At 39.6% G+C, this 130,997-nt stretch overlaps 2 protein-coding genes, 1 non-coding gene and 1 pseudogene across 11 annotated transcripts; 2 read left to right on the forward strand and 2 right to left on the reverse strand.

Moving 5' to 3' along the window:
* Positions 1 to 14,582: 14,582 nt before the first annotated feature.
* CFAP36 (cilia and flagella associated protein 36) lies at positions 14,583 to 41,088 on the forward strand. 2 transcript variants are annotated; one of them, XM_023228327.2, is made up of 10 exons: positions 14,583 to 14,904; positions 17,080 to 17,144; positions 18,703 to 18,804; positions 23,833 to 23,947; positions 29,712 to 29,799; positions 31,528 to 31,579; positions 33,460 to 33,562; positions 39,973 to 40,109; positions 40,250 to 40,399; positions 40,919 to 41,088. In XM_023228327.2, the coding sequence occupies exons 1-10, from the start codon at positions 14,790 to 14,792 to the stop codon at positions 41,018 to 41,020; spliced, it is 1,029 nt and encodes a 342-aa protein (XP_023084095.1). In that variant the 5' UTR covers positions 14,583 to 14,789; the 3' UTR covers positions 41,021 to 41,088. The 2 variants fall into 2 exon arrangements, with proteins under 2 accessions (XP_023084095.1, XP_023084096.1); XM_023228328.2 differs by lacking the exon at positions 40,250 to 40,399.
* Positions 41,089 to 45,045: 3,957 nt separating this feature from the next.
* On the reverse strand, positions 45,046 to 117,498 carry PPP4R3B (protein phosphatase 4 regulatory subunit 3B). Of its 8 annotated transcripts, none has more exons than XM_023228262.1 (17): positions 117,033 to 117,498; positions 115,331 to 115,386; positions 102,880 to 102,978; positions 96,976 to 97,599; positions 87,591 to 87,668; positions 85,338 to 85,454; positions 83,748 to 83,864; positions 77,470 to 77,601; positions 75,600 to 75,702; positions 74,156 to 74,251; positions 73,220 to 73,261; positions 69,499 to 69,657; positions 65,179 to 65,348; positions 61,899 to 62,038; positions 61,291 to 61,475; positions 55,774 to 55,964; positions 45,046 to 46,673 (listed from the first exon to the last, which is right to left on the reverse strand). In XM_023228262.1, exons 1-17 carry the CDS (start codon positions 117,172 to 117,174, stop codon positions 46,578 to 46,580), a joined length of 2,547 nt encoding a protein of 848 aa, XP_023084030.1. In that variant the 5' UTR covers positions 117,175 to 117,498; the 3' UTR covers positions 45,046 to 46,577. The 8 variants fall into 8 exon arrangements, with proteins under 8 accessions (XP_023084030.1, XP_023084031.1, XP_023084034.1 ...); XM_023228263.1 differs by having other exon boundaries at positions 61,291 to 61,454; positions 117,033 to 117,227; XM_023228269.1 differs by having other exon boundaries at positions 45,049 to 46,673; positions 97,264 to 97,599; positions 117,033 to 117,227.
* Positions 62,694 to 62,841, forward strand: LOC111553499. Its single transcript, XR_002734968.1, has one exon. It is a non-coding gene; the product is annotated as a small nucleolar RNA SNORA12 (small nucleolar RNA).
* LOC111553502 lies at positions 75,340 to 75,412 on the reverse strand (annotated as a pseudogene).
* Positions 117,499 to 130,997: the final 13,499 nt, after the last annotated feature.

Raw genomic sequence — 130,997 nt, forward strand, 5'->3', positions numbered from 1 at the left:
AGCAAAATGAGTGATATGCATGATCTTTTTTTTTGTTGTTTTTTGTTTTTTGTTTTTTTGAGACGGAGTCTCGCTCTGTCGCCCAGGCTGGAGTGCAGTGGCCGGATCTCAGCTCACTGCAAGCCCCGCCTCCTGGGTTTACGCCATTCTCCTGCCTCAGCCTCCCGAGTAGCTGGGACTACAGGCGACCGCCACGTCGCCCGGCTAGTTTTTTGTATTTTTTAGTAGAGACGGGGTTTCACCATGTTAGCCAGGATGGTCTCGATCTCCTGACCTTGTGATCCGCCCGTCTCGGCCTCCCAAAGTGCTGGGATTACAGGCTTGAGCCACCGCGCCCGGCCGATATGCATGATCTTTATAAGGAAAACTACAATGCTGATTGAGAGATACAAATGAAGACTTAACTGGGTAAAACACCATATTCTTCAACAGGAAAAATAAATCTCATAAGGACCTTTTTTTTTTTCAAGCTGTCTTACAGATTTGATGCAATTCTAAGTAAAACATTATTTTTGGAGGCCATAAAAGAATGATTAGAAATTCATGAGAAAACATAGATATTTTATCTGATAATAAAATACATTACTCTCAGATAATTAAATATATTACTATCAGATAATTAAATGCATTACTATGGTTTAAAACAATGCCTCTGATTAATCTCCCCTCCTCTCCAATATTAATGGTAGAGCAAGCTCCCTAAGACCTCAGGGTCACACTGAGGCAGGATCTTGGTAGATGTTCATTTCCTTTCCTTTTTTCTCTTTTTCCCTGTGGTCTGCCCTCTGGTGACCTAAATCAGCAACTACGTTTTCACTGCTGCAAGACAGTTGTCACAACTTGTTATGGAAAGTGCAAGGAAATTAGAAGTGAGTGCCTGAGTCAAAAGAGCATTAAATGACATCTGCGGGCGCCTGTAGTCCCAGCTACTCGGGAGGCTGAGGCAGGAGAATGGCCTAAACCCAGGAGGCGGAGCTTGCAGTGAGCTGAGATCCGGCCACTGCACTCCAGCCTGGGTGACTGAGCGAGACTCCGTCTCAAAAAAAAAAAAAAAAAAAAAAATGACATCTTCCAATCTTACTTCCTATATAAAATAATATGATGGCTTCGTTTGGCAAAAACGTTGACAATTTTTAAAGTATGATGTTTCTTTTGTGTATGCTTGCAAATTTCCGTAATGAAAAGTTAAAAATAGAAACAACAAAAAAGTATTGCTCCCACAAATATAAGTGACCAATATATAAAAGAATCCTCAGGGGCGGAGCAAGATGACTGAATAGGAACAGCTCCAGTCTCCAACTCCCGGCGCGAGCGACACAGAAGACCGGTGATTTCTGCATTTTCAACGGAGGTACTGGGGTCATCTCACTGGGGAGTGCCGGACAATTGGTGCTGGTCAGCTGCTGCAGCCTGACCAGCGAGAGGTGAAGCAGGGCGAGGCATTGCCTCACCTGGGAAGCGCAAGGGGGAAGGGAATCCCTTTTCCTGGCCAGGCAAACTGAGACACACAACACCTGGAAAATCGGGTAATTCCCACCCCAATACTGCGCTTTAAGGAAACGGGCACACCAGGAGACTATACCCACACCTGACCGGGAGGGTCCCACGGCCACAGAGCCTCCCTCATTGCTAGCACAGCAGTCTGCGATCTAACCACAAGGCAGCAGTGAGGCTGGGGGAGGGGCGCCCGCCATTGCTGAGGCTTAAGTAGGTAAACAAAGCCGCTGGGAAGCTCCAACTGGGTGGAGCTCACAGCAGCTCAAGGAAACCTGCCTGTCTCTGTAGACTCCACCTCTGGGGACAGGGCACAGCTAAAAAAACAACAGGGGAAGCAGCAGAGGCCTGTGCAGACCCGAACGACTCTGACAGCTTTGAAGAGAGCAGTGGATCTCCCAACACGGAGGTTGAGATCTGAGAACGGACAGACTGCCTGCTCAAGTGGGTCCCTGACCCCTGAGTAGCCTAACTGGGAGACATCTCCCACTAGGGGCAGTCTGACACCCCACACCTCGCAGGGCGGAGTACACCCCTGAGAGGAAGCTTCCAAAGTAAGAATCAGACAGGTACACTCGCTGTTCAGCAATATTGTATCTTCTGCAACCTCTGCTGCTGATACCCAGGCAAACAGGGTCTGGAGTGGACCTCAAGCAATCTCCAACAGACCTACAGCTGAGGGTCCTGACTGTTAGAAGGAAAACTATCAAACAGGAAGGACACCTACACCAAAACCCCATCAGTACGTCACCATCATCAAAGACCAGAAGCAGATAAAACCACAAAGAGGGGGAAGAAGCAGGGCAGAAAAGCTGGAAATTCAAAAAATAAGAGCGCATCTCCCCCTGCAAAGGAGCGCAGCTCATCGCCAGCAACGGATCAAAGCTGGTCAGAGAATGACTTTGACGAGATGAGAGAAGAAGGCTTCAGTCCATCAAACTTCTCAGAGCTAAAGGAGGAATTACGTACCCAGCGCAAAGAAACTAAAAATCTTGAAAAAAGAGTGGAAGAATTGATAGCTAGAATAATTAATGCAGAGAAGGTCATAAATGAAATGACAGAGATGAAAACCATGACACGAGAAATACGTGACAAATCCACAAGCTTCAGTAACCGACTTGATCAACTGGAAGAAAGAGTATCAGCGATTGAGGATCAAATGAATGAAATGAAGCAAGAAGAGAAGTCTAAAGATAAAAGAGGAAAAAGAAATGAACAAAGCCTGCAAGAAGTATGGGATTATGTAAAAAGACCAAATCTACGTCTGATTGGGGTGCCTGAAAGTGAGGGGGAAAATGGAACCAAGTTGGAAAACACTCTTCAGGATATCATCCAGGAGAACTTCCCCAACCTAGTAGGGCAGGCCAACATTCAAATTTAGGAAATACAGAGAACACCACAAATATACTCCTCGAGAAGAGCAACTCCAAGACACATAATTGCCAGATTCACCAAAGTTGAAATGAAGGAAAAAATCTTAAGGGCAGCCAGAGAGAAAGGTCGGGTTACCCACAAAGGGAAGCCCATCAGACTAACAGCAGACCTCTCTGCAGAAACTCTACAAGCCAGAAGAGAGTGGGGGCCAATATTCAACATTCTTAAAGAAAAGAATTTTAAACCCAGAATTTCATATCCAGACAAACTAAGTTTCATCAGTGAAGAAGAAATAAAATCCTTTACAGATAAGCAAATGCTTAGAGATTTTGTCACCACCAGGCCTGCCTTACAAGAGACCCTGAAGGAAGCCCTAAACATGGAAAGGAACAACCGGTACCAGCCATTGCAAAAACATGCCAAAATGTAAAGACCATCGAGGCTAGGAAGAAACTGCATCAACTAACGAGCAAAATAACCAGTTAATATCATAATGGCAGGATCAAGTTCACGTATAACAATATTAACCTTAAATGTTAATGGACTAAATGCTCCAATTAAAAGACACAGACTGGCAAACTGGATAAAGAGTCAAGACCCATCAGTCTGCTGTATTCAGGAGACCCATCTCACATGCAGAGACATACATAGGCTCAAAATAAAGGGATGGAGGAAGATCTACCAAGCAAATGGAGAACAAAAAAAAGCAGGGGTTGCAATCCTAGCCTCTGATAAAATAGACTTTAAACCATCAAAGATCAAAAGAGACAAAGAAGGCCATTACATAATGGCAAAGGGATCAATTCAACAGGAAGAGCTAACTATCCTAAATATATATGCACCCAATACAGAGCACCCAAATTCATAAAGTAAGTCCTTAGAGACTTACAAAGAGACTTAGACTCCCATACAATAATAATGGGAGACTTCAACACTCCACTGTCAACATTAGACAGATCAACGAGACAGAAAGTTAACAAGGATATCCAGGAATTGAACTCATCTCTGCAGCAAGCAGACCTAATAGACATCTATAGAACTCTCCACCCCAAATCAACAGAATATACATTCTTCTCAGCACCACATCGCACTTATTCCAAAATTGACCACATAATTGGAAGTAAATCACTCCTCAGCAAATGTACAAGAACAGAAATTATAACAAACTGTCTCTCAGATCACAGTGCAATCAAACTAGAACTCAGGACTAAGAAACTCAATCAAAACCACTCAACTACATGGAAACTGAACAACCTGCTCCTGAATGACTACTGGGTACATAACGAAATGAAGGCAGAAATAAAGATGTTCTTTGAAACCGATGAGAACAAAGATACAACATACCAGAATCTCTGGGACACATTTAAAGCAGTGTGTAGAGGGAAATTTATAGCACTAAATGCCCACAAGAGAAAGCTGGAAAGATCTAAAATGGACACCCTAACATCACAATTAAAAGAACTGGAGAAGCAAGAGCAAACACATTCAAAAGCTAGCAGAAGGCAAGAAATAACTAAGATCAGAGCAGAACTGAAGGAGATAGAGACACAAAAAACCCTCCAAAAAATCAATGAATCCAGGAGTTGGTTTTTTGAAAAGATCAACAAAATTGACAGACCGCTAGCAAGGCTAATAAAGAAGAAAAGAGAGAAGAATCAAATAGACGCAATTAAAAATGATAAAGGGGATATCACCACCGACCCCACAGAAATACAAACTACCATCAGAGAATACTATAAACACCTCTACGCAAATCAACTAGAAAATCTAGAAGAAATGGATAATTTCCTGGACACTTACACTCTTCCAAGACTAAACCAGGAAGAAGTTGAATCCCTGAATAGACCAATAGCAGGCTCTGAAATTGAGGCAATAATTAATAGTCTACCAACCAAAAAAAGTCCAGGACCAGATGGATTCACAGCTGAATTCTACCAGAGGTACAAAGAGGAGCTGGTACCATTCCTTCTGAAACTATTCCAATCAATTGAAAAAGAGGGAATCCTCCCTAACTCATTTTATGAGGCCAACATCATCCTGATACCAAAGCCTGGCAGAGACACAACAAAAAAAGAGAATTTTAGACCAATATCCCTGATGAACATCGATGCAAAAATCCTCAATAAAATACTGGCAAAACGGATTCAGCAGCACATCAAAAAGCTCATCCACCATGATCAAGTGGGCTTCATCCCTGGGATGCAAGGCTGGTTCAACATTCGCAAATCAATAAACGTAATCCAGCATATAAACAGAACCAAAGACAAGAGCCACATGATTATCTCAATAGATGCAGAAAAGGCTTTTGACAAAATTCAACAGCCCTTCATGCTAAAAACGCTCAATAAATTCGGTATTGATGGAACGTACCTCAAAATAATAAGAGCTATTTATGACAAACTCACAGCCAATATCATACTGAATGGGCAAAAACTGGAAAAATTCCCTTTGAAAACTGGCACAAGACAGGGATGCCCTCTCTCACCACTCCTATTCAACATAGTGTTGGAAGTTCTGGCTAGGGCAATCAGGCAAGAGAAAGAAATAAAGGGTATCCAGTTAGGAAAAGAAGAAGTCAAATTGTCCCTGTTTGCAGATGACATGATTATATATTTAGAAAACCCCATTGTCTCAGCCCCAAATCTCCTGAAGCTGATAAGCAACTTCAGCAAAGTCTCAGGATACAAAATTAATGTGCAAAAATCACAAGCATTCTTATACATCAGTAACAGACAAACAGAGAGCCAAATCATGAATGAGCTTCCATTCACAATTGCTTCAGAGAGAATAAAATACCTAGAAATCCAACTTACAAGGGATGTAAAGGATCTCTTCAAGGAGAACTACAAACCACTGCTCAGTGAAATAAAAGAGGACACTAACAAATGGAAGAACATACCATGCTCATGGATAGGAAGAATCAATATCGTGAAAATGGCCATACTGCCCAAAGTTATTTATAGATTCAATGCCATCCCCATCAAGCTACCAATGAGTTTCTTCACAGAATTGGAAAAAACGGCTTTAAAGTTCATATGGAACCAAAAAAGAGCCCGCATTGCCACGACAATCCTAAGTCAAAAGAACAAAGCTGGAGGCATCACGCTACCTGACTTCAAACTATACTACAAGGCTACAGTAACCAAAACAGCATGGTACTGGTACCAAAACAGAGATATAGACCAATGGAACAGAACAGAGTCCTCAGAAATAATACCACACATCTACAGCCATCTGATCTTTGACAAACCTGAGAGAAACAAGAAATGGGGAAAGGACTCCCTATTTAATAAATGGTGCTGGGAAAATTGGCTAGCCATAAGTAGAAAGCTGAAACTGGATCCTTTCCTTACTCCTTATACGAAAATTAATTCAAGATGGATTAGAGACTTAAATGTTAGACCTAATACCATAAAAACCCTAGAAGAAAACCTAGGTAATACCATTCAGGACATAGGCATGGGCAAGGACTTCATGTCTAAAACACCAAAAGCAACAGCAGCAAAAGCCAAAATTGACAAATGGGATATGATTAAACTAAAGAGCTTCTGCACAGCAAAAGAAACTACCATCAGAGTGAATAGGCAACCTACAGAATGGGAGAAAATTTTTGCAATCTACTCATCTGACAAAGGGCTAATATCCAGAACCTACAAAGAACTCAAACAAATTTACAAGAAAAAACCAAACAACCCCATCAAAAAGTGGGCAAAGGATATGAACAGACATTTCTCAAAAGAAGACATTCATACAGCCAACAGACACATGAAAAAATGCTCATCATCACTGGCCATCAGAGAAATGCAAATCAAAACCACAATGAGATACCATCTCACACCAGTTAGAATGGCAATCATTAAAAAGTCAGGAAACAACAGGTGCTGGAGAGGATGTGGAGAAATAGGAACACTTTTACACTGTTGGTGGGATTGTAAACTAGTTCAACCATTATGGAAAACAGTATGGCGATTCCTCAAGGATCTAGATCTAGATGTACCATATGACCCAGCCATCCCACTACTGGGTATATACCCAAAGGATTATAAATCATGCTGCTATAAAGACACACGCACACGTATGTTTATTGCGGCACTATTCACAATAGCAAAGTCTTGAAATCAACCCAAATGTCTACCTATGACAGACTGGATTAAGAAAATGTGGCACATATACACCATGGAATATTATGCAGCCATAAAAAAGGATGAGTTTTTGCCGGGCGCGGTGGCTCAAGCCTGTAATCCCAGCACTTTGGGAGGCCGAGACGGGTGGATCACGAGGTCAGGAGATCGAGACCCTCCTGGCTAACACGGTGAAACCCCGTCTCTACTAAAAATACAAAAAATTAGCCGGGTGAGGTGGCGGGCGTTTGTGGTCCCAGCCACTCGGGAGGCTGAGGCAGGAGAATGGCGTGAACCCAGGAGGCGGAGGTTGTGGTGAGCTGAGATCCGGCCACTGCACCCCAGTCTGGGCGACACAGCAAGACTCCGTCTCAAAAAAAAAAAAAAAAGGATGAGTTTGCGTCCTTTGTAGGGACATGGATGCAGCTGGAAACCATCATTCTTAGCAAACTATCACAAGAACAGAAAACCAAACATCGCATGTTCTCACTCATAGGTGGGAACTGAACAATGATATCACTTGGACTCGGGAAGGGCAACATCACACATCGGGGCCTATCATGGTGGGGGGAGGGGGGAGGGATTGCATTGGGAGCTATACCTGATATAAATGACGAATTGATGGGTGCTGACGAGTTGATGGGTGCAGCACACCAACATGGCACAAGTATACATATGTAACAAACCTGCACGTTATGCACATGTACCCTAGAACTTAAAGTATAACAATAAAAAAAAAAAAAAGAATCCTCAGTCACATTAGCAATTAAACAAAGGCAAATTAAAACAAGTAAAATTTTTTTTTCATTCCAGATCAAACAGAACATTGAAACACTAATAGCTTTTAGCGCTAAAGAGGATGTGGGAAAATAAGCAGCCAATCTTTTGGGGAGGGTATTAGTGCTATCTTTTGGAGGGCAATTAAGTAATATCAATGGAAAATTTCATTGTTCCAAAAATGTTTCATATCCTTACACTGAGAATTCCACTTTTATCTCATGAAAACACTCATGGAAGAAAACAAAAATATATGTACATGAATGTTTATTGTACCATTGTTTATGAGAGCAAAACATTGGGAATGAGTATGAATAAATACTTATTAAATAAGTTAAGATACATCATATAATGGAATACATGCATCCTTTTATTTGTTTGTTTATTTATTTATTTATTTTTTAGAGATAGGATCTCACTCTGTCACCCAGGCTGGAGTGTACTGGTGCAGTCACGGCTCACTGCAGCCTTGACCTCCCAGGATCAAGCGAACATCCCATCTTAGCCTCCTGAATAGCTGAGACTACAAGGGGGAGCCACCAAGCCCGGCAAATTATTGTATTTTTTGTAGAGATGGTAGTTTCACCATGTTGCCAGGCTGGTCTTGAACTCCTGGGCTTGAGAGATTTGTCTGCCTTGGCCTCCCCAAATACTGGGATTATAGGCATGAACCACTGCATGTGGCCCATGCATCCTTTTAAAAGAACAATCTCTTTTAATCAACACAGAAAGATATCCTTGGAAAATTAAGTAATGAAACAACTTGTATAAATGAGAATGGCCACATTTTGGTTAAAGAAGATAATAATATATGTTAATATGTTCATTTAAAACAAATTTGGAGGCCAATAACCAAACAATTACAATGGTTTCTTTTAGATAGTAGGAAAACTGGGAGACTTTCACTTTCTTCATTGTATAGTTCTGTAATGTTTGATTTTTCAAGTGCACATATATTACTGTTCAGCTCAATGTCCTGGGTTCCAAATACGAATCTTGAAGTTATCATCATCATTTTCCCCAGAATATTCCAAAAGGGGCTAGAGCAAATAGGACACTCAGAGACTTCCTTACTTGTCTGACAAGGATAAAGCCCGAGCTAGTGGCCTCCACAGTGGGTGCACAAGATGATCCACTGACGCTCAGATAAAACGTATTCAAACATCAACATATATATTTTAATCTCATCCTTTGTTAATTTCCATTGTCAACTTTTGTTTTTAAATCATACATTATATAATTATTTATATTCATAAATGTATATTACATGTATATAATTTGTACATAAATATATACTCATATATTGAGGGAGTGTTCAAACATTTTTTTACTGATGGAGTATCTGATCAAAAGAGTTTAGGGTCCATTAATTTAGGCCAAAGCTGCCTTCAAGAGAACTAGAATTAAGAGCTAACGTAGATATAAACATTTTCCACAAGTTAGTTGTCCTCCCCAAAGTCACTAATACAGTACTTAAAAGGAAAAAAATCAGGAAAATAGGTGAGAAAACACAATGGAAGACATGAAAGAGTCAACTCAGTAAGTAACAAAAGGTAGAAGAGAAGAGAAAAAGTAAAATGGATAGAATGATTATTTACCTATACACAAATCAAATAATAAAACAATGGGGGAAAACCTTAATGAATAAAGAAAGGGAAGTCAAAAAGCAGGAATAATCCCACAAAATATTTAGGGATGAAAAAACAACACTCTATCCTGAAAAAAAAAAGCAAATTGTCAAACAGAATTTAGAATGTAACACATCTGTGGTTCTATGTTTTTAGCATAATGCTTCAAGCATAGTATGCACTCAATGAGTAAAGAAAGAAAGGATTTTAGGTTATAGCATTTTACACCAAATTAACATGTTTAGCTGCAATTTGAAGGGTTAATGTATTTTTGTTATTTCTCTATTTTAAATTGAGCTGCTGAATATTTTATAGATTATAAGAAACAGAAAACAAAATAAATTGAAAAAACAATGGAAATTTTGTGATGCTACGTTTGCAAATGCAATGAAAAAGGTAACAATTCATTGGGAGAATTTGAAGATACGACAGATAATTATTTATTTGCCAACCCATGGAAACCTCCTCTATTCCTTTGCCGTTATATGAGCCAAATAATCAAATAAGAATATTTGCAATGAACTTATAATTTAGAACTTCTACAATTTCTATAGCCAGAATAAAGGCAATTAACAGGATTAAAGTGGTGAACTTCTCCCTGCTCTTGAAAGCTGAATTCACTAGTGATGTTCAATACAGTCTATAAATTATTTTTTAAAATGACACTTCCATTGTGTGGGTATTTTTAAGCCTATTGCTAACAGTAACTTTAAGCCATCTGATCTGGAATGTAAGCATGTTTTGTTAGAGTTAAAACAAAATGAAATTCTGTTTTGCCAGTAGTTGCAACTTTACCATCTCTCCCAGGGGCAGCAAAAAGAAATAGATTATTTTTAGGCAAATGTGAGGCACTATATTCTTAGATTATCATTCAGATATTCATCAAATATTCAACGAAGGTTTCTCAGTGCCAAACATTATGTTGGAGTTGGAGATCCACTCGTGAAATTAATGAGTCAGCCTCCTCCAGAATTCACAATAATTTCTCTAGTCCTTCCTTGATTAATTTTGCAATCACCAAACTATTTGAGATATATCTGTGCATGTGTATGGATGTGTAGACTCATGAATATAAAACATTACTAAAAAAGATAACTACTTAACATTTAACCATGATTATTGTAGGACGTGCAACACTTACTCTTAAAAAAAGTAAAGTACAAGCCAGTATCTTTAAAAGCTGCACAATGTGGGATTCAACAATTCTACTTTTAGGAATTCATCTTCACAAAATGATAAAGGTTAGCAGCAAATATTTAATTACAAGGATGCTCATAGTAGAATTATTATTATTGTTGTTATTATTATTATTTTAAGACAGAGTCTCACTCTGTTGCCCAGCTGGAGCACAGTGGTGTAATCAGAGCTCACTGCAGCCTCGAACTCCTGGCTTCAGGCAATCTTCCCATCTCAGCCTCCTGAGTAGCTGAGACTACAGGTGGTTGCCACCACTCCTGGATAATTTTTTTTCTTTTACAGAGGCAGGGTCTCGCTATGTTGCCCAGGCATATTTTTTTTAAAGTACAAGAAACATCTTAGATCAATACAGGATTGCTTACATAAATTATGTTCACACAATGGGAAACTAGGTAATATTAAAAAGGATTATGTAGAAATGTGTTCATTGATGTGGAAAAAATTCCATGATAGATTAGAAAGTGAAAATTCGAAGTTTCCTTGTTGCTTAGGTGTGCAGGATGAAAACAAGTCCTGACTGTGCTCTGAGCCTGGGCAAGACACTTGACCTCACAGACTCAGTTCTTCCGTCTGTTATGTGTGGAATTTGTGTTACCCTCAAATTCATATGTTGAAGTCCTAATCCATAGTGCCTTAGAATGCAATCATATTTGGAGATACAGTCTTTAAAGAGGTAATTAAGTTAAAATGAGGCTATTGGGGGCCTTAATCCAATATGACTGATGTCCTTGTAAGAAAAGGAGATGAGTACACAGGCTGTACAGGGGTAAGACCATGTATACACACAGGGAGAAGACAGCCTTCTGCAAGGCAAGATGAGAAGCCTCAAAGGAAACCAACGCTGCCAACAACTTGATCAGAGACTTAGATCTCAGAACTTTCAGAAAATAAATGTCTGTTGCTCAAGCCACCCCGTCTGTGGTAATTTGTTACAGCACTCCTAGCAAACTAATACACTATCTAGAAGAGGGAGAAAATCTTAATATCATCTTTATTTAGCTCACAAGTTTGCTGTAAGTCAAACAGATGTAATCCCTTTGTAAACTGTAAAGCACTACATAAATGTGAACAATTGTTATTCACATGGTCCTTGAAAATGCAGTCATGTTGTTATGATTTGAATTTTATATTCCTTTAGTAGGGCAGACACTCAGTATCAGTACAGGGGATGGGGAGAAGCAAGAGACTTCCTAGGGCTGTAGCAAAAAACACAAATGATTTGTCATTGAAAGAAGAGGCAAAATAAAAGGAATAGTTCCTTACATTCATGCTGCAAATTTTAAAGTAAACAGATACCTAAACTACATATAATAACAATATCTAATATATATTAAGCATTTACTAAGTACCTAGCATAATCCCAAGTACTTTTAATATGTGTTCTTGGCCAAGTGCAGTGGCTCACGCCTGTAATCCTAGCAATTTGGGAGGCTGAGGCGGGTGGATTGCCTGAGCTCAGGAGTTCGAGACCAGTCTGGACAACATGGTGAAACCCTGTCTCTACTAAAATACAAAAAATTAGCCGGGCATGGTGGCATGGGCCTGCAGTCCCAGCTACTCAGGAGGCTAAGGTAGAAGAATTGCTTGAACCCAGGAAGCGGAGGTTGCAGTGAGCCAAGATTGCACCATTGCACTCCAGCCCAGGCGACAGTGAGACTCTGTCCCTCTCTAATTAAATCTCATATCCACCCTATGGTAAAAGTGCTTGTTGTGTGTATGTGTGTAGTGTACTGTGTGTGTGTATAAATATATATATGTTTATTTATGTACGTGCATCTATTTTTGTTTTGTTACATGTATCTTTTTTTTTTTTTTGGAGATGGTGTTCACTCTGTCGCCCAGGCTGGAGTGCAGTGGTGCAATCTTTGCTCACTGCAACCTCTGTCTCCCGGGTTCAAGCGATTCTCCTGCCTCAACCTCCCAATTAGCTGGGAGTACAGGTGCCCAACACCACGCTGAGCTAATTTTTAGTAGAGACGAGGTTTTGCTGCTGGGCAGGCTGGTCCCAAACTCCTGACCTCAAGTGATCCACTCACCTTGGCCTCGCAAAATCCTGGATGACAAGAGCGAAATTCCATCTCAAAAAAAAAAAAAAAAAAAAAACCAGCTCTTTTAGGATGAAATACTATATTCCTCCTAAAGTGGTTTAGATAGTCACCAAACCAAGGATACCAAATATTCTTACACTTTCAATTGCAGTGAGCCGAGATGTCACCACTGCACTCCAGCGTGGGTGACAGAGCAAGACTCTGTCTCAAGAAAAAAAAAAGGGGGGTGGGTGGGGAGGGGGACTATCATTTTAACCTAGTAGATTGGCAAAGATTATTTTTAAAAAATATTTAAAATAATTAGTTCAGTAATTTTCCCTTGATAATTTGTTCAAGGGAAATAATGAGACTAGAGTTCAAAAACATATGTGCAAGTATATTCATTACACAATTGTTAATGGGTTTAAAAAATGCAAGTAATTTAATGTAGCAATTGACGTTTGGTCAAATTAACCAAGATATATATTCTTTCATTTAGCAATTCTGTTGGAATCTATCCCTTGGAATAGTAAATAAAACCAACAGTTCTTAGGATGCAACATTTACAAAAGCAGTTTGTAGAAGCAGAAAATGGCAAATCCACAGCACGGAGGAGGAAAAAGAAAAAAATTGCACACGGCCAGGCACGGTGCCTCACGCCTGTAATTCCAGCTCTTTGGGAGGCCGAGGCGGGCGAATCACCTGAAGTCAGGAGTTCCAGGCCAACCTGGCCAACATGGCGAAACCCTGTCTCTACTAAAACTGCAAAAATTAGCTGGGTGTGGTGGCACATGCCTGTAATCCCAGCTACTCGGGAGGCTGATGCACAGGAGAATCGTTTGAACCCAGGAGGCTAAGGCTGCAGCGAGCCGAGATCACGCCACTGCACTCCAGCCTGGGCGACAAAGCGAGACTCCGTCTCAAAAAAAAAAAAAAAAAAAAGCACATAATGATCATCTTGATCATCTTTATGCATTCATTTAAGATATTGTGTGCACATCCACGAAATAAAAATAGACTAAAGAGTGGTTTATGGAATATCAAGCAGTTGTGTGTGTGTGTATATATATATATACACACATGGTTGTCTGAAGATATTTTGGGACTCCAAACACCTTGACAATGACCACTGAATACCCCATTCCACAATGGACTCCACCTAAAAGCTGAATTGGAGTTACAAGATTTGGTTACCAAGGCATTTATTTGAGTATTAACTTTTATCTTGCCCTTGAAAAGCTCCTAATTCTAGTTATCTTTACCCAAGCGTAAAAGGTTCAAGACCCGCCTGAAGATACAGATGCAAACTAAGACAATGAGCGAGTCTCACACAGCTCGGCTTTGTATTTTCAGACAACCCTTTACTTACAAACTCTTCTGGGCCAATGGTCTGAAAATGGTTGGGACTGAGGTGCTGGGGATACAATGATGAACTGCAGCCGCTGAAGCCCTGTCAGGTGGAGACCCGGTCACCTCAGACCCTCACTGAGCCTTTTCTTTTTTTTCTCTTTTGAGAGGCAGTCTCCCAGGCTGCAGTGCAGTAGCTCACTGCAACCTCTGCCTCCCGGGCTCAAGCGATTCTCCTGCCTCAGCCTCCCGAGTAGCTGGGATTACAGGCGGCGCCACCACGCCAGGCTAATTTTTGTATTTTTGGTAGAGACGAGGTTTCACCATGTTGGCCAGGCTGGTCTCGACTTCCTGACCTCATGGGATCCGCAAGCCTCAGTCTCCCAAAGTGCTGGGATTACAGGAACCAGCCACCGCTCCCGACTACTGCGCCTTTTCTAAACCTTGGCTCCTACGCACTTATCAGAAGAGAGAGCGCAGAGAATCGGTCTACGACGTCCAGCCAATGGCTACACTTCTTTTCTCAGCCCTCGTCCAGTGTTCTATTTTAACCAATCAGAAACGTTTTTCAAACGTTTGCCCTCCCCGCTAAGTGCGCAGGCTCCTGGAAAATTGTCTTCACTTCCGGGCCGCGGTCTAGGGCGGCTACGTGTGTTGCCATAGCGACCATTTTGCTTTAACTGGTTGGTAGGGTCTCTCCTGGGGGTTGAGCGACTGCGGGCCAGCTCTTCCCCTACTCCCTCTCGGCTCCTTGTGGCCCAAAAGGCCTAAGCGGGGTCCGGCGGTCTGGCCTAGAGATATTCCCGTTGCCCCTTTGGGGCGGGATGGCTGCGGAAGAAGAGGACGAGGTGGAGTGGGTGGTGGAGGGCATCGCGGGGTTCCTGCGAGGCCCAGACTGGTCCATCCCCATCTTGGACTTTGTGGAACAGAAATGCGCAGGTAAAAACCAGAGTCCGAACCGACAATCCTCTTCTCCTCTCTCACACCAGCGGCGGGCAGGGGGTTGGTAACCACAAATCATCTCTCGTCTCCCCCATCCCCTGTGTCCACCCCTGTCGCCAGGTCTTGTTCCCCTCACCCCCTTCACCCCCGTCGTCAGGTTTAGAGCTGGTTATGTAGGAGCAATTCCTTTCACCCTGCCGATGTGTTCTTTCGCAGACCTGAAAGTGGGGACCGAGGCTCCCCTTCCCTAGGGCCCAAGCGCACGTCCGAAGAACATTAGATTTGAATCGTAAATTCGGTCTCTCACCCTGTGCCAAACGATTCTTCCCTGGGCAGGTGGACTATTTGGCTGGGCTTCTTCAACAGCTTTTCCAGACTTGAGAGGAGAAGCGTCGGTTTACCTGAGTTCCTTATGATCCCTAGCATTTCGCCGGGTGTAGTCAGCTTAGAAAATGAGAAATGATTCACTCCAAACCAACAGTTAACTGCAAAGGAGAGCTTGTGATAACTCCAGGAAGCCCAGAGCCGGTGATTTTGGTGGCCTGTATTCCCCTTGGTGAGGTCTCTACTCTTGGCTATACTAAAACTTTGCGAGGTGGCGCCGGCAACCATTCTTGGAACAAATGAGGCGTATATATATGGCATTATATTCCCTGTGAAGGACAGACACCTCCGGGCTCTGAGCAGTTCTTCACGCTTGGAGTTCTGCGTTCAGTTCGTGGAGACTTTGCAGCGCATTCGCAGAAAAGGAACTAGAAAACACGTCATGTAAATGAGTGCCCAAGCGTTATTGTGGTTGTTTAGTCGGGCAAGACTTTGAGGGTAGTAATATTCATCAGTTATTTGAACATCTGTTTTGTGTTGTAAGGTTCAATGGACTAGAGCTAGGGTCAGTTGGTACAAGCTACAGGGAAACAAATTTCAGTGAAGGAAGTGCTTCGTGACAGAATGTATCCAAGATGAGTTAGCCTGTGTCAGAAGGTAATGAGCTTCCCGGCTCCAGCAGTGTTTGAATGGATCTGATAGCGACTTAATAGGGTTAGAGGGATTCAGCTATTCAGCTATCAAATGGTCGGTTATCCTGGATGACCTTTTAAGACTTCTTTAAATTCCAAGATATCATGAATCTGGTAAAGATGAAATTCAGTTTGACCACTGAATCTTTTTATTACGTTTTCATTGCTATAATTGAAATTCAAATCGTAGTTATTAAAGGATTGTTTTTACAGGTAATTTTAAAACAATGTTCAAAAACAAAATAACTTCTATTTGTACTCTTTTTTTTTTTTTTTGGGAGACGGAGTGTCGCTCTGTTGCTCGGGCTGGAGTGCAGTGGCGCGATCTTGGCTCATTGCATTGTTTTATACATATGATTATTCAGTAAACACTTGTTTTGATTTTATTTAACTTCATTATTTATCTGTGGTAACAAAAATGAACTGGTCACTTTCCATAACATTTACATCAGCAAAATTCCAGTACAATAAAATAATCTGGAACCTATTGTAAAAGGATTTAACCATTAACAATAATATTCCGTTAAAAGTGATGAAGAAATTATTGCCTCATATTGATTGAAATGTGTTTTTGTCTTAAATATGAGGTAGTATTCATTTTAAATATTTTCTCAAGTAGGCAAAAAAGCTGGTTTACAATTAATAGTATATATACATGTGGTATATATATATATACTTTTTTCTTTTTTTTTTTGAGATGGAGTCTCACTCTGTCGCCCGGGCTGGTGTGCAGTGGTGCAATCTTGGCTCACTGCAACCTCCGTCTCCCGGATTCAAGCAGTTCTCTTGCCTCAGCCTCCCGAGTATCTGGGTCTACAGGCACGCGCAACCACGCCTGGCTGATTTTTGTATTTTTTGTAGAGACGGGGTTTCATCACATCGGCCAGGGTGGTCTTGAACTCCTGATCTTAGGTGATCCACCCACCTTGGCCTCTGAAAGTGCTGGGATTACAGGTATAAGCCACAGTGCCTGGCCAATAGTATATATTTTTAGATATATTCGTTTATATATTTTTCAAAGATAAACCCTAAGAATTCAAAGCTGAAGAGCCAGGTTATAAGAATGATAGTTCTATTTCTAAGGAGTGGATTTTTAAATTTGCGTTAATAAAATGATTTGTTTTTTACACTGTGTAATATCTTCTTTTAAATTTAGTTTTTGATGATGAAGAAGAAAACAAATTGACCTATACAGAGATTCATCAGGAATACAAAGAACTAGTGAGTATTTTTTTTCACTGATTTTTAAAGGTAATTAGGCTAATATTACTTATAGCTTTTCTAAATGAAGAAAAATATTTTTACATTAAAAATCCTTAATTTTACAAAAATCCAGTCTAGCTTAACAATAGTGCCAGTTATATCTGTCTCCACAGGTGCTCTGAGTGTCTCATTTGGATGACTTCTTATCTCCTGTACTCTACGTAATGGTTTTACAACTCTTTATGAGTTCTTGCATGTATTCTTTATATCTTATTCTAATTTTGTTGATGCATCCAGGGACATATGATTCACTTAGTCATGGTTGTCCTATGATTTTTTTGTTTTTTATTTTTGAGACAGGGTCTTGCTGTGTCACCCAGGCCAGAATGCAGTGGCACTATCACAGCTCATTGTAGCCTCCACCTCCCCAGGCTCAAGTGATCCTCCCATCTCAGCCTCCGGCGTTGCTGGGACTACAGGTGTGCACCACCATACCCTGCTAATTTTTTTGTATTTTGTAGAGATGGGGTTTCTCCACGTTTCCCAGGCTGGTGTCGAACTCCAGAGCTCAAGTGATCCGCCTGTCTGGGCCTCCCAAAGTGTTGGGATTATAGGCATGAGCCACTGTGCCCGGCCTGTCTTGTGATTTTAAAAAATGCCTCTGGCAGTGGGGCGCAGTGGCTCACACCTGTAATCCCAGCACTTTGGACGCCAAGGCAGGTGGATTGCTTGAGCCAAGGAGTTCGAGATAAGCCTGGGCAACATGGTGAAACTCCATCTTTATAAAAATTACAAAAATTAGTCAGTCGTGATGGCATGCGCCTGTAGTCCTAGCTGCTCGGGAGGCTGAATGGGAGGATGATCTCTTGAGCCCAGAAGGTCAAGGCTGCAGTGAGTCATTACTGTGCCACTGTATTCCAGTCTGGACAACAGAGTAAGACCCTGTCTCAAAGAAAGAAAAGAAAAGAAAAGAAAAGGCCAGGCGTGGTGGCTCATGCCTGTAATCCCAGCACTTTGGGAGGCCAGGGTGGCAGATCACCTGGGGTCAGAAATTCAAGACCAGCCTGGCCAACGTGGTGAAACCCCATCTCTACTAAACAAATAAATAAATAAATAAAAATTAGTCGGGCATTGTGGTGGGTGCCTGTAGTCACAGCTACTGAGGAGGCTGAGGCAGGAGAATTGCTTGAGCCTGGGAGGCAGAGGTTGCAGTGAGCCGAGATCACACCACTGCACTCCAGCCTGGGTGACAGAGTGAACCTCCATCTCAAAAAAGAAAGAAAAGGAAAGGAAAAAAAAAGGCCTCTGGGTAGCAGAAGAGTTGTGCCACACTGAACTTTATAATCCTGACTTCAACTATTTCTGTTGGAAGAAATACAATTTAATGTGATTTTCAACAAAAATACTAACTTTTAATTTGTGTTTTGGTGAAAGACAATGTCACTGCCTTGTAATATTATATAGATTAATATTTGCAAAAAATTCGATGATACTTTTCTAAACTCAATACTTAATATGCAAACTGTCATGTAGAATTTTTCTATGTAATTATAAAAGTTAAACTTTGTTTTTTTAGGTTGAAAAGCTGTTAGAAGGTTACCTCAAAGAAATTGGAATTAATGAAGATCAATTTCAAGAAGCATGCACTTCTCGTCTTGCAAAGACCCATACCTCACAGGTTTTTGCTTTGTGTTATTATGCTAACAAACAGTTTTAACAAATGCCCAGGGTTTCACTTAAATTAGAATGTTTGATTGACAAAGCGTAATATTTTAGACATTGTGAGAGGTAGAAAGATAATTCGTCACATAAGAGTTCTTTTTGAGAGCAACCCTGAAAAATGACACTTTGAGGCATTAATGAACTGATGCAACTCAAAGTGACCTTTCTAAACTCAGAACTAGGGTTTATACAAACTACTGCTTTATTTACATAGATCTCCAATCATTCTGCAGTTGCTCCTTTTATAATTTTAGCAGATCCACAGTCAGTTGCTCCTGCAGCTTCCTTCTCTTGGAACTACTTATATTATCTTACTGGTTGTGTAGTGCTAGGCTGAAGTAGTAATACATATGTTTATAAACTAATGTTTGTTTTTGTTGTTTTTTTTGATATGGGGTCTCACTCTGTTGCTCAGGCTGGAGTGTAGTGGTGCAATCGCAGCTCTTTGTAGGCTCAACCCCCCTGGGCTCAGGTAATCCTCCCACCTCAGCTTCCCTAGTAGCTGGGACTACAGGTGCCACACCAGCACACCTGGCTAATTTTTGTATTTTTTTTGTAGAGACAGGGTCTTGCTGTGTTGCCCAGGCTGGTCTTGAACTCTGGGCTCAAGGGATTTGCCCATCTTGGCCTCCCAAAGTGCTAGGATTACAGGCGTGAGCCACCACACCCAGCTTATAAACTACTGTTTATTGAGGGCTTGTGCTAGTTGATATTTTGAGCACTTGACATGTTTTATCTCATTTAATCTTCCTGACACCTCTTAAGAAACTGGTACTATATAACTTCCATTTAGAAATGAGGAAACCAGGCCGGGCATGGTGGTTCACGCCTGTAATCCCAGCACTTTGGGAGGCTGAGGCAGGTGGGTCACTTAAGGCCAGGAGTTTGAGACCAGCCTGACCAACATGGAGAAACCCCGTCTATACTAAAAATACAAAATTAGCTGGGCATGGTGGCGCATGCCTGTAATCCCAGCTACTCGGGAGGCTGAGGCAGGATAATCGCTTAAACCTGGGAGGCAGAGGTTGTGGTGAGCTGAGATCGCGCCATTGCACTCCAGCCTGGGCAACAAGAACAAAACTGTCTAAAAAAAAAAAAAAAGAAAAAGAAAAAGAAGGGAGGAAACCAAAGCACAGAGATATTAAGCAAATAGTCCAAAGTCTACAGCTAAATAAGTAGTAGAGCCAGTATCCCCAGTCCTGGCAAGCCAACTGAGTGTCCTTGCTTAGAGGGTGAGGATTGGGATCTGTTGCTACTACCCAAGTAGCCTTCTGCTCAAAAACTGAAAGCCAGGAAGTGACTCATGCCTATAATTCCAGCACTTTGGGAGACCAAGACAGGAGGATTGCTTGAGGCCAGGGGTTTGAAACCAGCCTGGGCAACATAGTGAGACCTCATCTTTAAAAAAAATATAAAAGTTAGCTTGTTGTAGGTTGTGGTGGTGTTCTCCCAGAGTACTCCTACTCAGGAGGCTGAAGTAGGAGCATCACTTGAGCCTAGGAGGTTGAAGCTGCACTAAGACAAGATCATGCCACTGTACTCCAGCCTAGGCAACAGATTAAGACCCATCCCCAAAAAACAAAACACTGGCTTTGGCATCTCATTTTCTACCAAATAAACTATAATTTCTTAGCAATATATGGTAAGAATTGTTTAAGATGAGACTCCACATTATATTTTTAGCCATGATCCCTTGCCATAGTTCCCCAATATATTATTTTCTACTGCCATTCCAGGTAACTTTCTCTTTTTTTTTTTGTTTTCTTTTGAGATGGAGTTTCGCTCTTGTTGCTCAGGCTGGAGTACAATGTTGCAATCTCAGCTCACTGCAACCTCTGCCTCCCAGGTTCAAGTGATTCTCCTGCCTCAGCCTCCCAAGTAGCTGGGATTACAGGCTCCTACCACCATGCCCGGCTAATTTTTCGTATTTTTAGCAGAGGCAGGGTTTCACTATGTTGGCCAAACTGGTCTCGACCTCCTGACCTCAGGCGATCCACCTGCCTCGAACTCCCAAAGTGCTGGGATTACAGGCGTGAGCCACCGTGCCTGGCCACCACTTGCTCTTATAGGCATCTGTGCACCTACCTTTGCTCATGCTGTCCCTTAACCTGGAATATATGGCCCCCTCCCCACACCACTCCATCATTCCCTTCATAATGTGAAGAAATCCTCATTATCAGGGCCTGGTTGAAATGCTACTTGTTATAGCAGCTTTGCTGCTTATTCTCGTCAGACCAGGATTCATTCTACTTAACTAGATCAATTTTAAATTGATATTTTTGTTACTCTACCTTGAATTACAGTTTCCTACAAGTCTACTTGCCCTACTAAATTGTAAGTCCTTTGAGCTGTTTTTAGTATCTGTGCACTCTCTGCTGGTAGAACAGAGATGAAAACTTAGTTCTTAGTACATAGTTCTCAATAAATGTTTATTAATTTAAATTATCTTGTTATGATGGCCTAGAAGAGGTTGCTTTGACTACTTTTTAATCCAGCACTTCCTCTTTTGCACAACTTTTCATTTGATGATCACCTTTAATTCTAGGAATAGAAAATATATTTTGTTTGTTTTTGTTTTTGAGACAGGGTCTTTCTCTGCCACCCTGGCTGGACTGCGGTGGTGCAGTCACAGTTCTATGCAACCTCTGACTCCTGGGTTCAAGTGAATCTCCTGCCTCAGCCTCCTGAGTAGCTAGGACTATAGCTGTGTACCATTATGCCTGGCTAATTTTTTAGTTTTTTTGTAGAGAGGGGGTCATTCTGTGTTGTCCAGGCTGGTCTTGAGCTCCTGGCATCAAGCAGCCCTCCTGCCTCAGCCTCCCAAAGCTCTGGGGTTACAGGTATGAGCCACTATATTTTGGCTGGGTGTGATAGCTCCTACCTGTAATCCCAGTACTTCGGGAGGCTGAGGCAGGAGAATTGCTTTAGGCCAGGGGCTCAATACCAGCCTAGGCCACAGTGCAATACCCCATCTCTACAAAAAATAAAAATATAAGAATTAGCTGGGCATGGTGACACACTGCTGTAGCCCTAGCTACTTGGGAGACTGAAGTGGGAAAATTGCTTGAGCCTAAGAATTTGAGGCTGCAGTGAGGTATGACTGTACCACTGTACTCCAGCCTGGGCTGCAGAGTGAGACCCTGTCTCTAAAAAAATAATAATAATAAAATAATTAAAATGTTATTGGTATGCCCACATTAATGTGAAAAAATCTGGCAGTTTCCAAGAAGACATAACAATCTTTAATGTGTATGTACCTAATAACAAAGCAACAAAATGTGTGAGGCAGAAACGGAACTGCAAGGAGAAATAGATGAATACATGATTATAGTTGGAGACTTCAACACCCTCTATCAGTATCGTTCAGATCCAGTCCTTAGGAAATCAGTAAAGACATAGTTGAACTAAACAGCGCCTTCAGGCCAGGCATGGTGGCTCATGCCTGTAATCCCAGAACTTTGGGAGGCCGAGGTGGGTGGATCACTTGAGGTCAGGAGTTTGAGACCAGTCTGGCCAACATGGTGAAACCCCATCTCTATTAAAAATACAAAAATTAGCCGGGGGTGGTGGTGGGCACCTGTAATCCCAGCTACTTGAGACTGAGCAGGAGAATCGCTTGAACCTGGGAGGTGGAGGTTGTGGTAAGCTGAGATTGCGCCACTGCACTCCAGCCTGGGCGACAGAGCAAGACTCCATCTCAAAACAAATAAATAAATAAATAAGTAAACAAACAGCACCTTCAGTCAACTGAATTTAATTGACATACACCAGTTCATCCAACAATCAAAAATACACATTCTTCTCAAGATCACAGAGAATGTTCATCAAGACAGACTACATGATGGGCCATAAAACATACCTTAACAAATTTAAAAGAAGAGAAATCATACAGTGTCTGCTCTCAGACCACAACATAATTAAACTGGAAACAAATAACTGTTGGAAAAAACCAAAATACTTGGAGATTAAACAACACACTCTAAAACTAAACACATGTGGGCCAGGCATGGTGGCTCATGCCTATAATTCCAGCACTTAGGAAGACCAAAGTGGGCAGATTGCTTGAGCCCAGGAGTCTGAGACAATCCTGGGCAACATGGTGAAACTCCATCCCTATAAAATACAAAAAATTAGAAGGGCATTGTGGTACACACCTTCCACCATGTTGACCAGGCTGGTCTCAAACTGCTGACCTCGGGTCTGCTCACCTCAGCCTCCCAAAGTGCTGGGATTACAAGCATGAGCTACTGTGCCTGGCCACAATTTTTGTTTTATAGAATTATAAGGAATTATGTAATTATACTATATATAATCAGAATAATCATAAAGTATTATATTTTATAGAATTATAAACAAGTGCCCCTCTTTATTCCTGATCATCTTTCTTGTTCTGAGGTCTACTTTATCTGAAATTAAATTAAGCTACTTCAGCTTTCTTTTTTTTTAACCACTTCATTGAGATATAATTTGCATATCATAATATTCATCTTTTTGAAAACTTTTTTTTTTTTTTTGAGAAGGAGTCTTGCTCTGTTACCCAGGCTGAAGTACAGAGGTACGATCTTGGCTCACTGCAACCTCTGTCTCCTGGTTCAAATGATTCTCTGGTCTCAGCCTCCTGAGTAGCTGGGACTACAGGTGTGCGCCACCACACTCTGCTAATTTTTTTATTTATTTTTTTTAGTGGAGACAGGGTTTCACTATGTTGGCCAGGCTAATCTTAAACTCCTGACCTCAAGTGTTCTGCCTGCCTCAGCCTCCTGAAGTGTTGGGATTACAGGTGTGAGCCACTGTGCCCAGCCGAGAACCCTGTTTTAAAGGCTATTAAAATACATGTTAAAATTGTCCTTTTGAGACATCTAATCATAAATAACAATGTAGCATTCTTGAATTAATCTACTGTTTTCCAGTAGAAATGGTTTGAATGTGTGGGAAATAGTTTTAAAACTTGAATCTTCATTTCACTTGAGACTTCTTTCCACAGGCCATTTTGCAACCTGTGTTGGCAGCAGAAGATTTTACTATCTTTAAAGCAATGATGGTCCAGAAAAACATTGAAATGCAGCTGCAAGCCATTCGAATAATTCAAGAGAGAAATGGTAAAATGTTGAAGTTAGAAATCTAAGTGCTAAATGCTTTTTAAAATAGTTTTGACTAATTCTATTATAGTCTTAAATGTAGCTGTCTCGTGTACATTTATTTCAAGTTTGAAAGACTTCAGCTGACTTGAGATTTCAGAGTATATGGCTGGGCACAGTGGCTCACACCTGTAATCCCAGTACTTTGGGAGGCTGAGGCGGGTGGATCACGAGGTCAGGAGATCGAGACCATCCTGGCTAACATGGTGAAACCCCATCTCTACTAAAAATACAAAAAAATTAGCTGGGCGTGGTGGTGGGCACCTATAATCCCAGCTGCTTGGGAGGCTGAGGCAGGAGAATGGCGTGAACCTGGGAGGCGGAGCTTGCAGTGAGCAGAGATCACCTCACTGCACTCAGCCTGGGCGACAGAGTGAGACTCCGTCTCAAAAATAAATAAATAAATAAATAAACTTCCTGCTTGGTATTTGACATCTCAAAAAAAGGAGACCAGAATTCAGTGATACTTTGGATTTCACAGAGTTCAATTTTCTGCCCAGCGATTATGTTTATAAAACTGAGTATTTTTGAATGGTTGTAGTTGTAGTTACTGTTGAGAGGTGTCCATCCTTTTTCTGACTTATGATTGTTACGACCTTGGTAGGAAGCAGCGGTTCCTTTTTTTTTTTGAGACAGAGTCTTGCTCTGTCACCCAGGCTGGAGTGCAGTGGCCAGATCTCAGCTCACTGCAAGCTCCGCCCCCCGGGTTTACGCCATTCTCCTACCTCAGCCTCCCGAGTAGCTGGGACCACAGGTGCCAGCCACCTCGCCCAGCTAGTTTTTTGTATTTTTTAGTAGAGACGGGGTTTCACCATGTTAGCCAGGATGGTCTCGATCTCTTGACCTCGTGATCCACCCATCTTGGGCTCCCAAAGTCCTGGGATTACAGGCTTGAGCCACTGCACCCGGCTTTTTTTTTTTTTTTTTTTTTTTGAGACGGAGTCTCGCTCTGTCCCGCAGGCTGGAGTGCAGTGGCGCGATCTCAGCTCACTGCACGCTCTGCCTTCCGGGTGTACACCATTCTGCCTCAGCCTCCCGAGTAGTTGGAACTACAGGCGCCCACTACCACTCTTGGCTAATTTTTTGTATTTTTAGTAGAGATGGGGTTTCACCGTGTTAGCCAGGATGGTCTCGATCCCCTGACCTCTTGATCTGCCCACCTCAGCCTCCCAAAGTGGCCGGAAGCAGTGATTCTTAAGCCTTAGCAAGCATTGGAAATGTTTGGAGGACTGCTGAAGCACATATAGCTGCCTCCCAGTTTCTGATTTAATGGGTCTAGGGTACCGATAGTTTGTATTTTTAACAGTGATATGGTTTGGCTGTTTCCCCACCCATATCTCATCTTGAATTCCCACGTGTTGTGGGAGGGACCCAGTGGGAGGTAATTGAATTTTGGGGGCAAGTGTTTCCCATGCTGTTCTTGTGATAATGAATAAACCTCATGAGATCTGATGGTTTTGGGAAACGGGAGTTTTCCTGCACAAGCTCTCTCTTTGCCTGCTGCCATCCATGTAAGACGTGGTTGCTCCTCTTTATCTTCCACCATGATTGTGAGGCTTCCCCAGCCATGTGGAAATGTAAGTCCCATTAATCCTCTTTCCTGTGTAAATTGCCCAGTTTCGGGTATATCTTTATCAGCAGCATGAAAATGGACTAACACAAACAAACTCCCAGGTGATGCTGAAGCTGCTGGTCCTGGGACCACAACCTCACTCACTGTTCTAGGGCACTGGGCAGAGACAGATAAGCTTGTACCAGCATCATGTGGAAGAGAAAGTGGAATTCAAAGCCCTATTAACCCTCGTTGGCTTTATCTTTCCCCTCACTCTGTGCTTAAGTTCACTCTCTCTCTAGCTCTTCCTACTCTTGTTCCCTTATTGTGTACCTGAACTACATTTAACATCCGGACTCAAAACAGCTGAGTTTCTAACCATGCTACTTGTTATTGTGCCATCTCCTTTCTAACCCAGATTATCATCTCTGTTTCAAATTTCTTGCTGTGGTAACCTCACCTTAATTTCTATGTCTTCCTTAGCTCAATAGATTGCCATGATATTTTTTTACCATGGCCCATAACCTCTTTAATGGTTTGGCAGCAGGACCTTTCCTTTGATTGTTTCGTGAAGATAAGAGATCTATAGTTCAGTTGTATCATTGGCTCTTAAGGGCCTGGAACATGCAACAATAGGGCTTCCGTTGTTGCATGGCAAACATGAGAATTTTGCAGGGCCCTTCTTGGGAAGTTTCCTTCTCATTTGACTGATGTGAGTAGAGACTATTAGAGCCAGCCACCATCATAATCATCTACTAGAATCCCAAGATGCTTTCCCTAGCAGCTAATAGCAATGTTGTCTGTGTGTAGGGGAAGAACACCACCCTAACCCTGAAGAATGCATGACACGGTGCTATTACTTTGATATAAATAAGTTTGGAAAATAGTCTCTTTCCACTATGGTTTGCTCTATAAAATCCTTTCCTCTGAATTTTCCTGAAAATATGCTTTATTCTGACTTATGGGTTAGATAATTTTAATAAGAATGTTAGTAAACAATTTTTTTTAGGAGATCAGGAAAAGAAATAGTGAACTTGACAATGGCATTCTTTAGTTTTCAGTTTGGAATTTTATTGGAAACTCATTTAGATTTTAATAAAAAGGGAATAAATACATACCTTGTATCATGTGGATGCCTCAGGCTGTCAGTAACAGAACACTCCAGTGAAGAAAAGATCTCCCAGAACAAGAAGTCCAGAGGAAGGGAGAGAAGGAAGACAGGTTTGGGGTTGGTTAATTTAGTGGCTCCATGATGTAATCAAGGACCCTGACACTTTGCATCTTTATACTCTGCCATTCTCAGGATCTTCTCTCATGATTGTACTCTGGCTGCATTGAATGCAGACTCAACAATGTCTTATGAAGAAATGGAATATTTCCTCCTCTACATCTCTTTTTGTTAGCAAGACAACAATTTCATGGAAACCCTCCAGTTTTTCCCTGAAGTCCTATTGATTAGGATGGGGGTCACTTGCCTTTCTTTCTTTCTTTCTTTCTTTTTTTTTGAGACGGAGTCTTGCTCTATCGCCCAGGCTGAAGTGCAGTGGCCAGATCTCAGCTCACTGCAAGCTCCGCCTCCCGGGTTTACGCCATTCTCCTGCCTCCGCCTCCCAAGTAGCTGGGACTACAGGCGCCCGCCACCTCGCCCGGCTAGTTTTTTGTATTTTTTAGTAGAGACGGGGTTTCACCGTGTTAGCCAGGATGGTCTCGATCTCCTGACCTCGTGATCCGCCCATCTCGGCCTCCTAAAGTGCTGGGATTACAGGCTTGAGCCACCGCGCCCGGCCCACTTGCCTTTCTTAAACCGTCTGGCAAGGGGAATGGGACCATTATGATTGGCTTGAACCAATTAGGAGTCACTCTCCTGGGATGGGGGAGGGCCCTGCTTCTAAGTAGTTAGCTGCCTGATAATTCTGCAAAAGCTGACTTCTGTTAGCAAGGAAGGAGGAGGGGAATTATGTAGAATAATGACTGTTGTCAGGCCACAGCATGGGGCATTTTACTTACATTTAAACATAAGCCAATACTTAGTTTCTGCTACGGAATTTCTAATACATGTACTTAAGTGTTTTGGTGGCTGGGCACGGTGGCTCATGCCTGTGGTCCCAGTGCTTTCAGAGGCTGAAGCAGGAGGATCGCTTAAGCCCAAAAGTTTGAGGCTGCAGTGAGCTATGATAGCACCACTGCATGCCAGCCTGGGCAACAGAGCAAGACCCTGTCTCAAAACTAAAAAAAAAAAAAAAGAATGTTGCCTAACTAAGATCCAGGGGTAAGATACCTTAGATTAATGTCGATTATACTCAAAACTGCAGACTAATTTGAAAATAGTTCTAATGATGAGAAAAATTCAAAGGCTCTCGATTCTTTTTATCTTTTTGGTATCTTATTAAATAATTTAGAGAAATTGCAAATGAGAGTATTATTTTGATGGTTTTTAACAACTTCTTACTGTTGTATTATTCTTAGTACTTTCAGTTTTCCTCAGAAATATTATTAGGAGAATAATAGTTTTATATCTTTTGACTGAGCAAAAATGCACTTAAGATTAATGGATTATTTAGATATCAGTTTTCTGGTTGTGATATTGTACTACTATAGTTTTGTAAGATGTTACCACTTGGGGAAACTGGGTAAACAGTACATGGCAGCCTTCTGCATTATTTCTTAGAATTGCACTTACCTCAGAAGAAAACATTTAATTTTTAAAAATGTGTTTAAACATCAGGAGGATTAGAGTAATAAAGCTACTTCAGAGTGGATCCAAAATCCTACAGTCATATGTGGATAAAGAAATGGAAGGTAAAAATTAAGAAGCATTCTGCTAATGTTGTGGAATGTAATAATTATAGATGCAAACAGAACAATTATTATCAGTCCACCTGCTTCGAAGGAAGATAAAAGTAATGAAGTAAATTAAACCAATATTTTAAGTTACCTTTTATTTTCTTGGGTTGAAGTTGCTACTTCCCTGGTTTATAATTATTAGACCAACATCTGAACAGAAGCTTCAAGGGCAGAGATTGTTTTATTCATCTTTGTATCCCCCCAAAGTGCTTAGCACCATGGTTTTATTACACATAGTAAGCAGGGCCCTTTTCAATAGCATCCGTTATTATATAAATGAAGACTTCTAATGCTATTTCAATTAACAAAATTATATTTTGTTTTGTGACTCTTCTCATTTAAGGGACACCTTTGAGAGCAGTTTCATTATTAAGCCTAACTCAATGACTTCCATAGTATATTCTTAGACACTATATGATTATGGAAGAGAAAAACATATTAACAAATTTTTGTTGCCATACATTGTTATTTTTAATTGCCAATAAAATAAGTACTAAGATATTTCTAGTTAAAAGTGTGGGGTTTTTGGTGGGGCTTATTCTGTAAAATAGGAAAAGGCTTAAAAGATGATAGTTAAAAATGGCTGGGAGTGGGCCAGGCATGGTGGCGCACTCCTGTAATCCCAACACTTTGGGAGGCCGAGGCGGGCAGATCACGAGGTCAGGAGATCGAGACCATCCTGGCTAACATGGTGAAACCCTGCCTCTACTAAAAATACAAAAAACTAGGAAGGTATGGTGGTGGGCGCCTGTAATCCCAGCTACTTGGGAGGCTGTGGCAGGAGAATGGTGTGAACCTGGGAGGCAGAGCTTGCAGTGAGCAGAGATTGTGTCACTGCACTCCAGCCTGGGCGACAGAGCAAGACTCCGTCTCAAAAAAAAAAAAAAAAAAGGCTGGGAGCAGTGGCTCACGCCTGTAATCCCAGCACTTTGGTAGGCCGAGGGGGCAGATGACTTGAGGTCAGGAGTTCGAGACCAGCCTGCCAACATAGTGAAACCCCATCTCTACTAAAAATTAGCCGGGGATGGTGGCGGGCAGCTGTAATCCCAGCTACTCCGGAGGCTGAGGCAGGAAAATCGCTTGAACCCAGGAGGCAGAGGTTGCAGTGAGCCCAGATCGTGCCACTGCACTCCAGCCTGGGCGACAGAAAGAGACTCTGTCTCAAAATAAATAAATAAATATAAAATGGATGATAGTTAAAAAGATAATAGCTTAGGATGTTACAGTGATAGATCTAAAGGTAACTTGTACGTAAGGAACTAGAACAGTGAGAAATACATGTTTTCAATTGAGTTGATACTATTCCATTTGGTCTTTGGTTTTGAACAGGTATATTACCTGACTGCTTAACCGAGGGCTCTGATGAGGTCAGTGACCTTGAACAGGAAGAGATGAAAATCCTGAGGGAAGCTCTTAGGTACCATTCTTCAATTATTTTTAAAATGAATCATTATTATATGATCTGTACATATGCTTTTTGCCCAACAAATATGAACTAATAAAATTGCTAAATTCTCTACTGAAGACTATCAAAATGATTTATCCTTTCTTAATGACAGAAAAAGTTATTTTCAGGTAACTTATACCAGATCAGCCCAAATGAGAGGGTCTTTTTACACCCCCATCATAGGAATAGGAAAGTAGCCACCAGTGGGAAAAAGTTGTGGTAGACCTAGCCTGATCTCTGGAGAGAAGTATAATGACTTGAGCTAAACAGTTTACTCCACGGCTTCTGGATCTCACTATGGAGGTGGCATATTCTAGGTGTCACATAGTAGGAGGCTGGGCATCCAGACTCCACAGATTGAATAGCTGATTTGGTGATAGTAACCTTCAAGGGAGGGAGGACAGTGAGAGGGGTCTATCCCAGATGAGTATCTTGCTGGTCTCTTTGTTTCCCCAGTTACATGATTCTCAGCCAAATGCCTGACAAGGAGTATGCAGACCACTAAGGGGGTCCACACAGAACTAAGAAATGTTAATGGACATTTCTTTTTCTTTTGGGCCTGTTGTGCCCTGACCTTTACGGGAATTTTGGAAGGAAGGGGCAGTAGTAGCTCCTAATTTTTAAATATCCTGTGAGAATATGTTAGGTTTAGGGCAAAAGGATGCCTGTAATCACAGTGTCACCTGCAGACTATGGCCTTGGCCTTTGGGGTCACTTCTTCTCCAAGTATACTACCACACACGACCATCTTCTAGCATCCTACAGTTCCCCCCACTTAGGTACTTTGTCCCACCTCCAAAGCAGAAGAGAAGATCCACCAATGGGCTGGTGGGAAACTACGGCAGGAGCTCCAGGACACAGTGCTTAATTTCAGGGGGTTTGAGTGATTATGGAGAGGGTGGCAGATATGCAGGTGAACTCAACCCTTTCTTGCCAGATCCCTCTTTGGATGGCAGGGGCAAATGGGAGCCTGAAACAACACACAATGCTTTGAGTTTACAGGTTTGAGAGGTAAGGGTGTTTGGTTCAGAGGACTGGTAAAGTTTTGATTTGGACTGGTTGTGTTGGTTGATTGGTGGCCTGAAAACTGGTCAACACTGTATTTTCAGATTTTATTTTCCAAGAGCTTTTGAGGGGATATACTACTGTGTAAGTAATAGAACTTAGTTATGAACATGTGTAACAGTTGAACTTGGTTACTTTCCAAAATCAGACTGTCTCAGCAGTTTACAAAAGTTGATGGGCTTTGGCACAGTGGTATCACAAGTGCTTGATAATAGCTCAGGTGCCACTGGAACAATGACATTTTATTGAGAGGGGTATACTGGCTCTTATCAAGAGGGATGTAACTGATCACTCTAAAGAGGGAGATTGAAGTCCTTATTAATGGGATTTGCCATTCACATTTGGGTTCAGGATTTCAAATCTGTTGATCTTTGTTCAGCTAGGGTTCATTCAGAGTTCTAGAAGGAATGAGTAGACCTGTATTTTATGTCACTAACTGTATTATGCTGTATGCCTATGTATGTCTTTCCCAGTTGACTGTAAGCCACTTTAGAGCAAGGTTTGATTATCTTCCATCTTTTTGTCTAATGTGCCTTTTATTGTAAGCTTAGGTTAGCATGTTGCTTAGTTGAATATTTGTTCTTTGACCAAAAAAGGAAATTTATCTTTTTACTTTATTTTTGGGTATTTCAGAAAATCAAAAGAGGAATATGACCAGGAAGAAGAAAGGAAGAGGAAAAAACAGGTGCCTACAGAATATATAACAGAAGTATTTTATTGCTATTATCTCTCATTAAGTTTACACCTAGTTCTTACTATTAAAATTTATACTTATGTGGAACTACATAATTTTAAGTACAATGTAAATATTGACCAATAATATTAATATATCAATAATTCTAGGTACTTTGTGCATTACTGCTAGCCACCATGAATATTATATAGTACTGTATATACTTAACTGTACATAGTACATACAAAGACAACACAGTACTAATTAATCTTACAGGACATGCATATAAGCAAGAATTATATAAGTCATATTTTTTTTTTGGCGAGTTTAGGCATTTGTATTTAACTTTTTATACTTTTTTCCCCTTTATTTTTGTCCTGGTAACTCACAGAACAACATTTTTTTTTTTTTTTTCTTGAGACAGAGTCTCGTTCTGTCACCCAGGCTTTAGTGCAGTGGTATGATCTTGGCTCACTGCAACCTCCACCTCCTAGGTTCAAGTGATTTTCCTGCCTCAGCCTCCAGAGTAGCTGGGATTACAGGCACATGCCATCACGCCTGGCTAATTTTGTATTTTTAGTAGAGACAGGGTTGGTCAGACTGGTCTTGAACTCCTGACCTCGTGATCTGCCTGCGTTGGCCTCCCAAAATGCTGGGATTACAGGCATGAGCCACCATGCCCAGCCAGAAAAACCTTTTATACTTTTTTTTTTTTTTTGCAGACATAGTCTCACTCTGTCACCTGGGCTGGAGTGCAGTGGCGCAGTCTCGGCTCACTGCAACCTCTGCCTCCTGGATTCAAGCGATTCTTCTGCCTCAGCCTCCCAAGTAGGTGGGATTACAGGCGTGCACCACCACGCCCAGCTTTTTTGTATTTTCAGTAGAGACGGGGTTTTACCACGTCATCCAACCTGGTCTTGAACTCCTGACCTCATGTGATCCACCTGCCTCAGCCTCCCAAAGTGTTGGGACTATAGGCGTGAGCCACTGTGCCGGGCCAGCTTTTTATACTTCTTAATATAGAAAGTATATACCCTTTTTTTTTTTTTTTTTTTTTTTTTGAGACTGAGTCTTGTTGTATTGCCCAGGCTAGAGTGTAGTGGTGCGATCTCAGCTCACTGCAACCTCTGCCTCCTGGGCTCAAGCAATTCTTGTGCCTCAGCCTCCCAAGTAGCTGGGATTATAGGTGTCTGCCACCACTCCTGCCTAATTTTTGTACTGTTAGTAGAGACAGGTTTTCACCATGTTGACCAGGCTGGCCTTGAACTCCTGACCGCAGGTGATCTGCTGGCCTTAGCCTCCCAAAATTCTGGGATTACAGACATGAGCCACTGTGCCTGGCCTAAAGTATATACTTTCTTATAAGAGTGTATGCTTTATACTTTCTTTTAAAGAGGCCAGACATGATGGCTCACTCCTGTAATCCCAGCACTTTGAGAGGCCGAGGTGGGTGGATCACTTGAGGCCAGAAATTCGAGACCAGCAACATGGCAAAACCCCATGTCTACTAAAAATACAACAGTTAGCCGAGCATGGTAGTGCACACCTGTAATCCCAGCTACTCAGGTGGCTCAGGCATGAGAATCGTTTAAATCCAGGAGCCAGAGGTTGCAGTGAGCCGAGATCACACTACTGCACTCCAGTCTGGGTGATAGAGTGAGACTCTGTCTCAAAAGAAAAAAAAAAAGAAAACTATAATATCTTTGGATTCTGAGGTTGCAGTGAGTTGAGATCACACTACTGCACTCCAGTCTGGGTGACAGAGTGAGACTGTCTCAAAAGAAAAAGAAAAAGAAAATTATAATATCTTTGGATCCTTTACGTAGTGAATTAGTTAAAATGAATCTAAATTGTGTGTGTGTTTTTTTAAACTGTATTATGGAATCCTGAAGTTATCAGAGGCTAAAACAGAAGAGCCCACAGTGCATTCCAGTGAAGCTGCAATAATGAATAATTCCCTAGGGGATGGTGAACATTTTACGCACCCACCCTCAGGTAAGGTTGAGGTGTACTGAACTTTCTCCAATAATATGAATACATAAACACCATATAGAATGTGCCACTTTCTCATACTTATTTAACTTCAAAAGCCCTGGGAGGGAGTATTGAATGTCTTTGGTATTTAACGTTCTTTGTGAATTTGGTTAAAGAGGTTGCAGATGAGATGCTGACCTGAAAGAGTGTATAGTCCCCAAGTTTCCACGTGAAGTCTGAAACCCAGAGTAGAGAGCAAAACTCCTTGAGGGAGTAACTGGCCTTTGTGCACGGCTGCAGTTTACAAGAGAGGTTCACATAACATTTGGTATTCTCTTCCATGCTCATAGTTGTGTGGTATTTGAGAGTGAGAAGCTGAACTTGGAAAGATAATATCAAATTTCTTTTCTAATGAATTAAGTACAGCTAGAAAATAAGAGGTAGCCATTTTGTTCAGATATTTGGTCAGAAATCGTATCTTTGAAACCAAAATTGATGGGAATCCTTGTAGGAAATATTAGTGGATGACCTTTTCAACATGTGGCAAATCTATTTTCAATATGAACTGATTTTCTATATAAGAAAACAAGTAATTCTGAAACAGAAATTATGGTCACGAATTCAGTTCATTTTATTATGGATTCCTGTGGTTTTAAATAAATGTTCTTTTCTCAGTTAAAAAAAAATATAACTCTGTGAGGTAGATATTATAATCCTTGTTTTTCTTTTATTTATTTATTTATTTATTTATTTATTTATTTATTTATTTATTTATTTATTTATTTTTTGAGACGGAGTTTTGCCGTTGTGTTGCCCAGGCTGGAGTGCAATGACGTGATCTCAGCTCACCGCAACCTCTACCTCCCAGGTTCAAGCGATTCTCCTACCTCAGCCTCCCGAGTAGCTGGAATTACAGGCATGTGCCACCACGCCCAGCTAATTTTATATTTTTAGTAGAGACGGGGTTTCTCCATGTTGGTCAGGCTAGTCTCGAACTCCCAACCTCAGGGGATCCGCTTGCCTCGGCCTCCCAAAGTGCTGGGATTACAGGCATGAGCCACTGTGCCTGGCTACTCTTATCTTCTTTAAAAAAATTGTTTTTGTTGGGTGTTGCTGAGTTGCCCAGGCTGTTCTCAAACTCCTGGCCTGAAGTGATCCTCCTGCCTCAGCTTCCCAAAGCGCTGGGATTACAGGCATGAGCCACTTTACCCATCCCTTCTTTTTTTTAAAGAAATTCAAGGAAGCTGAGCGACTTGTCCAACCAAGATCACTGAACTCTTCAGTGGTGAAATTATGGCTTACCTTTGTCTTCTGACACCAAATATATTCTTCTAAACCTTAGTTGAGAAGAACTTCTATAATTGAGATTAGTGTGATGTTTACCCATTAATTTTTTAATGTAAGTTGGAGAACAACTTTCTTTGTTTAATATGCTTAATTTAAGCTGTTTTAGGTTCACAGTAAAATTGAGCAGAATGTACCGAGATTTACCCCATATAGTCCCTGCCCCAGTACATGACTAGCATCTCCCATTTTCGACCCCCTCAAAAGTAGTACATTTGTTATGTTGGTGAACTTTCCTTGACACAACATTACCAACCAAAGAGCATAGTTTACATTAGGGTTCACTCTTGGTATTGTATATTCTGTGGGTTTTGACAAATGTATGATGACATGCATTCACCATTATAGTATCATGTAGTATATGGTTTCACTGCCCTAAAAATTCTCTGTGCTCTGCCTATTCATCCTTCCCACCTCCTAACCCATGGCAACCACTGATCTTTTACTGTTTCCAGAGTTTTGCCTTTTCTAGAATGTCATGTAGTTGAAATCATACAGTAGTACGTAGCCTTTTCAGATTGGCTTCTTTCACTTAGTAATAATCATTTAAGATTTCTCCATGTCTTGTCATGGCTTGGTAGCTCATTTCTTTTTAGTGCTGAATAATATTCCATTGTCTGGATGTGTCATGGCTTGTTTATTCATTTATCTGCTGAAGAATATCTTGGTTGCTTCCAAGTTTTGACAATTATGAATAAAGCTGCTATAAACATCCATGTGCAGGTTTTTGTGTGGACATAGCTTTCAGCTCCTTTGCATAAATACCAACGAGCATGATTGTTATATCTTACAGTAAGAGTATGTTTAGTTTTGTAAGAAACTGCCGAACTGTCTTCCAAAGCAGCTATACCATTTTGCATTTCCACGGCAGCAAATGAGAGTTCTTGTTGCATCCTTGCCAGCATTTGGTGTTGTCAGTGTTCTGGATTTGGACTATTCTAGTAGGTGTGTAGTGGTATCTCATTGATGTTTTATTTGCATTTCCCTGATGACATGATGTAGAGCATATTTTCATATGCTTGTTTGTCATCTGTGTATCTTCTTTGATGATGTATCTCTTGAGGTCTTTGGCCCATTACATTTGTTGGGTTGTTTGTTTTCTTATTGTTAATTGGGTTCATTTTCTTCTTGTTGAATTTTAAGTGCTTGTATATCTTGAATAACAGTCCTTTATCATATTTTGTCTTCTGAAAATATTTTCTTCCAGTCTGTGGCTTGTCTTCTCATCCTCTTGATACTGTCTTTTATATAGCAGAAATTTTAATGAAGTTCAGCTTATTAATTATGTCTTTCATAGGGTGTGCCTTTGGTATTGTATCAAAAAAGTCATCATCATGCCTAAGGTCACCTAAATTTTCTCCTATGTTATCTTCTAGGATTTTTACAGTTTTACATTTTACATTTAGGTCTGTAATCTATTTTGAATTATTTTTTGTGAAGGGTGTGAAGTTTGTGTCTAGATTTGTATTTTTTCTTTCAGATGTCCAGTTTCCTTTCCTCATTGTATTGCCTTTGCTCCTTTGTCAAAGATAATTGATTATATTTATGTGAGTTTATTTCTGGGCTCTCTATTATGTTCCATTGATCTATTTCTCCATTCTTTTGCAAATACCACACTGTCTTGATTACTATAGTTTGAAGTCTTCAAGTTGGGTAGTGTCAGCCCTCCAATTTTGTTCTTCAATATTGTGTTGGCTATTCTGGGTCTTTTGCCTCTCCATATAAATGTTAGAATCTGTTTGTCAATATCCACAAAATAACTTGCTGAAATTTTGATTGATATTATATTGAATCTGTAGATCATGTTGGGAAGAACTGACATCTTGACATTGAGTTTTCTGTCCATAAACATGGAATAGGCCAGGCATGGTGGCTTATGCCTGTAATCCTAGCATTTTGGGAGGCCAAGGCGGGAAGACTGTTTGAGCTCAGGAGTTCAAAATCAGCCTGGGCAATTTGGCGAAACCCTGACTCTACAAAAAAAATACAAAAATTAGCCAGGCATGGTGGTGCATGCCTGTAGTCCCAGCTTCCAGGAAGGCTGAGGCAGGAGAATTGCTTGAGCCCAGGAGGTGGATATTGCAGTGAGTCGAGATCGCATCATTGCACTCCAGCCTAGGTAACAGAGTGAGACCCTGTCTCAAAAAAAAAAAAAAAAAAAAAAAAAAAAAGCCAGGACTAGTGGCTCACACCTGTAATCCCAGCAGTTTGGGAGGCTGAGGTGGTGGATCACTTGAGGTCAGGAGTTCAAGACCAGCCTGACTGACATGGTGAAACTCTATCTCTACAAAAAATAAAAAAAATTAGCTGGGCATGGTGGCAGGTTCCTATAATCCCAGCTGCTCGGGAGGCTGAGGCAGGAGAATCACTTGAACCCAGGAGGAAGAGGTTGCAGTGAGTCAAGATCCTGCCATTGCACTCCAGCCTGGGCAACAAGAGCAAAACTTCATCTCAAAATAAAATAAAATTAAATTAAAACATGGAATATCTCTCTATTTGGTTCTTTGATTTCTTTCATTAGAATTTTCTAGTTTTCCTCATATAGATCTTGTGCATATTTTGTTATATTTTATATCTAAGTATTTCATTTTTAGGGGTGCTGTGCTAATGTAAATGGTATTTTTAATTTTAAATTCCATTTATTCATTACTGGTATAAAGGAAAGTGATAAACTTTTGTTTATTAATTTGTATCCTGTAACCTTGCTATATAATTATTCATTTCAGTTTTTCTGTCAGTTCGTTTGCATTTTCTACATAGATGATCATGTATTGTGCAAATAAAGACATTTTTATTTATTCCTTCCCAGTGTACATTTTATTTCTTTTTCTTGTCCTACTGGATTACGTAGGACTTCTAGTATGATGTTGAATCAGAACAGTGAGAGGGGACATTTTTGCTTTGTTTCTGATCTTAGTGAGAAACCTTCTAATTTGTCACCGTTAAGTTTTGTGTTAGGTTTTAGAGTTTTTTGTAGATACTCTTTATGCAGTTGAGGAAGTTCCCCTCTATTCCTAGTTTACTGAAAGCACCATTAATTTTAAGGAGGTAGATTCTTATTTGACAAAACAATAAGAGTATATTGAACCAGAAGCAGATTTGTGAAGTTACTTTGTTCCTTTCTTTGCACCAAGTCAAACCATTTATTTCTTTTTTATATATATGCTACAGATTGTAAGTAGAAATAGCCTCATTTTAATTATAGCCATGAAAGCCCCTGCTTTAGGTTTTCTATGCTCTAGTTTGCTGACCCAAATTAACTTTGTTTTATATACACCTAAGTACATATACTATTTAAATCGTGTCTAACATAATTTGAATAAATTTGCTTAGTCTGCTTTCTTATCTAAGTGAAGCTATAGAAAACTTGATCTCAAACCACATATGATTCAGTTATACACATTAATGGCACAGCATAAATGGTAGATAATTTCAAAAGTAATGATTTGAGTTTTTAAAATTATTTTTTTAAATGGGCATATCTGATATTTCAGAGAATCACTTCATACAAAGTGATGGAAGCCCAGTTTGAAAACCTGAGTTTGGAAGAATCATGAAGTTGTTTGAGCTCCTGTTTTGTCCTTTTGCCTGTCTTTCCCTCATTCCTGCTAGCAATTGATAGTATCTTTTCTCAGATTGATGCAGAGTTGCCAGAGATGAGATGATCTTTCTTTAGGTTTTCTGGCTGTCTGATCTTCCCTTCCTAGAAATTAGAGAAGCTAAGTATTTTGGCTTCAAGTACTTTCCTTTCTAGGTCTGAGAATATACGTCTGTTCATAATTAACAAACCCAAGGCAAGAACTGTCCAGAGAAAGAACATGAGTGGAATATATATGCTTATATGTATAGGTTCCCCCCTCCTCAGGAATTATTTGAACTGTCCCTTCTCCAGTTCTGTGAGTCCATTGAGGGCTAAGCCTACCTCTGCTAACATCGCTATCAGTAACAACAGCAGTATTTTACCTCTATCTTTATTTCTGTTAGTTATGTAGCTCCCTGTCTAGGATGGCTTGGAGTGCTGGTTCCAGCTTGTCTCTTCCTTGGAGATTTCCCCTATTGTCCAAGGGCCTGGAGAGCTTTTCTTCCTCCAGCGTCTCTGGCACTGTAGTCAGTCTGGTCACTGCTAGAGCAGTGGTCTGCTGTCAAGTTTCTTGAACAGACAAAATTCTGTTTTCTGTTTTAGTATGTATGCTGGCAAGGTTTTGTTGTTGTTGTTGTTGTTGTTGTTTTAAACTGGCAGGATCAACCAGGTGTGGCAAAAATTTTAATCATTTAGAGACATGTGTGCCATGTTTTCTCATCATGCTTTTAAATCTTAGCATCATTTTAATGTCTTTGCTTGTCTCACTGTGCTTTCTTTCATAGCCTATGTATTTACACTGAAAATGTTTTATCTTTTTAAAAACAATCACCTTATAATAATAAATGGCTCAGAGGAGCAATTAGAATGTTAACCTCTCTCTTGGTTGGCACTGTCACCAAATGGCTGGAAAGTATTTAGTGCTCATGTTTATATGTGCTTCCAAGTTCTGCTTGCTTTAGAAAACTTTACATTTGCATAATGCACTGGCAGGTTTATAGTTATCTTCAAAACATAATTATAAACAAAAATTATTGACATTACTGGCACACACTCTTGCAATACAAAAAATTATAGTTTTACATTAATTGTTCTGAAAATGTAGGGTGACTTTTTACATGCAAGCAAAAGTTTGGAAACCAATTACATTGTAGTAAGGAATTAGTATACTGTTTATTTGGCTTATGTGGCAATCTTGTATTATAGTGTAGTTCTAATCTTTAGACAAGAATTTTACCTTTTTGTAGCTATAGTACTGTACAAACAGCAGGAGCATGGTACTTGTTGAGGTGCAGGTAAGAAACTGTAGTTCCAAGCTCCTTAAGGGTAGAGATATGATGTTTACTGTTCTTACCCAGTGGCTGGCACAATATAGGCATTGAATATATGTTGACTGAATATGAGGAAAAACAAGTATTATTAACATTAGCTCATTTTGGTAAGCCTAGCCTAATACTTAATATTTCTCATAATATTCTAATTGGTCTTATTGTCTACTTATTGCCAGAAGTTAAAGTGCCTTTTGCTAATCAGTCAGTAGAACCTTTGGGAAGAAAAGTGGAAAGGTCTGAAACTTCCTCCCTGCCACAAAAAGGCCTGAAGATTCCTGGCTTAGAGCATGCGAGCATTGAAGGACCAATAGCAGTAAGTAAAAGACATCACTTTTAATAACTATAAGCAAAATGGCAAGGAAATCAAACTTCGAATTGAATCAGTCAGTGGGCATCTGTGCTACTTAATAAATGGACTTGAATTTAGATAGCTCCTTTTCTTACTTGACCCAGAATTTATCAGTACTTGGAACAGAAGAACTTCGGCAACGAGAACACTATCTCAAGCAGAAGAGAGATAAGTTGATGTCCATGAGAAAGGATATGAGGACTAAGCAGATACAAAATATGGAGCAGAAAGGAAAACCCACTGGGGAGGTAGAGGTATGGCTAGCCTTAATATGTCAAGATTTACAAATCGGTAGTGGAACTCTCAAAATCAGAATATGCGCAAGAAAGCCTCTAGTAAATTTTGCTTGCAGACCCATTCCTATTAACCACCTCCTAGTGCAGTAGCTGCTAAGTCTTTTCTAGGAAGTGAAATTGTTGTGATAAGGATTTTTTGAGGCAGAAAATAAGAGTGGTGTCATTATACATTTTTTTCTTATGCTGTTTCTTTACTTGCTCTTCTTTGAGTATGTCAGGGTCAGTGGTCTGTTTCACCTGAGCATTCTGAAATGTTTTATCATAGAGCAGCATCAGTAACCCCAGCCCCCACTTCCAAGAGGGCTTCTCCTAGAAGAGACTTTATGAAGAAGAGATTTAGGAAACCTAGTCTATTTCTGTCTCTCCCTCCACCCCACAAGAAAGTGCCCCTGATTTTCGTTCATTTGAGGCAGTATGTTGGGAATTTTAGACAAATGATCCTATTTCATACTGTAGACATTTTTTTCTTTTTTTCAGGAAATGACAGAGAAACCAGAAATGACAGCAGAGGAGAAGCAAACATTACTAAAGAGGAGACTGCTTGCAGAGAAACTCAAAGAAGAAGTTATTAATAAGTAATCATTAAGAACAATTTAACAAAATGGAAGTTCAAATTGTCTTAAAAATAAATTATTTAGTCCTTCCACCGAGGTTTTTAGTTTCAAACACTTTTGTAAATCCAAATATCTTATTATTTTAAAAACTTTAGGTAAAGGACAGTAGGGAAGGCAGCTACTCATATTGATTAGTTTAATACAAATTCCTGAATGTTTTCCCTTGGAAAGAGGGTATAGAAAGAAACCAGTTGATAGTATGTTCATTCATTCAAACTCGGTTACCTACTGTTTGTGCCAGGCATTGTGCTAAGTGCTAAGGATACAGTAGTCAACGAGATTGACAAGGTCATTGCCTTCATGGGGCTAGTGGAGAAGGCCCAAAGACCAAACTGTTAGAAAGGCAAAGTGTAGAGTCCTATGAGCAGGGCTGGCTAAGCCTTTTAAGCTGAATGGAAGGTTAATTACACAAAGAATAGGTAAGGAACAACTCAGGTTCTGCAGCAGGAAATAAAGCATATACTGAAAACCTGGAATATACGTATGAGGGGAGAGGGTTAGCATATGAAATTGGAGACAGGTAGGGTACTGATAGTGCAGTCTTGTAGGGAATGTGAGGATTTAATTTTTTTTTTTTTTTTTTTAGAGACAGGATCTTGCTTTGCTGCCCAGGCTGGAGGTAGCACAATCCCAGCTCTGGATTTTAAATTTTGTAATACCAGCAGTGTCAAGTCATTGAAAAATTTTAATGCAGGGGCTGGGCACGGTGGCTGACACTGTAATCCCAGCACTTTGGGAGGCCGAGGTGGACAGACTACTTGAGCCTAGGAGTTTGAGACCAGCCTGGGCAACATGGCAAAACCCCATCTCTACTAAAAATATAAAAAATTAGCTAGGCATGGTGGTGCACACCTGTAGTTCCAGTTACCTGGGAGGCTGAGGTGGTAGGATCACCAGAGCCCTGGAGGTCAAGGCTGCAGTGAGCTATGATCACAGCACTCCACTCCAGCCTGGATGACACAGTGAGACCCTGTCTCAAAAAATAAAAATAAATAAATAAATAAATGAATAAAGCATGGAAGTTACATGATCAAAATTTTCATTTTTATTACTGTATGGCGACTAGTGCATGAGGTAGAGTAGTTCTGGGTGTACCACGTATGAGACAGTCCAATCAAGGGTAGAGATACCCTGGGCAATGGTAAAGTAGATTTTACATTAATCATTTACACCTACATAAGGCAGGAGCAAATAGGACTTGGAAAATAGATGTGTGGGATGTAAAAAATAATGACTCTTTCTAGACAAACTATTACGAAAACACAGGCAAAGGGAATAATTGATTGAGCCTGTTGAAGGAGATGCCACCACTGGGTGTTGGTGTTTAAGAGAAGTGACCCTAGGATAGTTTTCTGTGGTCTATTTAAAGATAAACACAATAGGAGACCTACCTTTCAGAAACTTCCAGGCCGGGTGTGGTGGCTCATGCCTGTAATCCCAGCACTTTGGGAGGCCAACGCAGGAGGATCACTTGAGGTTAGGAGACCAGCCTGGCCAACATGGTGAAACTCCGTCTCTACTAAAAATACAAAAATTAGCCAGGCGTGGTGGCGGGCACCTGTAATCCCAGCTACTTGGAAGGCTGCGGCAGGAGAATCGCTTGAACCCGGGAGGCGGAGGTTGCCCTGAACTGGAGCTCACGCCACTGCACGCCAGCCTGGCTGACAGAGCAAGACTCCATATCAAAAAAAAAAAAAAAAAAAAGGCCAGGCACAGTGGCACACGCCTGTAATCCCAACATTTTGGGAGGCTGAGCGGGGGCGGATCACTTGAGATCAGGAGTTCAAGACCAGCCTGACCAACATGGTGAAAACCCATCTCTACTAAAATATGAAAATTAGCTGGGCATGGTGGTGCATGCCTGTAATGTGCCAGCTACTCGGGAGGCTGAGGCAGGAGACTCGCTTGAACCTGGGAGGTGGAAGTTGCAGTGAGATCACGCCACTGCACTCCAGCCTGAGCAACAACAGAGCAAGACTCCATCTCCAAAAAAAAAAAAAAAGTCCAATCTTGTAATATCCCACGTCCACCCTTTTCTAAGTACAGGATACTCCTGAGATTTAACTTATAATCACATTTTATCTCCTTAAGTCTACGATTATAAGCTTTTAAAAAAAGAGGCTGGGCACGGTGGCTCAAACCTGTAATCCCAGCACTTTGGGAGGCCGAGACGGGCGGATCATGAGGTCAGGAGATCGAGACCATCCTGACTAACGCGGTGAAACCCCGTCTCTACTAAAAAAACACAAAAAACTAGCCATGCGAGGTGGCGGGCGCCTGTAGTCCCAGCTACTCGGGAGGCTGAGGCAGGAGAATGGCGTAAAACCCGGGAGGCGGAGCTTGCAGTGAGCTGAGATCCGGCCACTGCACTCCAGCCTGGGCAACAGAGCGAGACTCCGTCTCAAAAAAAAAAAGGATACCAAAATTAATGTAACAAGAATTACTCAGTTTCAGTTACACAATTCCAACCTTCAATCTGCAGAAAAACCAGTATTTACGTTTGTTATATTTTCATCACTAGATGGATAAGAGGAAATGCTAGTGATTAAAACACAGAAATCTGTTTCATGTAACTTTTTATTAAAAATAGTTTTTATATTGGATACATGTTTACAGATACCATTTTAAGAGGACCTAAGGCATACAAATGTGGGCTCTTGGCTTGCTTCACTGAGTAAAGATGAAGATACAAAAACCCAGATTTGTCTGAGGGTAGTCATTTAAAGACAGCTGCTAACGTGGAATTCTCACAATTGTTCTTTTAAGGGATATTTTAAGCCTTATTCTCTTATCGTCGTAGGTAAGCACTTGTACCATGAAAACTGTAACCTGTACTTCAGGAAAACATTCACAATTCTGCTACAAGAAAAGGTTCAGATGATGATTTAAATGTTTAAGACGACAGCTCTTCAGAAAGAAAAAGGAAGTCTTCATGAGATACAGAGACAGGGAGGCTGAGGCAGGTGGACTGCGAGGTCAGGAGTTCAAGACCAGCCTGGCCAAGATGGTGAAACCCCGTCTCTACTGAAAATACAAAAATTAGCTTGGCATGGTGATGGGCACCTGTAATCCCAGCTACTCAGGAGGCTGAGGCAGAGAATTGCTTGAAACCAGGTGGTGGAGGTTGCAATGAGCTGAAATCGTGCCACTGCACTCCAGCCTGGGTGATGGAGCGAGACTACATCTCCAAAAAAAAAAAAAAAAAAGAAAAATAGTACTTCCTACTAGGACTTAAAGTTACTTAAGAGGAGTCAAGAGTAATGAGGGGGGCTGGACACGGTGGGTCACACCTGTAATCCCAGCACTTCTGGAGGCCAAAGCAGGCGGATCACTTGAGGTCAGGAGTTCAAGACCAGCCTGGCCAACATGGTGAAACCCTGTCTCTACTAAAAATTAGCTGGGTGTGGTGGTGGGTGCCTGTACTCCCAGCTACTCAGGAGGCTGAGGCAGGAGAATCACTAGAACCCAAAGGTGGAGGTTGCAGTGGGCTGAGATTGCGCCACTGCACTCCAGCCTAGGCAACAGAGCGAGATTCAAACAAAAAGTAACTAGGAAACTGTTTTACATGTGGGCTTATTATAAGAAGAAATTTAATAAAAGCTGAGAGATGGGTCTGGATAAAACTTGCTGATTCAAAGAAAGTGGATGGGAACTTTACTGATCTTGGTTTAAAATATCCTGAGTCACCTGCCTTATGAGGTGGAAGGTCTTTCTTTCTTATTATATGTACACCTTTAACTGAAGAGGTGAGAAAAGCTCCATACCATGATGCTTTGATTTCCCCAAGGCTTACCTTCTATAAGTAGTCAGTGATAAAGTGCCGTTGACCCGCATTTGTTTAGAATTATTTCATTAAAACTGGGGTATGACCTAGCAGTTTATAATAAATATTTATGTATAATTTTATTGCCTTTTAAAAGATACTGTAAAATTGACATATCTCAAAATGGAGTTAATTTATATTTACAACAAACCAAACACAAACATCAATTATGGAATTACAGGGTCACATTTTAATTCCTGAATTTTACAGTTTAGCATTAATATCACCACATGTATACAAATGGTGTAAAACAAGTACAGTGGTATTTTTAATACAAAATAAACATCTGTTTTATGGAAAAACTATACTTCATATCTACACAGACAGCTCATCTTTTCCAAACAGCCAAAATTAAAATTAACTACAAAATCTCCAAAACAGGGGAAACTGCTTCAGATTAAACTATTCCAGGAAAAATGGACCCATAACACATTACAAGGGTGATCTAAAGATTGTGGCTGGAATTACTATTAAAAATTTTTTTTCCCAATGCATTAAATTGTATTTTGGGGACATTTTTCTCACTTCGGCATGATCTCAGATCATAGATGAGCAAACTAACATTAAAATATGTACAGTTAACTTGTTGCTCTAAAAATAAAACGTAACTGTTTGCCTCAATTTAATTTTAAAATTCACTTACGTACGTGGAATGTGCTTTTACTCTTCTTAAAAAAGCAGCTTTCATATCACACCCTTGTTTACAGAAAAGCTACATGTGCTGCATGCTGACTTTGACAAGTCGCTTCTTGGATCAAAATGGCTTCTAGATACTAAATGCCACTTAATTCAGCACTATTCTTTGTTGGTCTGTATAAGTAACACTTTAAAACTTGCAGCTCTGGAAAGAGAGAGAACTTTACTAACAAAGCAAAAAGTGATTTCAAAGTATCTTCCACAAAAGATTGTACTGGTAGGTGGTTGAAAACATTCTGTTCTATCCACTTTCAAATTTCTAGAGAAAATCATTTTGGAATACTACTGTACTGATTCTTGGCCTTCACTGTCTCTAAAAGTGCTGATTTTAACATTATCTTAAAACTGTCCAGTTTGAATTGAGCTTGTTTTCATCAATATACATATTGAAAATTCCTGGTGTAGAAAATTCAACATGTGCTGAATATGGGGTGTACTTCCCTTCAACTACCTAAAAGGCTGAACTTTTGTTAAATCTTAAATAAATGGTCCCAACAGCTTAACTTCATTTTTTAAATGATAGTTGAATGTGTTTTCCATAAAAATTTCTTTTAAAAAGAGGCAACTGATTAAAACAACATGGCCAGCACCATTATACAAGTAATGTTATTGAGTTTACAACTGAAGTTCTGTAAAATTGTTTTTAGATCAACACCCCGAGGAGCAACCCTGCATTATTATATCAACCTTTTCCCCTCCCCTAAACTGTCCCAAAACCTGTGACTTTTCCTTGCTGAGAAGCTGTCTCCCAGGTTCTGGTTATTAACGTTTGTTTTGACAGCCTAAAAGGCAAACCCCTTAATTACTGGCAAGCAATGAAGTTCCTGGGAAGCCTGTTTTTTTTAGTAGAACTAAACTCCCTTAGCTGATATATTGAGTGTCTTTTGCTACTCCTTGTATATTTTCTAAGTTCAATTGAGAAAGCTTTCTGATTCGGATTTACAGCTCATTGAACAGTTGCAGCATTTTAAGACCACATGTTGAGGGTCCCCTAATAAATATTTTATGAGCCAAGACGAGGTCTTTTCCTGGGGGATGTTTCTTCTTCTTCATCTTCCTCTTCATCATCTGGATAATCCACTAAGCCAACCAAACTTCCCTATTGAAGAATTTAAAAAAATTTTCTTTAAACATATATAACAAAAAAGAGCTTTTAGTACAAATCCAATCACTTGTAAAGATATCAGGAATCATTTTTCTAAATCATATCAGAAATTAACACATTTGAATTTGATAAAGGAACTGCGTGAAATCACGAACGTCTGAGTACTAATTAGTAGCATTTGCAGTAACCCTTAACTTTTCTATCTGGTTCTTGGATTATTAATGATACTTCAAAACTCAATTCTGCAAAAATTTTACTGTGGGGAAAATGCCTACTTTTCCAAATAGGGATAACAATTATAACATTTGGAAGCTAGAAAGGACATTGGAGATGCACTAGTGCATTTCTCTAATTTTATTACCACAAGAAATCCCCTTGTAGTCTTTGTTCATCTTGTGTATATTTCATCACTAAGTACACATTGTTTTCATTGTGCTTTTGAAGTATAGCTTAAATGGCTGAAGATAAACATATGAAATGATTCCTATAAAATAGTAAGTAAAACATTCAGGGCTAGCTCTCTGACCAAAAGAAAAATAAGGATGAGGTAATTCATGGTCTTGGCCTTTGATGAGTAACTTCTGTGTGAAAATCCTAGAAAAACTCTGGGTACTCTCCAGAAAATTATACATCCACAGCGTTTCATTCATTTTGAGCCAATCCCATGAAAACTTATGTCCTATAGGTTAAGAGGGCTTCTGCAAACACTGTATTTAGTTCAAACCCTTCAGACCTCTAGGAGATAAACAAATGCAACAGAAGTAACTCATTATTTATCTAAAGTACTGAGATACCTGGTTTTACCAGAATGTAACCAAATCACTATAATATTAACCAACCAAAAAAAGGCCTCTGGGCAGCCAGAAACAGTTATCAGAAAGACTTATATACCTGTCTGAGAATCTGTTTCTCAACTTAATCACATACACATCTTAAGTCTGGATATGCAAGAAGCAACATGGCTAAATTGTTAAAAACAGGCTAACTGTAGGTCTGATGTCAAATTCTAATGACAGCACGTTTTACGTAAAACAACAACAACAACAACAACAACAAAAAACATTGGGGGTGGGCACAGTGGCTTATGCCTATAATTCCAGCACTTTGGGAGGCTGAGGCAGACAGGTCACCTGAGAGATCATGAGTTCAAAATCAACCTGGCCAACATGGTGAAACCCTATCTCTACTAAAAATAAAACATTAGCCTGGCGTGGTGCCAGGCACCTGTAGTCCCAGCGACTCAGGAGTCTGAGGGATGAGAATCTCTTGAACCCGGGAGGTAGAGATCGCGCCACTGCATTCCAGCCTGGGCAACAGAGCAAGACTCCATCTCAAAAAAATAAAAAAATAAAACCACAAACCCTTGGGCAAGTGGTTTAATATCTCTGCCTCAGTTTGTCTGTAAAATTGGTATAGTAGTATTTAGGCCTCAGTGAACTATTTTGAAAATTAAATTGATGGCCAGGCGCAGTGGCTCACGCCTGTAATCCTAGCATTTTGGGAGGCCAGGGTGAGTGGATCGCCTGACGTCACGAGTTCTAGTCCAACCTGACCAACATGGTGAAATCCCATCTCTACTAAAAATACAAAACTTAGCCAGGTGTGGTGGCACATGCCTGTAATCCCAGCTGCTTCAGAGGCTGAGGCAGGAGAATCGCTTGAACCCGGGAGGTGGAGGTTTCAGTGAGCCAAGATGGCGCCACTGTACTCCAGCCTGGGCAATAAGAGCAAGACTCCGTCTCAAAAAAAAAACAACAACAATAAATAAATAAGTTGACAACAAAACATCTAAAGCACTTCAACACAGTGCTTGGTATGTAGTTAGTGTTCAATAAGTGCTATTAGCTGCTATTACTACTATCGTTTTTCTATTATTTTGTTTCTAAGCCAAATTGGACGAGAGGAAAAACAAAGTAATTCTCGTATAAAAAGACACCAATCTGATAATTAAAACGATGACAGCAAAGTTGCCAAGTTTTAATTATGCTTAGTATTCCATATCATAATGTATAAACATATGTATTCCAAATGGTTAATACTTGTTTTTGCCCAAGATTAATAATTGTCTGAAAAACTCAGTTATACAATTTGAGTTTTACTTATATTATCTCTGCAAACTAACATACATTTAAAACGTTTACAATAAAAATAATAAAAATGCAAAATGTGAAATGTTGGAAGTAAAAAGGCCTAAATCTAGAGATGCACTTTGTGAAGCTGATTCCATACTTTTAATATGTATCTAGAAATGTACTGTTTTAAAATAGCAGATTGAAATTATACTTACTCTTTTACAATCATGTTCATATAAAAAAAAGCTTTTGATGTCAGGACATAAAGTTCCATTTCATTGTTTTAAACTCTTGCATTCCATGGTATGAATATATATATCTTTATAGTCTTGCTCTGTCACCCGGGCTAAAGTGCAGTTGTGCGATCTCAGTTCTCCAGGGTGCAAGTGATTCTTGTGCCTCAGTCACCCAAGTAGCTTGGACTACATGCACGCACCAACATGCCTGGCTAACTTTTGTATTTTTAGTAGACATGGGGTTTCACCGTATCTTTCACCAGGCTGGCCTTGAACTCCTGGCCTCAAGTGATCTGCCTGCCTCAGCCTCCCAAAGTGTTGGGATTACAGGAATGAGCCACCATGCCCAGCTTCATCATATACTTTAATTCCTGAGTTTCTGGTGGGACATTTGGGTTGTTTTTGCAGGGTATTTACGTAAGAAATTTAAAAAGTAAATACCAGCAAAGAAAACAGGAGAAGAGAAAACAGCAGTTTAGAGTTGCCAAAGCATTTCTGGAAAAGAGAAATCAGAGGCAAGGCAACTCATACAACAAGAAGAAGCCAAGAACTAAGTATTTGCAGAGGGATACAGAAACGAGAAACCGGCGTGTCTTAAGAGAACCCCAGAAAGAAGCTAGGCAGTAAAGGCACCAAAATACTGGGGAAAGCAGGGAAGACAGTTAAATTATAGTAAAACAGACAACTGGGTCATTGATTCTACACCTCCGACAGCCAGGAGATTTCTGTCCCTCCACCATCACCAACTATAGGGAATTCTACAGAGAAAATGACTCTATAAAGAATAAACTCTATAGAGAATGTAATGAACTTTACAGAGCGAAGGACTGTATATTTCATGATTTTAGGCAAAGAAAAGGGCATGGGTAAGGCCAGGCTGAAAATGAAAGAATACATTTAAATTTTGTATACTGAGCAGACATGCTAACCTACAATAAGCTTTGCTATGTAGGCTCTCAGAACACTAACAACCACGCTTATACTTGCAAGGTGTAAGAGACTAGCTTTGTCTGTAAAAATTAGATGGCTTCACAGAAGGGGTATGGGGGGAACTACAAACAACTAACACCTCCCCAAAAAAGCAGGGCACTACTAAGTCCATACCATAAAGTCAACTTTTTAAAGTGTGTAATTTTCACACGCCATAAACTCACCCTTTTAGAGCATATAATTTAGTGGCTTTAGTATATTCACAAGTCATGTAATCACTCACCACTAATTCCAGAACATTTCCATCATTTCACCCACCAAAAAAGTCCCCCAAAACAGTCCTCATTCCCCCACCACACCCCCCACCACCCAGCTCTTGGCAACCACTAACTTAGTTTCCGTGGATTTGCTTATTCTGGACAGTTCATATAAATGGAATCATATAATATGTGGTTTTTTGGTGACTGGTTTACTTCAATTACCACAATGTTTTCAAAGTTAATCTATGCTTAGCATATCAGGACTTTATTCCTTTTTATGGCCAAATAATATCCACTGTATGAATATGCCACATTTTGTGTATCCATTCATCATAAGCTGAGAGACATTTGCATTATTCCCACTTTTTGGCTATTATGAACAATGCTGCTATTAACATTCATACACAAGTTTTACAGTGGACACGTTTTTAGTTTTCTTAAATATATACCTAGGAAATGAGGTAGTTGGGTCATATGGTAACTCTGGGTCATACGGTACTCTGACTTTTTAGGGAACCTCCTGACTATACTCCAAAGCTGCTATACCATTATATTTTTATTTATTTATTTACTTATTTATTTTTTGAGACATGGTCTCACTCTGTTGCCCAGGCTGGAGTGCAGTGATGTGATTTCAGCTCATTGCAACCTCTGCGTGCTGGGCTCAAGTGAGCCTCCCACCTCAGCCTCCCGAGGGACCACAGTCATGTGCCACCATGTCCAGATAATTTTTGTAGAGACGGGGTTTTGCCATGTTGCCCAGGCTGGTCTGGAGCTCCTAGGCTCACGCGATCCTCCTGCCTTGGATCTCCGAAAGTGCTGGGATTACAGGCATGAGACTCTGCACCTGGCCTGTTGTGCTATTTTATATTCTCACTAGCAACGGATGTCACAGTTTACATTCTTGCTAACACTTGTTTTTGTGCATCTTTTTTATTATAGCTATCCTAGAGGATGTGAAATGCTATCATATTGTGATTTTGATTTGCATTTCCCTTACTAATGATGTTAAACATCTTTCCACATGCTTACATGGGCCACTTGTGTATCTTCTTTGCAGAAATGTCTATTAAAATCCTTTGCTCATTTTAAAACTGGGTTGTCATGCTGAGGTGTAAGAGTTCTTTATATATTCTGGATACCAGTTACTTATCAGATATATCATTTACAAATATTTCTTCCCATTTTGTGGATTGTCTTTTTGATTTATGGTAGTATCCTTTGGAGTACAACATTTTAAAATTTTGATGGAGTCCAATTTATTATTTTTCTTTTGTCACTTGTGGTATTTGTGTCATATTGTATGAAATCATTGCCTAAATCCAAGGTCATAGATATTTATGCTTTTTTTTAAAAAAAGAGCTTTAGACTTACAACTTTTACATTTGGATCTTTTCATCCATTGTGAGAGTTTTGTATATGATGTGAGATAGGCCTCTAACTTCATTCTTCTGCATGTGGATATACAGTTGTAACATTTATTGAAAAGGGTATTCTGGCCGGGCACAGTGGCTCACACCTGTAATCCCAGCACTCTGGGAGGCCAAGGCGGGCAGATCACAAGGTCAGGAGATCAAGACCATCCTGGCTAACACAGTGAAACTCCGTCTCTACTAAAAATACAAAAAATTAGCCAAGTGTGGCGGGCGCCTGTAGTCCCAGCTACTCGGGAGGTTGAGGTAGGAGAATGGCATGAACTGCGAGGCGGAGCTTGCAGTGAGCCAAGATTTCGCCACTGCACTCCAGCCTGGGCAACAGAGTGAGACTCCGTCTTAAAAAAAAAAAAAAAAAAAAAGAAGAAAAAGAGTACTCTTTCCTCCATCAAATTGTCTTGGCACTCTTATTAAAATCTGCCTTTTTTTTTTTTTTCATGAAAGGAAATCCTAAGATTATCACTTGAGTAGTTTCCAATGTGAATGAAAGGATCAAAATAAATGACAACAATAACCTATGAAAAAGCACTTTGGGAGGCCGAGGTCGGTGAATCACTTGAGGCCAGGAATTCCTGATGAGCCTGGCCAACATGGTGAAACTCCATCTCTACTGAAAATACAAAAATTAGCCATGCATGGTGTCACACACCTGTAATCCTACAATATTATAATAAATGCACATTCTATACAGAAATACACATGTATATGAAACGATGTATGTAAGTGGTCACACATTGCAGCAATGAGTATAACTATAAAAAGCTGGAAACAACTTGAATGCCCATCAATAGGGGCTAATTATAAATTAAGGTATATCCATACTTTTGAGTTCTATGCAGGAAATCTCTAATGTCCTGATATGCAGAATTCACCAAGATAAATTTGCTACATAAAAAACTAAGATAACAGGTTTCTCTACTGTGAGTCTGTGACAAGTGTTTATTTTAGTATCCACAAATGGCTTCTCATTCTGATTTTATATTTTTCCTCATAGAAAACATGCAAGTTTTACAGTTATACAACTAAAGAAGTATTTTGTGTCTTTATGGCATTTATATCATAAAAACAAATGTTTTGTTTAAATTCATTACTAGCTAACGTCTAGCCAGCCTTCAACTATAGCAATTAACACTGTTGGTGAAACTGGCTAAACCAAAGGGCAACTGGTGATAAAGAATCTGCCACCCCTTAGGAATGTGGGCACACTTTGTTAAGAAGGCTGAGAGCAAATTAAAGTGGTGCTTAACTTCTGTCAACTCCTGTCTTGCTTAATTTCAAAATTCTGTGTCTACAGTGATTGAGCAACTGTTTTCCAAGAACATTGTTTTTATCCCCGTCTCTAAAAAGGATGTATAACAGATGTATTCTGTAATCTGCTGTTAGTGTCAAGAAGAGTGAAAAAGGTGTTGGTGTTTGCATTTAATTTTGCTCATTCATAAGTAAATTATCTGGAAGGATAATAAAAACTCAGGGAAGTATCACAGAAAATATAATAGGAAAACAAAATGAACAGGATATAAAAGTAGGATAGAAAAGGTATGCAGTATTGACATATTATTAGAAATAAAAGACACAGCTAAAAGAGTTCAAAGGGGTCTTTGTGGAGGGGAACAGAGGGACTGATTTTTTTCTAATATAAACTTGCCTTTGGTAATATTTGACTTTTGAAAGTAAGTGCACGTATTACTTCGATTTGAAAAAAAAAAAAAAAAAGAAAAGCTAACATACATTGAGAAGGTATCAAGCAATGTTCTCAGCATTTATACATTTGTTAAATAATTTAATCTTCCCAACAAGCTTATAAATTAGCTACTATTTTATCCCTTTTTTTTTTTTTTTTTTTTGAGACGGAGTCTTGCTCTGTCGCCCAGGCTAGAGTGCAGTGGCCGGATCTCAGCTCACCGCAACCTCTGCCTCCTGGGTTCACGCCATTCTCCTGCCTCAGCCTCCCGAGTGGCTGGGACCACAGGCGCCCACCACCTCGCCCGGCTAATTTTTTTTTGTATTTTTAGTAGAGACGGGGTTTCACCGTGTTAGCCAGGAGGGTCTCGATCTCCTGACCTCGTGATCCGCCCGTCTCGGCCTCCCAAAGTGCTGGGATTACAGGCTTGAGCCACCGCGCCCGGCCTATTTTATCCCTTTTTAAAACAAGAAAGTCTGCCAGGCATGCTAGCTAATGCCTGTTAATCCTAACACTTTGGGAGGCTGAGCAGGACTGCTTGAGCCCAGCAGTCTGAGACCAGCCTGGGCAACATGGCGAAAACCCATCTCTACCAAAAATACAAAAATTAGCCAGGCATAGTGGCATGCACCTGCATCCCCAGCTACTCGGGAGGCTGAGATGGGAGGATCAGTTGAGCCCAGGAGGTAGGGGAGGCAGTGAGCTGTGATCGCACCACTGCACTCCAGGCTGGGTGACAGAGTGAGACTCTGTTGCAACAACAACAACTGGGAAGCAGGAAGGCAGGCAGCTTAAGGCCCAGAGAGATTAAATAACTTATTCAAGGTGATACAGCTAGAAAGAGGCAGAGTCAATATTTGAACCCAAACAATACAACTCTATGGCAAATACTCTTTTTTGAGACAGGGTCTCACTCTCTTGCTCAGGCTGGAGTGCAGTGGCAAGATCATGGCTCACTGAAGTCTCCACCTCTCAGGCTCAACCGACTCTCCTGCCTAAGACTCTTGAGTAGCTGGAACCACAGGTGTGTGCCACCACACCCAGCTAATATTTTAATACTTTTTGTAGAGATGGCGTCTCACCTTGTTGCCCAGACTGGTCTTGGACTCCTGGGCTCAAGCGATCCTCCTGCCTTGGTCTCCCACAGTGCTAGGATTACAGGTGTAAGCCATTGTGCCCAGCCCAAACATTCTTAATGTAGTGTCACAATATCACTCTAAATTGTCCTACCATAAACTTGAAAATTAATTTAAAAATTTTCCAGTTAAAAAACATAAAATATATTTCAAATACAGAATACCATGAAAATGCTATTGTCAAAAGCCTATCTCACTATACTACCGAATGAAAATTCTTCATTTTTGTAAAATAAACTTAGACTTATATTTTGTGTTCCAAACAAGATGCATTCCTTCAGTTAGGTGTGCACTACCATGGTGTTTTTGCTTGTCTTTCTATCTTTATACAATAGTTGTCCCATATTTATGCCTTTTTATTTTAAGCCACTCCTTTTTGGGGAAAAAGGATGATTTCATATAACATATGAACAAGAAAAATGTTTCATATAAAATTTAAACTTGTTTATAAAAAAAGGTAACCAAGGGAAATACATTTGTTATAAGAACAACAGAAAGTCTAATATCCTTAACTAAAGATTCATCAACAATAATATAATCCAATTTGCAGAGAAGAGCAGATTCAAAAGGCTAATATTTAGCCTTACTACTAATTAAGTATACACAACTGGAAATGAGATATTATATACTGTCTCCCCTACCTACCTGGCAAATACTAAAAATAATTATAGTGCTGGCAAAGCTGCAATTGGCCAGGCACACTCACACACAGTTTATAGGTAACGTAAACTGGCACAGACTTTCTGAAGATGAATGTGACCGTATGTGTGAAGATATTCTACTACTCACCTATCCAAGAAAATAATTTAAAATGCAGTAACACTAAGTAGTCAGTGAAATATTAGAATCAACTTAAGTGCTCCAAAATAGAATGGGGGACAAGGAGGAAGGATGCTTACATTTATTATCATAAGCCTAAATAAAATGAAATTCTCCTTGGGAGGCCGAGGTGGGTGGATCATGAGGTCAAGAGATCGAGACCATCCTGGCCAACATGGTGAAACCCTGTCTCTACTAAAAATACAAAAATTAGCTGGGTGTGGTGGCGTGCGCCTATAGTCCCAGCTACTTGGGAGGCTGAGGCAGGAGAATTGCTTGAATTTGGGAGGCGGAGGTTGCAGTCAGCCGAGGTCACTCCACTGCACACCAGCCTGGCGACAGAGTGAGACTCTGTCTCAAAAAATAAAATAAAATAAAATAAATAAAATAAAATTCTACAATCAACAATGTTTTGATAACAAAAATTCTACTGAAATTGTTTTGATTATCCAAATTTTTTTCAGTAAACATGAAAAAATCTCACAGATGGGAAAAGCAAAGTTTGTGTGTAATGCTGTTTCACCTACCTTGGTGGCTGTTACTGACGTAGCCAAGTTTGTGGTTTTGGAAGAGGATCCATTAGAAGTTGCTGGTGTTGTCTGAGCCACTACAGATTTACTGTTTGTTCCATTAGCAGCACTGGCAGAGTGGGAGAAAGTAAATTTGAAGCCACCAGATGTCCTTTTGGGAAGGTTTTCCTTGTCTTCACTTTCTTTTGCTAAAGCAAAAGTAAAATTTTGAACGTATATCAATAAATACTGCTAAGTCAAAACATCTAAAAAGAGCAATAATTTAAAAACTTATAAAACTGCTGCCTGGGCACGGTGGCTCACGCCTGTAATCCCAACACTTTGGGAGGCTGAGGTGGGCAGATCACCCGAGGCTGGAGTTCGAGACCAGCCTGACCAACATGGAAAAACCCCGTCTTTACTAAAAATACAAAATTAGCTGGGTGTGGTGGCGTATGTCTATAATCCCAGCTACTTGGGAGGCTGAAGCAGGAGAGTCACTTGAACCCGGGAGGCAGAGGTTGTGGTGAGCGGAGATCATACCATTGCACTCCAGCCTGGGCAACAAGAGCGAAACTCTGTCTCAAAAAAAAAAAAAGAAAAAAGAAAAAAAAATTGCCTTTGTTTCCTAAGAACTTTTTTAAAAGTAGAGCATGATGTGTACAGTGATGATACGGTTTGGCTCTGTGTCTCCCCCTCAAACCTCAAATCAAATTGGAATCCCCACGTGTCAGGGGAGGGACTTGCTGAGAGGTGACTGGATCATGGGGGTGGATTTCCCCCTTGCTGTTCTTGTGACAGTGAGTTCTCATGAGATCTGGTTGTTCTAAAGGGTGGCATGTCCCCCCTTGCTCTCTCTCTCCTGCTGCCATGTAAGACACGCCTTGTTTCCCATTCACCTTCCACCACAAGTTTCCTGAGGCCTCCCCAGCTATGTGGAATTGTAAGTCAATTATACCTCTTTTCTTCATAAATTACACAGTCTCAGGTAGTTCTTTAGAGCAGTGTGAAAACGAACTAACACAGAAAATTGGTACCAGGAGTGGGGTACTGCTATAAAGATACCTGAAAATGGCAGGGCACAGTGGCTCACGCCTGTAATCCCAGCACTTTGGGAGGCTGAGGAGGGTGGATTACTAGGTCAGGAGTTCAAGACCAGCCTGGCCAACATGATGAAACCTCTTCTCTATTAAAAATACAAAAATTAGCTGGGGGTGGTGGCACACACCTATAATCCCAGCTGCTCTGGTGGCTGAGGCAGGAGAATCGCTTGAACCCTGGAGGCAGAGGTTGCAGCAAGCCGAGATTGTGCCACTGAACACCAGCCTGGGCGACAGAGTGAGACTCCATCTCAAAAAAAAAGATACCTGAAAATGTGGAAGCAACTTTGGAACCAGGTAATAGGCAGAGGTTGGAACAATTTGGAGGTCTTAGAAAAAGACAAGAAGATATGAGAAAGTCTGGAACTTCCAAAAGACTTGTTCACTGGTTTTGACCAAAATGCTGACAGTGATATGGACGATGAAGTCCAGGCTGAGGAGGTCTCAGATGGAGGTAAGGAACTTATTTGGAACTGGAGTAAAGGTCATAGTTGCTATGCTTTAGCAAAGAGACTAGCAGCATTTTGCCCCTGCCCTAGAGATCTGTGGAACTTGAACTTGAGAGAGATGATTTAGGGTATCTGGTGGAAAAATCTCTAAGCAGCAAAGCATTCAAGTGGTGGCCTGGGCTGGGCATGGCACGGTGGCTCATGCCTGTAATCCCAGCACTCTGGGAGGCTGAGGCGGGTGGATTACTTGAGGTCAGGAGTTCAAGACCAGCTTGGCCAACATGGTGAAACCCTGTCTCTACTAAAAATACAAAAATTAGCTGGTGGTCATGGTGGCACACACCTGTAGTCCCAGCTACTTGGTAGGCTGAGGCAGGAGAATCGGTTGAACCTGGGAGGCAGAGGGTGCAGTGAGCTGAGATTATGCCACTGCATTCCAGCCTGGGCAACAGAGACTCCGTCTCAAAAAAAAAAAAAAAAAAAAAAAAAAAAAGCCTTGTGGCTGTTTCTAAAAGTGTATGCTCATATGCATGAAGAAAGAGATAGCCTGAAATTAGAATTTATATTTAAAAGGGAGCAGAGCATAAAGTTTGGAAAACTTGCAGCCTGACCATGCAGTAGAAAAGAAAAACCCATTTTCTGGGGAGAAATTCAAGCTGGGCTACAGAAATCTGAATAAGTAACAAGGAGCCAAATGTTAATTCACAGGCCCAGAGGCCTAGGAGGGAAAAATGGTTTTGTGAACTGGGCCCAGGGACCTACTGCTCTGTGCAGTCTTGGGACACTCTGCATCCCAGGTGCTGCAGCTCCAGTCATGGCTAAAAGGAGCCAAGGTACAGCTTGGGCCATGGCTTTAGAGGGTGCAAGCCCCAAGTCTTGGTGGCTTCCATGTGGTGCTGGGCCTGTGGGTGTGCAGAAGGCAAGAACTGAGGTTTGGTAACCTCTGATTCTCAAACCATCTAGATTTCAGAAGACATATAGAAATGCCTGGATGTCTAGGCAGAAATCTGCTGCAGGGGCAGAGCTCTTATGAAGAACCTACTAGGGCAGTGCAGAAGGGAAATGTGAGGTTGCAGCCCCCACACAGAGTCCCCACTGGGATACTGCCTAGTGCAGTCATGAGAAGAGGGCCATCATCCTCCAGACTCCAGAACAGTAGATCCACCAACAGCTTGTACCATGTACCTGGAAAAGCCACAGGCACTCAACTGTAGCCCATGAATGCAGCTATGGGGGCTGTACCCAGCAGAGCCATAGGGGCAGAGCCAGCCGGGGCCTTGGGAGCCTACCTGTTGTATCAGCATGCCCTGGTGTTAGACACGGAGTCAAAGGACACGATTTTGGAGCTTTAAGATTCAAAGACTGCTCTGCTGGGCTTCGGACTTGCCCAGGGCCTATAGCCCCTTTGATTTGGCCAATTTCTCCCATTTGGAATGGGAGCATTTACCCAATGTCTGTACCCTCATTGTATCTTGGAGGTAACTAACTTTCTTCTTCTTTTATAGGCTTATAGGCAGAAGGGATTTACCTTGTCTCATATGAGACTTTGTGCTTGGACTTTTGAGTTAATGCTGGAATGAGTTATGACTTTGGGGGACTGTTGGGAAGGCATGATTGGTTCTGAAATGTAAAAAGGACATGAGATTAGGGAGGGGCCGAGGTGGAATGATAAGGTTTGGTTCTTGTCCCCACCCAAATCTCATTGTGAATTGTAATTGTGTTGGAGATGATTGAATCATGGAGGCAGAATATCTCCTTGCTATTTTTGTGCTAGTGAGTTCTCATGATATCTAGTTGTTTAAAAGTGTGTGGCACATTGGTCGGGCTTGGTGGCTCACGCTTGTAATCCCAGCACTTTGGGAGGCCAAGGCGAGTGAATCATCTGAGGCCAGGAGTTTGAGACCAGCCTGGCCAACATGGTGAAACCCCATCTCTATTGAAAATGTAAAAATTAGCTGGGTGTGGTGGTGCATGCCTGTAATCCCAACTACTTGGGAGGCAGGAGAATCGCTTGAACCCAGGAGGCAGAGGTTGCAGTGAGCTGAGATCACGACACTGCACTTCAGCCTGGGCAACAAGAGTGAGACTACACCTCAAAAAGCAAGCAAACAAACAAACAAACAAAAGTGTGTGGCACCTCCTCCTTTACACTCTCTGTCTCCCGCTCCACCATGGTTAAGATATGCTTGCTTTCCTTGCGCCTTCAACCATGACTGTAAGTTTCCCGAAGCCTTTCAGCCATGTTTCCTGTTAAGCCTAAGGAACTGTGAGTCGATCAAACCTCTTTTCTTCATAAACTACCCAGTCTTAGGTAGTTCTTTATAACAGTATTAAATGAACTAATACAAGTGATAAGTCTTTATCAGCTAGAATCTTAGAAATCTCAGTATTAGGAAGGACCTTACGGATCATAACAAAATTAGCCATCCTATGCTAGAACTCCACATTGTGGTATCTAGCATATCCATCTAAAATCTCATGAGCTGAGCTGTCTGACTCTTCCTTTTATTGTCTCCCTATAGCTTCCACTCACTGATTCTACACTTCTTTACTCATTGTAAAAACCTAGTAATCTCTCTCACAAGTCAATATTCCAAATGCCTAATGACAATGATCAAGTCTGTAAGTCCTAAATATTCCAGGTTCCTTTGTCTGTTTCTTTTATGACATAGGTGTCCAATCCCTTTTAACATCTGGTTACTATTTTTATATATGATTCTTAACAGCGTCTCACTCAACACTGGATACAGAACTTCAAATATGGCTGTATTGCCTCTTTTGACTGTAGTCAGGGCAGTACCTATAATGAGTAAAGGCAGAAGAACTTGTCTAGCAAAGGTATCCATTCCTTAGGACATTTTAATAGAATTTTTGCTCCACCACGCTGAGGCAAAAAAAACTTATCAAATTAATGAGTTGAAAATGAGTAGGAGCAATAGTTTCAAAGAAAATGTAATAAATAAATTTTCTGAGAATTGCCTTCAGAAAATGTCACATTTAAAATCACAAACTTACATAATAAATCCAAGAAAGGCTTTTATCTTCTAAGACATACATTTTTTTGTTTTTGTTTTTGAGATAGGGTCTTTCTCTGTTACCAGGCTAGAGTGCAGCGGCAGCTCATGGCTCACTGCAGCTTCGACCTCCTGGGCTCAAGTGATCCTCCAGCCTCAGCCTTCCTAGTAGCTGGGACTCCAGGTAAGTGCCACTGTGCCCATCTAATTTTTGTGTTTTTTTGTAGAGACAGGGTTTTACCATGCTACTCAGGGTCGTCTGGAACTCCTGGGCTCAAATGATCCACCTGCCTCAGCCTCCCAAAGTGCTGGGATTACAGACGTGAGCCACCATGCCCAGCAAGGTATAAATTTTAATTAAATATTTAAATGACATACACAGGGCAGTATTCCAAAAAATGGTAATTCCTCAGGCCACAGAAATAAAATGACTAGTTCTTTTGAAAGAGATAGTACTAGCAAGATCTTCGTTTTATAAAACAAGTTAAGCACATCTGAAAGCCAGGGGAAGTTTTACTTTTTCACTTCTCTTGATAGTATACGTTTATGCAACTTTTGTAATTTTAAAATTTCAAAGAGCAAAGTTACTTGCTTGAGTTCAGTTTATCAGCTGTAAAAGACACAGGCAAAGTACTCTAGAAGGTTTCTATGAAGCTATATGGTCTCTGTTATTACTGAGAATTTCAGTATAGAAATAAAGCCAAGACTATTCACAGAAAGAAAAGTAGATAACTCAATTTCTAACTAGCGAATTAATAGCATTACAAAATGGCAAGTTTGAAGAGAAACATTTTAAACATGAAAAGAATTCCCAGACAGATTGGGAAAAAGTACATAATTTTAAAAGAACACAATTTGGTATAAAATTCTTGTCTTTCTTGCTTTATAAACTACAAACAAACCTTCACAAGCAACAAAGTAATTTCTGCACTAAATAAGAGGGTATGCTGCAAAAATTCAGAATTTGAATACCTTTTTTAGTCTCCATAAACTTTTCATAATTATCTGGAAAATCATCTTCTGGTTTAGATTTTTCCACTGGTGCCACAATCACTTTTCCTTCCTCTTCTTCATCTTCATTAAACCACATTTCTTCATCTTCTTCCAAGGCTTTTGCATCTCTGCGAAATCTGTTACTACGCAATATAGATGGTACACTGTAAGAAATATATCACAAATACTGAGTAGTGATTTAAAGGTCGTGATCAGATTGAATTGAAGGAAAGATACGTATAACCAAGAGGAACTGAAGTAATTTTAACTGACTATAATTTATATCAAAATAATCTCTGTAATGATAGAAGATGTAGCCAGAGAACACTCCAAAATATTTTAGAATGTTGTAAATTAAACTAAATATTCTTCTTAAGTTACAATAAAATACAACTACTTAAGATAAAGTAGTAATTTATCATATAAATGATATAGGGTAGGGGCGGACACCTTACCCTCCTATTCAACTCTATGCTATCCAGTGATGAAAAGAAACTTCCTCAATAAATTTCTCACGGAAAATCTGAACTACAGACAATTTTGGACACAATTTTTTAGGCTATAAAAGCAGTATACTTAAACCATACCTGTTCAGTTTCTGATTTTGTCTGTCTTTTTCTTGCTCATATTTAGTCTTCAATCCTTTGAACGTCTGAACATATTCAATCGATTCAAGTGCTTTATAAAAGTTTTCAACTATATGTGCAGTAAGAGACTTGATATCTTCCTGTATAAGCACAAAATTTACATTTAAAATATAATACAATGCTTATTAGAAGAAAAACTGTAAAATTTTGTTTTGTAGTTCTAAAGCTGATCAAAAAAGGTTTTTCAAAATCACCTTCAAAATGTAATGTCCTGGTTTCTTTACACATGAGTCAGGACTGCACAGAAAACTTGAAAAAAAAGGAGAAGCAATTTACTGGAGCCCTTTTGTAGGACTATAAAGAACATTTGAAAAGTAAATAGATTTCTTTTACATCTGCTTATTTTTTGCATTTATATATATATATAGCACTTTATAATTTAAAAAGCACTTTTACATACAATTTCATTTGATCTTCACAACAATTCTTTGAGATAGGTTTTATTATCCCCATTTTAGAGAAAAACAAAATTGAGGCTCTAAGAGGCTGGATGGTTTGATCCAGAGCACACAGCTGGTTAGAAGGCAGATGTTAAAATTACATTTTCAAAATACTCACGGTGATGGATATCCCAAATACCCAGACTTGATCATTACACATTCTATGCATGTTAAAATAAATATGTGTACCAAATACATCTGTACAGTATTATGTATTAATAAAAGAAAAATGTATTTTTCAACAAACAGGTGTTATTTAATGACTTCCTGTTTAACTGCTATCAAAATGGGATATGGTTGTGGTGGTTTTCTTTCTGGTACATTTGTTAAGTTTTTGAATGAGCCTAACTCCGCCACATATATTACATAGGAGCTGGCAAAGGCTCGATGACAAAGAGATCTCTCACAAGTCTTTCTCACATCAGAGGCTGGCTCTCACACATAGAAGAAGAAAAAACAACAGAGGATACATCTTACCTAAGTAATAAGAAGCACAGATTTCTCTGACTATATTATATACACAGATCTGATAAACTATCTGGAATTCTACTTGTCTATTCCTATAGTCTTCCAATAGTATAATCTTTGTGAAATAAACTACTTGATAGTAATAATTTCTAAATTCTAAACCATCACTGCAGATGCATGCATGCCCAGTAGGCTTATTTAAAAAAAAATTAAAGTTGTGATTCAGGACTTTATAGATAATACTACATAGTAAGAAACCCACAGGCCATTTCTTAAAAAGATACACCATAATTTGTTTGCATTATGGAATTTAAGTCTTAAAACTAGTTCTCCTGTACATCTCAAAGAAAAAAAACATGCAAATTAGAAATTAGAAACCTAGGCAATGGTTCTGTAATATGTGAAATGAAAAAATACATTAAGTTTTGGGGCACAAGGTACACAGATCAACCACTCAAACTTCTTTTCAGAAAAACAATTCCATCATGGGAATAGGGACGGGGCTGTAAACCCTACAATTTGCTTTATCTGTATCTCACCAAAATGTTAAAGGAGAAAAATATAAAGTAAATAAAACAGAAAGCTTTGATTTATTGTAGCAGTACAATGGGAACCAGTGAGCTAGTTAACCATGTTTCTTCTTTTACAAGGTTAAAGACTTCTATCCTCTTCACCCGTTTAAAAATCATATACTTGGCAATTGACCATTTTTAGAAAAACAATCCAGTCAGCCAAATAATCTTCATATGAGAACAGCATGTTATCAGCAGATATCTGATTTGTAAGAAATAAAACTAGAGAATGAATTTCTAGCTTCGACTTTCTTTTTTCAAATTATTTCCAGCCAGGTGCAGTGGCTCACACCTGTAATCCAACACTTTGGGAGGCTGAGGTGGGAGGACTGGTTGAGCCTACGAGTTTGAGACCAGCCTGGGCAACACAGGGAGACCCCATCCCTTAAAAAATTTAAAAATTAGCCAGGCATTTTAGTGAATGCCTGTATTTCCAACTACTCAGAAGGCTGACGTGGAAGGATCTGCTTGAGCCCAGGAGGTCGAGGCTGCAGTGAACTCTGATTGCATTATTGTACTCGAGCTTGGGCGACAGACAGCACGAGACCTTGTCTCAAACAACACAAAACAAAAAATAAAACCCAAATTCTTTCCAGCCATGTGGCCATTTCCTCAGTAGAATGATTTCAGCATGTTTAAGTACAGGCGAAGTAAATTTGTTGTAGTGGTTCTACAGTTATCTGTCGCACTCCTGTTATTCACACAGATTGCCCTCCAGACTGTTTATGATAAATCTTCTGTTGCCTAAAACTAAGCTGGGACAAAGCTTCAAGTTCTGACTGGTCCTGATTGTGCTACTATCCAAATGGATGTTCTTGAATAGGTCACTTAATAACTTTGGGTGTCTTAATTCCCTGATCTATAAAATACGGTAATTGGAGTAGTCCATCTAACTTCCTGTTCTCTTTAACTTAAAATTCTAGGATTCCATTCTACCTTTTATGCACCTTGTATGATGTCTACCAAATGAATTGTTTTTTGAGACAAGAGTCTTGCTCTGTCACCCAGGCTGGAAGGAAGTGATGTAATCTTGGCTCACTGCAACCCCACCTCCTGGGTTCAAGTGATTCTTGTGCCTCAGCTTCCCAAGTGGCTGGGACTACAGCTGTGTGCCATCACACCCAGCTCATTTTTGTATTTTTAGTAGAGACAGGGTTTCATCATGTTGGCCAGGCTGGTTACGAACTCTTGACCTTAAGTGATCTGCCCGCCCAGGCCTCAAAGTGCTGGGATTACAGATGTGAGCCATCACACCCAACACCAAATGAATTATTTTTCCATCCTTATTCTTTTTAAATCACTACCTTTACAACAAAAATATCACCTTCTCCTAAAAGATCACGTGACTAAGCCATGATTGACTGAAATGTCGACATACACCAAATGAGATCATAAAACATTTGGCCAATAAAAATGGAACTGAGAAAATCAAGTAAATATGGGCTGAAAGACTATGCTGAATTTCACTTTTATATTTCACAATTAAAAATATTAGTGTTAAAAAATATTAGCGTCAAAAATAAAAACCACTAAACTATAACATGTGGCAAATAAGAATTAAAAAGCTACTGATTTTTTAAATTTCAGTTCATTAGAAATAGATTCTAAGACACATGGAATATATAATTTCAGGGGTGAAAAGGGAATGAAGTCACTTTGCTTACATATAATTCTTTTACATAAAAAATTATTTATATACATAAAATTACATATAATAACAGTTGTTTTATATAAACTTACCACTCTTATAAATTCAAACAACTCAATAACAGCTGAATTCAATAGATTGTACCGAGTTCCATTATCCAGAAGTGCATTTATAACTGGCTCAAAAAGATTTCCCTTGGTGATGTAACGATTATAAAATTCATCTTTAAGTCCAATTATCCGCCTCATAAAGCGAAGAGCACCTAATAAAACATAATATAGGGAATAAGTTAATGATCTTACTAAAATCAATTATTATACAGGTGTTTTCCCACCATAAAACAATGTATATGCTCTTCTAAAATGAAAAGTAAAACTGTGCATAAAGTAAAAAGTAAACTCCTTTAAAATGAAAAGTAAAACTGTTCAGTAAAACCGGACTTTGAGGAAAACAGAGCTGCAGAGGACCGCTCAAAACCTGTACAACTCTGTAGCCAGAACTAACAACAACAACAACAACAACAACAAACAGTAATTGGAATCTAGGAGATAAACTACCCAGGCAGGTAGCTCTACGACAGAGATTAAAAAATACGCAAAATGCTAGCAGTATTTAGAGCAGTGCTGGTGGATGCTGAGACAATGCAGTGAAGGCAGCTCAGAATCAGCTGGGGGCAATGTCATTAAGGTGGGCACAGGAGTGGGCAACCTGCCATGAGCTAAGATTGCCTTGCCTCTCTGAGGGAGGGCGATTTAGAGGCAAAAGCTTGTTTTTAATTTTCTGAAAATACAGCTAAAGAGGCTCCTGATGCCAGATGCCAATCACATAACAGGAGATCTAAAGGTTTTTAACTTCTTTGATGAAGGCTATTTCCACTCACACTATTCTACTTTTCTTTGCCTTGAAAAAAGATTTGTGCCAAGGCGGGCGGATCACGAGATCAGGAGATTGAGACAAGCCTGGCCAACATGGTGAAACCCCGTCTATGAGACTCTGTCTCAAAACACAAACAAACAAACATTTGCGAACCAATCCTATCTCCATATTATAATGACATCATTCTCTTATGTACCAATTGCTTACAAGCTATTTTACCTGGCTAAACATGCACTGTGGCAGATCAGATTGTATTTGTTAAAAGAAAAACAGAGTAACGAATAAGAAGTACAACTTCACTTCACATTTTAGGATACTGAAAAGAAATCTCATTTTTAACTCGTGAGTAGCTAAATAAAGCTTACTAAATTTAGCAATATTACTGCTAAAAATTTTATGGAAGAGGAAGGACTGTAATTTCAATCCTTTAGTTTTATATTTGTTGATCCTTTAACTTGTATCCTTTCCCCTAAGTAGTTTAATTTATTCTACAGATACCACTAGGCAAATCTTCAAAACACAAGGGTTCTGATTTTATAAGTCATTTTCTCATTCCAACCCTCTATTCATAGATGAAACTCATTAAATAAAGAAGTGTGCCTGTCACAAGAGGTTCTAAACATTATCTGAGAATAAAACAGAAATAGGCCACATAAGGTATAAATGTTAAACTGTAACACCAAACAAGTATGGGGAGAAATGTTAGACTTGCAATCTCCCCTCTTTTTGTGGCAGGATAAGAAATGGTTTACTTAAGATGCAACAGACTGAAGCACTGGCAAGTGTGTGAGCAAAGAGGCAGACTTATACACTGCTGATAAATGAACTGATATGTACACAAAACTATAGTTACAACAGCCCTGCTTATAATAATAGAAACCTTGAAATGATATAAACATTTAAATATTGGAAATTGTGGCTGGGTGCAGTGATTCACGCCTGTAATCTCAGTGCTTTGGGAAGCCAAGGAGGGTGGATCACGAGGTCAGGAGTTCAAGATCAGCCTGGCAAACATGGTGAAACTCCGTCTCTACAAAAAATACAAAAAATTAGCCAGGTGTAGTGGCAGGCGCCTGTAATCCCAGCTACTTGGGAGGCTGAGGCAGGAAAATCACTTGAACCCCGGAAGCACAAGTTGCAGTGAACCGAGACTGCACCACTATACTCCAGTCTGGGCAACAGAGCGAGACTCTGTCTCAGGAAAAAAAAAAAAAAAAAGCAAATGCACTCAATTGACATGTTCATATTAAGAGAAGTACTCTGCAGTCATCAAAAAGTCCTATTTATAGAGAACCAAATAGGAAAATCTGTCTTAAGGACATCAACCATTCCAAAATTAATATAAAAATATAATGTAATTCTAATCAAAATGAACTGGACATAATCATTTAGTTATTATGAAAGAAAAAAATGTCTAAGAACAACCAAGAAAAGTATGAAAAACAAAAGTGAAGGGGTCTCAGTAGGTATTAAACCTTACAACAGAGACACGATAATGCCTGGCATAATATAATAAACACTGGGTTTTTTTTATTTGTTTTTTTTTTTTGAGACAGAGTCTTGCTCTGTTGCCCAGGCTAGAGTGCAGTGGAGCAATCTCAGCTCACTTTAACCTCCGTCTCCCAGGTTCAAGCGATTCTCCTGCTTCAGCTTCCTGAGTAGCTGGGATTATAGACATACACCACCATGCCTGGCTACTTTTTGCATTTTTAGTAGAGATGGTCATGTTGCCCAGGCTGCTCTCGAACTCCTGACCTCAGGTGATCCACCCACGTTGGCCTCCCAAAGTGCTGGGATTACTTACAGGCGTGAGCCATTGCGCCTGGCCAACACTGGTACTTTTTCATTTGGTGAAATTAAACGACAGTCCAGAAATAAAACAAAAGTATATATATGTTAACTTATTGGATAACAGAAATTATATTTCAATTCAGAAGGAAAGGGGAAAGGTATGGTTGCCTTAATAAACATGCTGATACTGTTGGCTATATATCTAGGAAACACTCATTTCAAACACTCTCATTTTAAAGTATACGCAAAAACAAATTTCACATGTATTACATATATAAATGTAAAAAAGGAAATGAAGATATCAGAAGAAAGTGAGAATATCTGCATAATCTTAGGACATAGACTTTCCTAAGCAAAACAAAAAACCTAAAAGTCATAAAAGGAAAACAAAGACATTTTTGTCATCACAAGGAAATTTTAAAGTTATTTGGAAAACAATACTATAAATAAAGGCAAAGACAAAAGACAATGAAGATAGACATGTTTGTTCTCCTCAAAACACGATAAACCGTTAATATCTCTAATATACAAAAAGCTCTAAGAAAAAGGTAACTGGCAATTCACAACAGATAAAAATGCAAAGTACACTAATATATGAAAAGATGCTGTCAGGGAAAATGCAAATTAGAATAACAATGAGATACCACATTTTCCATTATCAGATTGATAACCTTTCAAAATTAGTAACACTGAATGCTGGCAGAATGTCAAAGTGCTTCAATTTTGGGGGAAGTAATCTGGCAGCTATATGGTAAATTAAAACTTAAAGGGATACATTAAAAAGTATAAAACAGATAAACATTTTGTCTTACCAATCCCATTATTGAGAATCTATCCTATAGAAAGAAATAAATCAGTACTTAAAAGATTTATGTACTAGACTATTTACTACAGTGAGGTTTGGAGTGGCAAAAAAGCAAAAACAATCTTGTAATTTATTCACTGGAGAATGGCAGAAGAATCTGTGGAAGAGCCATACCATAAAATCTTACTCAGCTATCTCCAGGAATAAAATCAGTCTACACAATATTGATTAAGCTAGAGTAGTATTAGGGGGCTGAGAAATGTGTTGGTATAATCCTGTTTTGTAAATATAAAAAACACAAAAAAATCCTCTATACATGTGTGAATATGTTTATTACCTAAATTGGTATGGGTATTAAAAAAAGAAATAATGCAGATAGCTAACACTGGCTATTTTAAGTCCATAAAAATAAAGATTAGGGAGATTAACATTTTCTCTTTACATTAAATTAAATGTCTATATTTAAGCTATAATTTTTATGGTCAGAATAAAACCACAAAGTCCTTTTCATTTGGAGGGAGGATGTTTCTTTCTCTGTTTGCAGGTGAAATTATGAAACTTTTTTAGTTTATAGTCTGCCAAAAATCAACATTGATGCAAACAACAGGATAATTATAAAGAGTGACTACTAAATGACAGTTTGATGAAGTAGATGTGAAAAAAAAAAACAGCAGGACTGGTTCTGTTAGTAAAATGCTGTCACTGCACATGGTATTGTATCACAACAAAAGTTAGGCTCATTGAATCTAAATGTGAGCAATATGTGGGTGGGAAAATCACTACAACCTAGTCCTCTCGCCCTTTACATAAGAACAAAAGAGTAGGACTTCTCACAATCATCTCATTCATAGAATATACACTGCTAATAAATAACTTCAAATGGGTAACTTCAGCTTTATCTCTATTAAAAATGTTGCTCCTTAAAACATTTTATACTTACACAAGGCCAGAAAAGTGTGCTTTGAATTCATCAAGACCAAGACTCTTCTTAGCAAGTCCTTGTTCATAATATAGTTTTTAATGTGATATGTGTGATGTTCCACACAAAATGTGAGTAACTCTAAAATTAAGGCAAGTAGCTGTGCTGTTTGATAATTATCTACAAAAGAAAGTAATCTCATGAAAATACTGAATATATCTAAATAAAGAATAAATAAAGCTTACATCCTATTTTATAACAAAATCTAAACTATAATTCCTCTTTTTTTTTTTTTTTGAGACAAGGTCTCACTCTGTCACCCAGTTTGGAGTGTGGTGGCGCGATTATGGCACATTGCAGCTTCTACCTCCCAGACTCAACTGTTCCTCCCACCTCAGCTGCCAGAGTAGCTGGAACTACAGATGTATGCCACCATGCTAGCTAATTTTTTTTTTCAATTTTTTGTACAGATGGGGCCTCACTATGTTGTCCCAGCTGGTTTCAAACTCCTGGGCTCAAGCAATCCTCCCACCTTAGCCTCCCATAGCGCTGGGATTACAAGTGTAAGCTCCTGCGCCTGGCCCATTTCCTCCATTTTCACATCCATTAAAAAGGCTGTAGATTTTTACTTTTTCATTAGGCAGAAGCATATTATCAGTTTTACCTACTAGATAACTAAGACTCATATTTGCATAAAATATGAAATACAGAAAGAAGAGCAATAAAAATACATGAACATGATAATAATACCTTGATGGCATTGAGGAGTTCTTGGTAATGTTTCTGTAATAAATGCTATATTATTAATATTAATAAATCTATAAAAGGGCCCACCATTAAAAAAAAATACTTAAAACTTTTTGCCTAAAGTGGCTCAATGCAAATTTCTCAAGAAAAATTATATGCTTTTAGAAAAGACATTTTAAGAAAAGGATATTTTTGGTTGTTCGAATATCAAATAAAAATATTACATCAAGATTCTTTTTTTTTTTTCATATGGAGTCTTGCTCTGTCGCCCAGGCTGGAGTGCAGTGGCACGATCTTGGCTCACAGCAAGCTCCACCTCCTGGGTTCACGCCGTTCTCCTGCCTTAGCCTCCTAAGCAGCTGGGACTACAGGCGCTCACCACCACGCCCGGCTAATTTTTTTGTGTTTTTAGTAGAGACGGGGTTTCACCAAGTTAACCAGGATGGTCTCAATCTCCTGACCTCGTGATCCGCCCACCTCAGCCTCCCAAAGTGCTGGGATTACAGGCGTGAGCCACCACATCCAGCCCAAGATTCTTAAGCATAATTTAATATACAACTTTTTTTTTTTTTTTGAGACAGAGTCTGGCTCTGTAGCCCAGGCTGGAGTGCAATGGCGCTATCTCAGCTCACTGCAAGCTCTGCCTCTCGGGTTCACGCCATTCTCCTGCCTCAGCCTCCCGAGTAGCTGGGACTATAGGCGCCCACCACCACTCCCGGCTAACTTTTTTTTCTTTTTGTATTTTTGGTACAGACTGGGTTTCACCATGTTAGCCAGGATGGTCTCAACCTCCTGACCTTGTGATCCGCCCGCCTTGGCCTCCCAAAGTGCTGGGATTACAGGCATGAGCCACTGAGCCCCACCTATATACAACTTTTAAAATATCAACTCATGATATCCATAGAGAGGGACTTACTGAATAAACTTGCATTTTTTCTTTTCCTTAGGCTTTGGTTTATACATCCATGAAATGATTTTGAACTGCTGCTTCTTGAACATCAAATTTTAATTTATGTCAAGGGCTCATATGGACAATCACGCACCCCTATTGTAAGTGCTTTAGACAAGGAAATATTTTCTTGTTGTTTCAGACAAGGTATCACTATGTCACCCAGGCTGGAGGGCACTGGTACAATTTCGGCTCACTGCAACCTCAACTTCCCAGACTCAAGTGATCCTGCCACCTCAGCCTCCCTAGTAGCTGGGACCACAGGGACATACCACCATGCCCAGTTTATTTTTTGTAGAGACAAGGTCTCACTATGTTGCCCAGGCTGGTCTCTAACTCCTGGGCTCAACCGATCCTCCCGCCTCGGCCTCCCAAAGTGCTGAGATTACAGGTGTGAGCCACCACGCTTGGCTAGACAAGGAAATATTAAGCTATAAGGAAATTATAAAATCACAGTCTTACAGAATTTTTTAAAAAATGACATCATCTAGTACAACTATTTTATTTACTTGAGATTATATACATAAATATTTTGGGGGAACTACAATGCTATGGGGAATAAATTAGCATTCTTTCTAATAACAGAATGACCATCACATATAAATACACAAAATAAAATTCTGGTATTTCAAGGACTGTTTATACTTTAAAAGCAAGTAAAGAGTTTCACTTGCTCCAGACCAATTTCTATAACAGCTAGTACCACAGCCAAAATCTGAACTAGTCCCTCACCATTAAAGGCAATTCCTGGCCAGGTGTGGTGGCTCATGCCTATAATCCCAGCACTTTGGGAGGCCAAGGTGGGTGGATTGCCTGAGGTCAGGAGTTTGAGACCAGTCTGGCCAACATGCTGAAACCCCGTCTCTACTAAAAATACAAAAAATACTAGTTGGGCGTGGTGGCATGCACCTGTAATCCTAGCTACTTGGGAGGCTGAGGTGGGAGATCGCTTGAACCCAGGAGATAGAGGCTGCAGTGAGCCGAAATCATGCTACTGCACTCTAGCCTGGGTGACAGAATGAGACTCTGTCTCAAACAAACAAACAAACAAAAAGCAATTCTTCTTTACTTCTCAATTCCCAAATTTTATTACAAAAGATTTTTTAACCTTGACCCTCAATGCTGTATGTGGAAATTAAATTGAAAAACAAAAACAGGCCGGGCGCAGTGGCTCACACCTCTAATCCCAGTACTTTGGGAGGCTGAGGCAGGTAGATCACGAGGTCAGGAGATCAAGACCACCCTGGCTAACATGGTGAAACCCCATCTCTACTAAAAATACAAAAAGTTGGGAGGCTCAGGCAGAAGAATCGCTTGAACTTGGGAGGCAGAAGTTGCAGTAAGCCAAGATTGTGCCACTGCACTCCAGCCTGGGCGACAGAGTTAGACTCCATCTCAAAAAAAACCAAAACAAACAAACAAAACAAAACAAAACAAAAAACAATGACCTACAGTGTTAAACAAATGTCTTGTCTTCATAACTGGGACAAGAAATTACTCATATCTCTAAATAGTCCAATCTCTAAACAGCCTCCTTATTTGAAACTGACTCCCCTTTGAGATTTGATGAGGCTGGCAGAAAAGGCATGGGACACTAGGTGTACACAGCACATGTCTTTATTAGTATCAAACCCATACCTAGTATGCCTGTTCTAAATAGGAACAACTACTTTTTGACTCAGATTCATGAACAATAAGCATAAAGTGGTCATGAAAGTTAGTTGCAAAGTAACTGGTCTTAGTTTACTACATTTCAAAAATAAGAACTAAATCCTCGACTTTCAGACAATGCCTTCTCATAACAACGTCAGAAAACAAGCTATACATTTTCAGGGAAAAAACAACAGAATTCCAACTAGTTTTCTATTTTTAATACTGAAGATAGTGGAATTTTTTCTTTACAATACAGACAAAAGTAAATTTGTTCTTGGATTTTGTTTTTATGCCAAAATATGCTTTTCTTAGCCTTATATAAGTGCATTACACTTAAAGTAGAAAAAAAGTTTATAATTTGCATGTATTTGTAAAGTATGAATTTATACTTACCAGGGCAAATTGTGTTGTTTTTGTTTGATCCAACTATATTATCTAATAAAAAAATTAAAAATTAAAATCAAATACTTCAGTAATAATATCCCACCTTTCCCTAGTACTTTATAATATACAATGCATGACTTCAATCATAATCCATTTTACCCTCAAAATAACCATTAAGACTTGGTTGCTTCAGCAAAATTATAACTGTATCTGCAATCTTTTACAAAAGTGGATGTAGCTGTAGAATTATTAAAAGACAACATAGCATATATATTCTGATAAAAAGTAAGATTACAACCAGGGATAAAACCGACATATCTTTTTTTACCTTCTCCTATTCATAATTCAACAATTAGGATATTTCTCTTCATATCATGTTTGTTTTTTTATTTTTAATTTTTTAAAATAATATTTGCATTTGATCATCCATTATACATCTCATTTTTAAAAACAGAAAATACAAGAATTCTTAAAACTCCAGAATAATAAATGTGTTTATGCTTTAAGTTAAAAAAACAAAAAACTCAATTAAGTAGGCCATTATAAATAAGTTCCAATTTCTAGGCATACATTCTAGAGCACATCAAGGCACATGTGCATAGGGAAACACAAGAATGTAACTGGAGCATTATTTGTAATAGCAAAAAGCTAGAAACAAATGCACATAAGAGGCAGAATGGCTCTATTACAGCATACTCATAAGAGAGGTCTTATGTAGGAGTTAAAAATAAATAAGAACTCTATTTCAATATGAATTAGATCAATATGAACAAGTATCAACATGAACAGATCTCAAAAATAACACTGGATTAAAAAAATGCAGAATAATACGTATGACAGACATTAAATTTATAGCAACTTTGAAAATATGAAAAACAATACCATATATACACATCATAACAACATAAGTAAACACAGGAGTGATAAACTCCAAATTCAGCATACCTTGAGAGATGGAGGAAGAGGGGGTAGAATGGGAATGGGAATGTGAAGGGGTACATACGAAACTCCAACTATATCTGTAATGTTTTAAAAAAAAATCTGAAAAAAAATATGGCAAGTTAGTTTTGATAAAGCCAACAGGGAGTATATGAGTGTCTGTTATACTATTATCTATATATTTCTGTAAGCCGGAAGTGTTTTATTAAAATGAACATAAAAAACGCATTATTTTTATTTCTATAAATGAACCATTCTGCAAGAAAACCCTCTGTGATGTGCTTTTGTACCCATTCACCTTGATATTTTGGGGAATTATTCAGTTGATACATCAAAATTCAATTATTTTAACTGCTATATAGTATTGCATTATATGAAAAAAACATATTTTATTCATTTTCCTACCACAAACAATGCAGCAACATTCTTGTACCTGTTATGCATATGCACAAACATTCCCTAGAGTATATACTCAGAAATGGAACTGATAGTATTACACAGGGTGTGCTCATGTTTCAACTTATTAGTTTCATAAAATTCTCCTAACTAACTTCCTTTTAAGTGACTCTTCAGGTTAACAAATATTTTCAGATAGTGGCTAATGTTCTACTATGCTCCACATATTTCTGATTTCACTAATTAAGTTGTAAGCTTTTCAAAGTCCTTTGCTTACGTTAGTATGTATTATGGTCATATGGTAACATATGAGATTGATGAAATCTCAGATAACTGTAATACCTATGGCTAAGCTGAATATAGTAGAACTCAATTTAAAAATTGCCTCCAAATTAGATATATGCAACTATGATTATCTAGAGGGATATACTAAAACCATGGTAGGATTCTGCACTCAGACTCCTTCAAAAATATTTTTAGATTTTCACTCCATTTTAATAAACTGAAACAGAAATTGCAGCTGATGAATTACGGGTGCTGATTATATAAGAAAGAGAATATGGAAATGCAATTTTAAAAATACTAATGAAAAAGCCTTGCCCATATATATCAGCATATATTGGCATATGAATGTGCATTTGGAGACTAAGTTAAAATATTTATACTATTTGCTCCTACTCATTCTAGATATCAACTCTCACAAATGTGGGGACAATGCTTTCTTTTGATAAGTGTCTACATCTCAATTCCTTAGTGTGTAATACTGTTTGCCACATTTTCTTTTTTTGTTTTCCACCAGTGGTCTACACATTCAGAGAAACTTCTGTAGTAACAAACTACAGAAATGGCCCCTGAAAGAATAGTCTTGCCATATTTTATCATTCACTTCCATAACCCTAAGAAACAAGAAAATCATAATTTTATATTGCAGTTTAAGTTTTTCAGTCGTAATTTCCCTGTCTCATAAAGTCTCAAGTAAATTTCCTGTTAGTTTAATATTTATCTCATCCTTCTTTAAAAACAGAAATCATAGTAGATAAATAAGAGATCCTACCCTTTTCACATTTGTCTTCTGAAGTATTGGTCAAAAGTGGTGCTGTGAGAACATGCATACAATGGTTGTAGAAGAAATTTAGAAATTCACTTTTTTCAGTTTTCTGAAACACAGAATGTTTAAAAGAATACTGTTACTTTTGTAAATAAAAAACATCTTCAAGATTCGCAGTACATACCTTTTCCAGAACCAAAACAAAAGAATTAGCAGTACAGATCATATATAAGCAGATACTTTAAGATACTGTGAAAAAAATCAAACACTTGGTTATATATTGTGAAAGAACCAAAAACTAACTATATTCACTTTAATCTTATTTCTGTGGAACTGAAAATTAAGTCTACTTCATATTATATACTAAGTAAAAATGAAGGCAAGATCAGATAGCATCACAAAATGTTTTTTTGAGGAAAATTATTCAAAATAATTTTTTCCAAAAGATGCCTGTGATATGAATATGAAATTCAATGAAGAACCAATCTATTGTACAACATATATAATAACAATATATTACTAACAATTTATTACACTTGCAAACTGCTAAGAGAGTAGATTTTAAGTGTTCTCAACACAAATAGAAAACATATAAAACACACACAAAATAAACAACATGTAAGTCAGAACAGCATACACCATAATCACTAGTGATTCCATTTGTCTCTCTCTCTTTGCAGTGTATTGAGTTTTTCCCAAGAATATAACAAAGAAAGAAAATTCTCTCAACTTTAAAAATAACATTCAAATGTGTGGAAAAGGCACATATGAATCTGTTTTGGAAAAATAAAAATTTTTAGAAAGAAAAAGAATCAATTAAGCCCATGTGATAGCAACTTAACTACTTAAAATTTGGAACCCCAGATTTCACCAACTCTATCCAAATTTTAAAAACCACTGAATCACATTATCAAGCCACTAGATGAAGAGACAAAATTTAAATCAATTTTTAGCATTTAAAAATTTTGTAATTTGAAAATTTGGAATATAAGGTCTATGGATTTTGCCACTATTTTTTACACAATTGGGCATACAAACTTGTAATGAGTGAAAAACAATGTACATATTCTCTAAATATGAAGGAAATTTTATAAAGAAAATATCCCTCCATATTGAGAGAATGACTATTAATATTCTGGAGTATCTAATCCTTAAGTATTAAGGACTTACTCCTTAAATCTTTTTAAATGTCTTATGTAATTAAGATCATTCAGTATAAATTTTTCCTTTTTTATTGTGATAAAATCACACAACATAAAACTTGCTATGTAAAAATTTATTGGTCAGGCGCAGTGGCTCACACCTGTAATCCCAGCACTTTGGGAGGCCCAGGTGGGTGGATCATCTGAGGTCAGGGGTTCAAGACCAGCCTGACCAACATGGTGAAACCGCATCTCTACTAAAAATACAAAAATTAACCAGGTGTGGTGGCATGCATCTGTAGTCCCAGTTACTCGGGAGGCTGGGAGGTTGTTTGAACCCGAGAGGCAGAGGTTGCAGTGAGCCAAGATTGTGCCACTGCACTCCAGCCTGGCGACAGAGTAAGACTCCATCTCAAAATAATACTACTAATAATAATTTTATCATTGTTAAGTGTACAGTTTAGTAGTGTTAAGTATATTCACACTGTTGTGTATTAAATTTCAAGAAATTAACACATAGAGGCCAAGGGCCATAAATGGAATTCTTAACATTTTACTAAGATTTTAATAGATTATAATTTTGTATTTTACCACAAATGAATTGCTGTAAGAATCCACTGCTACTTAAATACCAACTGGACAAATACTTAAAATACTTGTTTCTCAAAATTTTATTACAAAGCCACCTAAAACTGACTAGGTCAAAACATTTTTATCTCAGAATAATTTCTTACATTAGTTGTAGCCAGCATGTTCTCTGGATCAATTAGAGTACGAAGAAGTCCCATTAACTGAACAGCGCCTCCTAGCTCAGGATCAGTATCACAGATCATTTGTTCAATTACCACATTAATAAGAAGAATATCCTGGTGGCAAAACAAAACAAAACAAAACATATTTCCATTAGACCTAGTTTAGATCTAAGACAAAAACACCAACTGAAAGAGCGAAGTGAGAATCACATAGAGAAAAAACAAAGAATGGAATAGCTTATTTAAACTTTTATTCCTACTGCTTTTGAAGGTTCTATAAAATACTACACACTAGAGTGAAAAAAAATCCCACTCCAGAAAAAAAAAAAAAAAGAAGAAGAAAAGAAGAGGAAGAAGGAAGAAGGAAGAAGAAGGAGGAGGAGGAGGAGAAGAAGAAGAAAGAAGAAAGAAGAAGAAAGAAGAAAGAAGAAAGAAGAAGAAGAAGAAGGAGAAGAAGAAGGAGAAGAAGAAGGAGAAGAAGAAGGAGAAGAAGAAGAAGACGAAGAAGGAGAAGAAGACCCACAAAAGCAGAGCATGCTGCAACTTATAGGAAGTGGAAAACAATTCTTTAGCAGTAATTCTTATTCATTTTGAGTTTCAGTTTCAGGCATAAATTTAGAGGTTGACTAAACAAACAAGATCATGTGACCCTAAGACACAAATTATCTCAGCCTCTAACTAGTAAATCCTTCCTAGCAAAAAAAAAAAAAAAGAAAGAAAGAAAAAACAGAAAAAATGACCCAAAATAACCCAGTACACAACTCTTCATGCAAGAAGACACTGTGTTATATAACAATCTAATATCAGATAGATTTGCTAGATTAGTAACATGCTCTTGGGTTTTATTTATTTGTTTATTTATTGAAACGGAGTCTCATTCTCTTGCCCAGGCTGGAGTGCAGTGGGGTAATCTGGGCTCAGTGCAACCTCACAAACGAGTCTCCTGCCTCAGCCTCTTGAGTAGCTGGGATTAAAGGTGTGAGCCACCATGCCTGACTAATTTTTGTATTTTTAGTAGAGACTGTCTTGATTCTAAGCTGGCATCTCTGTTTTCTGATTGGGAAATATAAATAAAATCAGATGTTTACATTTGTTTCATTGATTCTAAAACAGATTTCTTAAAGATTTTAACCTCTAAAAATTAAGATACATTTTGTAATTGATGGCATTTGACAGTCACTATCAGCCAAGTGGTAATCATGACAAAATTACATAAAAAATCTTTTACTGACACTGTCTTGTAAGATCAAGGAAATATTAACATCTGCGTATCTTAGGTTTGATGGATACAGTAAATAAGAGGAGAAAAGAAGAAATGGCAAGAGCAAGAATATTTTGAATCAGAGTAAAAATAACTGGTGGATGTTGTGAAAACATTTCCAGTTTGCTTAATATAAACACAAGAATTTAATAAAAAGTCCATTAATTGGCTGGGTGCAATGGCCCACGTCTATAATCCCAGCCATTTGAGAGGCTGAGGCGGGAGGATTGCCTGAGGTCAGGAGTTTGAGACCAGCCTGGCCAACATGGTGAAACCTCATCTCTACTAAAAATATAAAAAAATTATCTGGGTGTGGTGGTGGGCACCTGTAAACCCAGCTACTTAGGAGGCTGAGGCAGGGAGAATTGCTTGAACCCAGGAGGCAGAGGTTGCAGTGAGCAAAGATCGTGCCACTGCACTTCAGCCTGGGTGACAGAGCAGACTCTGTCTTAAAAAAAAAAAACAAACCACTAACATAATTTGCTTTACAGCAACTTTAATGAATGCTTCTAAGTACATGTGTGTGTGTAAGTAATACAGTTGGTCCTCTGCATCTGTAGGTTCCATACTCACGGATTCGACCAAGTAAGGATGAAAAATACTTGGGAAAGGAAAAAAAAAAGGATGGTTGTATCCATACTGAAACATGTACAGATTTTTTCTCTTATTACTATTGTTATTATTCTCTAAACAATGTTTATTCTCTCAACAATATAGTATAACAACTATTTACATAGCATTTGCATTGTGTCAGGTATTATAATCTAAAGTATAAGGGAAGATGTGCATAGGTTATATGCAAATTTTATGCCATTTTATATAACGGACTTGAGCCTAAGTGGAGTTAGGTATCCTAGTGTCCCAGTGGGAGGGGAAGGTGGTTTCCTGGAACCCATCCCCCACAGATACTGAGGGATGACTATATATAACATATACATACACATACATATATAAAAACTGATACTTCTTTCAACCCATTCTGATTTGAAGAGCACAACTATAAGTAGCTCCTCAAGTTCTACAGAACGTAATGGTCCAACTTCTTACGTCTGTGGAATGACAAACAGCCTGGACAGAAAAAAATGAAAACTCAATCGTTTTGTTTTGTTTTTTTGAGCAGGATCTTGCTATGTTGCCCATGCTGGTCTTGAACTCCTAGGCTCAAGAGATCCTCCCACCTCATCCTGCCAAGAAGCTGAGATTACAGGCATGCAACACCACCATATCTGGCACATTCATTTTTAAAAGTTGGGGGGATTTCCTGATATGACACACTGAAGGAAATGATACTTCTATGCCATTTCTGCCACAAAGAAGTAACTAGAATCTATCTAATTGTGAGGAAACAACAGACCAACCAAAGTTGTTGGATAATAGATCAGAAACTTTTTGTTTTTGTCTTGGTTAAAATGGACATTACTGGGACAATGAATAAAATATGAATGAGTACTGTAGTTAGATGACAGTATTATAAAAATCTTAATATCATGATTTTGATAATTATACTGTGGTAATATAAGAATTTTTAGTTGCTGACAGTGAAGTAACTAGGGGTAAAGGGACAGTTTGTCATCATTTCTGCACCTTATTCCTCAATGGTTCAGAAAGAAAATAATACCCATGTATGCATATGTATTTATACAAATGCAAGCATAGAAAGAATGACAAAACAAATGACAGATAAAATATTAACAATTGGGCCAGGTGCGGTGGCTCACGCCTGTAATCCCAGCACTTTGGGAAGCCGAGGAGGGCGGATCCTGAGATCAGGAGTTCAAGACCAGCCTGACCAACATGATGAAACGCCGTCTCTACTAAAAATACAAAAATTAGACGGGCGAGGTGATGCGCACCTGTAATCCCAGCTACTCAGGAGGCTGAGGCAGGAGAATCGCTTGAACCAGGGAGGCGGAGGTTGCAGTGAGCCGAGATCGCACTACTGCACTCCAGCCTGGGTGACGGAGTGAAGACTCCGTCTCAAAACAAACAAACAAAAAAACACAACTGGGGAATTTGTGTGAAGGGTATCTGGGAGTTCTTTTTATTATTACTGTGACTTGGAGAAATTTTAAGAAATAAAATGTGACCTAATGCAAAATACTGAACAGTCAATCTATAGATATTAGCTTATGTATTTCCTAACTTCTTTTTATGATAAATCTCAGATATATAAAGAACTAGAGAGGAAAATATAATAAATCCCATGTATCCATCCCAGCTTCAACAATTATTAATTCATGGTCAATCTTGTTTAATACACCAACTTATCTCTACACTACAGAATTTATTTTGAAGCAAATTTCATATAAATATGTCAGCATAAATCTTTAAAATATAAGGATTCTTTTAAAATAACACAAATGTTATTATCATATCTAAAAAATTAACATGAGATTTTATTCTTAAATGAGAAAACACCTAACTAATCCAGTCAGGTTCTATAAGTTTTACTGAATGTTTTAAAGGCCATTAATATAAAAATACATGCAATCTGTGGTATAACAAAAAGACGACATTATTGCTAAATTTACCCTTTCTGCTTGGATAGAAACAATGACTATAGTAAAATATGTTAATATTTCCTTTTATCTTAATACATATTTAAATATTGTAACCCATGCTGCCATAATCAAATCTGCTCCATAATACTTTATTTACCAAAAGGAAATGTTTGAATGCTGAGCATTTATTTTAAAAGGGCACTAAAATATCAACTGCCACTGAATATACAGATAAGTCATTTTCTGTTTCCTTCCTAAAGGTCACCACCAGCCCAATATAGAATTCAGCATGTAGAAGACTTAATTTGGGTTTCTTTTTGTAATTAGATTTATCTTCTCTTGTGGACTAAATTATTTTGAGGCAACACAGTTTTAAAATTGTAAAATTGTTAGCTCTCAGAAAATTCAGGAAAATGAAAGCCCTTGAAGGTTGTTATAAGAAAAAAAAACACTGAGAAAGGAACTTTTCATAGTGAAAAAATCAATCGCTGCTTTTCTAAGTCTTATGCATCAATTAAACAAGAAATATTGCTAATTAAAACAGGAACCAAAACTTGAAGAGTTAAGAATTCTGAAGTTAACAGTTTACTATGATCATGGTCTGAGATTGATTCATGGTCATTTTATGATAAATGGCTTTAATCACACACATCACTGAAGATGGAGCAATGGGAGTGTTAAATTTCAAAGTTATCTTTTGTAAAGGGTGGCATTAAGATAAACCAATGAGATTATAAAATTATTAATAAAGTAGGCATTTCTCTTTAAAGTCAGAATTAGCACTGTTTGATTTTTAAAATATATATATAGAGAACACAAAATATTACTTCTCTACTGACTATACTGCATTAGCCCAAGTTGATTCTAAAATAAAATCACTTTAAAAAACATTGAAAATAACTAACAAACATAGAAAGCATAAAGCTAAGGACACATTACAAGATTAAACACAAAACACATAAAACAACTATAATTTAATTCAATGGTAACTCATGTAAGCATCAAACTAAAATTGGGAATCAAAAACTTTCCCTAAGAAGAGGATCGGACATGGTGGCTCATGCCTGTAATCCCAGCACTTTGGGGGGCCAAGACGGGTGGATCACCTGAGGTCAGGAGTTCGAGACCACCCTGAACAACATGGTGAAACCTCGTCTTTACCAAAAATACACAATTAGCCAGGCGTGGTGGTGCACAGAGGTTACAGTGAGCCGAGAATGTGCCACTGCACTCCAGCCTGAGCAACAAGAGCGAACCTCTGTCTCAAATAAACAAACAAAAGGAAGACAATTATAATTACCTTCTACTTAAAACTAAGGCATTTTTAATGTAAAAAAAAAAAAAGTACTTTAAATTATAGCTCTACGTTCATTTTGTCCTTAAAATAGCTTAAGGGGAAAATTTAAATATATCAGTAGTGGGAAAACACAATATTGGTCTCATTATTAAACTTTCTTTTTAAATTTTTTTTATTTCCACAGGTGGTTGGGAACAGGTGGTGTTTGGTTACATGAGTAAGTTCTTTGGTGGCGATTTGTGAGATTTTGGTGCACTCATCACCCAAGCAGTATACACTGCACCCTATTTGTAGCTTTTTATCCTTCACCCCCTTCCCACCCTTTCCCTGAGTCCCCAAAGTCCACTGTGTCATTCTTATGCCTTTGCATCCTCACAGCTTAGCTCCCCACTTGTAAGTTGAGAACATATGATGTTTGGTTTTCTATTCCTGAATTACTTCACTTAGAAAAATAGTCTCTAGGCCGGGCGCGGTGGCTCAAGCCTGTAATCCCAGCACTTTGGGAGGCCGAGACGGGCGGATCACGAGGTCAGGAGATCGAGACCATCCTGGCTAACACACGGCGAAACCCCGTCTCTACTAAAAAAATACAAAAAACTAGCCAGGCGAGGTGGCAGGCGCCTGTAGTCCCAGCTACTCGGGAGGCTGAGGCAGGAGAATGGTGTGAACCCGGGAGGCGGAGCTTGCAGTGAGCTGAGATCCGGCCACAGTACTCCAGCCCGGGCGACAGAGCGAGACTCCACCTCAAGAAAAAAAAAAAAAAAAAAAAAGAAAGAAAAATAGTCTCTAATCTCATCAAGTCATTATCAAACTTTCATTCCTACTTAAAACATATTCTTTGAACAAACAAAAGCAAATTTTTAGTTATCCTAGGTAAGTACCTGACCTGTAAATCTCCTAAGGCTTGAAATTACATTTTATTAACACTTGAAATTTAAGACCAATATTTACAAATCTGATTCTATTATAATCTGTTTATCTCAATACTGGTTTGAATATCTGGGTTTTTTTTTTTTTTTTTTTAACAATAAACAAAATCAGTTGCCACATATTCTAATTTGGCCAAAGTCACAACTAGTCAGAAATCTATTATTTTATTCCCAAGAAAGATTAAGATTATGTTATGTTTTTTCTCTCAACAATTTGCAAACACCACTTACTCTACAAGTAATTCACACAGAACCACAGCATTATTACTTACGTCATCACTCTGCTGAGCTTCTTGCATTACAAACTCTCGGACCATAGATGGACTAAATTCTACTAGATAAGAAAATATATCTGTAGCAGCTGATCTGACTTGCAAATCATCCATGCCCTGATAAAAGGAAAACTAGGTTACTTAAGAGACTGTTAACAAAAGTTATTCTCACATTTCTTTTTTCTTTTCCAAATCCATACACTAGCTCTCAACTTTTTGGATTAAGATGTTTTACTGCAATCAATATGCATAACCTCGCCAGTATGGTCTTCCTTTCTTTTTATAAATATTAAAACTTTTAGGCAATTCAATGATCAGTTTCTACAGATTTTTACCACTGCAAATAAATATTCAGAGATTTTAAATATAAGAATTGGCACAGGATTATAAGGCAATACTTTACAAATGCTGTAAAAAATATGGGAAGGGGTTTTATTTAAATATATGTAAAAATTTGAATAATGTCTCCTAGCCAAGACTTCAAAGTCTTCCAGAATCTGCCTTTTGTCCTGAATTTGCCAAGGTTACCCTTAGTGTTTCTATTTTCTGTGACTCACCTAATAGAGCATGCTTTTGAAAACTCTTTTTGGGCATTTCTACCCTTTGGTGCAACTTAGTTTTCTAAGGTAGTAATCCTAAATATTTTTCCCTTCCAACACATGAAGAGTATGTGACTGATAAGTTACAAAATCTTGAGGTGATTCTGAAAACACTCCCCAACCCAGCAGTTCTCAAAAGTGTGGTCCAGGGAATCCTGGTGAGAGGGGTCTAACATCCTTTTAGGAAGTATACAAGATTAAGACTATTTCATAATAATAAATAATACTGAGGCTTTGTCATTTTCACTCTCATTCAATCACAAGTACAGTGGGGTTTTCCAGAGGCTGCGTGACAAATCATATCACCACAAATTAAACGTAGAAGCTGCTTTGTGAATCTAGACACCTTCTATAAAGCAAGGTATTAGAGGGATTAGCAGAAAAAAAAAAGTAAAAAATGGTACTCTTCTCACTAAATTTTTTGTTTTGAAAAAATTATTTTTTCATAAAAGTTATATTGATTTCAATCTCAAGAAAATGTGGTGAAAAAAGTTCTATTATTTATGTTAACATATAATGGGTTATCATTTTAAAATGAATACTTTAAAAATTTGTTTTAATTTTCCATAAAGTAAATACCAATGGGTAAAACTCATATAAACAAAAGTCTAAGAATTATGCCCTAACCCTATGTTGCAGCATGAATCCCCTTGTTTCAGTCAGTCCTCATTCCACTCACTGATCTAAAAACAAAAGATATTTTACTGGCTTCTATGAAACACTCTTAAAACTGTTATAGAAAAGAACAGTCTTGCAAAAATGTGGGTTTTTTTTTACTCACTTGAAAGCATAGTATATGCAAGTGATTACATACTGATATTAAAAATTAAATAAAATTCTGAAACTGAAGATATTCTTGTAGTAATTCAATATAAGATAGCTAAACTATAGAACTGAATATACATTATTATAATATACACTTTCTCATCCATAATATAAGTCTATTACAAATTCACAATTTCAAAAACATACAAAGAAACGGCATAATTACCATTACAATTTCAAGAGCAGGAAGAATTCCCAATTTTGCCAATGTTTTGAAAAATGCATCCCTGTTTTGAGGTTGTAATGTCTGAGAAAACGCACAAAATTCCTTGAAAAAATTAACCTGTAATGTTAGAAATTTTAGTGAGACGTTGATAAACATAAACTTGGGGCACACTATAGTAATAATCTACCATGGTGTGGTATTCACCCTTCTGAAGGATCTCATCTTTTTTGGAGTATCCTGGCTCCTCAAAACTACATTAAAAACAAATTAAAAACCAGCACCCCATTAAAAGTAAAACTTGCGTTACTGGACGCTGCTAAGCAGAAAGAGAAATCCACCAATAAAAGGTAAATGTAAGCTGGCTTTCTGAAAGATGCATCATAAGCTGCTTTTTTCTTTTTTTTCCATTGAATAGCAGTGTTTGACAACACATCTTTCTAAGTGAACCTTTGAAATACGTTATTAGAACATTTTTCTTACTCCATTGGGACCTTATAGGTCAACAGTGATATTTGGTGATAAAAGGCAAATAAGAGTATGCATACTTCGTTTAAGATGCTGGATGTGCCTATTGGTCTATTAGTATGGAAAAATGCAAGATATACTTTTAATGGGGTGCTAGTTTTTAATATGTTTTTAAATGTCGGTTTTGAGGCGCCAGGATACTCTGAAAAGATGACATGTGGCGGGGCATAGTGGCTCGCGCCTGTAATCCCAACACTTTGGGAGGCTGAGGCAGGTGGACCACTTGATTCCAGGGGTTTGAGACCAGCCTGCCCAACAGATGAAACTCTGTCTCTATTAAATATACAAAAATTAGCTGGGCATGGTGGCACGCACCTGTAATCACAGCTACTCGGGAGGCTGAGGCACGAGAATCACTTGAACCCAGGTAGCGGAGGTTGCAGTGAGTTGAAATTGTGCCACTGCACTCCAGCCTGGGCAAAAGAGCAAGACTCTTTTTCAAAAATAAAAAATAAAAAAAAGGAGATCTTTCAGAAGGTTAACACTGACCAATTAACTCTTTAAAGACATTCAGTGCAAAAATGCCAGGTAAGAAATTTGTTTTGAATTATGAACACATATTTTCACAGAAACCATCCTGTAACTCAACTCTAGCTGGGTCCCCAGTAATCTCTCAAAAACATAATACCGATTTAAGGACTGAAATGTACATCAAAGCTTCCCTAGTCTAAAACACCACTATTACAATTGAGAAAACTAAGTAGGTTACTAATAATTAGTAACTACACTAAAGATGACTTACAGGTTTTAAATCAGCCATCTTTCATTATTTTGTGAAATCCCAATAAATAAAAATCTGAAACTGAAGATATTCTTTTAGTAATTCAACATCACATAGCTAAATTATAGAACTGAATATGCATTACTATAATATATACTTTCCCTTCTCATCTCATTATATTTGAAAAAAATGTCAAACATCTGGCAAATGGCAATCACTATTCTCTTCCTCAAAATGGTTTATATCTCAAAGAAAATGCTTATAATAAAAAACAAAAAATTTCCAAAGAACCAAATTATTTACATCATTTATTCAGGAAGCATTTTCCTTACCTCTTGTTTAAAAAGAAAAGCATCGTGGCTGGGTGCAGTGGCTTATGCCTGTAATCCCAGCACTTTGGGAGGCTGAGGCGGGCGGATCACCTCAGGTCGGGAGTTCGAGACCAGCCTGACCAACATGGAGAAACTCCGTCTCTACTAAAAATACAAAATTAGCCGGGCATGGTGGCCCATGTTTGTAATCCCAGCTACTCGGGAAGCTGAGGCAGAAGAATCTCTTGAACCTGGGAGGCGGAGGTTGCGGTCAGCCGAGATCGCACCATTGCACTCCAGCCTGGGCAACAAGAGCGAAACTCCGTTTCAAAAAAAAAAAAAGAAAAAAGAAAAAAAGAAGCATCGCTATAATGTAAACTTCTGCAACCACAAAAATGACTGAGTTTTGTAGCTGTGTTCTAATATAAGGCACTTATCTGGTTTGGGGATTTATAAGGCATACAATGGTGGGGGGTGATACATCAGAGCATCCTAAGAATTTTCTAAAATATACAAATTCTAGAAACAAATTTTAGAAACTCTGAACAATCATTTCATAGTTCAATTTAAATACACACTTTTCATCTCTTACTAATCTAATTACAAAAAATTGTCTCAAGTTAGCAAATTCAAGATTAAAAGCTGTGCATGCCAAAAGAGTAAGTGCTCTTCAAGAGTTTAAATTTCGTAACTTACCAATTCACGCCGTTTATCATCATCTGTAGCCTCATCTGTTAATTGTGCAAAAACTTCAGACAAAAACTTCTCATCTTCCTGCATGAGAAAAATAATTACTATGAAATATTAACAAAAATATAAGGTTATACTCATTTATATGACTTACACAAATTATAAAAAATAGCTGACAGCATCTTCATTATGAAACCTAATATTCTGGGGTATATTTGTGTGTTAAAATTTTCTAAAATTTGACTACACCATTCAATTCTTGTTATAAATACATCAATATCTACTTTAATTAAAAACCTCAACTACAAATAACTCTTTGGAAACCAAAAATATTTGTTCTAGAGGTGTTACGTGAAAACTCACTGAATTTAGATTCTCTAGCCCCCTTTCAGGGTCTACTTTCTCTTAATTTAAACATAATTCAAACAAGTCTAAGGATCTTATTGTTAGTCCATAACAGATTAGAAAAACAGAAGAATTAGAAGACAAGGAACAAGGAAAACAGTAAAGGAGGCTGAATTCTGGCAGCAGATAAAGTTACAAAGCTATTTAAAATACAAGAACTCATAAAATACAGTAACCTACAACCAACTGGTGCAGAGTCTTACACGTTCTTGTGGTCCCCAAGGATATAACTAAATGATAAAACACTACAATAACTGCTTTTCATACTAATGACTCTGAGGTATTAAAAAGAAAGACAAGTGCTAATTTCTCCAGGCATTGTTTAAAAGGACAAACAGAAAAATATAGTCAAGCACGTACTTTTAAAAAATAAATTTGTGGGCTGGGTGCGGTGGCTCACACCTGTAATCCCAGTACTTTGGGAGGCTAAGGTGGGTGGATCACCTGAGGTCGGGAGTTCGAGACCAGCCTGACCAACATGGAGAAACTCCGTCTCTACTAAAAATACAAAACTAGCCGGGCATGGTGGCACGTGTCTGTAATCCCAGTTACTAGGCAGGCTGAGGCAGGAGAATCGCTTGAACCTGGGAGGCGGAGGTTGCGGTGAGCCAAGACTGTGCCATTGCACTCCAGCCTGAGCAACAACTCAACAACAACAACAACAAAATAATAATAAATAAATTTGTGTGTCTAAAGTCTAGAAGCAGTACAGGTTAGAATGTTAACTATGGTTATTGCTTGGTGATAGGTTATGAGTGATTTTCTTTTTTGGTTATCTATATTTTCTAATTTTCTACAAAGACTATTAAATTACAAAAGAAAAAATGGGCATAAATATTAAAATTCACCTTAGAGAAGATTTCATCAAAGTCTGCTAAAAAATTGATGGAAATTATTGGTGATTTAAGCTTCAGTTATCTTCAAAATTCATTTTTATGAAGTGTAATTTCCATTAAAGTAACTTGTTCTAAAAAAGTTTATAACAATAATATCTGTAGAGTTGATAGTAAAATAAAACCCTAACATTTAAAGGATACACCCCCAACTACCTGTCCTTTTTCTTACTGAGGATAATCCACTAAGTGGTATCAATCCCTTAAGTCCTTTTTGAAATAAGGTAGAACATATATTTTTAAAAAATGAATAGAAACCACTACGCATAATCAGAGAGTATAACATGCTCTTCCACTAAAAATCAATTGGTGCTACTCAAAGACAAGACACTGGTAGATAAATCATTTAGTTTGACTCAGAATGGTGTTTCCTTTGGTATTTCATTGACTCCTTTTGGATCTTATGCACTGCAGCCTGAACATCCATCTTTTGAGGGAATTTATATGCATATGTAATCTTTTATTTAGCCCTTAAGTTACTTTTTCCTTTTTTATTTTTCTTGAGTCTCACTCTGTTGCCCAGGCTGGAGTGCAGTGGTACAAACATGGCTCACTGTAGCCTGGACCTCCTGGACTCAAGCAATCTTCCTCCCTCAGACTCCCATGTAATAGAGACCGCGGGCACGTGCCACCATACCTGCCTAATTTTTTAAACTTTTTGTAGAGATGGGGGGGTTCACTTTGTTGCCCAGGCTGGTATCGAACTCCTGGTCTCAAGCAATCCTCCCACCTCAGCCTCCCAAAGTGCCAGGACTACAGACATGAGCCACCATGCCCAGCCTACTTTTTCCAAATACTTGTAGTCTCAATATTTTAGGTTAGGGTGAGTAAGTACATATTTACCTCCATTCACACCTTTTATAAATTTCTATTTTCCTGTATCTGTTGTAGATTACATCTTCATCCTTTACTACCTGAAAATTTAACTTTTTCAAAATATTTTCATAAGAAAAAAGTTCCAACTCCTTGATAAATGCAATTTCCCACTTGAATTCTTCTTATATGATTCGGTACTTGTGAGCTGACAAGTAGAACTGCATAAAATATTACAGATAGAGGCAATCTCAATTATTACAGTCCATTAAGAGAATGTGGATTCCTAGTATTTTTTTCCTGATTTCCAGCATTGCTCTTGCTATTATTCATTAAGCTATAAAAGCACTCTGTTCCAATATATTTATGAAGGAAGCAAATAATCAATAACTTAAAGCCTATCATATAGTTGAAATACTTACTCCAAAATCTCTGGTTCTCCAAGTAATCAAACTAATCTCTTTAGTTTTTCTTTTCTATTTGGTTTTAACAGCTCTTGTTTTAATAAAACCTATATATTTAAGTCAAAATTTGTGTGGCTGCTTTTCTGGATAACATAAAAAAACACTGTAGGGAAAAAAAGAGGTTGCTTCTAAACAGTCTAAATCAAACTCTTTTCTTTGCAGTAATATAAATACAGGCCAAACAAAAGAAAAAACAGAACCCATTCATTTTTAGAAACATATAAACACAGAAACTTAGAATTAGATCAGATTTTGCAACATTGTTACAGAGACTATCAAGTGCAATTTTAAATTTCAAGAGACTGAGGTCCAAAAAGTGAATTTTTCTGAGGGTAGATAGTGACAGATGGATTCAGAATCCAGGCCTCCCAAATAATTAATGAGGTTTTTGTCACTCTACTAAGTAAACCACAGGACAGGTTCCTAGTATTTCAAACTTCAAACATACGTTTGAAGTTGAATCAAACTTATGAATCAAATCAAAGCAAAAGATACACACACAAGCTGGAATGGGCCAAATCTAGTAAGATAAAATTTAATACATTAAATCCTGTACTTGAATCCAAAGAAAAATCCTAAAAACAAAATGAAAAGCCCTATTACTCTAAACAGTCTTTTAAAGAGTATTTGAAGATTTTACATATTTAATTTGTAACTGGGATGGAAAGTTAGAAATTTTTCTCTCTTGGTGCCAAAACCTTAGTATCTGCAAAATATGTTAAAAAGAAAACTAAACTGCTGATCCTGCTGGGCTAATTTTAAGCTTAACTCTTAACTATGGAATAGCAGAAATATGTATATAATATAATATATGTAAATGTGTTAAAATGTCAACATTTGAGATTCCTGTCCTCCATCATTTCTAGTAAGGACAGAAATTAAAACGTTCTATTCTGAAAAGGATCTTATTCTGTAACTGTTTGTGCAGAAATAACATCACTTTATTTGCTTTCAAAAATTTAATTTCTGGCTGGGGGCAGTGGCTCATGCCTGTAATCCCAGCACTCTGGGAGGCTGAGGCAGGCGGATCACTTGAGGTTGAGAGTTGGAGACCAGCCTGGCCAACACAGTGAAACTCACAAAAATTAGCCAGGCGTGGTGGCTGCTGCCTGTTATCCCAGCTCCCGGGGAGGCTGAGGCTTGAGAATCACTTGAACCTGGGAGGCAGAGGCTGCAGTGAGCCAAGACAGTGCCACTGCACTCCAGCCTGGGCGACAGAGCGAGACTATCTCAAAAAAAAAAAAAAAAAAAAAAAAAACATTAATTTCTATAACATTTTAAAAGAATGTTGCTCAATTCTGGGCTCAGGGGATTTTGATCTGCAATTAGGTAGAAAATTCAGAGTCGCTGAAGTCTTCTGTCCCTATCATGCTTAAGATATTGTCAACATGTATTAGCATACATACTAGGAGCCAGTGACTATGCTAAGTACTTCCATATAATGCATCAGTTAATTAACCTAATTTAGGCTAGGATTTATAAGGACCTTTGTACTACCTCACTTTGGCCCAGTTACATAAAATTCTTACATATTCACTTGCCTTCTACAACTCACACAGCAGCAAGTTAACGCTCATTTAAGAAACCACAGGTGGCCAGGCATGGTGGCTCACTCCTGTAATCCCAACACTTTGGGAGGCTGAGGCGGGCGGATCACGAGGTCAGGAGATTGAGACCATCCTGGCTAACGTGGTGAAAAACCGTCTCTACTAAAAATACAAAAAATTAGCCGGGCTAGTGGTGGGTGCCTGTAGTCTCAGCTACTCGGGAGGCTGAGGCAGGAGAATGGTGTGAACCTGGGAGGTGGAGCTTGCAGTGAGCCAAGATCATGCCACTGCACTCTAGCCTGGGCGACAGAGCGAGACTCCATCTCAAAAAAAAAAAAAAAAAAAAAACTACAAGTGAGTGTACTAGATAGCCAGATAGGTATCTGGAAACACCTACTACCTAGCCAAAAATTTCTACATGGAAATCTCAGAGTGAGACTTTAGGAAATAAGGGCTTAGAGGCCACTGCAGGGCCAGGTATGGTGGTTCACGCCTGTAATCCCAACACTTTTGAAGCCTCACGCCTGTAATCCCAACACTTTTGAAGCCTCGGCACCAGGATTGCTTGAGGCCAGTTAAGAACAGTTTAGGCAACATAGCAAAACCCCCACCTCTACAAAAAATAAAATAAAACAGAGACCACCGGCCACAATCTTATTTCTTTCCTTTTCACACATAGTTGAAAACACAATTCATACCCAAAGGAAAAAAAATGCATTATGTTAAAAAGACACTTGCACTTGTACGTTGATCACAACACTATTCACGACAGCAAGTCATGGAACCCACCTAAGTGTCTACCAAAAGATGATTAGACAAACAAAATAGGGTGTATATATACACTGTGGAATACAAACGAAATGTTAAAAAAGAATGAAATCATGTCTTTCGTAGCAACGTGAATGGAGCTGGAGGCCATTATCCTAAGTGAACTCAGAGGCAGAAAATCATACAGTGCACGTTCTCACTTACAAGTGGGTACACATGGACATTAAGACTGAGATAACAGACACTGGGAACTCCAAAAAGGGGTAGGATGGGAGGGGAGTGAAGGTTTAAAAATTATCTACTCGGCACTGTGTTCAACATCTGAGTGATGGGTGCACTAGAAGCCCAATTTCCACCATTACTCATGCAATACCCATGCAACAAATAAGCCTATGTACCCTCTGAATCTAAAAAAAAAAAAAAAAAAAAAAAAAAAATTCAACATCTTTGCTGGCACGTAAGAGATAATTAAGTAGTAAACCTTACGTAAATAACAGTTCACAGAATCTGGCTATTTCATGAAATGCATCTCATGAAGCAGAAATGGATAAGTCTTCTTTTAGGAAAAGAAAAAGCTGCACTTGATTTATGTAATTATAGCCTTCACAAATAAACCTATTATAAAATACATAAAATGACATACAAAGGTTTACAAATATTTATAGTTTACATAATTTATTTTCTGAATATATAAAAGTATTTACAATTTACTATTATGAATTTGGAAACCCTTCTGAAGACAAGAACATTCATTTGAAAGCTACATTTGAGCTTCTGTTACTGGGTCCCCTTTTTATCAACTACAGATTGTGACTCTATTTCCAATATCCTAAGATTATTAAATGTTTTTCTGTCAACAAGTGAAACAGCACCCTGAATTGTATACTATGGTTTAAAAATAAGCAGGTCCTATATATTATAAAAAGAACCTGATGTGTACATCTAAACTTCCCCGCACTCATTATTGGGGAATAACAAAAAATTGGTAGGTGAATAAATGATATGAAAGAAAAGTAAATCCTACACAAAAAAATAAAGTAACAATAATAGGTGGCTATTGGTGGGAAATGTCACAAAATGAAGTCTATTAGCTGGCACTAAGTCAGAGATAGAATCTCAATTATTTGTATCAGGACCCTTTTAAACTCTTTTTTTTTTTTTTTTTTCCAGATAGTCTCACTCTGTCACCCTGGCTGGAGTACAGGAGTACAGTGGCGCAATCTCAGCTCACTGCAACCTCTGCCTCACGGGTTCAAACAATTCTCCCACTTCAACCTCCTGAGTAGATGGGATTACAGGCACGTTCCACCATGCCTGGCTAATTTTTGCATTTTTAGTAGAGATGGAGTTTCGCCATGTTGGTCAGGCTGGTCTCAAACTCCTGACCACAAGTGATCCTCCTGCCTTGGCCTTCCAAAGTGCTGGGATTACAGGCGTGAGCCACCACACCCGGCCTAAACTCTTAAGAATTATGCAGAGGCCGGGTACAGTGGCTCACACCTATCTCAGCACTTTGGGAGGGTGAGGAGGATCACTTGAGGCCAGGAGTTTGAGACCAGCCTGGGCAATACAGTCAGATCCTGTCTCTATATAAAAAATAAAATGAATTTTAAAAAATTATGGAGGACCCTGAAGAGCTTTTATTACGCAAGTTATGTTCATCAATATTTACCATAATTACAATTAAAACCAAGACTTGTGAAAATATTTATGAATTCAGTTTTTAAAATAAGTTATTTTATGTTTATGTAAATGTTTTAAGAGAAACAGCTATATGATCCAAAATTTTAAACTTTTAGTAAAAAGAGTAGCCCCTTTTACATTTTTGCAAATCTCAACATCTGGCTTAACAGAAGACAACTAGATACTCATTTATCTTTTTTGTCATTCAATTTGTTGCAGTATGTTCTTTAGGCAAAAATACAAAAAAAAAAAAAACAAACACAGCCTCACGCTGACATCAAACTAGAAAAAGGAAAACCTCATAAATGCCTCTAAGAGGGTCTCAGGGACTTCCAGAGGTCCACAAACCACACTCTGAGATCCATAACAGTAAGTATATAGTAGGTGCTCAATAAACTTAGTGATTGATATGGAAATAACAAAAGCAGTTATGCAGAAAGCTTAGTATAGTCTACCGTTACAAGTACTTTAAAAGCATGCTTTTTATACTGTTAGGGTGTAAAGGATTAACATGATAAGTATAGCATAAAGCTCCTATTTCACAACTCAGTGAGACAGAATAAAATCACATTCTTATAGCAAATAGCCACATACTCATATACACCCCAATAATAACAGTATCTCTCAAAATGGAAGAAAAGATACTTTTAACCCTTTCCCCAATTAGAAAAAAAAAAGTGCAGCTTGCTGCCAGCACCCATTTCATTTTACATAAACACGCTCTTTGAGGCTGAAGCAAATCTGATTTTCAATGTGAAAATAAAATATAAAAACTGTTCCTGGAGTTACTTCTAAACAGAACTAACATCAGAATTGTTTGAATCATCAGAATCGTCTATTTTAAAAAAATCAGATTCATCAAATGAATCTTTGGCCAACAAATGTTTGAGAACGACATTAATATCATGTGCAGGAATGCTATGTTTTCTAGGATTAATATACCACAGCAATGCGAAAATAATAATAAAAGCTAGGTATTTTGTGGCAAAGCTGTCTCAGGATAAACGCTGCAGCCAAGCATTATTGGCGAGTATTCGCAGGACAGACAGGAAAAAGGTTAAATATAGCTGCATCACCCAGGTGTGGTGGTGCACACCTGTAATCCCAGCACTTCAGGAGGCCAAGGAGGGTGGATCACCTGAGGTCAGGAGTTTAAGACCAGCCTGGCCAACATGGTGAAACCCTGTTTCTACTAAAAACACAAAAAAATTAGTCGAGCGTGGTGGCACACACCTGTAATCCCAGCTACTGGGGAGGCTGAGGCAGGAGAATCGCTTGAACCCAGAAGATGGAGGTTGCAATGAGCCAAAATCACACCACTGCACTCCAGATTGGGCAACAAGAGTGAAACTCCATCTCAAAATAATAACAATAATAATAATAAATAGCTGCATCATCGATATATATAATAAGCAAATTCAGAAAGAGTAGAATAGTGATTACCAAGAGCTGGAAAGAGGGAATATGGGTAGTTACTGTTCAATGGGTTCAGAGTTTCTGTTTGGGATGATGAAAAAGTTCTGGAAATGGATGGTGGTGACTGTTGCACAACACTGCGAATATACTTAATGTCAATGAATTGTACACTTAAAAATTGTTAAAACTGGCTGGGCGCAGTGGCTCACACCTGTAATCCCGGCACTTACTGAGGCCAAGGTGGGTGGATCACCTCAGGTCGGGAATTCGAGACCAGCCTGATCAACATGGAGAAATCCCCCCTCTACTAAAAATACAAAAAATTGGGCCGGATGCGGTGGCTCACGCCTGTAATCCCAGCACTTTGGGAGGCCAAGGCGGGTGGATCACAAGGTCAGGCGATTGAGACCATTCTGGCTAACATGGTGAAACCCCGTCTCCACTAAAAACACAAAAAATTAGCCTGGCACGGTGGCAGGCGCCTGCAGTCCTAGCTACTCAGGAAGCTGAGGCAGGAGAATGGCCTGAACTCTGGAGGCAGAACTTGCAGTGAGCCAAGATCACGCCATTGCACTCCAGCCTGGGCTACAGAGCGAGACTCCATCTCAAAAAAAAAACAACAAAACAACAAAAAAAATTAGCTGGGCGTGCTGGCACATGCCTGTAATCCCAGCTACTCAGGAGGTTGAGACAGGAGAATCACTTCTCTCTGCCAAGAGGCGGAGGTTGTAGTGAGCAGAGATCATGCCATTGCACTCCAGCTTGGGTAACAAGAGCAAAACTCCATCTCAAAAAATAAATAAATAAATTGTTAAAACGGTGAATTTTATGTTATGTATATTCTACCTCCATTTTAGAAACACAAATATTAAAGTTTATAAAAAGCTGAAACACAGACCACTTAAAAATATAAAAGACTGGGCCAGGCACGGTGGCTCATGCCTATAATCCCAGCACTTTGGGAGGCTGAGGCAGGTGGATTGCTGAGCTCAGGAGTTCCACACCAGCCTGGGCAACACAGTGAAACCCCTTCTCTACTAAAAATACAAAAAATCAGCTGGGCATAGTGGCGCACACCTGTAGTCCCAGCTAATTGGGAGGCTGAGGAAGAAGCATTGTTTGAACCCGGGAGGCGCAGGTTGCAGTGAGCCGAGATTGTGCCACTGCATTCCAGCCTGGATGACAGAATGAGACTCCAATTCAAAAAAACAAACAAATAAAAGGTTGCACTAAAACCACAAGATATAAAGTCCTAATTTATTTTGTTTACTTTAAATGTACTTAATAATGCACTTAAACAAAATAAATCTTTCAAAAAATAGAGCGTAAAAACACCAGCTTGAACTATTAAGGGAACTAAGTATCTGAAAAATGGAATTGTGAAGAATATCTTTTTACTTACCTGCAACATGCTGACTATCTCAACTTTGTTGAAGAAAATAAAAGACGTAAGAGTAGAAAGAAAATTCTCTTCAAAAACAGATGGTGTGGGCAAAATGATGTCCTGAATGTACTGTACCCTGTAAGTCTGATGTATTTTTTGCCTTAGTTCAGAGTCTGTTATTGGTATAACTTCCTTAAACTTTGCAGTTTTGGTCAAGAATTCTCTATGTCTTTTTGGCTGAGCCAAAGCAGGGTCATATTCAAGGCATCCCACGACATCCATGATACACTCATCAGAAAACATTACCTCAAAAAGAGTTGCCTTATTTAGGAATAAGATTCCTCTAATAATTTCATACAAATGGTGCAAGCCTTCAGTGTTTTCTAGGTTCTCACAAGCTTGGAACAGCTGCAGTAGTTTTTTAATATAGCCTTCATTTTCCAAGGCGAGAGCCAGCTTTTCCCTACGGATAGGTGAGGAGAGCACTGAGGTAACTAAGTCAGCAATCTCTTCAAGTTTATTGAGTTCACATGTGGGCAGGTCAATCAGATGACTAGTTTCAGGCATTTCTTCAAATCGTTCTTCTTCAGATTCATCAATGAGGTCCTGTGTGACTTCCACTGATGGGTCTTTACCTTGAACCTAAAAATATCCAAGTATACAGCTAATTACCTTAAAATACAAAAGAATTCAAAATTTTGGAAATCAAATCCCTGACCATTGAATTTAAGTAAAATATCTTGCAAAGAATAAATATTAGTAATAGTCACTACTAATTTATTATTATTTTTAATAGAAACAGGATCTAGCTCTGTTGCCTAGGCTGGGGTGCAGTGGTGCAATCACAGCTCACTGTGACACTAAACTCCTGGGCTCGAGTGATCCTCCTGCCTTAGCCTCCCAAGTGGCTGAGACTACAGGCATGTGCCACCACACCTAGCTAACATTTTTACTTTTTGTGGAGACAGTGTCTCACTATGTTGCCCAGGCTGGTTTTGAACCCCTGACCTCAAGTGACCCACCTGCCTCAGCCACCTAAAGTGCTGGGATTACAGGCGTAAGCCACCGTGCCTGGCCTAGTCTTCACTTTCAATTAGTAGTGACTAGCTAGGCACGGTGGCTCATGCCTGTAATCTCAGCACTTTAGGTGGCTGAGGCAGGCGGGTCACTTGAGGTCAGGGGTTCAAAACCAGCCTGGGCAACATGGTGAAACCCCGTCTCTACTAAAAATACAAAAATTAGCAAGGTGTGGTGGCATATGCCTGTAATCTCAGCTACTCAGGTGGCTGAGGCAGGAGAATCACTTGAACCTGGAAGGTGGAGGCTGCAGTGAGCTAAGATTGAACCACTGCAGTCCAGCCTGGGAAACAGAGCAAGACTCTGTCTCAAAAAATAAAATAAAATAAAATAAAATGAATTCTCTTCCAGCTTGGTCCCTGAATGACTCACATGAGCAGGGCCCCTTCCCCTATTGGTCAGACAGCATTAAGGAGAAATCAACTTTTGTTGTGACAAGCCATTGAAATTTTAGGATTGTATTGCTACAACACAATCTGATCATAACATCTCAAAGACAGCCATGAACTCTGCTCTATGGATTCACAATAAATCCACACTATAGATAGGGTTTTTAAATAAAAATTCTCTATTCCATAATCCTATCGTCATCCCTTACAGCTGCTGCTTTAAATTTTTTTTTCACTTTCCAACTTCTCAAACATTACCTTCACCTTTAAGTCTCAGAAGATAAGAGGTTTCCTTTGAATAAAAAGTCCATCAGTATTCAACTTCCTCTAACATTTCTCCATCTCATAACTCACCTTCACACATTTCCTTCATTCACTTCAAAGAAAATGTCCATACCATTTCCTAAGGTTAACATTTCCATATGTACTGCTAAATTTATGCTTTCTCAAAGCTAAACATATAAAAATTATCTTTGCTCTTGTTTTTATAATTTATGTCTCTACAATGGTTCTTTCTATTTCATCATTCTCCATTCCCCTTAAGACACACTGAACCACCTGAACCATCAGACTTTTTCAGGGAAGCTTTTTTGTTCTATTTTCTCATTATAAGGGGTTAAGCTTGGGCGTGGTGGCTCACTCCTGTAATCCCAGCACTTTGGGAGGCCAAGGCAGGCAGATTACCTGAGGTTGGGAGTTCAAGACCAGCCTGACCAACATGGAGAAACCCCGTCTCTACTAAAAGCACAAAATTAGCTGGGCATGGTGGTGCATGCCCGTAATCCCAGCTACTCGAGAGGCTGAGGCAGGAGAACCGCTTGAACCCATGAGGCAGAGGTTGCAGTGAGCCAAGATCACGCCATTGCACTCCAATCTAGGCAACAAGAGCGAAACTCTGTCTCAAAAAAAAAAAAAAAAAAGGCAGGGGAGGGGGGTGGTTAAGAAATAATTAAGTAATATGGCGCTTATTGAAACTGAAACTGTTCTTTCAAAGATCAGCAGCAATGACTTCCCAGAACTGAAAAAGTAAAACATGACATATGATTCTGTGAAATATCATGCAGTAGTTAGGAGCAAAAAACTAAATACATATTCAGCAACATGCATAGATTTTAAGAAGTAGAGTACTGAGTGGTATAGTAAAGAGTTAACTTTGCTGGACCATCCCTTCCATCTAATATCCCTTCCAAAGGTGGAAAAGTCTGAATAAAAATCAATGACAAAGAATAAACATAAAATTTTAAAAAATAATGACAAATGGAAAGGAGAAACAGTAAAAGATGAAAAAAAAAAATGAAACAATGAGTAATGTAATGTAAGAAGGAAAATTCAGTATTAACATTGGTGCCTAAGCTGGGCGCTGTGGCTCATGCCTGTAATCTCAGTACTTTGGGAGGCTGAGGCAGGCAGATCACGAGCTCAGGAGTTCAAGACCAGCCTGTGCAACATGATGAAACCTCGTCTCTACAAAAAATACAAAAATTAGCCAGGCATGGTGGTGCACACCTGTAGTCCCAGCTATTAGCAGGCTGAAGTAGGAGAATCCCTTGAGCCCGGGAGGCAGAGGTTGCAGTGAGCTGAGATCACACCACTGCATTCTAGCCTGGGGACAGCCAGACCATGTCTCCAAAAAAAAAAAAAAAAAAAAAAAAGCAGTGATGCCTCAAGAAAGGCTGAAGGCCAAGAGATGACATTGTCTCTTAGCTCAGTTATAACAGATGCCTGGAAGGGTGAAGCAGTAAGTTTGCCAAGACCGCCCCTCCTCTTGAAACCTGACTAGGTTAAATGGGAGCCTGTAAGCTTCGAAGAATGACACTGCTCTGGGAGACATTTTGCCATACAATATGATGATGAACCAGACCAACGGTTGTTTTTTTTTTTTGAGACAGAGTCTCGCTCTGTAGCCCAGGCTGGAGTGCAGTGGTGCTATCTCGGCTCACTGCAAGCTCTGCCTCCCAGGTTCTCGCCATTCTCCTGCCTCAGCCTCCCAAGTAGCTGCGACTGTAGGCGCCCACCACCACGTCTGGCTAATTTTTTGTATTTTTAGTAGAGACGGGGTTTCACCGTGTTAGCCAGGATGCTCTCAATCTCCTGACCTCGTGATGCCCACGCCTTGGCCTCCCAAAGTGCTGGGATTACAGGCGTGAGCCACCATGCCCAGCCCCAGACCAAGTGTTAATGACTAAGTGGGATTCTAGTAATGTGCTAGAAACTATCAACTCTTACTTTTCAGGTTACATCTACTACCATACTGTGATATGGTGTAACACTAGTATTGTTGATCCAACTACCTTATCTACATAAATCTTATAATACTGATACTGATGATCAAATGTACTGGGAGATTGAGTTAAAGCTTCCTGAGGATGTAATGCTGATAGAAAAATCACTGGCCCATGCTGAGTTATTTGAATAATTAAGAAAAAGGAAAGCCACTGGCCCTACAGAATCATGGTCTAGAATCTAAGAAGAAAAAAAAAATCACTGGACTGACAAAAAGCTGGATTTTGTTGACTATCAGTTTCTATGGTATACAGTTCTGTACAAGTTTATCATAAGGTAAAATCTGTAGATCAAGGAGAGAAATAAATCAAAGTAGCACAAAAGTACAAAAGGTATGACATGGTTTTACAGGAAAAGTTAGTTGTTTCTTCAAACCTGTTTCTACTCCACACTGGCCCTAAATGCTAGGTATATTCATACTGATATTATTTCTCCATCTGTGATATAAATCCTATGCTAAATGTAGATGCTCACATGAATATGATCATTTTGGTGTAAGAGAGTCTTGGTCAAGGAGTGGCCTGTGCAGTAAAGGACTGACCTTGCCAAAGGAAAAGTTTGGCCCTTATCTAGCTCCAGAGAGGTAAACTCTAAGCACTCAGAATATCCTGCTTCATAATAGTGTTTTTGTTTACCTGGGGGCCTTCACCTATGCCAGACATACTATGCTAACAACGTGGTATATGGTGGGGACCTTGGACCACAAGATATTCTTGACCTCTGGAGGTGCTGGAATAAGGTTAGCCACACAGGTGGTAAGTGATGCTTACGTAAACCCTAATCCCCAATGAAAACCCTGGACACAAAGGTTTTGGTAAACTTCTCTGGTTGGCCATACTGAACGTGTGCTGCCATATATCACTGTTGGGAGAAGTAAGTGCTGTCTGCATGATTCCACTGGGAAAGAGAATTGAAGCTCAAGCCTGGAACTCTCCTAGACCCTACCCTATGCACCTTTTCCCATTGGTTATTTGAATCTGTATCATTTTGCTGTAATAAACGGTAACTGTCAGTATAACGTTTTGCTGAATTCTGTTGAGTGTAATCTTTCCGATGAATTATGGAAATTGAGAGCATTCTTGGAGACCTCCTGAAACTACCTAAGTGAAAGCAGTAATAAACAAATTTCCACAAAAATTTCTAGGACGAACACTTTTTTTTTTTTTTTTTTGAGACAGTCTTACTCTGTCGCCCAGGCTGGAGTGCAGTGGCATGATCGTGGCTCACTGCAACCTCCCTCACAGGTTCAAGCTATTCTCCTGCCTCAGTCACCCTAGTGGCTGGGACTACAGGCATGCACTACCACGCCCAGCTAATTTTTGTACTTTGAGTAGAGATGAGGTTTCACCATGTTAGCCAGGCTGGTCTTGAACTCCTGATTTCAGGTGACCCGCCTGCCTTGGCCTCCCAAAGCGCTAGGATTACAGGTGTGAGCAATTGCGTCCAGGTGGACAAATACATTTATATCCAAGAACATGTATTAAAAAGTAGGTGTTGACATATAGAGGTGGGGTGGTAGGATGGGACAAGGTATAATCTTATACAGAAATCACTAGAATAAATTATCCACCATATAAATTTATGTTCCAGCAGATATGTAAATCAATCTTAGTTATAAATAAGAGGTATTTGTCTTCTCCATTATAGTTATATTTTCTGTAAATCTAAAACTGTTCTAAAATAAAAGGTTTTCTTTTAAAAAATTCTAGTTACTTAAGAGTTACCACATATTCTATATATCCTGCTACACTCTAAGTTCCACATAAACTGAAGTCATGAATACTGTTGATCATTAGTGCCTCGTACAGTATTCATAAACATTAGGCAAACATATGACCAAATATTTATTATTTTTAATCTAAAAGCCTGACTTAATTACTTAATCTTCTTTTGGTTTGTTTAAAGTATTTGCCACTCTATAATATAAGGTATTAATTATGAGTATATGCTATCAAAATCTAAAGTGGTAAAACAAAACTATGACAAAGTTGTTTTTAAAAAACTTGAAGTAAAATAACTTGCTGTAGAATATAAAAAAATTTCAAGTTATATTATCAAGTCTCACATTAAGACACTATCTCTCCACATCCTAATACATGTTTGAAGTAAAAAGGAAACAAAAATTCAAGAAAAGATGCAAATGTTAAGTTAAATATTATAAAAAGAAACTCACCTGACAAATTTTTTCCCAGATCTCATCACAGCCAGCTTTTTCCTGAAAACTCAGAGCTAAATCATAGTTCTCTGCTTCTGACCAAACAATTAATGTATCCTGTTTAAAAATAAATATTTCTATATCATCACACTAGAAAAGAGATATCTACAAAGTATAAATAAAAATCAAGAGGACTGAAAACACAGCAATGACAAATGCTCCGAGAAGAGTAATTAATGTATATTCGATTGGCATTATTAGTAATATATTGGCAATAAAAAAGCTTTGGTACTAAAAATGACATTGAGCAATTTTCTAAAACAAAAAATATTAAAATAGGTTAGTAGGCTCTGGCTCATGTTACCCAAATAATATTTATAAAAAGGCTAGCCATTCTTGGTTAAAACTGTAACAAAGACATTCCAACCATCTACTTTCTGTTGCTTCCAGAAAATCAGCTGTCCCATTCACTAACCACCTATGTATTTATCCTTCCCTTTGAGCTGGTTAAAAGTAAGCTAACTAATATCTGAAAATAGGTTAAGGCTTAACTCTACTTTTGCCATTTTTTTTTTTAAATCTGGAAAAGACTTCAGGATCTTACGAAATGCAACACCACGGTGAAACAAAGCTATTTGCTCTTATTTACAAGTGCTACCAACAGCACCCAGTTCAGTACTTTAGGGTATAGAAAAATTCACCTAAGGTTTAGGTAAGCAGTCTCCTAGAATGTCTTCGATTACATGCCTACCAAAGGGTTAGTTACGCTTTTAGGAAAAGGTTGTCAACCCTTGCATTAGAAACTAAAGTTTGGATTTAAAATAAAGCATACACCACACACACACACACACACACACAAATATACATATATATATTTTGTTGTTGTTTTTGGTTTCCCCCCTGAGACAGGGTTTTGCTCTATGACCAGGCTGGAGTGTAAGGGTACGATCATGACTCACTGCAGCCTTGACCTCCTAGGCCCCAGCAATCGTCCCACCTCAGCCTCCTGAGTAGCTGGGACTACAGGTGCACACACCACGCCACACTAATTTTTTGTAGAGACAGGGTTTCACCATTTTGCCCAGGTTGGTCTGGAACTCCAACTCCTGGGCTCAAGCGATCCGTCTGCCTCGACCTCCCAAAGTGCTGGGATTACAGGTGTGAGCCACTGCACCCAGCCTACACACACATTTTTAAACACTAAAAACACTGCAATACTCAAATGAACAATCTTTAAAGGATATATAATAATGAAAGTTTAATATGGCCAAAACTTTGATTTTCAAACAAATACAAATTGAGTTTATACTCTACCAAAAATATAATCTACAAAACACCTTATATGTAATAATTTGTTCATTTAACTAGTACTTAAAAATATCATGACCTGACATGAATACAAACTAAAAATCATCTCCAGATCAAAGACAAAGTTTTGAAAATGGGAACATTTCAGTACTTTTTGGCTTAAACAGTAAATGAAAAATATTATTTAATTAATCCAGGCCTCAGATTAATACTTATTTTCTGTGTCATCAGGTAAAAATAGCTAGAAATCGGTGTTCTACCTTCTGGGAGAAACTTGCTACCAGAGTTAGTGTAAAATTCTCTCAAGTCACTCCTTTGTTTAAAATCCTTCAGTTTCGGCCAGGCGTGGAGGCTCACACCTGTAATCCCAACACTTTGGGAGGCGAAGGCAGGCAGATTACGGGGTCAAGAGATCAAGACCATCCTGGTTAACATGATGAAACCCCGTCTCTACTAAAAATACAAAAATTAGCTGGGCGTGGTGGTGTGCGCCTGTAGTCCCAGCTACTTGGGAGGCTAAGGCAGGAGAATCACTTGAACCCGGGAGGCAGAGGTTGCAGTGAGCCGAGATTGTGCCACTGCACTCCAGCCTGGCGACAGTGCAAGACTCTGTCTCAAAAAAAAAAAAAAATCCTTCGATTTCTCTCATCATCCACAAAAAGTTTTCAAACCTTTCTTAAAAAAACCAGAACCCCTTTTACAACCAAAAATTTACTAAGAACCTCCATATATAAAAAAGATATAAACAGAGCTACTCTGGTCAGCGCTGGTTAAAACACCAGGGTACCCACTCAGGCTCCCTACATTCCCAAGTCATCTTCTTAGAGCCTTCCTCAAAATAGCTTCACGAACAGTGATCTCCAGAACATTTTTGACTGCAGTTTAATTTGCTTATATATTATATACAAGAATATATTAGCATATTAATGCATTATAAAACATGCTGAAATAGAAAAGGCTTATAAGAACATAAGCAAAATTTTTAAATGTTTGAACTGTAATGGCTCCATATCATTAGTTAGTATTAAAACTCAATACACACTTAAGGCATAGGATACCCAAATATAACAGTGGATATAAATCCATATTTAAAATTATCCTTTGGTAGAATGCAATGGCTCAAGTCTGTAATCTTAGCATTTTGGGAGGCTAAGGCAAATGGATCACTTGAGGCCAGGAGTTTGAGACCAGCCTGGGCAATGCAGTGAGACTCCCATATCTAATTTAAAAAAAAAAATTACTGGTCAGGCACGGTGGCTCACACCTGTAATCCCAGCACTTTGGGAGGCCGAGGCGGGTGGATCACCTGAGGTCAGGAGTTTGAGACCAGCTTGGCCAACATGGTTGAAATCCCATCTCTACTAAAAATACAAAAATTAGCCGGGTGTGGTGGCAGGCACCTGTAATCCCAACTACTCGGGAGGCTGAGGCAGGAGAATCACTTGAACCCAGGACGTGGAGATTTCAGTGAGCCGAGATTGCACCATTGCACTCCAGCCTGGGGGACAAGAGCGAGACTTTGTCTCAAAAAAAAAAAAAAAAAAAAAAAAAAATCTTTTTAATAACTGAACTTTCTGAGAGGGGTAACTTCTTGTCAGATCTATTACATCATTGTTTCTGCTTTGTCTCATGGTTGATAGTTAAGCAGTCAATGTTAATTTAACCATTATGTAGTTCATTTATACTTATATCATTATCAACTCCTTTTAAGGCACCTATCCATTTTGTTTGAGTTAGGACAGTTTAAATTACAAAATATTTGCAGTTATCTCCACATATAGGCTACAATAATTCACAAAAGGTGGGTATGAGAATACAGGAATAAACTGTTTCTCATACTACACTCTCACAATACAAATCACTGCTGTCACCTTCATCACCAAGAAGTGTGGGGATTTCTCCCCACCAATATCAATCAGTTCTATACTAGACACCAGGTGGGTATTCTTCAATTCACCTTTGACACTGTTTACCTGGACACACCGTCAGATACCACAGTTGAGGGCTCAGCCCTACAAGACTGCCCCTACTTCTAACGCCAACTGCAAGACTCGGTTGTTTTACCTATGCTTCCAACCAAATGGCTATAAATCAGGCTTCCCATGACCCCCTCCTTGGATTTGATTAATTTGCTATCACAAAATGCAGGGAAACAGTTGTATTTACCAGTTTATTATAATATAAAGGATATTTTAAAGGATACAAATGAAGATAGGTATAGAGCAAGGTATGGGGTAAGAGGCTCAAAGGTTACATTACCTCCCTGGGGACATCATCCTCCAGGAACTTCCACTTAAGTTATCTGGGAGCTCTCCAAACCCAGTCCTACTGGGCTTTTATGGAGGCTTCATTAAACAGGTATGATTAAGTAAATCACTGGCCACTGGTGATTAATAAACCCTCAGCCCCTCTCCCCTTCTGGAGGTTGGGGGATGGGGTTCAAAGTTCACAATTTTCTAATCATGCCTTGGTCTTTCTGGTGTCTAGATCTACAGACAGTAATATCTACAGTCAGGTCAATGGATATGACTAATAGAATGAAATCCAAAACCCTTTATCCAGCCATCCAATGCCTTTCCCATTTTGGCTACAATCAATGTTCTGAGAGAAGGTCCAGGTAAACACTGAAATCTGAATTAAGGTAACTGAGCACCTTTTCATCATCACTTTCTTTTGCTCTTTTTTTTTTTGATACAGTGTCTCACTCTGTTGCCCAGGTTGGAGTGCAGTGGTATAATCTTGGCTCACTGCAACCTCCACCTTTGGGTTCAAGTGATTCTCCTGCCTCAGCCTCCTGAATAGCTGGGATTACAGGTGTGTGCCCCCACACCTGGATAATTTTTGTGTTTTTAGTAGAGACAGGCTTTCACCATGTTGGCCAGGCTGGTCTTGAACCCCCAACCTCAGGTGATCTGCTGGCCCTGGGCTCCCAAAGTGCTGGGATTACAGGTGGGAGCCACTGCACCCAGCCCCTCATTCTAAACTTCAACTTAAATTATTTTCTCTGATTTCATCAACATACCAGAAACTAAATGGGGTTTATATTTAGAGTTATTTTCCAATGCTAAGGACTGACCTTGGGAAACAGTCAACGGTTACGGATCTTCCTTCTTCCTGATTACCAATAACTGATCTATCGCACGTCCTGTAAATTCTACCTTCAATATGTATCACAAAATCCATCCATCTCTGTCCATCTCTATCACCTCAATCCAATCCAACATTATCTTTTGCTTGGACTATGCAGCAATCTCCCAAGGAGTTTCTCACTTATTGCTTCTCTTCAATTCCACAGATTGATACCAAGTATTCTGGGGATCATGCCATCGCTTTGCATAAACTCTTCAAAAGCTTACTTTAAAAATCCCAATGGCCAGGCGTGGTGGCTCATGCCTGTAATCCCAGCACTTTGGGAGGCCAAGGCAGGCAGATCACCTGAGGTCAGGCAGATCACCTGAGGTCAGGAGTTCAAGACCAGCCTGACCAACATGGAGAAACCCCATCTCTACTAAAAATACAAAATTAGCTGGGCGTGGTGGTGCATGTCTGTAATCCTAGCTACTAGGGAGGCTGAGGCAGGAGAATCGCTTGAACCTGGGAGGTGGAGGTTACAGTGAGCCGAGATTGCGCCACTGCACTCCAGCCTGGGCAGCAAGAGTGAAACTCTATCTCAAAAATAAATAAATAAATAAATAAAAACAAAAATCTCAGCTTGGCTGGATGTGGAGGCTCACGCCTGTAATCCCAACACTTGGGGAGGCCAAGGAGGGAGAACTGTTTGAGTGCAGGAGTTCGAGAACAGCCTGGGCATCATAGTGAGACCTCATCTCTACTAAAAATTAAAAAAATTAGCCAGGCATGGTGGTATGTGCCTGCAGTCTCAGCTACTCAGAAGGCTGAAGTGGGAGGATCGCACCTAGGAGGTCAAGGCTGCAGCGAGACATGATCATACCACCGTGCTCTTGGCTGGGAGACAGTCTCATCTAAAAACCACCGCCCTGCCTCCAAAAAGTTCCAAACGAAAGATAGTGACCAGCCAGAAGCAGCATTCAATGAGGTATTTCTGGATGAATGAATAAATGTGGTCAGATGAACACGACTCAGTCTTGAGCTCTGTTCTTTTCTCAATTTATAGCTAGTACCTCAAAGGAGGTTACCTTGCAGCTAAAAATTCATAATTAATCTGATTTTTTTTTTTTTTTTTTTAAGGCTGGAGTGCAGTTGGCTATTCACAGGTGTGATTATCACGAACTACTGCCTCAAACTCCTGGTCTCAAGCGATCCTCCTGCCTCGGCCCCAAGAAGCTGGGACCACTACTGGCACACCAGGCCTTTCATGATTCTTAAATTACAATCTCCTGCTGGAAAGTCTTGCCCTATCTCTATTCCCAGATGTTCCTTTTGAGACCTTTTCATGGGCTGGGTGTGGCAGCTCATGTCTGTAATCCCAGCACTTTGGAAGGCCAAGGTGGGTGGGCTGCGTTAGCTCAGGAGTTCAAGACCAGGCTGAGCAACATGGCAAAATCCCATAACTACAAAAAATTAGCCAGGCATCGTGTGCACACCTGCAGTCCCAGCTACTCAGGAGGCTGAGGTGGGAGCCTGAGCCCAGAAGTCAAGGCCATGATCCATGATCATGAAGCCATGAGCCATGATCGTGCCACTGCACTCCAGCCTCGGCAACAAAGCAAGACTGTGTCTCAAAAAAAATAAAAATAAAATAAAAAATCTCTTTCCATTTATTTTACTATATTTATTATAAGCCCAGATGGAAGAAAAAAAAAGCAACGCACAAAACAGTACATAGTATGCTACCATTTATACCAATAAAAGGGAAAAAATACATACAATTGTATGCATATTTGCTTACATATGCATATCTCCGGCAAGATATGTAAGAAACTGGTGATGTGAGTGGCCTCTAGCGAGGGAAACTGTATGGACAGAATCTGGCGTGGGAAAGAGACTTCAATAAATACCTTTTGAATTTTTAACTGGGCTAATATATTACATACTAAAAAAAAATTTTTTTTAATAAGCCTCAAACCAAAAGATTAATGTAAACCTGCTTAACTTCCCACTTCCTGGAAAGAACCATCATTTTCCTGGCCAGACTCAAAAACACTACCAGTGACCTTTGATTCCTTGTCTTTCACATTTAATCATTTACCAAATTTTCCAGCACTTTCTTGAAAATACACTGGAGCTCTGTTCCTTGACGTCCATTTACCATGGTGGAATAGACTTTCATTTTTTGTATCTGAATTACTGTAAAAGGTTTTGCTACTCAAAGATCTTCTGCTCCACCCTATCCCTCCTCCCCAATGTATTATTCATAACATTGCCACACTCTTTTCTTTAAACACAGTATTGGCCGGGCGCGGTGGCTCAAGCCTGTAATCCTAGCACTTTGGGAGGCCGAGACGGGCGGATCACAAGGTCAGGAGATCGAGACCACCCTGGCTAATACGGTGAAACCCCGTCTCTACTAAAGAATACAAAAAAACTAGCCGGGCGACGAGGTGGGCGAGTGTAGTCCCAGCTACTTGGGAGGCGGAGGCAGGAGAATGGCCTAAACCTGGGAGGCGGAGCTTGCAGTGAGCTGAGATCCCGCCACCGCACCGCATTCCAGCCTGGGCGACAGAGCCAGACTCCGTCTCAAAAAAAAAAAAACAAAAAAAAACACAGTATCACTTTAGGCCCCTACTCAAGAACCTGTAATGTCCCCTTCTGAACCTGTGTATTATCACATTTGGGATTGGGCGGGGGGGGGGGGGAAGAAACCACTGCTACAAATAGGCTTAATACCTTTTGTAGCAGGTATATTTCCTTCCCTATCACAGTTCCTTCCACTACCACCAGGAATGAAGTTTTCCTTAATGATTCCAGCTTACATTAACCTCTTCCTTAATTTTCTATTGCTCTAAGTCTGTGGAATACAAGTTTACTTTTTATATTTTGTGTCAGCACATACCTGCTGTATAATCTCAGTCAAGAATCTTACCCTTTCTGTACCTTTGTTGCCTCATGTGTGAAATGCTTTCATGGGCTTTCAGTGAAGACTGTGGTAAAACACTTGTTATCAACTATCTTACTATCATTCATTGTGTATCTGTTTCACCTGTCACATCCTGCCTCCAAATAAAACTGCAATGAGGATTTTCCTAAACCCAGTTAATACACAATTGTGTTAAATAGGTATACATTCATATGACTCTTTTTTTTTTTTTTTTTTGAGACAGTCTTGCTCTATCGCCCAGGCTGAAGTGCGGTAGCACAATCACAGCTCACTGCAGCACTGCCCTCCTGGGCTCAAGCAATTCTCCCACCTCACCTTCCCAAGTAGCTGGGACTACAGGTGTGTGTCACCATGCCCAGCTAATTTATTTTTATATTTTTTGTAGCGAGAGTCTCAGTATGTTGCTCAGGCTGGTCTTGAACTCCTGGACTGAAGTGATCTTCCTGCCTCAGCCTCCCGAAGTGTTGAGATTACAAGTGTTGAGCCACTGTGCCTAGTATGACTCGTTTTTATTTTTTTTTTTAAGATACATTGCCCAGCCTGGGATGCAATGGCCATGCACAGGCACAATCATAGCATACTACAGCCTCAAACTCCTGGCCTTAAGTGATCCTCCAGCCTCAGCCTCCCAAGTAGCTGGGACCACAAGCACATGCCACCAGACCTGGCTTTGACTCTGCTTTTGATTCAGTCAGTATCAGTGGGACTGATGTTAAGTAACTTAAAATTTCTGTCACACCTATCAGGTATCTTATTTCATGTTGTATCATATAATGATTCTCTTCTCTTTCCAACATGTTTAAATGCTTAAATTTATTGAGTAAGTACATCTTCTTCCATTAACTACTTCAGTATTGTGCACAGTAAGGAAGAAAGTGATGTAAATCAATAACGACTTTTCAATATCCAGTCATATGACATTCAGCTTGACTCATTCTAACTCCTTTTAAGCTCACAATTCGGTACTTCATTTTTGAAAGAAAAGATGTATCTTGAGCACACAATTTAGTAGTTGGCTCATTTTAAAACTGTAATGTTAAAAGAAGAATGTTAAACATCTCCTCTGAATTTACTCAATTTTTTTTTTTTTTTTTTTAGACAGGGCCTGGCTTTGTCTTTCTGACTGGAGTGTAGTGGTACAATCATGGCTTACTACAGTCTTGACCTCACAAGCTCAAATGATCCTCCCGTCTCAGTTCCCAAAATAGCTGGCACTATAGCTGCACACCACCACACCTGGACAATTTTTGAATTTTTTTTTTTTTTTTTTTTAGAGATGGGGTCTTGCTATGTTGTGCAGGCTGTTCCCAAACTCCTGAGCTCAAGGGATCCTCCTGCCTTGGCCTCCCAAAGTGCAGGGACTGCAGGTGTGAGCCACCACGCCTGGCATAGTCAACATATTTTAATACAGCAAAATGGCCTATAACCATCTCATTCACTTACTCATTAAGTTTTTAATAAAAAACCCACTAATGGAAACAAAAAAATTTTTTAACCCATTACTATAGTCCCAGCTATTGGAAAACTGAGGTGAGAGGATCATTTGAGTCTAGGAGTTCAAGCTCAGCCTGGGCATCATAGCAAGATCCCATCTCTGAAAACAAATTTAAAAAAAAATTTTAACTCCACTAATGAACAACAGACTTCATGTAAAATTTGGAAATTAGTAACTTTCTTTTTTTTTATTTTTTATTTTTTTTGAGACGAAGTCTTGCTCTGTCACCCAGGCTGGAGTGCAGTGGCTGGATCTCAGCTCACTGCAAGCTCTGCCTCCCGGGTTTACGCCATTCTCCTGCCTCAGCCTCCCGAGTAGCTGGGACTACAGGCGCCCGCCATCTCACCCGGCTAGTTTTTTGTATTTTTTAGTAGAGATGGGGTTTCACCGTATTAGCCAGGATGGTCTCGATCTCCTGACCTTGTGATCTGCCCGTTTCAGCCTCCCAAAGTGCTGGGATTACAGGCTTGAGCCACTGCACCTGGCCGGAAATTAGTAACTTTCTAGACTAATTTATTGAATAATCTAAATGATGCCTTTTACAAAGGATAATTCTAACAAACATAGAAAAATATTACTGTATTTGGAAATTTCAATTTGTGTAACTTCAAAAAACTACAAATTAAGCTGAATACAGTGGCTCACACCTATAATCCCAGCACTGTGAAGGTGCTGAAGCAAAAGGATCACTTGAGGCCAGGAATTCAAGATTAGCCTGGGCAAACATAGTGAGACCCCGTCTCTACAAATACAACAACAAAAAAAATTTGTAATAAATTTTTTAAAAGTGCAAATTTAGCCTGGACAACATAATGAGACCCCATCTTTACAAAAGTTTTTAAAAATTAGCCAAGCATGGTTGCTCACATCCATAATTCCAGCTACTCAGAAGGCTGAAACTGGAGGATCGCTTGAGCACAGGAGGTTGAGGCTGCAGTGAGCTGTGATCAAACCACTGTACTCCAGCCTGGGGGACAGAAGACCCTCGCAAAAAAATTATTTTCAAAAGTGCAAACTGAAAATTTGGGTGAAAATATGAAAAACCACATCCATTACAAGGAACTAAGTTTAACATAACCCCTAAATGGCCCTATGATTTTCATTAGAAAAGTGTACTTGATTTAAACAAAACTAAACAGGTAATATCATTCACACAAGTTTTTCACTCTTTTATAGCGTTTCAATATTCTTCTCATTACCAGAGTTATCTTATATACCTGAATGTTATGTTGCAAAAAAAAAAAAAAAAAAAATTAAAGGCCAGGCGCGGTGGCTCAAGCCTGTAATCCCAGCACTTTGGGAGGCCGAGACGGGCGGATCATGAGGTCAGGAGATTGAGACCATCTTCGCTAACGCGGTGAAACCCCGTCTCTACTAAAAAAAAAAAAATACAAAAAACTAGCCGGGCGAGGTGGCAGGCGCCTGTAGTCCCAGCTACTCGGGAGGCTGAGGCAGGAGAATGGTGTAAACCCGGGAGGCGGAGCTTGCAGTGAGCTGAGATCCGGCCACTGCACTCCAGCCTGGGCGACAGAGAGAGACTCCGTCTCAAAAAAAAAAAAAAAAAAAAAAAAATTAAAAAGTAAACCATTAAAAAAAGCCCAAATATTGTATTATTTACATGTGATTACGGAAAACATTTCCAAATGGTGTAGTTTTTCTAAATAATGCAATTTTTCCAACACTTTATACTTAGTGTATACAAAAATGCTAATTATCTAGAACTCATTTTCTAGTAGAGTAACATTATACATGAAATTACCTACATGTCCTAATGATTCTAAAGTATTCATAGAACCACTGTGTATTTTTAACTTACGCTGGGTGACTATTTTAAATACAAACCTACTCCATAATGTGATCTTTCCAAAGTAACAACAGCTAAAGGATCTTATATACAATCTGAGAATGCATTATTATAACTAAATTTGTAGGGAACTGCTTATGACTTAGTTACATTTAAGAACAAAGTTCCTGATAACTTTATATTCATGCAGATAAGTGAAATACTGTAAAAAAAAAAAAAATAGTATTTCTTTCCCCACAAAGAAGCAAGCAAACAAAAATAAACTAAAAGTGATTATCTGGTAAAAATTCAGTATAAAGACAGAGAGTAAGAGCTGCTTGGCTAACTTAGAAATTAAATTTACTTAAATGTCTACCTTAAAATGTCTAAGGTATAGGAAACATCTTCAGGTTTTCAATTCAGGACAAATGTTTAATTTGCTTCTCCATCAAAAAAGACACACAATATTTTCTAAACAGAGAAAATAAGCTATAAATTGAATATTGAAAATTTTAAAGTATTTCAAATAACTGATTAAGAATGTGTTGTATACATAAAACAATTGTTTAACAGTAAGACTTTGTATTAGTAAGCTGCACAACAGACAGAAGTTTATTCCTCCAACTATGAAGTACTTGTTTCTGGGCATCCAAATTTTCATATACCTTGAAGTGGGCATTGATGCTGTAAATGTAATCCTAAAATAATTTATCTTCCTTCAAAAATCTCTGCCATCGTGACTTTACATACCACACACATACAAAATACCTGGAAATAATTCAAATGTATAACAATAGGTGTATGTCATACATAAGAATACTATACAGTTTAAAAAGAAAACTAGATCTACATTGTTAACATGAACAAATATTCAAAATGAATGTGTGAAAAATGCAAGCTGCAGAATACATGTAAAGAGTACGATATCAACTGTGTAAAGTTTAAAAACACACAACAGACTACATATTATTTATGGATACATACATATGCAGAAAAGGTATAAAAGCATGTACACAAAGAATACACATCAACTTCAGAATAGTGGTTACCTATGTAGGGGATGGCAAATGTAAAGAACGGGATGGATACAAACAAGCTTTAACTCTATCCATAATGTTCAATATTACAAAAATATTTGAAACAAATATGGCATAACGTTAACATTGTTAAATCTGGTGGTGTTACAGCAGACACCCATTATTCTCTGTACTTTTCAATTTTAATATATTTCATAATAAAAACATTCACAGAATAAAAAAAGCTCGAATCACTGCTACCATTTTCAGATTAATCAGGCATGCTAAAACACAACACACATTTTCTTTCTCAAATAAGACAATAAATATTAACAGAAGATGTTACATAATTGGCAATGTACACTTTTATAAAGTATCCATTGATTACTATATTAAAAATACACAATTAAACAGCAGGATTTAATGCTTCCACTTCAAAACCTCTACCTTTACTTGAGTCAAAGGATTAAATTTCACACCACAAACAGGCTTTCCTTGCTTTAAGAATATCCCTTTGAATTTTGTTTTATGTCATTTCCTTTAAACATGATTCAGAATAAAAGGTTTCGTGTACAAGGTATAGAAGAGACTTGACTAACTACAGTTAAATACTAATAAATACATCTTAGAATAAACCGACAGTGGCTCAATCCAAAAATGGTAATGATCACCAGTACAAAAACTTTCACTTTTCATTCTGAAACTTTTAACCTGCAAGAGAAATACACATGATCTCTGTTCACCAAATATGTTTTTTTCTTGTCAGGAAAGTTTTCCCACCTTTGTCAGATTAATACTTCCTTGATCACAGATGAAGTCTTTCAAATTAAAGATAAACAACTACTTGCCTGTTGTTTCTGATATGCAGTATTTGGATTTATCTTTGATTCCAAGAGTAGTGATCCTGAAAGATAAAAAATAATATATAATAAGTCTCAGATGATAAAACGCTGAAAAAAATAAGAATACACATTAAAGTCGGGCACGGTGGCTCTCGTCTGTAATTCTAGCACTTTGGGAGGCCGAAGCGGGCAGATTACGAGGTCAAGAGATCCAGACAATCCTGGCCAACATGGTGAAACTGTCTCTACTGAAAATACAAAAATTAGCTGGGAGTGGTGGCACGTGCCTGCAGTCCCAGATATGCGGGAGGCTGAGGCAGGAGAATCGCTTGAGAGAGAGAGAGGAGGCAGAGGTTGCAGTGAGCCCAGATCACGCCACTGCACTCCAGCCTGGCAACAGAGCAAGACTCTGTCTCCAAAAAAAAAAAAAAAAAAAAAAAAAAACACATTAAAAAAACATACACCACCCCCAAACTTTTCATGTCTTCTTACCCAGCTGGATATCTTAATAAAATGTATTCAAATTCACATTTTCTCTCCAAATCCAGGCTTCAAATTTAATCTAAAATATTTCACCCTATTCCCATACACCCTTAAAGAAAATATTCATCTAAAACCAACATTCAAACCAAGGAATAAGGAGACTAGATGACTATTAAAATTTTATTGAAATAAAAATTTTAAGGTCTAAATGACCACTTCAAGCCATTCTTTTTAACAAAAGTTGTTTTATTGCATTCCCAGTTTAACAAATAATGCAAATTACAAAACAAAATCATGACAGGGATTAAATACTTAGTGTAGAAATTACAGTGCTGCATTTATCCTTTTCTCGTGAAGAACAAAAGAATACCTTCTGTAGAAATAAGTGATAACTATTTAAAATAAAAGGGAACGAGCAAGAATACAAAATATGTCAAGAATAAACCTAAGATTATTTTTCTAACTGCCCATATCAGTTGTTCAAATCAAGTGCAGATTACACTATAAAAGGCATTTTAATTACGGCTCTACATTTTGTAATTTAAAATACTTCACATGACTACAATAAACAAAGAATACAGCAGTTTACAACCCGCTCTGGTGTCCCAACTTGCTTAGGTTGTAAGGCATTCACTTTCTCATAGCGCCTTCTACATAGGCAGCCCGAAGAAATCCCAGACTAAAGATTTATGTGCTTGTGTGTCCATGTATCGTGGCAACAGTCAGCAATACAGCCAGGAAAAGGTGCCTTTTGGTTTTCCCCAACACCTGTCGACTGCGGCACCTGGTTAGTACAACTGTTTTTTTTTTTTTTTTAACGAAACTCGGAAAGAAAAGTTTCGCTAAACCGTTTGTACTACACGTATAATGGATAAGAAAATAAAGGAATAAACGGGGAGGAGGGTGTCAGCTCCTAGGGCGACATCAGTACCTGGTCTCTCACTACTTCCTCCCTTCTCTCACACTCTCCCCTCTTTAAAAGAGGAGGGACTGAAAAGGAAGGAGTCCAATCCTTAAGAGGGATGGGAGGCGGACAGAGTCTCGGTCTCTGAGGATAAGTCCAGTCAAAAGTACAGTAGTTTGTTTTTGCCGTACACAAGAGTCAGCTCAGAACCAACGCGCTGTCCCGAAGTGGTAGCAACGGTAACGGGCCCAGGGCCCTAAACCCCAGGCTGTGCCCGGGTCAGAGGCACTATCCCCTATTCTACGGTTCCGATAACCTTACCGTCGGACTCTGCCCGAACGAGCAGCGACATCCCCTTGAGCTCCTCCACGTAAGTGGAGGAGACGTGCCCGGTGCCTCGGTCGTCCCATTGCCGGTCTTCGTTCAGGGTATAGACCTTCACTCGCCGCCGCGTATCCGACATGGTGGCTGCTGTCTCCACCGCTCCAGCCGCCGCCTCCTCGCTCACCTCGTCCGCGCCCCTCACTCTTGGGAGACGGTAGAGGCAGTAGTGGTGGCGGCGGCCCCGGAGAGGCCCGAATTCACCATGGCTTCAAAGGTTCAGCCGCGAGAACGGGTGACAAGAGCCACTGAGACCCTCCGCCCGGAGGCCCGGTTACCTCTCACTTCACCCCCTCATACACCCACCCTCCCGTCCCTTTGCCCCACAGGGCTCGCTCGCTCTCCCGCCGCCGCCGCGGTAACTACTACAGATCCGCCATCTTGTAACCCGACTCTCTCTGCCTTTCTCTTCCTCCTCCAGCAGGCTCGCACGGGCTGTCCTAGCAGGGGCTACGGCGGCCGACAAGTCCCATGAACAGCACCTCCGCTTCTGCACGCGCTTCCCAGGCCGGAGTGCTCGGCGCTCTCGCGAGGAGGGTACCCGACCAGGGCGGGAGGACTTCAGCGAGACTTCCTCCTCTTTCGGCCCCGCCTTCTGGCGCGGGGTCGCAATTGGGCGGGAGGTTCTCGCGATCTCCCGGTCCCCGCTTGAGCCGCGAGAGGCCGCTAGGTGGAAGGCTACTTCGTCGGGTTGTTGGTTGGCTGGCAACAGGGTTTGACGTTCCGAGCGACTCAGCTCTGAGGAAAAAGCAAAGCAAACCGGGGAAGTACGTAGCCTTGAAGCGGAGTAACCAGGGACAGAAAGGAAGGAAAAGTGTTTTCATACCTTGACGGAAGGAAGCTCACTCCGTCCGCCTGAGGGGGGAAAAAAAAAGTTTAAACCTTTCTGTGAAAAAGAAAAAACGTGGAGCCCTTTCAGCCGAATGGAAGCTCACTAAACCTCGTTATGGAGTCTGTTACAATTAAGCATTTGCCCAGGAATTGTCTGTGGACACGACTCTCCAGGCATTTCGTGCAAAAGTGTGTTGACGAATTCCTGTTTTCCGCAGAGCGCCTCACTGTTAAGGCTCTTAGTAGCTGACGATTGAAAAGCACATTTTCCGCTTCATGAAAATACAGTGTTCTTCTTCTTTTTGTAACCTTGCAAAGTAAATCTGCAGATAAGTTTAGGGAAGTGGCGGGGAGCTACTTTCCTAACACATCTGTGATTTTTTTGATATTTCTGAGTTTCTCGTGGGCATTTCCTGGGTTCTCTATAGGGGTATTCTGCGTTGAATAAGGGAAGGAGGAATTCTCTCTGCATTGAGGTTATTATCGCACATTGTGCGGTGGATATAGTCACGCGCTGGGTCGTAGTAGCGTGTCGTTTATTTCAGTACCAGCTTGCTCTTGGTAGAATCCCTTTATTCGTTTTGTTGTTTTTGATAGTCTCCTCTCTGCCGCCCAGGCTGGAGTGCAATGGCGCGATCTCGAGTCACTGCAGCCTCAGCGTTCAGGGCTTAAGCGAGCCTCTCACCTCAGCCTTCCGAGTAGCTGGGACCATAAACGCCCGCTCCCCACCCCCGCTATATTCGTTCTTTAATACAGTCTCTCAGCTTGTTCAGCTGCCACTTCGGTGCAGCTCGTTAGCCAGATTGGTGAAAACCAGGCGAGAAGCGCACACTGATCCTGCAGTGCATCTTGGGAGTTGTAGTCATAACAAATCAATGGTCTTGTTAAAACGTGCTTATGTTTTGACCAGATCCCTTATGTGTGGACACCCTTCAGCAGCACACTACGACGTGGGTCAGTGTACAGAACACATGCTGATAGAAATAATTTCAAAATCTGGATTCATCGTTTTTTTAAATCTACAGGAGACCTCAGAAAATGTACTAAATCATAATATAGTACATAACAATAGAGCCAGTTAATCGATGTGATGAATGTGGACAAAATGTATTTTGACCTTAGAGAAAATAACATCTCTGCCTTGGAAGAGTCAGAATGCTTCACACAATTTTTGAGCCTGATGTTAGACACTCCAGCCTTCTGTCCAAGCCTCACCCTTTGGTTATTCCTCAGGAAGACTGAACTTGGGAAGAGGATTATGCAGACCCTGTAGTCAGGCTTGGCTTTTGGGGTAGGGAATTCTAGAGTGCCCACAGCATGGTTTGAAAAAGGGAGAGTGGGCTACACGTGGCTGCAGTCCCATGATTCCATGGATTTCAGACCTCTCCAAAGCACAGGGCCCACCCAGTGCTTGCCCAAGTCTGAGGGCCCCCGACAACCACATTTTCCCCAGCAGTTGTTCTTCAATTCAGGCAATCATCAAAGTTCCACTTCAAAGAGTTGTTAACCAAATAAGCCCACAATCTTCCTTTTTTGTTGTTTTGAATAACTAATGCCTTTACACATATGAAATTAAAAAGACAGGCTGGGCATGTTTGCTCACACCTGTAATCCCAGCACTTTGGGAGGGCGAGGCGGGCGGATTGCCAGAGGTCATAAGATCGAGACCAGCCTGGCCAACACGGTGAAACCTCGTCTCTACTAAAAATATAAAAATCAGCTGGGCGTGGTGGCGGGTGGCGGTGGAGGGCCTGTAATCCCAGCTACTTGGGAGGCTGAGGCAGGAGAATCGCTTGAACCAGGGAGGCAGAAGTTGCAGTGAGCCAAGATTGCGCCACTGCACTCCAGCCTGGGTAACAGAGTGAGAGACTGTCTCAAAAAAAAAAAAAAAAAAAAAAAAAAAAAAGAGGCAAAGGTATATAGTGAAAACTAAGCCTTCTTTTTTAGTCTTTGTCTCCTGACACTCATGGAATTTTCCTCTTGGAATCACCTCTATTCCATTTTCCTGTGTATGTTGCCATAGCAGGGCTGGCTTCATGGAGGTGACCTGTACAGATAGGCACTTGGTTTAAGTTTTGCTATCACTAAGTTGAAATTCAGAAGTTTCTGAACAAGGGCCCTGCAGTTTTATTTTGCACTGGGTCCACAAAATATGTATCTAATCCTGTTCCAGAGATATTCTATGCATATACAGGTAACTATATATAAATGTGTATGTAGTGGTCCAGTAGTGGTCTGGGGCCTGTTAGGAACTGGGCAGCACAGCAGAAGGTGAGTGGCCGGGGAGCCAGCATTTTGGCCTGAGCTCCGCCCCCTGTCAGATGAGCAGGGGCATTAGATTCTCGTAGGAGAGAGAACCGTATTGTAAACTGCACATGCAAGGGGTCTAACTTGTGCACTCCTTATGAGAATCCAGCTCCCCCCTTTCATGGAAAAATTGTCTTCCACAAAACCAGTCCCTAGTGTCAAAAAGATTGGGGACCTCTGTAGTAGGCTACACCATCTAGGTTTGTTTAGGTACATTCTATGATGTTCACACAACAAAAAATCACCTGATGATGCATTTTTCAGAAAGTATCCCCATTGTTAAGGGACACATGACTGTAATGGAATATTATTCTTTTCCTTCCTTTTTATTTTATGTATTTTTTGTGGAGACAGGGTCTCTACATATTGGTGCCCAGGCTGGTCTCAAACTCCTGAGCTTAAGGATCTGCCTGCCTTGACCTCCCAAAGTGCTGGGATTACAGGTGTGAGCCACCATATCTGACCCCTTGACCCCCACTTTTTTCTTTCTTTTTTTTTTTTTTCTTTTGAGACACAGTCCAGGCTGGAGTGCAGAGGCATGATCTCAGCTCACTTCACCCTCCGCCTCCCGGGTTCTAACGATTCTCCTGCCTCATCCTCCTGAGTAGCTGGGATTATAGGCACCCACCACCACGCCCAGCTAATTTTTGTATTTTTAGTAGAGATGGGGTTTCACCATGTTGGTCAGGCTGGTCTCAAACTCCTAACCTCAGGTGATCCACTTGCCTCAGTCCCCCACAATGCTGGGATTACAGACATGAGCCACCGCACCTGGGACAGTCTTTTTTGGGTCAGTGTATATATAGAGCTAACTCATTCTACTTAATGGCTACATAGTATCCCACTGTGATAGCCGCAAGAGGCAAACAAATCCTAGGCAGACAGGGGCAGGTTCCTGGTGAAACCATTCCTTCAAGCCGAGGACAGTTTAAAGGCTAGTCACAAATCCAGGATAAATCCACAGACCAGATTGAGAACCTCTCTTCCCATTTGGCGTGCTTTCTTCTGATTGATCCCCACCCTTCACCTATTTTACACATACCTGCCCTTCCCTAATTGTTTTTTTACACCATCATGCCTACCTTTGAGTGGTGCCATTGTTTTAGCCTTTTTTGCATACTCACAAACCAATCAGCATGCACTCCCTCATTCTGAGCCCATAAAAGCCCTGGACTTAGCCATATTGAGAGAGAGATCATCTGACTTTGAGTGAGGGACCACCCTTGCATCCTTTCTTCCCTGAGAGCTGTTTCATAGTTCAAATAAAACTCTTCTCCACCTTCTTCACCCTTTGTCAGCTAACCTCATTCTTGGACATGGAACAAAAACTCGGGACCCACCACAGATATAAAGGCTGTATACACTGTGGCCCTTCGCCCTCTACTGGTGGAGGGCAACCACTCCACGCAATGCGATGGGAAGCAGCAGTGGGGCAGAGCCAGTCCTGAAGCCACGGGCCCGAGTGGGGCAATGGGACTAATAGAGCTGTTAACATGCCACTGTCCATTGGGCTGCAGACGGTGGAACTAACAGAGCTCTTCGCATACTGTAACACCCCCTTCTGGGGCTTCAGGGTCATGAGCCCCCCTGTTTGGGTGCCACCACATTTCCCTCAATGCGACACACCTGGTCCATCTGCAAGCCCCGCAGAGAGCCCACTCTTGCCATGCACTCGCTCACTCACACACCCCCTCCTGCTAGGGGCTGAGGCCGTGGTGGCTGCAGGATTCGAGTCTGAGCACAAGCCGAGTAGATGGGGTGTTGCCAGCCAGAGGTCTCCGGCTGTCAAAGTGGTCAAGAAAAATCCTGCATCAACTGCATAGATGCACCCCAATTTATTTAACTTATTTCTTGTATATTTGTGTCATTTCCAATGGTTTGTAATTTCAAACAATAAATGATTGTGCAAAAGTTGTTTTATGGGTGCCAATATCTTTGTAGGTTAATTTCCTGGAGCAAAGTTTTTCAACCTAAACACCATTGACATTTGGGGCTGGATAATCTGTTGTGAGGTGCTGTCATGTGCATTATATGATGTATACTGTCCACCCCTATATATTATGAAAAATATTTCAGTGGCCAGAATCCTTTCAATGACTTAAAAGGCCCTTTTTATCCTGCTTCTGCCTACCTCTCCAGCTGCATCTTAGAACCCACTTTTTTTTCAGATTCATGCCCACGCTTGCTGTAGTGTCTTTGCACAGGTATTCTCTTTGTCTGGAGCTTTCTTCTCCACCAATCATCTCCTAATAACTCCCATTGTATCTTTGTGGAGCTTTCTTCCCCACCAATCATCTCCTAATAACTCCCATTTTATCTTTTAAATGTTGCCACTATTATTACTTCCTTGGAGGATCCTTCTTGGACTCCCTAACTAGTTCAAATCCCCTGGGTGTGTGTGTTTTTTTTTCCTTTGACAAAAGCCACATTCGAACAAATCCCCCTTGGAATGTTACGACTGCCAAAAAATCCAACTTAAACTAGTTTAAATGATAAGAGAATTTATTGGCTCATATAAATTAGAAGTCTGAAGATAAGGTGAACCTCAGGTTGATTTGATTGAGTGACTTCACAGTATCAGCAAGAACTTGATTTCCTTCTGCCTTTCAATTTTCTTTCTGCTGTCAGATTTATCCTAAGGCTTACTCCTTTTGTATCATAAAATGGTGGCCAGGAGCTCCCCAGGTTATGTAGTTCTTTGTCCATATCAAAAGACAGTTTCTTTCACATATTTCACAGTTTCAATGTGATTAAACTAATTTAGGTCATGTCCACCCCTAAACCTAAAGTTCTGTGTTATAGAGAATGTCAAGCACTGATTCGCTGGGGCAAATCAGAGCCTATCCTTGGAACTGGAAGTTACATTAATCCCACCTAAATCCCATGAATGTTACTCTGTGAGGTATGGGTAAAACTGATGCTAGGAATACAATTAGAGAATCCATTATATCCTATTACACACTCATAGCACCATGCACCCTTCCATTGTAGCACCTGTCATACTTGTAGCTTTATATTTATTTGTATGATTTCTGATTAATAACTGTCTTCTCATCTAGATGAAAAACCTCTATTAGTCCAGGGAACTGCTTTTTTCTCACCATTGTATCTCTAGTCTAGCATAGGGTGTCAAAAATATCAGGTTCTCAATAACCATTCAAAGAATGAAACTTTCCTTAGAAGTTTACTACTCAATCTGACATTCCCTTTAGCAGGCAATTTAACAGCTACCATATCAGACTTTGAAAGTCCCAGACTGAGATCTCTAATTTCTATCTCCAGGCAGTCAGTTCTTGACACACCACTGAGTAAGAGTCATGGAATAAATCTGACCATATTATATTCCCTTGACATCGTTCAAGTGTTCCTGATTTCTTTTAGGATAAAGTCCTTTATGACGCCATTCAAAGCTCTGCATGGTTTGGTCCCTATCTGGCTTTCTATTCTCAAGAGCAAAACTATAGACTTCTGGCCTTCTTCAGGGTGATCTTTCTCTTTCAATCATAGTCCCTCTCCAACCACTCACCAAATATCAGTTTTTAGAAGTCTTTTCTCTTGCAGGGAGTAGAGAGGGGGCAGTAATAGTTCATTCAGGGATTCCCCCATATCCTTCCTGGGTAAAGGTATTCTAGAAGGAGGCAGAGGAAGCAGGCTAGAGGTCCCACTGTTTGGCATTCAGGCTTTCACTTAATGCTCACTTTAGCTCTGCTTCACAATCCCCTACTATCTACTGTGACTAATGTTCTCAAGTCAAGAGTCTCTCCCATTCTAGAAAATAAATCAGGATCCTGGGATGTGGTGGTGGTGTTATAGGGGCATGTGTGGGTGAGTGTGTGGGTATGAGTGTGTGTGAGCGTGTGGCAGTCCTTTGGTTATATGGGACTGGGAAGTAGACCCAGGGCTGTAGCTGTTCTTTATGTAGGCTTTCACCCTTCCTCAAAATTTTCTGCCCTGATCCTTTCCAATTTTTTTGTGGAAATAATTAGCTCTTTTTATTTATTTATTTAATTTTTTTGAGATGGAATCTTGCTCTGTCGCCCAGGCTGGAGTACAGTGGTGTGATCTCGGCTCACTGCAACCTCTGCCTCCCGGGTTCAAGTGATTCTCCTGCCTCAGCCTCCCGAGTAGCTGGGACTACAGGTGCCTGCCACCATGCCAGGCTAATTTTTTTTTATTTTTATTAGAGACAAGGTTTCACCGTGTTAGCCAGGATGGTTTCAATCTCCTGACCTCGTGATTCGCCTGTCTCGGCCTCCCAAAGTGCTGGGATTACAGATGTGAGCCACTGCACCCAGCCTTAGCTCTTTTGTTTCTTTAATCACCCGTAGGGGCTTTTAGATTGTGCCTTTTGCTGTTAAGTCTACTTCTACTCTTCCATCGGCTTGTCATACAACCATTTGTTGAAATTGCTTTTGCATTTTGTTTGCCTTTTGGGCTCTACACTTCTTAAAAAATTTACTTAGCTATCAAAGAGATGACATACTGTGTATGGCTAATTTTCCATGTCTTCTGGTGTTCTAATATATTTTTATGGTTTTTAAATGTTTAGTTCTTTAATCCAGTTAGAATTTTAAAAATATATATGAAGTAGGATGATGCTAATTTACAAATTTTCCTCCAAATGGATATCTAGTTGTCTCAACATCATGTACAGAAAAAACAATCTGAAAATGCTATCTTTTCATATTATATACTAAATTTACATGCACACACATATACTTACATATATATAGGTTTGAGTCTGAATTCACTGTTTCAATTGCTGTAGTTGGTCAATTCTAGTATGATAGTTTTTATTGCTACAGTTTTGGAGTGATTGTGGGGTTATTTTTGAGACAGGGTGTGGCTATCTTGCTCAAACTGGTCTCAAACTTACGGGCTCAAGCAATCCTCCCATCTCGGCCTCCTAAAGTGATGGGATTATAGGTATGAACCACTGCACCTGGCCCTGGATTGCGTTTTGACAGTGGCCATAGAAGTTTCCACTCAGATCTTCAAGAGAAACCTACTCTGGGGACTACAGGTCACTGACAGCCTGTAGTCAGTGCCACCCCTTTGGAACTACCATGCATTCACATCAATGCCAAATATCTCGAGTTGCCTCCAGCTAGTGGCTGAGCACAGTAGGAGTACTAAACTTGTTCTTTCTTGCCCAATGCAGAATTCCTCTAATGGGCAACTTTGGCTTGGGGAAACTTCTCATCAGCCTGGATGAGACTGTCTTAGAACTACAGTGTAGTCCAGGCTCTTTCTACCCAATATTTCCTTCTCTTCTTTTTACAGAAGTCAGGCCTATACCACAGTCTGAAGGCTCTCTGCCAATTCCTGAGCCTTCCCACTTTATCCTTCACAAACATTTTCCCCAATAAATATCTTGCATGTCTAATCCCTTCTTGGCATCTGCTTCTCTGAGCACCAAAACAGATAGGTGGTTTACCAAGTGGTGCAAGAAAACAGATAGTTAAGATGGGTTTTGGGGAATGGCTTATTTGGTCCCTGGCACAAAGCAGCCATTTGAGTCCTGATTTAGCCAGCAGTGACCTAGGAAAACATCCCAGAGAAGGGAAATCCTCTTGCCTGTGCAATTCAGGCATTTAAAAGATGGGGGAATACGATGCCTACAAAGACAGCAGAGCTGGCCAACTGTTACTAAGACAAGTAATGCCTTGCAGATGGATAATGAGAAACTGAGAGCACTTAAACAGTTAAAGGCTAAGTGTGGGAGCCAGGGGGCTTCTCTGGAGCTTAACAAAGAAGCTTTTATTTCCTGCAATGGAAGAGCAGAAATGGGATTTGATGGTCACAGAGCTCTAAAGATATTTGAATGCTCAGCCTAGGGAGATCCAGTATGTAGTCAGGGCCCTGGTTGGGGAAACCAGCCTGAAGCTTTGAAACATGTGATGGGTGCCCCTGAGGATTTTGGCTCTGTAGATACCTCTGGACACTCAAGAGCTTCCAGAACTGGGTCACACTTCCTAGTAAGAGCAAGCACTTCCCTCATTACAGAAAGCCCTCTTCCATAATTGTTCTCAGTTCTTCTCCTGGCTGCCAGGCCGAGGTAATTGGAGTTAACATCTCAGCATAATCTGCCTAGGAAGCGTTGGCCCTGATAAGAAAGGAACGATTACACACCGAAGGAATTGAAGTAAGTTAGCATGACTATCAGGAGCCAGAGAAGCACACTTAGAATTGGATTTTAAGGGCGTTCAATTAAGGGGCCTGGAATTTAAGATGAGATAAGCAAGACTTTATGGACTTGGAGTACTTGTTTGGCACAGATTTAACCTCAGCAAGTAGTCCCGAGGTTAGCTTTTCAAAGCCTGGAAAAAGTGACGGCTTTGAAAAAGTGGAAATGAATTCACACCATGGCAGCTTTTAACTTGAGGAGAAGATAGCTATTTATTTTGGCATACTTATGTGGTTACTGCTCACTTACTAGTCCCAATTGTTTTGTAACCACTATTTATTTATTTATCTATTTATTTATTTATTTAGAGATAGTCTCATTCTGTTGTCTAGACTGGTGTGCAGTGGTGCACTCTTGGCTCATTGCAACGCCTATGTCTCAGGGTTAAGCCATCCTCCCACCTCAGCCTCCTAATTTTTGCATTTTTTTGTAGAGATGAGGTTTCCCCATGTCACCCAGACTGGTCTTGAACTCCTGGACTCAAGTGATCTGCCCATTTTGGCCTCCCAAAGTGCTGGGATTACAGGCGTGAGCCACCACACTGGGACTGTTTTTTTTTTTGTTTTTTGAGATGGAGTCTTGCTCTTGTTGCCGAGGCTGGAGTACAATAGCATGATCTCAGCTCACTCCAACCTCCACCTCCCGGGTTTGAGCAATTCTCCTGCCTCAGCCTCCTGAGTAGCTGGGATTACTGGCGCCTGCCACTACACCTGGCTAATTTTTGTATTTTTAACAGAGACGGGTTTTCGCCATGTTGGCCAGGCTGGTCTTGAACTCCTGACTTTGTGATCCGCCCACCTCAGCCTCCCAGAAGTTTGAGATCAGCGCCTGGGCAACAGAGCGAGACCTCACCTCTACTAAAAAAAAAAAAAAAATTAACCAGGCATGGTAGTGCATGCCTGTAGTACCAGCTACTTGGGAGGCTGAGGCAGGATCCCTTGAGCCTAGGAATTCAAGCTTGTAGTAAGCTATGATTATATCACTGCCTGAGTGACAGACCCTGTCTAAAAAATAAATAGTGGTTTTTAGGTGATCATCTGCAAATATTTTTGTTCTTTCCCTGTATCCCTTTTTAATCTCATCACACTGATTAGGACATCCAGAACACTGGTGATTCTTGTTTTGTTCCTGACTTTAATGGCCATGTTTCCAGTGTTGTATACATGTTTCTAATTTTTGATACATACCACTTGTGACATTAAGGACATTTCCTGATATTCTAAACTCTCTAGGACATTAGGACATGGATATTGAATTATAAGAAATGTCTCTTTTTAGCCTGGGCAACATAGTGAGACCCTGTCTCTAAAACAACAACAACAACAACAACAACAACAACAACAACATTGGCTGCCATGCTGGTGTATGCTTGTAGTCCCAGCACCTCAGAAGGCTGAGGCAGGAGGATCGCTTCAGCCCAGGAGTTTGAGGCTACAGTGAACTATGATCCTGCCACTGCACTCCAGCTTGGGCAACAGAGCAAGACCCTGTCTCTAAAAAAGAAAAAGAAAAACAGGACCATTTTTTGCATCTGGTGACCATATGGTTTTCCTATAATATTATGACAATCTATAACTGTTCTCATAAATGATAACGATCTATAAATTTTTATGTTTGCTTTTTTTTTAAAAAATCATCTCTTCTAGGTATGAGTCCTGGGCAATTGCCTTAAATTTTATAACCACAGTATTAAAAAAACTATTTATAGTCAACAACTCAATTTTGGTTTTCATGAAACACTGGGTATTTTTCAATGCTTCCCATCCCATGCAGGATGAAGTCAGAGTCCTAAATCTCATATTCTAAACTCCCACACAATCTGACCTCTACTTACTGGCTTCTTCATCCATTGATAAAACTGTCCCTACTCTACAAACTGCCTTTCCCTTTATAATTGTCCTTTAAAGCCCAGCTCAAATACTAGCTCTCTATATCGAAATCCAATTCAAATTCCACTTCTTAGAAACCTTCATTTTTCCTTCTAGTTTACCTCTTCTCTATCTTTTTATAAAGCATGACTTTTTTTTTTTTTGAGACGGAGTCTGGCTCTGTCACCCAGACTGGAGTGCGGTGGCCAGATCTCAGCTCACCGCAAGCTCCGCCTCCCAGGTTTACGCCATTCTCCTGCCTCCGCGTCCCAAGTAGCTGAGACTATAGGTGCCCACCTAGTCGCCCGGCTAGTTTTTTGTATTCTTTAGTAGAGACGGGGTTTCACCGTATTAGCCAGGATGGTCTCGATCTCCTGACCTCGTGATCCGCCCGTCTCGGCCTCCCAAAGTGCTGGGATTACAGGCTTGAGCCACCGCGCACGGCCAAAGCATGACTTTTAAAAAACCTTCATTAGAGTGTTCACCAACCTGCCTTTCATTAATTAGTAACTCTGTATTAGACTATATTTAAGTCCCTTAAGGAAACAAATTATTCTACAGCAGAGTACTGTGCTCCTAATAGGTAGTTTTAAAGTTTTTATTTAAAATTAATTTTATAAATTTCAGTTATATTGAAGCCTCTTGCAATGATTTGAGATATGCTTGAGATGGCAAAACTGAGGTTGCTTTAAATATTACCTCTACAAAAGTCACTTATTACCAAATTGCTTTTTAGATCATTTTATCTATATGTTGGTTGATGACTTCATACTCGTATTTAATGAGTCAGACATCTCTCTCTTTTTTTTGAGACAGGGTCTGGCTCTGCTGCTCACGACTGGAGTGCAGTGGCACAATCACAGCTCACTGCAGCCTTGAATTACCAGGCCCAAGTGATTCTCCGACTTCAGCCCTCAGCCTACCAAATAGCTAAGATTACAGGTGTGTACCACCATGCCAGGCTAATTTTTGTATTTTCTGTAGAACGAGGTGTGACCATTTGGCCCGAGCTGGTACTGAACTCCTGGGCTCAAGTGATCCACCCACCTTGGCCTCTCAAAGTGCTGGGATTACAAGCCACCACACCCAGGCCATCTTTCTCTTTAAAACTATTTTGTTCATTGGCCAGGTGCGGTGGCTCACACCGGTAATCCCAGCACTTTGGGAGGCCGAGGCGGGAAGATCATGAGGTCAAGAGATTGAGATCATCCTGGCCAACATGGTGAAACCCCATCTCTACTAAAAACACAAAAATTGCCGGGCGCGGTGGCTCAAGCCTGTAATCCCAGCACTTTGGGAGGCCGAGACGGGCGGATCACGAGGTCAGGAGATCAAGACCATCCTGGCTAACACGGTGAAACCCCGTCTCTACTAAAAACTACAAAAAAAAAAAAAAAACTAGCCGGGCGAGGTGGCGGGCGCCTGTAGTCCCAGCTACCCGGGAGGCTGAGGCAGGAGAATGGCGTGAACCCGGGAGGCGGAGCTTGCAGTGAGCTGAGATCCGGCCACAGCACTCCAGCCTGGGTGACAGAGCGAGACTCCGTCTCAAAAAAAAAAAAAAAAAAACCACAAAAATTAGCTGGGCATGGTGGTGTGCACCTGTAGTCCCAGCTACTCAGGAGGCTGAGGCAGGAGAATCCCTGAACCTAGGAGGCGGAGGCTGCAGTGAGCCGAGATCACACCACTGCACTCCAGGCTGGCGACAGAGTGAGACTCCATCTTAAAAACAAAAACAAAAAAAAAACCCCTATTTTTGTCCCTTTTAGTTTCTATTTATGTAACAGATCCTATTGTCCTCACACTCCTCAGGCTGAAATCCTTAGTCATAACTGCTTCTCTCTTTCCTCCACTTTCTACTCACTCCCCGTTTTATCTGGGTCAAATCCATCCATTATCCCTTATATTTGCTCTGCAACATCTTGGTACGTGCCCAGCCCACTTTTTCTGAGTACACTCTCTTCTCAGAAGTAAGCTCTTGGTAATTGCCTGACTAGTTGCTTATACCAGGTTTAGGGTTACCAGATTTAGCAAATAAAAATATAGACAATTGTCTGACCCGTTGCTTATATCTGGCTTATGGTTACCAGACTTAGCAAATAAAAATATAGGACATTCAGTTAAATTATTTGAATTTCAGATAAACAAGGAATAATCTTTTAGTGTTACATGGGACCTACACTGAACATCTGTTTATCTGTAATTGCAATTTAATTTGGCATCATTATTTTATCTGGCAATCTCAGGCAGGTTTAACACCTTTCCCAAGCTGAGCTTCTCATTTCCTCCAAAAGAACACAACCTTAAGGACAGGTAACATCCTGTGGGACAGCCATCCTTTGCCCTATGCTGAGAAAACAGGTTTGCAGAGAAAACAAACAAACAAATAAATAAACATTTAAAAAAGCAGTTGTGTGGAAAGAAGCACAAAAGAGAGGCCATGAGACTCCATAATTAAGCAGAGATGAACTGCCCTAGTTCTTAATGGCTTGTTAGTCCTCATTCCAGTCTTCCACAGGGTGTGACTTGGCTTCCATAAAATAAACTCACGGTCCCGTGATCATTTTCCCTCTTTGCTTTAGCAAGAATCTTTAACTAAAATAGCTCTCCTTTCATTTCCACTGTCTACCACTCTAGTCTCAACTCTCATGAGTCTGAAATTTTGCAAAAGCCTGATAAACTTGTCACATGATTCCATTGTCTACCAATTCCTTG

Source organism: Piliocolobus tephrosceles, chromosome 15 (assembly GCF_002776525.5).
Source record: "Piliocolobus tephrosceles isolate RC106 chromosome 15, ASM277652v3, whole genome shotgun sequence".
Classification (NCBI taxonomy): Eukaryota; Metazoa; Chordata; class Mammalia; order Primates; family Cercopithecidae; genus Piliocolobus; species Piliocolobus tephrosceles.

What these genes read in the sequence shown, in the direction of transcription:
- CFAP36 (XM_023228327.2), top strand. Translation starts at nt 14,790, where the DNA reads ATGGCTGCGGAAGAAGAGGACGAGGTGGAGTGGGTGGTGGAGGGCATC. An exon ending in CAAAGACCCATACCTCACAG is followed by an intron (nt 18,805 to 23,832) that starts GTTTTTGCTTTG and finishes TTCTTTCCACAG; the next exon opens with GCCATTTTGCAACCTGTGTT. An exon ending in TTTTACGCACCCACCCTCAG is followed by an intron (nt 33,563 to 39,972) that starts GTAAGGTTGAGG and finishes ACTTATTGCCAG; the next exon opens with AAGTTAAAGTGCCTTTTGCT.
- PPP4R3B (XM_023228262.1), bottom strand. Translation starts at nt 117,174, where the DNA reads ATGTCGGATACGCGGCGGCGAGTGAAGGTCTATACCCTGAACGAAGAC. An exon ending in ACATGCTGGCTACAACTAAT is followed by an intron (nt 75,703 to 77,469) that starts GTAAGAAATTAT and finishes TCTGTGTTTCAG; the next exon opens with AAAACTGAAAAAAGTGAATT. An exon ending in TGTTTGAATTTATAAGAGTG is followed by an intron (nt 62,039 to 65,178) that starts GTAAGTTTATAT and finishes GTGCTTATACAG; the next exon opens with GAAGATATCAAGTCTCTTAC.